The 132453-nt window shown below is 40.3% G+C and overlaps 15 protein-coding genes and 2 pseudogenes across 22 annotated transcripts in view; 10 read left to right on the forward strand and 7 right to left on the reverse strand.

The window, feature by feature from the left end:
• The first annotated feature begins 9194 nt into the window (after positions 1-9194).
• Positions 9195-11334, forward strand: LOC115746345 (patatin-like protein 2). The gene is made up of 7 exons (XM_030682067.2): positions 9195-9479; positions 9579-9760; positions 9883-10069; positions 10186-10347; positions 10443-10745; positions 10866-11038; positions 11161-11334. The coding sequence occupies exons 1-7, from the start codon at positions 9345-9347 to the stop codon at positions 11246-11248; spliced, it is 1230 nt and encodes a 409-aa protein (XP_030537927.2). The 5' UTR covers positions 9195-9344; the 3' UTR covers positions 11249-11334.
• Positions 11335-16002: 4668 nt separating this feature from the next.
• On the forward strand, positions 16003-18798 carry LOC115746346 (annotated as a pseudogene).
• A 13077-nt stretch (positions 18799-31875) lies between these two features.
• LOC115746315 (patatin-like protein 2) lies at positions 31876-34201 on the forward strand. Its single transcript, XM_048275323.1, has 7 exons — positions 31876-32206; positions 32377-32558; positions 32660-32846; positions 32966-33127; positions 33211-33513; positions 33601-33773; positions 33885-34201. Exons 1-7 carry the CDS (start codon positions 32060-32062, stop codon positions 33970-33972), a joined length of 1242 nt encoding a protein of 413 aa, XP_048131280.1. The 5' UTR covers positions 31876-32059; the 3' UTR covers positions 33973-34201.
• A 4947-nt stretch (positions 34202-39148) lies between these two features.
• Positions 39149-44236, forward strand: LOC115746328 (26S proteasome non-ATPase regulatory subunit 14 homolog). The gene is made up of 6 exons (XM_048275328.1): positions 39149-39416; positions 39743-39920; positions 41334-41415; positions 42262-42438; positions 42517-42684; positions 43806-44236. The coding sequence occupies exons 1-6, from the start codon at positions 39275-39277 to the stop codon at positions 43995-43997; spliced, it is 939 nt and encodes a 312-aa protein (XP_048131285.1). The 5' UTR covers positions 39149-39274; the 3' UTR covers positions 43998-44236.
• Positions 44237-44706: 470 nt separating this feature from the next.
• Positions 44707-46179, reverse strand: LOC115733055 (probable carboxylesterase 2). Its single transcript, XM_030663724.2, has 2 exons — positions 45569-46179; positions 44707-45350 (listed from the first exon to the last, which is right to left on the reverse strand). Exons 1-2 carry the CDS (start codon positions 46087-46089, stop codon positions 44888-44890), a joined length of 984 nt encoding a protein of 327 aa, XP_030519584.2. The 5' UTR covers positions 46090-46179; the 3' UTR covers positions 44707-44887.
• A 4677-nt stretch (positions 46180-50856) lies between these two features.
• Positions 50857-58418, reverse strand: LOC115746320 (probable carboxylesterase 2). 3 transcript variants are annotated; one of them, XM_030682043.2, is made up of 3 exons: positions 57830-58417; positions 57341-57449; positions 50857-51218 (listed from the first exon to the last, which is right to left on the reverse strand). In XM_030682043.2, the coding sequence occupies exons 1-3, from the start codon at positions 58348-58350 to the stop codon at positions 50868-50870; spliced, it is 981 nt and encodes a 326-aa protein (XP_030537903.1). In that variant the 5' UTR covers positions 58351-58417; the 3' UTR covers positions 50857-50867. The 3 variants fall into 3 exon arrangements, with proteins under 3 accessions (XP_030537903.1, XP_030537901.1, XP_048131283.1); XM_030682041.2 differs by lacking the exons at positions 57341-57449; positions 57830-58417 and adding an exon at positions 51426-51997 and having other exon boundaries at positions 50857-51327; XM_048275326.1 differs by lacking the exon at positions 50857-51218 and having other exon boundaries at positions 56791-57449; positions 57830-58418.
• A 2012-nt stretch (positions 58419-60430) lies between these two features.
• On the reverse strand, positions 60431-61793 carry LOC115746322 (probable carboxylesterase 2). The gene is given in 3 exon segments (XM_048275327.1): positions 60431-60827; positions 60829-61020; positions 61255-61793. Coding segments are annotated over 3 exon segments (972 nt in total). The 5' UTR covers positions 61776-61793; the 3' UTR covers positions 60431-60568.
• A 3462-nt stretch (positions 61794-65255) lies between these two features.
• LOC115746318 lies at positions 65256-67214 on the reverse strand (annotated as a pseudogene).
• Positions 67215-69837: 2623 nt separating this feature from the next.
• Positions 69838-72680, forward strand: LOC115746324 (succinate dehydrogenase subunit 5, mitochondrial). The gene is made up of 4 exons (XM_030682045.2): positions 69838-70133; positions 71325-71635; positions 71728-71913; positions 72389-72680. Exons 1-4 carry the CDS (start codon positions 69935-69937, stop codon positions 72443-72445), a joined length of 753 nt encoding a protein of 250 aa, XP_030537905.2. The 5' UTR covers positions 69838-69934; the 3' UTR covers positions 72446-72680.
• Positions 72681-73010: 330 nt separating this feature from the next.
• Positions 73011-74857, reverse strand: LOC115746325. Of its 2 annotated transcripts, XM_048273929.1 has the most exons (4): positions 74649-74857; positions 74282-74331; positions 73859-74079; positions 73011-73552 (listed from the first exon to the last, which is right to left on the reverse strand). In XM_048273929.1, the coding sequence occupies exons 3-4, from the start codon at positions 74027-74029 to the stop codon at positions 73109-73111; spliced, it is 615 nt and encodes a 204-aa protein (XP_048129886.1). In that variant the 5' UTR covers positions 74030-74079; positions 74282-74331; positions 74649-74857; the 3' UTR covers positions 73011-73108. The 2 variants fall into 2 exon arrangements, with proteins under 2 accessions (XP_048129886.1, XP_030537906.2); XM_030682046.2 differs by lacking the exons at positions 74282-74331; positions 74649-74857 and having other exon boundaries at positions 73859-74164.
• A 1600-nt stretch (positions 74858-76457) lies between these two features.
• LOC115746326 (DPH4 homolog) lies at positions 76458-80219 on the reverse strand. Of its 2 annotated transcripts, none has more exons than XM_030682049.2 (2): positions 80204-80219; positions 76458-77117 (listed from the first exon to the last, which is right to left on the reverse strand). In XM_030682049.2, exon 2 carries the CDS (start codon positions 77081-77083, stop codon positions 76544-76546), a length of 540 nt encoding a protein of 179 aa, XP_030537909.1. In that variant the 5' UTR covers positions 77084-77117; positions 80204-80219; the 3' UTR covers positions 76458-76543. The 2 variants fall into 2 exon arrangements, with proteins under 2 accessions (XP_030537909.1, XP_030537908.1); XM_030682048.2 differs by lacking the exon at positions 80204-80219 and adding an exon at positions 78593-79048.
• Positions 80220-81417: 1198 nt separating this feature from the next.
• On the reverse strand, positions 81418-86513 carry LOC115746323. Its single transcript, XM_048273928.1, has 8 exons — positions 86253-86513; positions 85993-86210; positions 85770-85858; positions 85490-85625; positions 82728-82823; positions 82489-82611; positions 81970-82232; positions 81418-81839 (listed from the first exon to the last, which is right to left on the reverse strand). Exons 2-8 carry the CDS (start codon positions 86153-86155, stop codon positions 81729-81731), a joined length of 981 nt encoding a protein of 326 aa, XP_048129885.1. The 5' UTR covers positions 86156-86210; positions 86253-86513; the 3' UTR covers positions 81418-81728.
• Positions 86514-89386: 2873 nt separating this feature from the next.
• On the forward strand, positions 89387-92021 carry LOC115732237 (origin of replication complex subunit 2). The gene is made up of 6 exons (XM_030662892.2): positions 89387-89722; positions 89852-89958; positions 90166-90298; positions 90493-90787; positions 91272-91499; positions 91583-92021. Exons 1-6 carry the CDS (start codon positions 89591-89593, stop codon positions 91777-91779), a joined length of 1092 nt encoding a protein of 363 aa, XP_030518752.2. The 5' UTR covers positions 89387-89590; the 3' UTR covers positions 91780-92021.
• A 2342-nt stretch (positions 92022-94363) lies between these two features.
• Positions 94364-98994, forward strand: LOC115746316. Its single transcript, XM_030682035.2, has 7 exons — positions 94364-94758; positions 96158-96215; positions 96537-96617; positions 96755-96790; positions 97073-97312; positions 97394-97535; positions 98218-98994. Exons 1-7 carry the CDS (start codon positions 94577-94579, stop codon positions 98709-98711), a joined length of 1233 nt encoding a protein of 410 aa, XP_030537895.1. The 5' UTR covers positions 94364-94576; the 3' UTR covers positions 98712-98994.
• A 5227-nt stretch (positions 98995-104221) lies between these two features.
• On the forward strand, positions 104222-105618 carry LOC115746319 (BRI1 kinase inhibitor 1-like). The gene has a single exon (XM_030682039.2). It carries the CDS (start codon positions 104318-104320, stop codon positions 105329-105331), a length of 1014 nt encoding a protein of 337 aa, XP_030537899.2. The 5' UTR covers positions 104222-104317; the 3' UTR covers positions 105332-105618.
• A 6760-nt stretch (positions 105619-112378) lies between these two features.
• Positions 112379-121531, forward strand: LOC115746310 (phosphatidate phosphatase PAH2-like). Of its 3 annotated transcripts, XM_030682029.2 has the most exons (13): positions 112379-114075; positions 114178-114677; positions 114872-115781; positions 116122-116690; positions 116812-116885; positions 117470-117554; positions 117870-117956; positions 118066-118138; positions 119068-119111; positions 119918-120046; positions 120146-120244; positions 120542-120672; positions 121067-121531. In XM_030682029.2, exons 1-12 carry the CDS (start codon positions 113400-113402, stop codon positions 120596-120598), a joined length of 3303 nt encoding a protein of 1100 aa, XP_030537889.2. In that variant the 5' UTR covers positions 112379-113399; the 3' UTR covers positions 120599-120672; positions 121067-121531. The 3 variants fall into 3 exon arrangements, with proteins under 3 accessions (XP_030537889.2, XP_030537886.2, XP_030537888.2); XM_030682026.2 differs by having other exon boundaries at positions 112380-114677; XM_030682028.2 differs by having other exon boundaries at positions 112381-114677; positions 114875-115781.
• Positions 121532-130893: 9362 nt separating this feature from the next.
• The window catches only part of LOC115746300 (UDP-glucuronate:xylan alpha-glucuronosyltransferase 2), a 3100-nt gene continuing 1540 nt past the window's right edge, over positions 130894-132453 (forward strand). Inside the window, exons 1-2 of one of the 2 annotated variants that reach the window (XM_030682011.2) lie at positions 130894-131203; positions 131321-131960. In XM_030682011.2, coding sequence (XP_030537871.1) covers positions 131006-131203; positions 131321-131960 — 838 coding nt within the window. In that variant the 5' untranslated portion in view covers positions 130894-131005. Of the gene's footprint in view, positions 131209-131320; positions 131961-132453 lie in introns of both variants that reach the window. The other variant, XM_030682012.2, reaches the window with a different exon arrangement.

Consider the following 132453-nt stretch of genomic DNA (forward strand, 5'->3'; position numbering starts at 1 on the left):
AAATTAGAGCTAATCTTTTAGTTCTAGACAAAAATAATTAAGCCATTTTTCATTCATGCATTGCATCGGCATTTATCCGGATCGGCGGTGCGAGATCGAGCTTAATTTGTCGGGCGATTTGGACTTAAAGCGATGGGCAAATTTTTTAGTAATTCATGGACATATGTGCCGAAAAGTTAAAACTATTTTGGAGCTTATATTTTAGAAAGAAGGCTTTATCTAAAATGCCAATTATTTGGAAAAAGCCTAATTAAGCTCACAATTGATACGAAAAATTTGACTAGCCCATCTATATGGCTAGGCCAAAATTTTCAGCTCATTCAAGGATCAATTTGTGCAATTACACCCTTCGGGACTTAATTCAAGTTATATTTTAAGCCCGGGTTTATTTTACAAAAATTAAGAAACTTTAGGCACTTGATTTGGAACACTTTTATCTATAAATACAAGTGTTACGCCTAGGGTAGTGGAGGGGAATTCATTGTCAAACACGGCAGATTTTGGAGGGCCACAGATTGCAATACACGGCCATAGTACTCACACGACAATTGAGAAAAAAAAGTCTGAGAAGAGGGAGAAATAGAAAACAGAAGAATTCGGTTTTCAAGCTTCATCTTTCTTTGCATGCCCATGGAGAGTTGATCGCCACTCCTGCCATATGCATAACACACCAACAGAATACTTGGCGACAAAAAAGAAGACTGAAGGAGCAAGATTCAAGCGGTGCGGGTCACGGTCGAAAAGGAGTCAGGTAGATTGATTACTACTTTTTTTCTTTTTGGCTACGTTTTTGTCGATTTCTTTTGCAGGTTCACCGACGAAGCTATGCCACCAATCTGTCGAGTCATCAACCTGCGAGTCCACTGACGAGCGATATTGGCCAAGCTTTGTCACGCAATCAACAAAGTCTACCCCGAAACATTGACGGATGTGATCCAAGAAACACCTCCAAATTTGCGTTTGTAGCCTCACCGAGCCAGAAAGAAAAAATACCTGGAACATCACGCATGAAGTCATCAAAAGTGGTGAATTTGTCTGCTTTGGGTTTTGTCCAAACTCATGAATACGATATGCATTGTGGGATGTTGCGTCCTCCCTTGATTTTGTCCAAACACATGAAGAATTTTTACAAATTTTAATTCTCTCATATTAATTGCTGAGTGGAGTGCAGGCTAAAGACAATGCCAGAAGAGTCCAAACGTGATTCCCAAAGGAGAAAGCTGCTTTCAAGTGAAAGCAATCACACATCCCCACCGCTGGCCATTGTTCACATGTTTCGTCGTCGGTCGTCCGTTCGAGATTCCCGTCCAATCCGCAAGATTCAATGCAATCCTATATTGGAAAACAAATCCTCGAAGATTAGGTATATTTCTTAGTTTGGCCTTTCGAATATTGCATTACCTGATTCGTTTGAATTGATGCTTTGATTGCATATCTCGCATGTTCGATTGCCTAATTTGAAGATTGCATATCTTGAGGATTTAGTTGCATGATTTTCGATAATTGAGATATTCAATCGCTGGAATTGGAAGATTGCACGTTAATTTTGGAGATTGTAAATCTGGAATATATCTTGCAATATATCTTGTCTTTAATTTGGAAAGATTATATCATAATGCGAATATTTTGAGATCTTGGTGATAATCTTGTGGAAACCCAAAAATCTTTCTAAATATACTCAAGATACCAAAATATTTCAAAATGTGATCGATTAGGGATTTCCTAATCCGCAACCGCGTATATGGGAATAAGTCTATCTATCGGGCTTTAGATGGAATTATTTCCATAGCGGGAATTTCGAATTTTTAGGGTCGATCTAGTAGGCTTCGGACCGAAACTTAATTCGAAAGATTTGGCGGTAATTATCCTTTTCACTAAAAGATTCACAATCTAAATTTTAAATTCATTCATAAAAACCCAAAATCACAAAAAAAATCAGAAAATTCGGAAAAATGGAACAAATAAAAATCATTCATGCCTCATTTCATGTCAAAAAATCTCAGAAAAATAAAAAAAAAAAAGCATTAAGGAAGACATGGTTTCTTAAAAACCACGTCTTATCACTTTCTTAGAAGATAGGATTTTTTTAGAAATCCTATCTCATGAATTACATTCAATAAACAAAATCTTGGGAATCCATTAGGATAGATATTAAAAGATGCAAACATAGGGTTAAGATATTTTCTTAAAAAAATTTTGGAAATTAATGCAAGTTAAATCCGAAAACTTTGAGATGATCTTGAACCAATTCTCTCTCATTTTCCTTTAATTTTTAATTTCGAAAATACATCAAAAATACAAAAAAAAATAAAAGAAAACCCAAAAATTGCACCTTTGAACTGCAAGTCATAATTCATCAAAATTGTCAAATCAAACTTTTTTCATGAAATTGGTACCGTAAGGGCATTAATTGAAAAAATTAATGTAATCAAGTCCCGAACTTAAGATATCTGGTTTGCAGAAATAAAATAGTTTTCTCCCACTATTTTATTTAGGTTTCTAATCAACCTACCAAGAAATGATTAGTGGCGGCTCCGAAAAATTAAAAAAATCTTTTGAAAGATAATCATTTGAACCATAAGTCACGATTTGGTAGAACTTGGGAGAGTTCGAGCTAAATTAATTAATCTAATTAATTAATTTGGCAATCCATTAACCTAAAATTGGAAAACTCGATTTTTAGGTCGCGACACACCCTTAGAAGAATGAATTTGCCAAGGATCACTCCAAATATCACTACCTATATGCACACGTCCATTGAATTCCGCAAAAAATTTTGCTAAAGATTTTTTTCCTTTTTTATAAAGATGAAAAAGTTTGCGTTTAAGAGTATTTTTTGGAATAGTTGGCGCTTGCGGAACCAACACAGTATTTATCAAATATTTCATATCAAAATTTTCACTAGTATTAAACGGAGCATGATCAAGGGCAAACGGAATATAGGATAAGGATTAGAAGTGGCGTACCCGGAAATTTGTTGTTGCGTATTGTCGATCCCCGCTTGCATTGGATGTTTTTTCGTCAAATGCAGACGGAATGTTCCGTAGCCGTATCCTTTCGTAAATTTATATGTTTGCGAACAATATTTACATTTTATATTATACTTACCTTCGCCTTCATCACATACCTTGTCGAAATGTAGCCACAAGTCGGATGTATTATCTCGGCCCTTCCGTTCCGGCTTATTTGCCGTTGACGTTTCTTCGACATCGGTGGGAGGATGAAGACTTTCTTGTGTCGGGATGTGCTCGACGTTCGGAATCGGGACATAGTTGATATTATCGTCGTTGTCTTCCCAACTTACATACTCACGAGGATCATATTCGGGAATGGGATACCCGGAATCTCCCATAGTTGTTTTGCCATTGTCAGCATTTCTACTTCCACTTGCCATTTTTTAGAGAATTGATAGGAAATCCGATTGAGAGAATTGAGTCGGGATTGAGAGAATTGAGAGAATTTGAGCGATTTGAGAGAATTTGAGAGAATTGTTTAGAGAATTTGTGAGAAAAATGAAATGGAGAGCATATGTATTTATAGGCAATAATTGAAAATAATTCTTTTTTTTTCCCCAATGGCCAAAAGCCATTTGTGGTGGAGGGGGTCAGGGCAAAGAGCCGTTGGGCTCTCTGCCCCACGGCCCTTTTAGTTTTTTTTTTTTTTCACGTTTCCGGGCTAGTTCCCACGGTTATGGAACCGTGGGCCCGGTCAACAGGCTGGTTCCGGGTCCACGGGCCCAAATGGCATTGTCTACACACACTACTATTCATTGTGGTTTTGCCCATTCCGTATTCTCGATGTGAAAATTGTACCCGTTTATGAAATATGTTGGCCAAGTTCGTACCATTCTTTTTGGACCCCGTGATAGATGATATAGCAATCATTGCTCTTCGACTTGATCATGTGTACTGTGAACCTGAAGTCACACACGCAAAGTTAATAATATTTTTTTAATTACTGATTTATAAAATATTAATAACTTGCTTTTCGTCCATATGCAACTTACATGTATTTTGAACCATCCCGCAAATTGTTCATCACATAAACGGTCGTACTCATTTGGTGGTAGTCTATACATTGAAGTTCGAAAAATCCTATTAATAAATACCATATATATATATATATATATATTAGTGAATATTTGACACATAATAAATATATTTGCAAAAGTACACTTACTCGAAGTATGTCTCCACTTCCGGACAGTTCAGTAAAATATATGTATGGGCTGCCCGTCATTCTTCATTTGTTAAGTAACGAGACTTACATGCGCCGCTTGGTCGACCAAGATAATTGAAAATAAAGAATGATTTGCAATTGGGATCAATGGGCCCCTTATCATTTCTTCCTACTCTCCGCCTCTTGCACTGTACGTGCGGCTCAAAATAGTATGATGCAAATGTTGTCACTTCTTCCATAATATATGCATTACAAATTGAGGCTTCAATACATGCATTGTTCTTCGCTTTTCTTTTCAAATGATATAAGAACCTAGTTGCAATAGGGAAAAGTTCATCGGAACATAATAAGTGATAAAGCAATTTCAAATTTATTAAAAAATATATTTTATCTCTCAAATGGATATATCCAGTGAAATTGGATGGGACCTACAACTTTGGCCTTAAAAGGCAAGTGAACTAAGAGATGCTCCATTGAATCAAAGAACGATAGATGGAATATCCTTTCTAAATTGTAAAGAATGATTGGAATATTTCCCTCCAACTTCTCCATGTATGTTACTTTTAATCTTGTTGAGCAAATATCATAAAGAAAATTACTTAACTCTGTGATGGCACCCCATACAAAGTTCGGTAGAAGTTCCTTGAAAGCTATTGGAATTAGTCTTTCCATAAATATATGGCAATCATAGCTCTTCAGACCTGTCAACTTGCATTCATTCAAATCAACACATCTCCCGATGTTCGAAGCGTACCCATCGGGAAATCATACTGATTTCAACCATTGACAAATAACCCTTATCTGCTCCTTATCCAATGTGTAAATTGCTTTTGGTTTTGGTCCCCTACTACTTGCATCCACTTCTAGTGCTGGCCGATCACAAATAACTCTCATATCTTTTCTTGTATTCAAGTTGTCTTTCGACTTTCCAAGTGACATCCATCGAGTATTGATGATGTTATCGAAAACATTCTTTTCTATGTGTATGATGTTAAGATTATGATGAATAAGATGGGTCTTCCAATATGGTAAATCCCAAAATATACTGTGCTTAGTTCACTTATGTGCGCTTCCGTACGCAATAGTCATGCCATAGGGGTTTTCAACAACAATCGGAAAGTCATACACTCGCTCCCAAATTTGATCACCAGTCAACCTCAATGGTGGGGGTGTTCTTTCAATCCTATTCTTGATGAACTCTTTTTTATTTCTTCGGAATGTATGATTTATCGGCAAAAATTGTCTGTGACAATCAAAATAACTAGCCTTCTTACCGTGTTTTAATTTGAATGACTTTGATCTCTCCATACATATCGGACATCCTAAGATCCCAGCTGTACTCCATCCAGATAACATCTCATAAGTTGAAAAGTCATTTATCGTCCAAAGAAGTACAGCCTTCATTACAAATGTTTGATCGGTAGAAACATCATATGTAAGAACACCTTCATCCCACAGCTGTCGTAACTCCGCAATCAATGGTTGCATATAAACATCTATCAATTTTTTCAGATTTTGCTGGTCAAGCACGATCAACGTCAAAAACATATAAGGTGTTTTCATACACATACCATGTGGCAAATTGTACGGAGTTAGGATAAGCGGCCAACATGAATAACTTTTTCCCGATTTCCCAAATGGGGCAAATCCATCAGCACAGAAACCTAACTTGATGTTTCGAGACTCCATCGCAAACTCGGGATGTGTTCTATCAAAATGTTTTCATGCCTCTGCATTTGAAGGATGACACATCAAACCCTATTCGGTTTCATGATTTGCATGCCAATTCATGTATTCGGTAGTGGCTTTAGACGCATAAAGCCTTTGCAATCTGGGGAATAAGGGTAGATAAAACAATTGCTTACATGGTCTACGCTTCTGATAACGACCATGCCTCCTACTAATCTTGTACCTCGATTGGCCACAGAATTTGCAAGATTCGGCATTTTCATCATCCCCCCAATATAACATACAACTCGTACTACATACATCAATCCTTACCACTGGAAGACCTAAGTCATCCATTAGCTTCTTCATGTCGTAAAAATCACCTAGCATGATATTATCACGAGGCATTGCTTCCCGCATTATATCAATAAAAGAGTTGAAGCAATTCTCGGACACATTATGCTCTGCCTTAATGTTTAACGGTCTTGTTGTCACCGATAACCTAGTGTGGTTGTCACAACCTGCCCATAAAGGTTTATCTGCTGCTTTCAACGCTTCACAAAACTGATTAGATGTAAAAGTTTTATTGTGTGCATTCTCATCAAAACCCGTTGCTCTCGCCTCTTCCATTTGTGATGCATAGCTATTGCCCACTTGTTCAAATGTAGAAGCAAACTAGTGCTCCCATGGTTCGATTCCGAAATGAAATTCTAACCAGTTGCATCAATCACCATCATCTGATATGGGTTCAATTGATTATAATAGCTACATTCCTCCCTAACTGAAAATTGGTCACTTGTTCCATATCCTTCATCGGATATAAATTGTTCACCATGGCAAGTCCAATTATAATAGTTCGGAGTGAACCCAAATCTACAAAGATGTTCTCTAACTTTGTCACACGCATGAAATTTATTATTACTGCACCTTTTACATGGACACCTTAACTTATTTCCATCCATCAACTCAAATTTACCACTAGCAAACTCCAAAAACTGTTCCAACCCGATACAAAACTCATCGGTCAATCCTCGACGTCCAGGTAAGTTCTTATTATACATCCAAGCCCTCTCTCTTTGCATTGTGTCTGTATAAAAATTAAAAAATCTCTTAAATTATTAAAATACCATATCTACTATTTAATATTCTTAATTAAAATCGTCAAATTGTAAAAATTAAAATACACTCAGCCATGAAACAATTACTTTCAAATTGAAAAAAATGCAAAAAAAACATTTTGTGACGAAAATCTATTTTCATTGCAAAACAACAAAGCGTAGTTTGTGACGAAATTCAGTTTTCGTGGCAAATTTTGTAACAAACGTGCCCTTTTCGTCTCAAATTCGCGGACTTCATCCGGAACCTACAATAGACGAAATTCACTGCAAGTCCGCAACCCTATATGAACCTTTTTTCGCAAAAAAGTCACAAATATTATCGCTAATCTTGCATTACTACACAGACACGTTAACTTATGAGCTCAACTTTACTTCGCAATTTAATTTAAAAAAAAGTTGCAATGTCAACAAGGCTTACCCAAGTATCTGATCGAATAGTTTGTAGGAGAAAGTGCTCAATTTGATGAAAATCGCAACATTCGCTTGGATTGCAAGATCTTCAAATAGACGCGTATCTAAAAAAAGACAAACAAAAATTACTTAAGATTCATGAAGCTTGTAGCATTTGATAGAAGAAAATGGTGAAATAAAAAATAATTTATTCTATGATTACAATAAGACACAAATGAAAATGGAGAAGCGAGAAGACAGAAGGCAAAATGAAGAGAGGAGAGAGCGGTCGAACAACAAGAGTGTGGATTGGAGAGAGACAAACAAGAGTGTGGTGGGATAGAAGGTCACGGAATTTTAAAAGGGAAACTTTAATCAGCCATGAATTTAGCCACGAAATATTGAAATTTGCCACACAAAAGTGTCGGTGAAGTTTAGAGATGATTTTTAGCGACAAAAACATGATTTCGTCGCAAAACAATCGACTCCAATTGCGACGAAACTTAGTTTTTGTCGCAAATTTTGCGACGAAATTTATTTTTCGTTGCAAATTTTGCGACGAAATTTGGTTTTCCTCACAAATGTAGCGACGAAATTCCATTTTCGTCGCTACATTTGTGACGAACATTAATTCGTGGGAAATTTTGCAACGAAAACTAAATTTTGTCGCAAAATAATCGAGCGCGTGTTACGACGAAATTCAATTTTCGTCGCACATTTTGCGACGACAATATTATTCGTCACAAAATTTGCAACGAAAATAATATTCGTCGCACATTTTGCGACGAAAATAATATTCATCGCACATTTTGCGACAAAATTTAGTTCTGGTCGCTAAATTTGCGAGGAATCGAGTTTTCGTCGCTAAATTTGCGACGAATTTAGTTTTCGTCGCTAAATCTGTGACGAAATTGAGTTTTTGTCGCTAAATTTGTGAAAAAAAAAAATTTGTCACAAATTAGCAATGAAATGTTGTTGTCACTATTTTCGTTGCAAATTTGCGACAAATTTTTTCCGTCGCTAATTTTCGTGGCTAAATCTTTTTTTTTTTTTTTGTTGTAGTGATAGGTTTCTAATTAACCTACTGTATATGATTAGTGGCGGCTCCGATTAAATATTTTCTCATGAATAAATCTAAGTTGCAATTCGTTAGGACTTGAGAGGGTCCGAATTAGGTTAGTTGATTTAATTAACTTGATAATCTGTTAGCCTAATTTTTAGGTTAGTGATAGTGTGTAACATTGCCTACATTGCAAGCTTCGTAGAAAGCAATTCATGACCAGAAACATAATACCAATTCCAAATTCTTAAACCGCCACTAACGTGTGGACCTTTTCAAATTAGGTTCATCATCATGTGCTATCAAGCGAACGATGGTTGAGATTTAATTTATTACAGAAGACATAAATTGGAAAGAAGCCATCATATATGGTAGAATTCGGAAGAAACATATGAAAGTGACATATCTTGATCTAGTCTCACATTTATAGTACTAACTGGACATCACGTATACCGATTGTTGCTACTTAAATATGGCCCCATCAAACCTTTCTTTGACTTTGCAAAGCTACAGTCTCCCGAATGTTGAAAATCTCAACAACTGTTCTGGACTGCGCATGACGACTTGAAAGACGTCTCGGCTATAAGCTATTGCTGTTCAGCATCTGCTTAGAAATTTGAACTCTTCAATGATATTCTTGGAATAGTGAAGAATCAGTGGTCCAACTTATGACGATTCCAAGCAAGAGCGGACCTTCAATTTCGGTCAAGTTTTGAATGAAACATAGCCTATAAATACGTGCCTCTTATCCAGCTTCTCTACAACACAAGCACATTTGCAATTCAATATTTTGCTCAAAGCCCCTCTCTCTATTTCTCACTCTAGGAAATAAGAAAAGAACATACTGTGCCTGAATTTAGGTCTGCTGGTATCCATTTCTTCACGACTTAGGGCAGAAGAAGGTTTCGGTTTTGTTAGCAAGTACATCCATGGAAAGGGCATTGAGCTTGCCGCTTCAGCCTCCGACTTACGGAAACCTCATAACTATTCTCAGTATTGATGGTGGAGGGATAAGAGGACTTATTCCGGGAACCATTCTCGCATTCTTAGAGTCTGAGCTTCAGGTTTTTATTCGAACAAAGCTCATTTTTTTTATGCACGCATGCCCCATGCAACCTATGATTCCTAACTAGAGAACATATACATTTTTGTGGACTGTGCAGAAACTAGATGGCGAAAACGCAAGGATCGCAGATTATTTTGATGTTATTGCTGGAACAAGCACCGGAGGTCTGGTCACCGCCATGTTAACTAGCCCCAACGAGAACAACCGCCCCTTATTCGCCGCGAAAGATATTAAGGATTTCTTCCTCAACAACTGCCCTAAAATCTTCCCTCAAGACAGGTTAGCTTAGTTGGCTGATTCAAAATTATCAGGGCCTTGTTTGGTGTTGTATTTACGAATGATTGTTCTTCAATGATATTGGCTCTTCTTATCTAACATCTATCTTATTCGAAACTACACAGTTGCCCGTTTGCTCCTGCTACGAAGATGATCAAAGCCGTGATGGGACCAAAATATGATGGCAAATACCTTCATAGGCTTGTCAAAGAGAAACTCGGAAGCATAAGATTGCACCAAACATTGACAAATGTTGTGATCCCAACATTCGACATCAATTGTCTTCAGCCAACCATCTTTTCTAGCTACCAGGTTCATCTTTCTTGTCCTCGAAATATAATTCGCTTTCTTCAAGTATTGTTTCTTGCGGGTTACATGCAGAAAAGTACTTAAATAGATGTGCTTTTCTTTTCTGGATGAATGAGCAGGTAAAGAAAACGCCTAGCATAAACGCCTTGCTCTCGGACATATGCATCTCGACCTCAGCAGCACCAACTTATCTCCCAGCTCATTACTTCGAAACCCAGGACACCACGGGAAAAGTGAGAGAATTTAACCTCATAGATGGTGGCGTGGCTGCAAACAACCCTGTATGCATTGCTCACTTTCCCTATTGTGGATTTATGTGGATCGTGACTTGACGACTCACAATATTAAATCACTAACTTGACGTTGTTCAAAATAGACCTTGGTTGCGATGGGGGAAGTGGCGAAGGAGATCATGGGAGGAAGCTCGGATTTCTACCCCATAAAGCCGATGGATTACCAAAGATTTCTGGTCATATCGCTCGGGACCGGCTCGCAAAACGTCAAAGGGAAGTACAACGCAAGTGAAGCCGCCAAATGGGGAATGCTGGGCTGGCTGAGCAGCAATGGAGGTAGCCCATTGGTCGATGCCTTCATGCAAGCGAGCGCCGATATGGTCGATTTCCACCTCTCCGCAGTCTTCCAGGCACTACACCTTGAAGCCAACTACCTCCGAATCCAGGTATAATAGAATTAAGATTCTCGAATTTCACTTGCGTAACATTGACCTCGATGTCATCGCCAGGGAATTTTCAGCTTAAGTCGATCCACTATATGTTGATTCTCGTAATGAAATTCACAGGACGACACATTAACCGGTGCAGTGGCATCCCTCGATGTCGCGACGAAAGAGAACCTGAACGACTTAATCAAAACTAGTGAAGCACTATTGAAGAAACCGGTTTCAAATGCAGACTTCGAAACAGGTCGATGCGAGACGTGTAAATCAGAGACCAATGAAGAGGCTCTTAGAAGGTATTGAACTATTAGAATGATGAAATCAAATCCTTTAGTGTATTTATTTACAAGTTTACGGTTTATTAGTTGTACTGTTGAGGTTACTTAAGTCAAAGTGCAATTATCCAATTTGGTTTCAGGTTCGCCAAGCAGCTTTCAAACGAGAGACAACTTCGTCTTGCGAGGTCGCCAGATGGACATAATTCCACAAATTTGAAATTATGCTAGTCGTGGACTATTTCGGCAGTCTCTGAAGATTCTTATGGGATACGTCATCCATTCTTTCATTGTTTTTGTGTATAGGCATTCTTCGAAACTTTATTTGTTCTTTCCATTCTTCTCCATTAGATTCCGAGTGGAAGTTTGCTGCCTCAACGGATGTAACTTTTTTTAACTCTAATACTTCCAGATGATTTTTTTTTTTTTTGTATGTTGGTCTGAGCTTGCATAGCATAATGAAATGAATAAAAGTTCTCATTGCCTCAAGCTTGTGACCTGGAAAAACAAAGTTATCAAGTCATCTCCGATCGCTTATTTGTAAATTTAAAGACGTTGGAAAGAAATGTAAATAAAAGTTTGTAAAAAGATAAGAGAACTCTAAGAGAAATTGGTAAAATTAGAAAAATGAAAAGCGTTGATAACTAACTCAAATTAGAGTTAAATAGTGCAAAAATAATTAGTAACTTATAGTACAAAATTGTCAGTATGCAAGGCAAGTAAAAGAGGTAACTCAATTAAAAATATGGTATGTTTACAAAAGATAAAGGTTAGTAAGTAAATCAAATAAGTAGTTAGCAATTTAATTGGAAAAAAGTTGGTAAATCACAATAATAAATTTGTAAGTTTTATGTAATAGCTGGTAATTTGACGGCATTGATAAGACTGATGAATAAAAGTGGGTAAAAAATAATAATTTTTCTAGAGATAAGACAAGTTGGTAACTTAGACCAAATAAAAAATAATGTTGATAACTAACTCAAACAAGACGTTGTAACGTAAATTGAAAAATATTTCAATATTAAGACATTTTGTTTGCTAATTTCCATATGGTTTGCTAATTGAGAAAAAAATTCACCGCTCACCTAATAAACTATATGAGGACAATAAAACTCACCGCTTATCTAATAAGCCATACTAAATTACACAAACCATATGGAAAATGACATATCAAGATAATAAAACTTACCGCTTATCTAATAAACTGAAAAATAAGCGTTGAAAATTGAAGTAAATAATATTAATTGCTGAAATTTTTGAATTTGGAAATACAAATGATGAATTGTACTATAATGGACGAAACACGAATCAACCCAACCCGACCCATTGACACCAATTTTTTTTTAATAACATAAAATAAATTTATTTTAAGCTTTCCATTTGACAAAACAATTTTGTTTTTTGTCGTCTCTCTGTATATAAGCCCCCTCCTCCTTTATATCCATGAACTTGCCTCCATATATGTCAAGAATATTTCTCTCCTTGATCCCCGAGATTTGAGATGGCTGGCTCAAATTTTCATTTTCCTTGCGTGTATAGCTAATCAACTTAATCCTCTCTTATTTCCCTTATGTATTTCATTTAGTTGAATGACTCTTGGCAAAGCATTATCCTTTTGTCCCCTGCTTACTTTCTTATTTTAGAAAATACCAAAAATAATGAAGGTAAATTTAATTTTTTTCAACAATTTAATAAATATTCTTTTTTAGATGCCAAAATCAGTAAAGAAGATTAATATAAGATAAGATTGATTGCTGTAGAAAAATCAAATTTAAATAAATGAGCAACATTCACACGTGACAAACTATAACCGAAACATGACCCAACCCAACATCATTATAATACCTGGAATTTAACTCATTATCCGACCCGAACAAGTCTTGAACCGAAAATACTCAAAAACTCGGGTCAGTTCGTATTTTGATTTGGGTATATTGTTCGGTTTTGACACCCCTATCTAGAATGGAAACAAAAGCCTTTGAATCGCCGTAAAGGCAATGCCTGTGGAGTTTTGCCAGAGCCACCACCTACGATCACCATGTGCGAGTATATAAACAGTCAAGCTCCTGATGAACTCCGAAGACCAGCGGATGTAGCGGATATTGTAAAACAACCTACACAATACCTTCCATTGTTATTAAATTCAGGACGAAGTTCTTCATGGATATGATGACCAGGCCAGACAAGTAAAGAAGCAAAGTTTAGAACCGTTATCCAATTCTTCCGTTTTAATTGACTATGCCATTAAGGAAATCATGCAACGCCAGGATGATGACGAGCTTCAATGGTCAAATATGGAAGAGCAAGAAGTTCTGCTTTTCCAAATTAGGGTTCCACGTTTTTCACACACCAACAAAAAAACAAGTGGTATTAGGACATGCAGATCATGAGATTAGATCTATAAGATCGAATAGATCATATTACAAAAATGTAGGGAAAATTACTAAAAAAAGTCCTAAACCTATTGCAATTGTTCCAATTCAGTCCTAAACCTTTTTTTTTATTCAGTCATAAACTTTTTGCAATTGTGTCAATTCAGTCTATCCGGCCAATTTTGGCCGGCTGGCGCTAACGTGGACGCCGGCCAGCGACCTTATATTTTAATAATTTTTTGGATTTCTTTGATTTTTCTCCTTTTTTATTTTCTTTTCATTTTCTTATTTTTTTCCGCTCCCCTCCCCTTCCCTTCACGTCCCTATTCCTCGGCTTCAACTTCGGGAGTGCATGACAACCATTCTACTTCTCTGTTTTTATTCCAAAACTATTTATGGAATAGGTTTGGAACGTAAACTCGTTTGGTAATGTAATTCTATTTTTTTTCTGAAACAAAAATTTGTTCAAAAAATAGATTTGAAAGGGAAATCATAAACAAAAAATTTGAGCTTCTTAGAGAAACAGAAATCAAAATAATAACCCCACACTTTTTCTCAAATACCCGTCACGGCCGCCTACCGTCACCCCCCGCCTCACCGCCAATCGCCATCACCCGCCACCAACCACGGCCACCCACCGCTGGCCGCTGCTAGCCCCGCCGCCGCCAACCACCGCCTGCCAACAACCACCTCACGATGCCACCCTCCATCGATCGCCTCAACCATGGCCGGCCACCATCGACCACTACATGCCGCCAACATCGCCCACAACCAACCTTTGCCGCTACCAACCACTGCCCTTTGTCACCCACCACCACCCGCCGTCGCCCTCTGCCTCACTGTCGATTGCCACCAGCCGCCGACCTCTGCGGGCCCCCGCCTCCCACAGCCATGACCAACACCGCTGCCGCCGCCAACCACTGTCCTTCATCGCCCACCGTGGGCCACCACCCGCCGCCATGTGCCGTCGCCTCACCGTCGGCCGCCGCCACCCACCACCACCCTCCGCCAATAGCCATACCGCCGACTACCGCCAACTACCGCCGACCTTCGCTAGAGTAAAAAATAAATAATAATTTTTATTTTTTAAATGGAAATAATAATTTCTAGAATTATAAATTTTCAACTGTTGTCAAACGAACTTCTGTTCTAGGATCGGAAATTTTATGTCATTATCAAATGTATTTTTTTTTTTTGTTCAAAAATTCATCCGGAAACAAAAATAGAAAAATCCATTTCTAGCCGTAAATCTATTTACGGAACAAAATGGTTGTCATGCACCCCCTTCTTCTTTGCCTAATCCTATGTTTCATTCTTTGCATGTTCTTGGGTTTCAACTTCACCGAAGAAGAAGAACCTCGAACCCGGTGAACTAGACCCCACGTTCAACAAGACGAACCCAAACCCCATCGTCTCCGCCTTCACCCCGCCCCCACACCACCTCGTCGCAGCATCCGCCGCACCCCTACTGTGGGTCTACATGTCGAAGATCACTGCGCCGATCCACATCACATATGATTGCGTGTTTGCTGGACCTCAGCAAGGCTCTCGCCGGCCTCGTTATAACCGGGCGAGGGGACATCAAGCCTCGCCGGAGCAGATCCGGTGAAGCTCGACCTCTCTAGATTTGGGCTGGTGAGGTCGGACTTTGCCTTACCATGGTGAAGCTCGGCCTCGCCCGGTCCGGCTCGACCTCTCCGGATCCGGGCTGGCGAGGTCAGCCTTTGCCCCGCCATGGCGAGGCTCGACCTTGCCCGATCCAACCATGGCGGGGTCGGCGAGAGGGCTCGCTGGTCATCTTCTGGCCGGTCGCCGGCTGTTGGAAGTAGAATGGGAAAGGGGAGGGGGGAGGTAGAATGGGGAAGGCAAAGATGGAGGGAAGGGGAAGAAAAAAAAATTGAAAATAAAAGGGACAAAAATTCATTAAAAACTCATTAGAAATTAAAAAAATTATTAAAATATTAGGCCGCGGCAGGCCAGGCGTCCACATTAGCGACGGCAGGCCAAAATTTGCTGAATGGGCTGAATTGGCATAATTACAAAAGGTTTACGACTGAATCAGCAAAAAAAAAGATTTAGGACTGAATTGGCACAATTGCAATATGTTTAGGACTTGTTTGGTAATTTTACCCAAAAATGTGTTGCACCCGCTAAAATATTATCAGAACGATAATACCAATTCCAAATTCTTGAACCGCGACCGACGCGTTGATCTTTTCAAATTAGGTTCATTGGCATGTGCTATCAAGCGAAAGATGGTTGATTTAATTTATTGCAGAAGACATGAATTGGAAAGAAGCCATCACATATAGCAGAATTCGGAAGAAACATGTGAAAGTGACGTATCTTGATCTAGTCTCACATTTATGCTACTATCTGTGCATCACGTACACTGATTGTTGCTACTTAAATATGGCCCCGTCAAGCCTTTCTTTGACTTTTCAAACCTACGAGTCTCCCGAATGTTGAAAATCTCAACTATTCTTGACTCCGCAAGGTGATTTGAAAGACCTCTCGGCTATAAGCTGTTGCTGTTCAGCAACTTATGACGATTTCAAGCCTATAAATACGTGCCTCTTATCCAGCTTCTCTACAACACAAGCCCATTTGCAATTCAATATTTTGCTCAAAGCCTCTCTCTCTATTTCTCACTCTAGGAAATAAGAAAACCACATACTTTGCCTGAATTTAGGTCCGCTCGTATTCATTTCTTCACCACTTATCGCAGAATAAGGTTTCCGATTAGTTAGCAAGTACACCCATGGAAAGGACATTGAGCTTGCCACTTCAACCTCCGACTTACGGAAATCTCATAACTATTCTCAGTATTGATGGTGGAGGGATAAGAGGACTTATTCCGAGAACCATTATCGCTTTCTTAGAGTCTAAGCTTCACGTTTCTACTTGAACAAAGCTCACTTTTTTAATGTACGCATGCCCATGTAACCTGTGATTCTTAACTAGAGAACACACACACACACACACACATATATATGTACATGTGTGTATGTGTGGAATGCGCAGAAAGTAGATGGCAAAAATGCAAGGATCGCAGATTATTTTGATGTTATTGCTGGAACAAGCACTGGAGGTTTGGTCACTGCCATGTTAACTAACCCTGACGAGAACAACCGCCCCTTATTCACTGCAAAAGATATTAAGGATTTCTACCTCGACAACTGCCCTAAAATCTTTCCTCAAGACAGGTTAGCTTAGCTAGCTGATTCAATTTATTGAGGCAATTTTAGGTGTTGTATTTACAAATGATTGTTTGACTATGACATTGGCTCTTCTTACCTAACATCTATCTTATTCGAAACTACACAGTTGCCCATTTGCTCCTGCTACGAAGATGATCAAAGCCGTGATGGGACCAAAATATGATGGCAAATACCTTCATAGGCTTGTCAAAGAGAAACTCGGAAGGAGAAGATTGCACCAAACATTGACAAATGTTGTGATCCCTACATTCGACATCAATCGTCTTCAGCCAACCATCTTTTCTAGCTACGAGGTTCATCTTTCTTGTACTCGAAATATAATTCGCTTTCTTCAAATATCGTTTCTTGCGGGTTACATGTAGAAAAGTAATTAAATAGATGTGCTTTTCTTTTCTGGATAAATGAGCAGGTAAAGAAAACGCCGAGCATAAGCGCCTTGCTCTCGGGCAGATGCATCTCGACCTCAGCAGCACCAACTTATCTCCCAGCTCATTACTTCGAAACCCAGGACTCAACGGGAAAAGCGAGAGAATTCAACCTCATAGATGGCGGCGTGGCTGCAAACAACCCTATTGAAATATAACACGGGAAAACTAATCCAGATCTTGCAAATAAATCAATGCGAAAAAAATCCAGAGAAATAATTATGAACAACCGAATATCGGTACCTACATCCATGGGAGATCCAGCAAGATCAATCCACTATAATTAGATAATCAGATTTACAATCGCTCAATACACTCGTGTTTCTCGCACCTAAATTATATCCAAACTCAAAGTGTTCACAAATAAATAATTTAATTGGATATAATAAACTCACGCATAAATCGCCGACGAATAGAGCCTCCAGCTAAAAACAAACTCTACTACGATGAACGAGTATTTCTCTGCATTGGTTCCCCTTTTTTTTTCCCTTCGTACGACTGCTCTTCGGCTTTTCTTTTTGTGCGGTTCCTTGTGTTTCCTCACGTACGGCTTCTGCAGAGATAAAGAAAAGAAAACCTAGTCCTTTTTTATTTCCTTTCATCCCCCACCCCTGGGCCCACAAACTTTCCTTTTGTACGCATAAAGAAAGAAAGTGAAGTATCTTTCTTTATGCTAGTCAAAGATATCCAAGACCATTTGACTTGGTCAAATCTTCTTGATAAACACCAAATATAGATAAGCCCATTCAACAGAAAATACAAAAACTTGAGGTGCAACCAATTATGGATATTTATCCAAATTACGGAAAGACTCGGGACATAATTAACAAACCCAGTATGCATGGCTCACTTTCCCTATTGTGGATTTATGTGGATCGTGACTTGACGACTCACAATATTAAATCACTAACTTGACGTTGTTCAAAATAGACCTTGGTTGCGATGGGGGAAGTGGCGAAGGAGATCGTGGGAGGAAGCTCGGATTTCTACCCCATAAAGCCGATGGATTTACCAAAGGTTTCTGGTCATATCGCTCGGGACCGGCTCGCCAAACGTCGAAGGGAAGTACAATGCAAGTGAAGCCGCCAAAGGGGGAATGCTGGGCTGGCTGAGCAGCAATGGTGGTAGCCCATTGGTCGATGCATTCATGCAAGCGAGCGCCGATATGGTCGATTTCCACCTCTTCGCAGTCTTCCAGGCACTACACTTTGAAGCCAACTACCTCCGAATAAGATTCTCAAATTTCACTTGCGTAACATTGACCTCGATGTCATCATCAAGGATTTCTCAGCTTAAGTCGACCCACTATATGTTGATTCTCGTAAATGAAATTCGCAGGGTGACACATTTTAACATGTGTCGTGCCATCCGTCAATGTCGTGACAAAAAAAAAACCTGAATGATTTAGTCAAAATTAGTGAAGCGCTATTGAAGAAACCGGTTTCGAAGGTAGACTTCGAGACGGGTCAATGCGAGACATGTAAACCAGAGACTAATGAAGAGACTCTTAGAAAGTATTGAACTATTAGAACGGTGAAATCAAACCCTTTAGTTGTGCGGTTGAGGTTACTTAAGTGCAATTATCGAATTTTTTTTCAGGTTCGCTAAGCTGCTTTCAAGCGAGAGACTACTTCGTCTTGCGAGGTCGCCACACGGACATAATTCCACAAATTTGAAATGATGCTAGTCGTGGACTATTTCTGCAGTCTCTGAAGATTCTTATGGGATACGTCATCCATTCTTTCATTGTTTTTGTGTATAGGCATTCTCCTAAACTTCTTTTGCTCTTTCCATTCTTCTCCATTAGATTCCGAGTGGAAGTTTGCTGGCCCATTGGATGTAACTTTTTTTTAGCTATAATACTTCCGGATGATTTTTTTTGTATGTTGGTCTAAGCTTGCATAGCATAATGAAATGAATAAAAGTTCTCATTGCCTCAAGCTTGTGACCTGGAACGACAAAGTTATCAAGTCATCTCCAATCGCTTCTTTGTAAATTTAAAGACCTTGGAAAGAAATGTAAATAACAGTTTGTAAAAAGATACTCTATGAGATATTGGTAAAATTAGAAAAATGAAAAGAGTTGGTAACTAACTTAAATAATGCAAAACTAATTAGTAACTTAATAGTAGAAAACTGTCGACATGCAAGGTGAGTAAAAGCGGTAACTCAATTAAAACAGAATAAACTGGTGTGTTTACAAAAAATAAAGGTTAGTAAGTAAACAAATAAGTAGTTAGTAATTTAATCGGAAAAAGTTGGTAAATCACATTAATATATTTGCAAGCTTTATGTAATAGCTGGTAATTTGAAGGCATTGATAAGACTGATGGATTAAAGTGGGTAAAAAATAATAATTTTCCTAGAGAAAAGACAAGTTTGTAACTTAGGAAAAATAAGAAATAATGTTGGTAACTAACTCAAATAAGACATAGTAATGCAAACTATTGGGTAACTTGATCGGAGAAAACTTGGTAATCACTTGAATTGTGATAAGAAAGTTGGTTAGCAAGAAAACTAAGTAATAAAGTTGGTAAGCTTAAGACAAAATAAATAAAGTTTGTAAACAACTCAATTGGGAGTTAGTAACCTAAAATTAGATAGCAACTCAATGAGCAAAAGCTGGTTAGTCGTGCAAATAAAGGTTGATAATTCAATATAACAATCTGGAAATTTAAATAGTTGGTAAGAAAGGTAAAAAAAATTAATAAACGGCCAGAGGATTTTTATTATTATTATCAAAGAGAAGAGGAGATGGGAATTTAAAAAAAAATCCATAATTAACTCAAATAAAAGTTGGAATATAAAAGTAGTTAGTAACTCAGTCTAAAAGTAATTGAGATCAGTAATTTCTAAAAGAGTTGATAAATTTAAAAACTTGGTAAATAAGGTTAAAAAAAAGTGATAACTCAAAAGAAAAGTTGGTAATTAAGAAAAACAAATAAACTTTGGTAAGCAACTTCAATAAGAGTTGGTAAACCAAAACTTGATAGTACATTAATGGAATAAAAGTTGAGAAGTCACTTAAATAATGCTCGTAATTTTATATAATATATGATAAATTAAGGTGTTAATAAAAAATTTAAATAAAGGTTTGCAAAAAAAAAAAAAGAAGTTCTTTTGTCAAATAAAAAAGAAGTAAGTAGTTTGAGAAATAGACAAGTAATGGTCATCAACTAACTAAAATAAGTGTTTGTAATGCTAACTAGTCATTTATTTGATTGAAATAAAGTCGATTATCACTCAAATTAAGTTGCTAATTTCTAAAATTGTGATAGTATATTTAACGGGTTCATAAGTAAAGTAAAGGAAAGTTCGTTAACAAGAATGTTGATAAATTTAAAAACAATATTGGTAAACAGCTCAAATGAGAGTTGGTAAACTAAAACTGGTTACTAACATAATGGGAGACAAGCCAGTAAGTCACACGAATAAAGGTTGGTAAAAAAAAATTCAAGATCTATGTAAAACAGACAAATGAAAGGTTGTAAAGGTTAATAAAGTTTGATCAATTAAAGAAAAACACATAAACTTGGTAAATTGCTGAAATAAGTGTGGGATACCCAAAACTAGTCAGTGTCATATACTTAAAAGAAAAAGAAAATGATAAGTCACTCAAATAAAGATCGATAAATTTAAGGCTGTAATAAGAAAGGCAAAGAAAAGTCGGTTAAAAAAGAATATCCTTTACAAACTTTCAAAAAAGTGTCGGTAAGTTCATAAATGTGTCAGTAAGTTACCATTACTTTACTGAAAAATCAAGAAAATTTTTCTCCTCCTTTATATCCATGAAATGTGCCTCCACATATATCAAGGATATTTTTTCTCCTTGATCTCCGAGAGGGTGGCTCAAATTTTCACCACCTTTGCGTGTGTAGTTAATCAACTTAAACCACTCTTGTTTTCCTTATGTATTTCAGTTGGTTGAACGATTCTTCACAAAGGATTATTCATTTGTCCCTTACTTCCTTTCTTATTTTAGAAAATATCACAAATAATGAATGTTGACACCTAAATTTTGGCTTTTCCTTTTAATCGTTTATTTTGCATAAAAATCAGGAATTAAACTTTAGTTCCTACCAAAAATAATTAACTTAGTTTTCATATTTATTTTAGCATATATCGCATTCACATTTTCGTTGGTCTAATGATGGATAGACTTAATTCAAGGTTTTGAACTTAACTGAATTATCTGAATTGAGCTTGTGGCGAAATTTTTAAAGAATATGGGTTGATTTGAACTTGATTAGGTCTAATTAAGTCCTTCGGGGTTTAATTAAAAAAGGTCTTGTGATTCGGGGTCTATTTCATAAAGTGTCATAAGTTAGAGCCCCTAACATGACCTAATTTTTTCTATATAAGCATCCTTATGCTTCACAAACGGGGAGGAGGCCAATCTCAATTATCACACACGGCAGAAAATAGAGAAATGTACGTGAGAGAGAGAGAGAGAGAGAGAGAGAGAGAGAGAGAAAAGGGTGTTTCTCTCGACAGTTTTCTCTTGATCAAGCCATCCAAGAGTTCAGACTAGCACCGCCAAGCAACTATTATTTCGGCTCCGTGCGTCCATGCCATGAAGATCGGTGTTATCGAAATTGTTGCTCTCTGAAGGACTTCCACGACAACAATCCAGCGAGTTTTGACAAGTCCACGGTTCCATGTCGACATGGTGACAAGTACTCGATCAATTCCAAGTGGCGTTCTTGCTTCCTTAAAGTCCACGGTCAAAGAAGATTTTTTGCTAGACAAAAGCCATTGTCACATAAAATTCCAAGGAGCTGCTGTCCATGAAGTAATTTTGCTGCTCTTAGGGGCTGTTCTACTGCTGTTTGGAGTTAAAAACAGCACCGTTTAGAGGCGATTTTCAGGCAAATTCGCAGCTTTTAAAGTGCAGATTTTTGGGCTCAATTCAAGGTAATCTCTATATACTTTTAGGATCAATTCGATGCTTTTTGAAGTGTTTGCTATGCTGTTTTGCCACTGTTCACGTGTTGTTTTCATCTGAAACAAGCTGTTTTTGTGGAATTCATGCTATTAACTCGTGGAATTTTGCGGGAGCTAAAATGGTAAGTCTTTGACTTGTCTTAATCGCTGTTTTACATGTGTTAGATGTTGTTTTGATGCTATCATTGAGGCAAAAATGCAGGTTTTCGGAAATTTGAGAAGCAATTACTTTTGCATGATATTGTTAGATGTCCGCCCTAGGAACTAATCAACATTGATGCTCTAACATTAGTTGTGGATTAGGTTGTGTCAAAAAACGACATTTACTATACTTAGGTAGTCATAATGTGTTGCTAGAAACCGCTTATGACTTGTGGGCCAAAAGGGTTTTGGGCACACTGCTAATGTCTAGTGAACCTACGGGGTCGCACACAATAGCGAACCGAGTTTATATTTTCTCTGTGCCTTGATTTACTTAAGAAGTAGATTTTAATTTATTCTCTTATTCTAAATATCTACGCGATCGTTCGTGTTATGAGATAACGATGAAACGCACGATTGGAGATAGACGGTTTGGCGGGCCCGAGCCGCCCGGCCCCACTTCTTTTATTACGCGTAAATATTGACGCATATATAAAGACGTGGAAAAACCCTAGAGAGAAGCATGAGAATAAAAACGCAAAGAGCCATTCTCTGTTGAGAGATCTTTGAGAGAGTCTCGATGATCAAAAAGGCAATCAAGAAGGAGAAGTTCCAAGATCCGTAAGCTAGCACTTGGATCGTTGGAGACGTCAATTCGCGTGTGTGGATACCGGTAGAGGCGCAACACTTGGGGCGCTAATCCATACACAACTGTTCGTCAATTTAACTTCGATCTGCAAAAGGTACGCCTTGAACTTCGATTGATTTCAATATACGCATGGATCTAGTCTAGGGTTTCGGTTTAGACTTATATTCCGCTGTGTTGTTACAATGCCGAAACCCTATCGGATATAAATATCAAAACCTTAATTTTATCACAAATTTCGAAAATTGGTTTTAATTGGACTCATTGGACATGATTTTTCAGAATGAAAAAATTCTAAATCTAAATTAGGAAATTTTATTTCCCAATAGGCAACATGTATGTTAAGTTGGATAAACTTATCCGTCGCCATTCGGATACGAACCTCTAACTTAGTAAAGATGGGAATTTAGTTAATCCGATCTATTGCCATTTAGATCCGATTCACTATCTTCAAAAAGCTAAATTTAGATTTATGAATATCATTATTTTCGAAAAAATACAAGATGTGGATATTCATGTCGATTTTGATCCTATCTTTCTTTACTTGAAATATGCTTTCTTGGTTGATATGTCTCGATTTAATTCCATATATTTAAGATACCTAAAAATTTAGTAAGATACGGTTTCTCAGAAACCTTATCTAATTAAAATTTTAGGAAGATATGGTTTCTTAGAAACCTTATCTTATAGGACTTTTTGGAATAAAATCAAGATAATCAAATCATTCATGCATATCTTTAGATTGCTGAAAAATTCACAAATAAAAAATTTTGTTCATATCTTGGATTGTCTCATGCATATCTCAAATGTCATATTCTGCATATCCTTGTTTGCATGTCTTTGCATCATATCATATCTTTTGAGTATCACTTATCTCACCTTCCATTTTTAACAAAACACATATTCTTCGCAAATCTCATGTCACATCGGCATCCATGATTTTCGAATATCACTCATATTCTTGCCATAAAATTTAAAAAAAATCACATCTTGCATATCCCATGTCATATTTTTTGCATAACTTGCTATATCTCATGTCATCTCTGCATGTTCCATAGCGTATTTTTTGCACATCATATTTTCTAGAATCATGGCATCTTGCATATCCATGCTTTTTCGAACATCATCTATCCTTCGTCCATGATTTTCAAGTATCATATGTCATATTTCATCTCATATTTTTCATATCATTTTTTTTAAATATCACTTATTCCCCCCATATTTTCGAAAATTGCACATTCATGCATCATTATTTTTTGAAAATCACATGTTGTAGAATATTACTTGCCACGCCTTATTTGCTTATCTTTATGCCATGCCATGATATGTTATGTAATGTGAAAAATCATTTTTTAGTTCATGTATCTTAGGATAGTTAATTAAACTTGCATGTTTAATCTATTTGCTTACATAATTGTTTTGCATGCTAGCTATGTCAATTGCATGATTTTCACATGTGGTAGAATAAATTGTCTTGCATTGTGCCCATCTTGCATGTTTTAATTTGCTAGTTAATTCTTGCATATAAGGAAATATGATCCGATTTTGCATGATTTCACATAGCATTCATATAATTCACTCCTTCATTCAAATCATGCATTCATTTGAAAACACAAAAACACCTCATTTGAACTTAAAGTGAATTCAATCAAGCTTGGGTTGCCGACCTAGGATATCTCATGGAATTAAGGTACCGAAAGGGCATTAGCTTTAATTAGTTAATGTAATCAAGTCCCCAAATCCACAATCTTTGGTTCGTAGAAATAACAATAGTTCTCCTGCTATTTTTATTTAGGTTTCTAATCAACCTACCCAAAATGGTTAGTTGCGACTCTAAATTCTAAATCATTCTAATTAACCAAAGTTGCGAATTGGTAAGGCTTGAGAGAGTCCGTATTAAGTTGGTCATTAAATTAGCCTGATAATCCATTTACCTAAGGTCTTAACCGATTTTTAGGTCGCGACAATGAAGGAAAATTTACTTTTTTTTTCAACAACTTAAGGAATTTCTTTTTTTTAATAAAACCATATATGCCAAAATCAATGAAGAAGATTCTGTCCTTTGCCTTGTAGATGCCCTTGAGGAATTTGCAGTTTTGATTGCACTGCAGTTCAACCTCGACAAATGCCAAATATTTCTCTCCGGTTAAATGAGAATGAGAAGCTCCTTATATTGAACCATAAGTCTTTTTCCATAGGTGCCCTCCCTATCAAATATTTGGGTGTTCCTTTTGTTACTAAAAGACTCACTCACACAAACTATAAGAGTTTTACTGACAAGATATTTAAGAAAATTAAAAGCTGGGGCATGAAGCATATGAGTTATGCAGGGCATTTGCAATTAACCCAATCAATCCTCATCTCCATCTGCACCTATTGGATACAAATGTTTTTACCTCCAAAGCAAACCATATACGAGGTTGAGAAGACAATTCATCAATTTACGTGGACGGGCAATACAGTAAATCACGAATCACACAAGGTGGCATGACAAGTAGTTTGCCCATCTAAAAAGGAAGGAGGATTAAGATTTCTCGATTTGAACATATGGCATGAAGTATTGTTAGGTCGAATGTTGTGGAACCTCATCAATCGCTCATCCTCTTCTCTTTGGAGTATTTAGGTTCACACAAATGCAAAGGCACTCCAATTATGCAGATCAACATTAGGGGCAGTATGGCTTGGAGTAGGTGATGTCTCCTTAAATTGTGACCTATTTTAATCTCAGTTATCCACAGATTAGGGTACTGTTGCCGAGAAATTTATGATAAACTCAGACATGTGGGTCGGGTTGTAGAGTGGTATAACCTAATTTGGACCAGCAGTATTAGCAAATACTATTTTATTGGCTAGCTTATTTGTAGAAACAGATCGCCAACAGCAGCGATCATCGATCAATGGATGGCTTCGGTTGATATGTAGTGTAACTTCTGCAAAGCTGGTATAGAAGATTGAACACATTTATTCTTCTAGTGTGAGTGGACAGGAAGCATATGGAGCAATATCCTTGCACAACTTGTGATTAGACGTCCTTTTTAGGAGGATGGAATGAGGAACTTCAATGGATGATTAGGGCAGCAAAAGGAAAAGACTTGGCGGCAAGACTCCTCAAGGTATCATTTCTAGTAACCATATATGGCATTTGAATGAATTGCAATCGTAGGCGGTTTCAAAACAAGTCAACCGACATCTACATTATTTTGGCTAACGTGCGTAAAAATGTTAGAGGTAAAGCTTCACTCTACCAAAAAAATTAGTCCTACTCAGATAAATGTTATTTTGGCTACTATGTGGAGACTACCAACCTTCATCTTTTCGAATTTCTAGCTCCCTTTGTAATGCTAGAGGATGCCCCTAAGCTGATGTACTTCATTTGCTTTATAATACTTACATTGTACACCAAAAAGAAAACCAGTGAAGAAGATTAATATAACATATGTTTGCTTGCTAGAGAAAAATCAAATTTAGATAAGTGAGCAACATTCACGATAAACCCAAACCGAAACACGACCCTACCCGACATCATTATAATACCTATAACTTGACTCATTACCCGACCCGAACAAAATCCGAACCAAAAATACTCGAACATTCGGATCGGTTTGTATTTTGATTGAGTATATTGTTCGGTTTTGACATCCTATCTAGAATGGAAACAAAAGTTTCTGAATCGCACTAGAGGCAATACCCGTGGACTTTTAGCAGAGCCACCACCTACAATCACCACGTGCGAGTATATAAACAGTCAAGCTCCTGATGAACTCCGAAGACTAGCGGATATTGTAAAATAACCTGCACTATACCTCCCATTTTATTAAACTGAGGACGAAGTTCTTCACGGATATGATGACCAGACCAGACCAGAACAGAAGCAAAGTTTAGAACCGTGATCCAATTCTCACGTTTTAATTGACTATGCCATTAAGGAAAGCATGCAACTCTGGGACGATGACGAGCTTAAATGGTAAAATAATGGAAGAGCAAGAAGTTATGCTTTTCCAAATTAGGGTTCCATGTTTTTTTTTTGCACCAACGAAAAACAAGTGGTATTAGGACGTCCGGATCACGAGAATAGATCTATAAGATTGAATAGATCATATTACAAAATATGTTGGACCCATAAAAAATTATACTTTTCATGTATCGCGATTGATTATGTCCATCATATCATCTTTAAGTTCATATTTATAATATATCTTGTCAGGAAGATGTTTTTCACCCTTTTTATGGGAATTCAACACGCCATCTTTTGCGTGTGACAAATACTTTTTGACTATGGTTGGCATTGACAAACCCGCCAACTGATTGCAAAACCATTAGTTCCTTCGCTTTCTAGTTGACCTCTAATAAGAGTGTTTTTGGGTGGTTCTTGAAAAAAAATCAATTGATAGTTTCTAGGACCAAAACAAAACTAGGATTTCATGCATGTCTTGGCGTACGAATTATTTGAAACAATTTGAAAAGAAGCACTGTCCTTTTACCATTTCTTTATGCTCAAATAGGCAGAGTTCCGATCTCAAAAGAGATAAGAACAAAGAGACATGTTCATCTTCATTATAAAAGCTAATCCTTGGCTCTAATCCGGTTATGGAAAGGACAGGAAGATCTTAACAAACCCTTATCAATCGATTGAGTTTGAAAGCAACACAACGAAGAAGATAGGAGACATTAAGCAAAATTACACAGAAGCGAAATTGAACTTATCAACCAGCCTTGGTTCTAAACCTCCGAACGCCATTTTCAATATTTGAGTCACTTCTTGCTTCGTCCTCTCGTTATCTGTCGGACAAGAGTTTTACTATAGCGTCTCGCGGCTTTCGACACTGTTGACACCTAAATTTTGATTTTTAGAAAATCATTCATAAAAATGAGAGTTATTCATAATTCTCACAAAAAAATAAATTTTCATGCATCGCATATTTAATTTTCGTTATGTCGGGTAGGTCCAGAGAGGAGTCAATTGAGCATGATTCCAACGGACGACCGAGTTAAAATCGACCCGAAAGTCATTAGGGAGGGTGCGGAATTTTTTACTATGATTTTGGACTCAAAACAGCCCGTTTGAGATCTTAAAATTGCAAAAAGGCCTTAATTAATTACCCATTTTATTAGTTAAGGTCTAGGTGAGTCCAGAATCACAAAACGAGCCCATAAAACATTGAAAAATAGCCCATTTCTCCCTCCTCATTCATTTGGCCGAAAATTGTAAGAGTCTAAGTCCAATAGGACTCCTCAAGCTCGGAATTTTCGATCTAACGATCGACATCTAATTTGAGCTTTTAATCTAACGGTTTAAATAAACCCTACAACTCAAAGCCCTACTCTTCTATATAAATACATCTTGATGCCTAGGGTTAGAGGGAGGATTTTTTTGCATTCAGAAAGTTGAGATTCACGTGAGATTGAGGGAGACCAAGGAAAAGGCACACACGGCCGGGAAAGGGCAGGCGCGAGAAGAGAGAACAAGGCGCGTTCGAAGCTGCTGTCTATAGGTATTCTCGCATCGAATTGGCTCGAGTTTGCCCTCGCGAAATAAGGTAACTCTCGTATACTTTTAGCTTTGATTCAAGCTTGTCCACTGAATTCGTCGTTGCTGTTTGTTTCGCACCGAGACTCGTTGTTGTTTCATGCTATTTAATGCTAAAATTCGCCACGGTTTGATATCCGATATTTGCTGCTATCAATGGTCGGAATTGCTGCTGTTATCACCTCTGTTTCACGGTGCTATTCGTTTTATTCTCACGCCGAATCGCTGTTATCTTCCTTTTGAAATCGCTATTGTTTTCATGTCGAAATTCTTGCTGTTTAAGATGTTTTTGCATGCTGTTAAGTGCCGAAATTTGTTGTTGTTCATGTTGATTTCTATTGATTTTCCTGCTGATCTTTAGTGCTGAATCAGAAGCCGAAATTAGTTGTTGTTCGGATGTATTTTTTTCTCTCTCTGGGCGCTTGATGAAAGTTTTTGCTCGGCATCTATAAATCAATCCGAATTTAAATTTACTGCCTTCCGAACCTCGTGCATGTGCGGATTTTTGGTGCTTGGTCTTGATTTCTTTTTTCTCATTCTGGCAACTTTTTCTAAATCCGTGGACTGCTGAAAATCACTTGCTCGTTTCTTTATTATTCGATGGACGAGATGACTCGTGGAAATTCGGTTGCTTGTTTCGATTTGGTGTCCGGAACTACGAGATAATTCTGTTCATCAAAAAAAAATTAGATAGGGATTTGTCAGATAAGGCAAGATAATGTTTTAAAGGAAATATCCGATGTTGTCTCATAATCTTCGAATGGTTGGATCAGAATTTTTTTCGAAAATCTGAACATTTTGGATAAGATCACATCCCGATTGAAAATTTCAAACATATCTTTAAAATCTGGGAAATTATCTAAAAAATGCCTCTCAAATCTCAAGAGATAATCTTTCCTATTTTAAAAGATATGAAATCCTTTGTGGATAGGAGCTTATCTCCTTGAAAATTTCAAAATCCCTTAAGGATTTTAAAAATTCAATAAATATTTGCACATCTTTAAACAAAACCGCCTATAATGTATGCTCCCTGGTGCTTAGTCCCGTCGGAAAATTAAATCACACGTCTTAGCCACGATCTCGTGGAATGGGATGGTGATTTAAATATAGAAACTCGTATTCTGCCCTTTGGCGAGAAGGGATGTTGTATTTCTATATATTATCCGCATACTGGCTCGAATCTTCGAGGATGTAGCGGATAAAATCTCGCTCCGGCCCGAATCTTCGGGAATGAGAAGATTTATCGGAAAATCGGATTTAAAGGTACATTATGGGCATTTTTGTTTAATTTTGTTCAAATTCATCTGTTTCAATTCAAAAATCCGAAAATATAAAAAAGAAATTAGAATCACAAATCATCAATCAAAAAAAGGCATTTTCATGAAATTTGGTACCGAAAGGGTGTTAATTAAAAATTAACATAATCAAATCCCCGAACCCTAAACCTCCGGTTAGCAGAAAATAAAGTATTCTCCCGTACTTTATTTAGGTATCTAATCTACCTACCAAAAAAGATTAGTGGCGGCTCCTAAATCAAAAATCAAACATAAGTTGCGAATTGGTAGGGCTTGGGAGAGTCCGTATTAGGTTAGTTAATTCATCTAATTAACCTAATAATCCATTAACCTAAATTAATTTTTAGGTCGCGACAAGCGTCTCGCAGCTTTCAACACTCGACATTGTCTGTATTCCGATTCTCGTGGAAAGCAACCTCTAAGAGTGCGTCTTGAGCTACCACCAGCACACCGATCTTTTCGTTCTCGGCTCAAATCATTTTCATGGCGCCAATTCACTCCCCTTGTTGTACAAATGCATTAGAAGTCGGGGTTAGTTGCTTCCAAAATGGAAAAAATTACTAAAAATGTCTTAAACTTATTGCAATTGTGTTAATTCAATCCTAAACATTTTTTTTAGCCGATTGAGTCCTAAACCTTTTGCAATTGTGCCAATTCAATCTATTCGGCGAATTTTGGCCTGCCGGCATCGACGCAGACGCCGGCCGGCTGGCGACATGATATTTTAATATTTTTTTGATTTTTTTTTCTAATTTTCTGATTTTTTTTATTTTTATTTTTTTAGTTCCCCTTCCCAGCCCAGATCTGCACTCTCTCCTCCTCCTCTTCTTCGTGATCTGCATTTCTACGTTGCTACAGTTCACCCCCAGCCACCGGACAATCGAATTGGGAAAATGTTGGAAAAGTTGAAACCCTTCATCCATGTCGTTGGTGATATAAAAAAAAAATCCATGTCGTCGTTTGGCCAAATCGAGACAGAGAGAGAGAGAGAGTTCTGGGGGAAGAGAGTTCAGGTGCGAGGGCGAGACCAAACCGTCGTGTGTCGCTTGCCGTCGTCGCAACCCGAGGGGGATGGCCTCGTGTGTGGGGGGTAGACCTTTTGTAAAAGGGGGAAGCTTTCCTTTTGGACTCTCACGGTCTCTTCACTGGTTCTCGCTTGGGGTGAAGAGAAAAGGAGAAGGAAAAAACAAAACCAAAGAAAGGAGAGGGAGAGAATCTGAGGCGCAAGGGAGCTCTGCAGAGGAGGAAGAAGCATTAGAGTTGGAAAAAAAAAAAAAAAGAGCTCGTTCACAAGGGAGAGGGAGAGCTCTGTGATTTTTGAAGGGCGAAAGAGAACTTTCTTTCCCGCGGAGGTCTCGAAGGAAGAGTCTCTGAAGCAAAACACAGAGCAGTTCAGAGAGCAAAAAAAAAAATCGTGAGCAAGAGTGAGAGATCGAGCCGAGTTTTCGAGTCCAAACAATAGATCCAGACCTAGTTAACGTGTACACGCTTCTTTTCGACTGTGTAGTGCCTTTGTATGCTTCGTTTTGATGAAATCGCACCGACTGGTCCTTGCTCAAACCTCGTCGGGGCCGTGATCCGCGGCCTTCAAACGGACGACATCACGTGCGGTCGAATCCGTTTGGGTAAGTCGTTCGGCCTTTATTTCTCCTGTTGCGGTGTTGTGGCTCGGTCCTGGCGGTTGGAGTCGGTGGCTGGCGCCGTTGATTGGGGGGTGTGCGGTTCCTGTGTAGGTCCAAGAGGGAGGACCTGTGAAGAAGACCCTGTGAAGAAGACCCCGTGAAAAGCATCGTGGAGAAGACGACCTCCTGCGCTGGGAAAGGGGAAATAAAAAAATAAAAATAAAAAAAAAATTCCGAAAATTAGAAAAAAATAAAGAAATAAATAATATATTAAAATATTATGTCATCGGCCGGCCGGTGTTCACGTCAGTGCCGACAGGCCAAAATTCGCCAGATTGACTGAATTGGCACAATTACAAAAGGTTTAGAACTCAATCGATAAAAAAAATTAAAATTAAATTGGCATAATTACAATAAATTTTTTACTTTTTCGGTAATTTTTCCTCGAAAATGTTCCCCCATGCGTTTCGTTTACTTTGTCAAACCTACAAGTCTCTCTCATGGAGTGTTGAAAGTCTCAACGACAGTTCTCAGTTGCATGGTAACTGCTCAAACTCAACATCGGCTGCGTACTTCCGAAGAAGCAATTTATGATTCAGCCCTTTGGACTGTTCAATGGTTTTCTAGGATTGAAGAATCAGTGTCCCAACTTAAAACAGTTTCGAACAAGATCGCACTCGCGAATTTGGTCAAATTTGGAATTGGGGCATAGCCTATAACTACTTGCTTCTTGTCAAGATCAAGGCCATAGAGCTCGCACTTCCTTCTTTTTCTGCAAACCTCATATCTGCAATTCAACACAGTTGCAATTCAACTCTCTCTCTCTCTCTCTCTCTCTCCATCCAGTTACATGATGATATCCATGGAAAGAACAAGCAGCTTGCCACTTCAGCCTCCGACTTACGGAAACCTCATTACAATTCTAAGTATTGATGGTGGAGGGATAAGAGGGCTTATCCCAGGAACCATCCTCGCTTTCTTAGAGTCTGAACTTCAGGTATAATTACATATATATATATATCAATCACTTGCTAATGCTTTTGTAATTTTTTTGTAAGAACCACTTTGCTGCGTGATCCAATCACTTGAAGTTCGCCTTTTCATGCATGCATTGCCCATTCAAATTTCGGTTCCTAACTAGAGAACACATCTCTGTGGACTGTGCAGAAACTAGATGGTGAAGATGCAAGAATCGCAGATTATTTCGATGTTATTGCTGGAACGAGCACTGGTGGTCTTGTCACGGCCATGTTAACCACCCCCGACGAGAACGATCGTCCCTTGTTCGCTGCAAAGGACATTAAGGATTTTTACCTTAACAATTGCCCTAAAATCTTCCCTCAAGACAGGTGAGCCGAAATTTTCAAGCGGGTATAGGAGTTATAGGTACAAAGTACTGTTTTCTTGAATGACTTTCTAACATAATGTCTTTGTAAATTGAAAACTACAGTTGTCCTTTCGCGCCTGCTACGAAGATGATCAAAGCTGTGACTGGCCCAAAATATGATGGAAAATACCTGCATATGCTCGTGAAAGAGAAACTCGGGAACACAAGATTGAACCAGACATTGACTAATGTTGTTATCCCAACGTTCGACATCAAGCGACTTCAGCCAACCATCTTTTCTAGCTACGAGGTTCATCTTCTTGTCCTTAACATGCATATAACTTCTGTCCTTACGTTCTTTTTTTTTTTTTCCTAGGTTATCATATTTAGATAATCAACTAAGTATTTTGTTTTCGGGGAAATGGGTAGGTGAAGAAAACGCCGACCATAAACGCCTTGCTCTCGGACATATGCATCTCAACCTCAGCAGCACCAACTTATCTCCCAGCTCATTATTTCGAAACCCAAGACTCCACAGGAAAACCGAGGGAATTCAACCTCATAGATGGCGGCGTAGCTGCAAACAATCCGGTATGAAAGAACTATGTTTTGGCAGACCTGATTTAACAAAAGGTGCATCTATAGTTTCTAACTTTACGTCGTTCATCATGCAGACGTTACTCGCAATGGGCGAAGTGACGAAGGAGATCATGGGAGGAAGCTCGGATTTCTTCCCTATAAAGCCAATGGATTACGGAAGATTTCTGGTGATATCACTCGGGACTGGCTCGCAAAAAGTCGAAGGGAAGTACGGCGCAAGTGAAGCTGCCAAATGGGGAGTGCTGGACTGGTTGAGCAGCAGTGGTGGGAGCCCCTTGGTCGATGTGTTCATGCACGTGAGCGCCGATATGGTCGACTTCCACCTCTCTGCGGTCTTCCAGGCCCTGCACCTTGAAGCCAACTACCTCCGGATTCAGGTATTCTTATTGCACCTTGAATCATTCAAGAAAATTATCTCCTCAGAGAACAGGAGTTGACCCGCTAGTCGAATTTGGAATGGATAGGACGACAACTTAAGCGGGGCCGTGGCATCCGTGGATATCGCAACAAAGAAGAACTTGAACGACTTAGCCAGAACCGGCGAAGCACTGTTGAAGAAGCCTGTTTCAAAGGTAGACCTAGACACAGGTGGATGCAAGGCGTGTAACACGGAGACTAATGAAGAGGCTCTCGGAAGGTATTGAACTATCTGTTCTGAACGATGTCTCGAGTTCTTGAGTGATTAAAAGTTTCAGGACAGTGTATGATCATTGAGGTTACTAATTGCAATTCTAAATTGTGGTTTCAGGTTTGCAAAAAAGCTCTCATGTGAGAGACGACTTCGTCTTGCTAGGTCACCTCATGGACATAACTCCGCAAGTTTGAAGCAATTCTAAACTGTACAATCGAGGGACGACAAATGTGAAGATTGATTCTTAGGGGATAACTCATTTATTCTTTGATTGTTTCATTCTTTCCATTCTCGAATGAAATTCCAAGCAGACAATTTTCGTGTGGGGTTTAAATTAATCTAATTCTCCTTGATGATTAGTTTTGTATGTAGTAGCTGGTGTGATAGCTTGTAAACACCGTCCATATGAATAAAGACCTCATTATTATGGATTGTGGCTGGAAATTGTTGAGATCGTCCCTATTTAATGTCGAAAAGCTAAGCATAATCGACTTGCGTGAAAGCACACAGATATGTGTACTGAAAATTAGATGATAACAATGTTAATCATATTCACAATAATTACGATGCTGATTGTAGGGATTAAGATAATTACATGATAATTTATCAACAATAATAATAACACGTGCCTTCGACGGAATATGGAAAGCAGTATATAGTCGTCTGTTATTTTTCTTCACCAAAGCTTATGCTTATTTCACAAAAAATGAATTATTTGGAAAATAATTCTATCGTCCACGAAAATATTTAGATGTGAGAGATTATTCTTAAAGAAAATGTTTTCGGATCACTCATTTTCTATGAAACAAACGGAGCCTAAGAACCATTTGCATAGAAAAGATATTTTGGCAAAACCCAAAAGAAATTTAAATTTTTACCATTGCATAATTGATCCTTTTCCTCCATAAATTTTCTAGTGAGAGCAAGCATTGAGGCAAAATATTTTATTTCTATCAACTGAGCATATTTATAATTTTTACCAATGTCGTTTGAATTTTTTTTCCTATTTTGTGATCTTAATGTTGCGGTGTGGTTTATACTCCCATGCAACAGGAAAGCATGTGGGTGATGTTAAGGATAATGGCGCAGATCAAGGAATCAAGATCAAATCAAATCACGCAATTACAAGCAAGTGCTAAGATCAAGGGATTGTAAATTCAATTTAATTCATTCTAATGGCTTGTAATCTCTTGTATAAATACATGTACTCGTACATGGAAATGTATCGATTGTAAAAAATATTTTCCTCGGAATTCTCTCGATTCTCATAAACCTTATATGGTATCAGAGCTTTTTCGCTCAACCGAGCCCTCAATCCCACCATGTCAAGTCCAACCGGTGACACATCAACTCTTCTGCAACCGATCTCATTATCATCGGCAACACTATCTAGCTTCCCATGAAGCTCACAGCCGGCAACTTTCTCTCTTGGCAAGCACAACTTCATGCCATTTTAATTGGGCATGATCTGCTCTAATCCGTTGATGGCACACACCCGTGTCCGTCACTCGATTCATTCCGATCGCCTAGTCCAGCACGCACATTGTGGATCCGCCAGGATCAATTGTTGTTATCCACCATTTTCAGCTTAGTTCCTAAACCTATTTTGCCGCTGATTGCATTCAGCGAAACCTCTCAAGAGGCATTAAAAAAGCTCATCAAACTTTATGCCAACAAATCTCATTCTTGGGTAATATCTCTCAAGGACCGGTTATCCGTAATCCGGCGCTAATCAAGATCGGTTTCTGAATATCATCAAGAATTAAACGATAGTGCCGATGAACTCTCCATTATTAATGCACCCCTTCAAGATGATAATATTGTTATACATGTTTATGTGGAATTCGTCCTAAATTTAAAGAATTAGCGGCTGCAATTCGCACTAGAGAAAATCCTATTTCATTTGAGGAATTACACGACAAACTTGTCGCTTATGAAACTTACCTTAAGCATGAAGAAAAAGCCACAAAATTCATTCCTATCACAGCTCAATATATTCCCAAATCACGTTCTAGTGCGTCCGTTGCTCACCGGAACGGTGCCCAAAACGGACGCGGAACTTCTCATGGTGCTCGCAACAACTCCTTTCCTCCAAACCCATTATCACCGACAAATCCCACATGGATCCAACTTCCAATCACTACCCAACAAACGAGTTCAACCTCACCTCCTGTCTCAACGCCAATCCAATCGCAAGCTCCTACAGCTGCTACCAACCCACCGCCTACCCCCTATGCAACAGTTGTTTCTCCAATTCACAGCACCGACGCCATCAACAGCCATCCGCCGATCGAATCATAACCTCGGCCACCACTCAACCCACCCACAACCGACCCCTTACCTAAAATTCCAGACCAACTCAAATCAAAATAACACACCACTGTCTATCATAAATCCCAACCCATCGGATCCACCCCCCTCATCCTCTAATCCACCACCACGACAGGTCTTACCACCACCTCCACCAACCGCAACCCGCAACCATCCAATGATTACACGATCCAGGAATAACATCTTCAAACCCAAACAAATTCATCACACCACTAAATATCCTCTATCCGATACCATCGAACCAACATGCGTTACTCAAGCCTTGTGGGATGCCAAATGAGACACACCATGTCCGAGGAATTTAATGCGCTGCTGTGCAATAAAACATGGGAACTCACCCCTAACATAAATTCCAGTAATGTTGTTAGTTGCAGGTGGATCTTCCGGATTAAACGCCGATCCGACGGTAGTATTGAGCGCTACAAAGTGCGTCTCGTTGCCGCCTTGGGATTGACTACAATGACATCTTTAGTCCCCGTCATCAAACTAACCATCATTCATGTTGTGTTTTCTATTGCATTGAACTGATGATGGCCACTTCAACAACTTGATGTCAACAAAGCATTCCTATAAGGGGATCTCACGGATAAACTATACATGACTCAACCTGCGGGGTTTATTGATCCGACTCGACAGAACCATGTATGCAAAATGAAAAAAGCTATTTACGGAATTAAACAAGCACCAAGGGCATGGTACACTGCATTGAGTAAATTCCTACACACTCACAACTTTCGCAACTCCCGCTCCGATCCATCCTTGTTCATTTACACCATGGGTCCAATTACAACATTCTTATTTGTCTATGTTGACGATCTCGTCATCACAGGTAATGACACCTCTTTCATTGCCAACTTCATTGAAGCATTATCTATGCATTTCTCTATGAAAGATTTGGGAACACTTCATTACTTCCTTAGCAATGAAGTGATCCCAACCAAGACATGTATACTTCTCTCTCAACATAAGTATATCCATTAGATTCTACAAAAACACAAAATGGATGAGGCCAAGGAGGTAGGCACTTCATTGGCGGTGGAAATCAACTTATCTGCCAATGATCTAGCTAAGGCAACCAATGCAAGTAAGTATCCAAGTCTTATTGGGGCTCTTCAATATCTCACTATCACAAGACCTAATATTGCATTCTTCGTCAACAAATGATCTCAGTTCATGCAACGTCCCACTATCACACATTGGACTGCTGCTAAACAACTTCTCCGGTACTTAAAAGGAAGTATATTTCATGGGTTACATCTAACAAGCTCCACGGCATCTATTCTTTACGGGTTCTCCGATGCTGATTGGGCAAGTCATGCAAATGACCAATCATCCACCTCTGCATTTATCATCTATCTCGGCCCTAATCAAATATCTTGGAGTGCGTGAAAACAACACACAATTGGCCCGTCTTCGACCGAAGTCGAGTATCGCGCCTTTGCCACCACTACGGTAGAACTACAATGAGTTCGAAATCTGCTGTCCAAACTTGGCATCCAACCGATCACCACTCCAACTCTGTCTTGTGACAACATCGGCGCCACATGTGTATGTGCAAATTTGGTATTTCACTCCCGAATGAAGCACATTGCCATAAATTACCATTTCATTCGTAATCTAGTTGCAAGTGGAGCTCTCCGCATCTCATACATCTCAACCACAGATCAACTTGCAGATGCCCTCACAAAACCATTATCCAAACCTCGATTAAGTTATTTGTGACCTAAGATCGGCGTCTTTGATGGAAGAGCCATCTTGTGGGGGTGCGTTAAGGATAATGGCACGGATCAATGAATCAAGATCAAATCAAATCAAATCACGCAAGTAAAAGCAAGTGCTAAGATCAAGGGATTGTAAATTCAATTTGATTAATTCTAAAGGCTTGTAATCTCTTGTATAAATACATGTACTCGCACATGGAAAATGTATTGGTTGCAAAAAAATATTTTCCTCGTAATTCTCTCGATTCTCATAAACCTTATAGGTGATGTAACGAGAGTGATGTAATTGAGTAACGTAACAAGAGATACGATGTGCTAATTATAGTGGAATATTCTACTAGACGTGGCACTAGTTTAAGAGTGAACCAGGACAAAATCTCATGTCTCAATTTTCTCTTTCTTGCTCGTTTTACTTTGCTATGATTGTGCGCCGATCCTCACAATTAAAAGAGTACTTCTTGATACCAGTGACGCCATTCACTAAGGAGAATATATCATGCAACCAATGAAACATTGACATATATCGAATTTAATAACAACCTATTGTTTTGAATAAAGTTCAATGCCTACTCATATCGTAAGCTTATAGGCATCGGGCATATAAACTAATCGGAATAAACCAATATTAGCATACATCGAGCATAGTACCAATGTAAAGTTTGCATATAATGTAATGTGTATGTGAGTGAATACCTTATATTATATTTAGTTACACAAAATTAAGTTGATCAATTTTCAGTTAACACGATAAGATGAATTAGTCATATCCAATATTGTATCGAGATGTAACCACTTTATACATTAGAATTCTCGTTATAGAAAAGATCAGGTGCCTAAGTCTCAAAGACACTCTCTTTTACAAACAACACTCGGCGCCATTTAACATCTACTCTAAGATCTTGCTTCCATCCGAAAGCGATCCACTATTATATTTATGTGCTTGAATGTATAACTTCACCATACATCATTATTGTCAAACCGGTTAGCTTAAGCGCTTACTGGGGTCGAACCGGTCGAACCGCATGCTGGTCACCACTTCGGTTTGGCCTCCGGTACGGTTTTGAAGACATTGCCTTGGACACTATCTCATTCTCGCCTCGAGAAATTATGCGCAAGTTGAGTACGTCAATGGCTAATGGGCAGCCTTTGATGGACTGGACCAGGCCCGTCAAAGGAATGGGCCCGATGGTCGGGCCTCTTGTCGGTTATGCTGGACTAGGCCCGTTCAGTTAGAAAACCTTCAATTCGGGCCCAGTTCCGTACCGAAATGAATCGTTCAAGCCCGCCCAAACAACAGCACAAGCTCTCGCTGGCTTGCAGCTAAAGTCATCCCAAGTTCTCCTCCTCCTCCTCTCCATCGGTTCACTGCAACCGAGAACTCGAGAGGACGAAGAAGACCGAGAGAGAGAGAGAGAGAGACGCAGAGACGAGGACGCGGTGTGATTCAGAACTTGAATGTCCGGTATGGAGAGGCTTCAGCGAATGTTCGCCGGCGCGGGAGGTGCTCTGGGCCACCCACCGCCTGATTCTCCGACCCTCGATTCCTCCGAGCAGGTCTACATCTCCTCCCTCGCGCTCCTCAAGATGCTCAAGCACGGTAAAGCTTGCCCTCTCTCTCTCTCTCTCTCTCTCTTTCGCTACGGTCGCTTTAATCCAGCAGTTCGACATAAAAAAAACCCTAATGATAATGCCAGTTGCTATTCTTTAGCGTTTCCAGAGGGTCAGTTAGGGTTTCTTGCTGCGTGCTTTCTTTGGCCTTCGTTTTTAATGTGGAGGGATCGGAGAAAGTTGGTTCTTTGGCATTAAGTTTGTGCTTTTGGATCGATTCTGTCATTTTTCGCGTTATTAGATATTAGTTGTGGTGTAATCGTCCTTGGATTGTATCTTGCTTTTTCTAAATGGAGACTTCAATTGACCGACCAGGGAGGGCTGGGGTTCCCATGGAAGTGATGGGCTTGATGCTTGGGGAGTTTGTGGATGAGTACACCGTCCGAGTCGTCGATGTGTTTGCTATGCCACAGAGTGGTACTGGTGTCAGTGTCGAGGCGGTCGATCATGTGTTCCAGACCAATATGCTTGACATGCTCAAACAGACTGGAAGGTAATTCTCCTCACACTTTGTGCGATTTGCTTTTTCTTACTAACTGGATAGACAGTTCTCGATCTATTTTGCTTAATTGTATCTAGGCCCTCTCATCAAGCTATAATGCAGAGCAGTTGTTCAGAGGATATTTCTTAACTTTTGACGAGAAAGTGAATTGTAAGAAAATAATATGCAACTGAAGTCAGAAACTACTGCTTAGTGACAATGATAAATCTTAGCTTCTGGATGGATTTTGAATTAGATAAAGTGTGAATGATGGAGCTGCTTAACTTATCCTTTCTTGCCACGTCTGGTATTGTTTGTGAGTCGAGACTGGGTTACTCATAACAACATGATGGAAAGAGAATGCTGGAATTTGATTCTTGTCATTTTGCTTTGCTGTTGATGAATTAGCAAAGTGAACTGCATTCGTTTTTCAGAAGTTAGCCGAAATTTCTCAAGAGCAGATAATTTTACAGAGCTTTCATCAGGCAGTTACATTTCTCCTAAAGAAGTTAGTTATCGACTTTTCCTATCTTGTTGAGAAATTCTCACCTACAAAGTGTCGTCTGTGAACTGCATATCTCCTAAAGAAGTATGGTTCTATCTTAAGTAGGTGGTTTGGGGACTGGCAAAACTGGGTATTGCACCTGATAAACACTTGGTTATTTGTATTCTGGTCTCTCTAAAGGAATTGATGATCTTTAAAGGCCTTCAGGTTATGATAAGCTGATAATGTTTTATGCAGACGCTAGTTTCGAGAAAATTTTAATTGTTGGTAGAACCAAAGCATTATCTTTTTTTGTGTAGAATGACTTGCATGTTGAATTTAATAGTAGTCTGCAGGTATGATTTTCCCTCTCTAGAATGACGAGCATGTCGAAATTCATGGTTCCTCTGTTTATGACACACGGTAATGTTCGTGTAACACATACTTGAATGATTACCTAATTATGCGCTGAACAATAATTGAACAGTAAAAAATTAAGAAGTGCTATGGTAGCATAGAATTCTCTGAGCTCATTGATGTCATGGCCGTTATGGGCTTGGTATATTATATGATCAATCTTCCATCTACCAAATTGCATGCTTCAAGTAACTCAAGAACTGAATGTGATGATTTTCCTGTAAGATATTTTCTGTGCCTCTTTGGATAGGTAGAACTTTAATTTTCTACTTGTATGTATTTATCTTGGACTGAATTTTAGTGGATGGTTCTTGAGCCGGACACTGGCTGTTTCATCATCAAACACTATCATGCAATAGGTCAGATAGGCACCAGTATAAAATTCCAATTGTAACCTGTGATTGGGGTTTATATTTTATTTCAACTGCCTTATTTGTCAATATCGGTCATCCTTAGTCTGGGTTATTCTCTATATGTGACTTAGGTTTGTGTTTTATATGCTTATTGTGTGTTCTGCATAGCAGACCAGAGATGGTGGTAGGTTGGTACCACTCTCATCCTGGCTTTGGATGTTGGCTTTCTGGGGTGGACATCAACACTCAACAGGTCATCTCTTTTACTCTAAATTTCATTCTTATAGGGGGAGCATGTGAATTGTAATTATGAATGGTATGACCTTTTGGCCTTACAACAACTATTGGTTGGTGATGCAGTTTAGAGTTATGATAGCATGGCATGCAAATCTAGAAGTATAAATATGAAGTTTCTTTTATTCATCAACCTATTTTCCCTAATATCATTTAGTCCCCAGCCTCCTTATGAAAACAATGTCGTTTTGGAAGACAACCAAATGAACTCATTTACGTTGAGTAGAAGTGTCAATAGCTTTGATTGTGGGTAACAAATAGACGTGAGAGTTAACGACTTTGTGCTTGTCCTTTCATGTATACTGAGGTTCTGGTCTTGATGGAGGTGGATGTTTGGCAACCATCGGGCTATTTGAATTAGAGTAACATTAAATTTGTTAAGACCGATCTAATAAATTGATTTACTAATTCATGTGATATACTGTAGCTGAGCTTGCGTAAAAGGAGGCCATATTCAACATCAAGTAGAACTCTGCTGTATCAGTCAGTTAACCAATTTAGTGGACTAGTCTTTAGATACCTGACATTAGTCTCTATATTATCTCAAGAGCCCCCTCTACTGGGAGTGAAGGTGTGTGGATGGTTTTGGTTGAAGGTTGTGGCTTTGGGGATTCACTCAGAGAGTTGTAACTCAAGATATTTAAAATATTTTCACCCTCGTTTGATAACCATAGCCTATTGCATTTGTGTATGATTAGTTTCTTTTGCCCTTTTTTTGCTAGACTATAATTGCTTATAGGTTTCCAGTTAGATCCAATTGTTAACAAGGCTGCTTATTACTTGCAATGTCTTCTTATAAAATCAGAGTTTTGAGGCTTTAAATCAGCGTGCGGTTGCAGTAGTGGTGGATCCCATTCAGAGTGTCAAAGGGAAGGTGGTGATTGATGCCTTCCGTTTGATCAACCCACAAACCATGATGCTTGGCCAAGAACCCAGGCAGACAACCTCCAACCTTGGTCATCTCAACAAACCGTCCATCCAAGTGAGTGCTGACCAGATAATGTTCTTTTTGAATATTGAGTTTTGATCTTACCTCATGGGTTTGACTCCATATTTGTAGGCATTGATCCATGGGCTGAACAGACACTATTACTCAATTGCCATCAATTACAGAAAGAATGAACTTGAGGAAAAAATGCTACTTAATCTTCACAAGAAGAAATGGACAGATGGCTTGACACTTCGCCGTTTTGACACACATTCTAAAACCAATGAACAGACTGTTCAGGTAAGTCAAGGTCTTGTCTGTCGCATCTGGATTAGAGAATTGGTTGCACCAGTCACTTAGAGGTGGATTCTAGAGAATGCCTGACAAGACCCTCTGCTCAAGCATGTTTTCATCTGGTGTCCATGTTGTCCTAATTAATCAAGATTAATTAGCTTGCAATGCATATAGACTTGATTGAACTTGGCGAAAAGCTGTCATTTCTGACAAAAAGAATGATTAGTTTCAAATTCAGATCCTTGTTTTTTGGTGGATTTTTTGTATGGATATCCAAGGCTCAGAGGAGAAAAATTTATGTTTCATCATCCAAAAGCTAAGGACATGTGCTTTATGCTTTACATCTAGGCTGAGGGAAAAAGTATAATTGTTCCTTTTGTAATAGAATGATTACGTAGGTTTTGTTAATAGAATGATTACAGAGGAGAAAAATTTATGTTTTATCATCCAAAAGCTAAGGACATGTGCTTTATGCTTTACATCTAGGCTGAGGGAAAAAGTATAATTATTCCTTTTGTAATAGAATGATTACGTAGGTTTTGTTAATTCTTTGGTATATTCTCTTCCAAAAATATTCATGGAAGTACACTGCAAAAATCTTCTCTCTTTTTATTTTTTTTTTTTTTTTTGGGTAAAGGATTGGCAAAGACCTATCCAATGAAAAGCGACAGGGCAGCATTTTATAGGTGGCAATCTAAAGTCAAAGCTTTACATGATTCTTGGTGCATACTCTGGACAGGTGTTACAAGTAAATTAGAACACATCCGCTGCACGATCGCGTATGACATTGCGTATGGCCGTATGGCGGTATAATAAATGCCTCGAGTCAGAAGACTTTTGCCATGATTAGGGAAGTGGGAGAGGGGTGGGCGGTTGGGAAGTAATTCGCTGAATCGATAAAGGGAAGCATAGTGCTGTCTTGGGGTGACTCGTGTGATCGTTTGTATCTTATTAGAGTCAAATAACGAGTAGTGGCTGGCCACACTTTCCATATGGCAGGGCCACAGAAAACCCATCTTTTTTGCAGCATCATAAATCATTTGGTTGGTGGGTGGTCGTTGTTTAATTAACTACTTGTGGCACAATCAAAACGAGTTGATTTTTGTTTTTTTCTCCCAATCTTGCAGGAGATGCTGAATTTGGCAATCAAGTATAACAAGGCGGTGCAGGAGGAGGACGAATTGCCACCAGAGAAGCTAGCGATTGCAAATGTGGGGAGGCAAGACGCCAAGAAGCACCTCGAAGAGCATGTCTCCAACCTCATGTCTTCCAACATAGTTCAGACCTTAGGGACCATGCTCGACACCGTAGTCTTCTAAGGCCCCTCCGAATCGGCATCTTATCTTCCTGCATTCAGCACAACTCTGTATCATCTTTCGTGAAAGTGTTTCCGGATTTAAGTCGGTTTGGTCGGTAGACACTGCGGGTGGCTTTCTAGAAAATGCAGCCCTTTTTCTTCTGCTTGCTTGTATTACCATTCAAACAAATTCAGTTACCAATTTGTTCTTGTCCAAGAAAAGGAGAGGAAAGGAGACATTTTATCGGCCAGCCTCTGAAATTGCTCGCTTGTACTAATTCATGGGCGCGGGTCTCCGGTCTCTGACCAATGAGGACGATAGATTGAGTTGCCAAAGATGTTGCGACAGCATCTCTTGTGGGGAGCATAGGAGACAAGATCTTGTGCATCGTTTTCGGCTTTTGCTTAGAAGCGGCACGAGCTAGTGTATGCTGGACTGGTCCAATATCAAATGTACGTACCAATGATAATTCTCTACTGTAAATTGGAGAAAATTTATAGGATGAAAACTAAGGATTTTAGCATTTGGTTGAAGATTAAGATGATGCATAAATAAAGTTTATAGTCTGAAAAGAGGTGAAAAAACATGATAAAAATGAATATTTGGAAAACGGCTACCATGCGCCGAGTTCACATTATAAAGAAAGTCTACAACTTGGCTAGGAAAGTCAGAACACATGTCGCTCACCCGGTTGGTCGAGCCACATGTTACAATTGTGAAAAAACCAATAACAGAAAATAACAGTTAAATAACCAGGAATTCGTGAAAAAGCTACCCACAATTGCCGTGCCCAAGAATGTAAAAGCGACAATTTGATTTTGACGACGACTGGAACTGTAGTCACCACAGGCAAAAAAGTAAACGAAAGACTGTAATCGCCCCCCGACATTTCTCATTGTTTCCAGCACCTTTCACTCCACAGTCTCCTCCTTGTGATCACCACCATCGCCGTTAACGAACGAGGCCACCCGTTTGTACAGCCTCTTCGCCTTCTCGCAGCTTGGGTCCATGATTTGGAACACGTGATCCACGCCCTCGATCTCCATGAACTCCGCCGCCACCGCCGCCCCGCCGCTCTCCACCAGCTTCTCGTAGTACATCCTCCCTCTGTCCCTCAGAATGTCCTTCTCGCTCACGATAACCAGCACCTTCTTGCACGCCAGCCCGTCCACACCGGTGGCCCCGTCCGCGAACGGGTTGATCAGCGGGTCGTCGCACCCCTTGTCCGACACGCACACGAACCGCCACCAGCTGTCCACCCACGCCTTCCGACCAGGGTCCGACACCTCTACCCCGATCGGGGTCTCGCCCCAGAAGTAGGGTTGTAACATCGCGATCCCCGAGAGCTTGACCCGCTTGCCGAGTACGTCATCCCTTAATCAGCAAGGGAGGCAGAAACTTAGGTAATAATGAAATAAGGAGATTTTACGTAAAATCCCACTACTGCCGTAAACACTATTAATCAGAGCCTCCGCAGCATAAAAGTGTTCATGTTTTAAGATTCTAATCAGACGTAGCACAGCGATGAAACCTCAACGTAACTTATAATAGAAAACTCACTCAGCATCTTTAGTTTTGTTATTGTACCGTACCTGAGTCGCATGGCCAGGTGGTGCGACATGTTGGCGCCGCCGCTGTCACCGACGAGGAAGAGCCGGTCGAAGTCCGCATGGTCCCTGAGCCACGGCTCGCACCGGGCTTCCTCCGATGCGATCCACTGCAGAGCAGCCCAGGAGTCATCGTAGGCGGCAGGGAGGGAGTGCTCGGGGACTCGGCGATAGTCAACGGAGACGAGGACGATGTTGCACTCGGCGACAAGGGCGTTGAGGCTGGAGTGATACTTGGGGTCGGCGATGGAGGAGATGATGAAGGCCCCGCCGTGGAAGTAGACGACGAGGGGGAGCTTCGTGGCAGCGGACGCGGAGGAGGGGCGGTAGATACGGGCGGAGACGCCAACGTCGGGGAGGATGAGGACGTCCTTGGACTCAACTCGGGTCTCGGGGTCGAGGCCGGGCGGGGCGATCTCGAAGCCGGCAAGGCGGTCGAAGGTGCCGTCTTTGTAGACTCTGATGTAGGGGAAGATCTCGAGCGAAACCTCCTTGGCTGAATCCATGAAAGAGAGAGAGAGGTCAACGATCTTAATCAGAGACAGGCGAAGATGATGAGTGGGAGAGGCAAGAAACAGCGATGGCTCAAGCAGGGAAAGCAAAGCGGGCCTACTTATTAAGGAGCTCAGGTCAGACATGTAGTAGGCCCCTAGGAAAGTCGTCGCAATATCAAAATATATGATTTGAAAAGTATTTTTTTAAAATTAAATGCTTATATTATTTACAGAAATAAACGTTACCAAAAATATTGTTATCATCCATGAAATTACTTAGGCATTAGTTATTGCCGATAACAAAAATAATTTTTTTTTATTGTTTATTTTACGGGATGCAGGCGATTGATTTTTGAAAAATATCTTTTAAGAATGACGGGGTAGTTGAGTTTGTCATCATCGAGGGCGTTGCTGGTGCAAGTGGTACATTAGTGCAAATAAAACAAAGGAGGCTTAAACAAAGATATGAAGGAATAACTTAGGTGGCTAAACTATGGATATACAAGTAGTTGTAAGAGAAAGGTCGGCCCAAACAGTTGATTAAGAATATATGGTACAGGGAGCCATGTGGAAGGATGAGATCTTATTATGAGGAGCTCAACAGAGTCAGCATGCGCCATTAATTTGAGATGAAAGTTAACCTAACATCCAAATTATTTTAAGAGATTTTATGTGAGGTTTGATGAGTTTTTGTTTTTGGTCAAAAGGTTTGATGAGTTGAAAAGGAAGTTTTCGCGGGATGTATAGGCATGTTCATAGGCTTGGATGAATGCTTTCTCATGACTTGATTGAAGAAGGGTGCGTTGTTGCGGCTTGTTGGATGGGATGGGATTAGTCAAATGTTTATAATTGCTTGGGCAGTAGTGGAAGATTAGTATGTGGCAAGGATTGTTCTTTCATCAGTAACCAGTAAAAGGTATAATATCTTGCATTTTGTCCTTGAATATTATTAAGTTACAATTGTCCAATCATCGTTCCGATTTGCTAAATTTTTTATCAATTGATTTTGGTTGCAGTGACAAATGAAACCAGTTTCATGTGCGAAGCACACGTGTTTGGGAAAATTACCAAAAAAAATCCTAAAATTGTTGTACTTGTGCTAATTCAATCCTAAAACTTTTAATTTGGCCAATTTGATCTTAATTATACTGCAATTGTGCCAATTTATTCCTAAAATTTTTTAATGTACCAATTAAATCCTAAACTTTTTTGACGATTTGCAAATTTAGTCATTCCGTCTAATTTCAGCCAAAAATTGCTGGTGTAACGTTCCAATTAGCGCTAGTCGTTTTAGAAGGCACTGACGGGGACGATTTTTGCAATTCTTTTATATTTCCTACTCCTTTTTTTTTCCTTTTTTCTTTCCGTTCCCTTTTATATTTTCAGATTATGTCCCTATGCTGGTCCCTAGCCACTAGCGAGGGTCCCCTTATCAAATCTAGCGAGTATCTAAACCCTCGCACTTGCCGACGGCTAGCCAAATGGCCATCGCTAAGGCTAGTAACTGGTGGAGGAAAATAAGGAAAAAAGATAAAACATGAAAGGAAAGAAAAAAAAAAAGAAAAAAATCAGAATTTATTTTTAGAAAATTACAAAAATCGTCCATGTTAGCACTAGTCATGCATTGGATTGCACGTCAAGAATACTTAGCCAAAAATTAGTGAAACAACTAAATTGAAAAATCATCAAAAGAATTAGACTAAATGGGGAAATCGTCAAAATGTTTAGGACTCAATTGGAACAATTGAAAAGTTTAAAACTAAATTAGCATAAGTGCAATAGGTTTAGGAGTAAATTGGCCAAATTGAAAAATTCAGAATTGAATTGCCACAAGCGCAATAAATTTAGATCTTTTTTGGTAATTTCCCCCACATATGTGCTCGTTGGGGAATAGTGCATAGAGGGGATGCTCTTAGGAAACTCCTTTAGAGGGGCTATGAGGAGTCCACCTGAAGTTGATTTTGACCAAGCAATGGCCAATTTGAAGACGAAGTGCCCTGAAGGTTACGAAGGCTTCTTGAGGCAGGCTTTGAGCAATTCTGTAGGGCTTTCACCAAGATAGATACCAACTCTTGAAAAGCTGTACTTTCGATGCTTGAAGGGATAATCACTATGTTAATGGAGAGGAAAGCAGAGAAGTCGGGACAATTACCAAAAAACAGGATACTAATTCAATTCTAAATATTTTTAATTTGACCAAATTAATACTAAATATTTTGACATTTTGCCAATCTAGTCATTCCAATCAATTTTGGTGGAAATCATCGATGTAAGCGCTAACCGTCCTACATGGCACGGCTAGTGCGCTAACGTGGATAATTTATGCAATTTGTTTTTAAATTTTTTTTTCCAAATTTGTTACTAGTTTGGTTTTTTCTTTTCTTTTTCCAACTATATGCTAGTGAGGGCCAACAACCTCCCTAGTCCGAACAAGGGCGTCGTGACCCTCGCCTAGATCTTGGCGAGGGCTAACACACTTGTTTGTGGCCTGTAAGGGTGCGGAGGCCCTCATTCGTGGTTGGCGAGGGTCAGGTGGCGAGCTTGCCATCCCAAATTTGGAAAAAAGAGAGAAAAAATGAAAACAAGAAAGGAAACAAGAAATTTTTTTAAAAAATCAGAAAAATTTAAAAAAGGAATGTTGTACAAAGTATTCATGTCATTGCCGGTCTTGTCACGTAGGACGGTCAACATTCACATCAACAATTTTAATCCAAAATTGGCTGGAAAGACTAGATTGGTAAATCGTTAAAAGATTTAGGAATAAATTGGCTAAATTAAAAGGTTTATGATAGAATTATCTGACGTACAGTAAATTCAAGACATTTTTTGATAATTTTCCTAAGAGAAGTCAATTAATGATTGATTGACAAATTCAATTTGCCCGAGGATTAGCATTAAGTTGGAGAACTGTAAACTAGAGTCCAAGTACTGTATTTCTAGGCCAGCTACAGGGAATAAAATTGAGGTTCGAGTGGATGATAATATACTTGTGGCTGACTGGGTTGAGAAGACGTGCTTGTAAGGAATGAGATACCTCGAAAAAACTATGTAGACAAGCCAAATGTTGCATTACATTGATGACATTAGACACCAACAATAATGAAGATGACTGCTTTAAGAAGTACGCTTAAGAAAGATGTCACCGGTTTCCCTTTCCAGGCAAAAATTTGGCCCAAAGTCAGTGGTGAGCCAATCAATCTACCACCTTACAGAAGGGAAAGGGGGAGAGAGAAGAAAAACCGAATCAAATGTGACATGGAGAATTGCCTTCAGTATGGGCACAACAAGAAGACGTGTAAAAATCTTACGGCACCTAGGCCTTCTAAAGTAAGTCCTACTCGCCAATATTGTGTAACTTTACATAAGCTTTATTCAGGTTCCTGTAACAGACAACGTTGGTGTTTCTTGTGCTTTTCACATGAAGGCTAAAATAAGAAGCCCAAAAAAGACTGATGGGGTTTAATCCTACCAAGAAATCTGGCAAGAAGGCTCTATTGCACAGTCCAGTAGACCATCTAAGATGAACTCTACTATCATTAGGATGGAGAAAGCACATATTAGTGCTTTTTTAGACATTTTTTGTTTCCATGTGTTGATTGTGATTATGCTCATTTTGTATCTTCAGGCACGACACGAATATGGACTTTTCATGTCTGAAGGCAGTTTTGATGGATATTTAAGGCTGATCTCTTGGTGGAATGCTTCATTTGTATATCGAAAAGAAAAGGAAGTGGATGCTTCAATGGTTTGCAAACATCCCGCAAATCCATGGAATCTTGTCGGCTCCGTCGTTGCTCATACAAATCTGAATGTGTGGAGTCCTGCCTCCAAATCTGGCCTCGTCGATGGCAGTGAGTCTTGCTCAACCATGACTCGCAAGAAGGCTTATCCAACAGATTTGGCCACACACAGCTCGTCTGGGATGGCTAGCCGTGGTTGAAAAGAGGAAGAGGAAGCCCAGACGAAGACGAAGCGGTTGGATGGAGGAGAACCTAAGAGAGCCAAAAAAAAAAAAAAAGTCGAATTTTAAGATTTCTTATTTGGTTCCACATGAGCTAATGATGTGGCATTTATTAGGATTCGGAGCACAACCACAACGAAATAAAGCATAAACCGAGAAAGAGAAATTGACCCAAGGTTTTTCCCGATTCACCCTTAAACCAAGGCCACGTCCAGCAGAGGAATCAACTATAATTGACATCTCACACCTCTTGTTACATCACTCAATTATTATCAGAAAAAATATATATAACAGCAGCTATTCATTGGTCTAAACCCAAACTATCAAATGAAAAATATGAGCTCAAAGTATAAATGTAACTCAGGAGCACTGTCCTTGCGACCCCCGCCCGCTCATCATAGAGCGAGACGTGCCTTTCTATCAATAAGAAGTATGAGCACATCCCAACAGCATTATGAACATGTGTCAATTTGTGAGTGGATGAGAGTAAAAAATATACGCCACATCAACAACCGATGTTGTCAAAGAGCAGTTATTATTAGGGAATAAGCTTTCATGATAGTCTGATATAATATCACCGCATGTTTTGTATAAAATACTCATTGATTGAAAAATTATGAAGTTAGAAATAATGACAGTATCGTAAATTATCAGACTAGCAGTTTCCTATTATTAGATAATATCTCGTGCATATTGCGTTGTGACATACTGTTGTGGTCCTGAATGTATAAGGATCACTTTTGTTCACAACCACAAGAGAAACTTTAGTAGCGACAGGCAAAGTCAAAGAGAAACTTTGGAAGACGCCCTCCATGGTTTCATGCGCCTTTCACTCTACAGTCTCCTTCTTGTGACCTTCACCATCACTGTTAATGAACGAGGCCAAGCGTTTGAACAGCCTCTTGGCCTTCTCGCAGCTCGGATCGTAGATGTGGAACATATGATCCACGCCGTCGATCTCCATGATCTCTGCCTCTGCCGGCCCGCCGCTCTCCACCAGCTTCTCGTAGTACAGCCTCCCTCTGTCCCTCAGTATGTCCTTCTCGCTCACGATCACCAGCACCTTCTCGCACGCCAGCCCGTCCACGCCGGCGGCCCCGTCAGCAAATGGGTTGATCAGCGGGTCATCGCACCCCTTGTCCGATACGCACACAAACCGCCACGTGTTGTCCACCCAAGCCTTCCGGTCAGGGTCTGCCACCTCCGTGCCAATCGGCATCTCGCCCCAAAAGTACGGTTGTATCATCCCGATCCCCAACAGCTTGAGCCGCTCGCCCAGCACGTCATCCCTTATCAATGCCGTATCGTAGAAATGAAATCACTGAGTTGCAAATAATAATTCAACACAAAACGCACCAAGCATCATTAGGCTGTTACTGTATCGTACCTGAATCGCATGGCCAAGTGGTGCGACATGTTGGCGCCGCAGCTGTCACCAACAAGGAATAGCCGGTCGAAGTCGGCATGCTCCCTGAGCCATGGCTCACTCTGAGCTTCCTCGGATGCGATCCATTGCAGAGGAGCCCAGGAGTCATCATAGGCCGCAGGGAGGGGGTGCTCAGGGACTCGGCGGTAGTCGACGGAGACGAGGATGGCATTGCACTCGGCGACAAGGGTGTTGAGGCAGGAGTGATACTTGGGGTCGGCCTTGGAAAAGATGATGAAGGCCCCGCCGTGGAAGTAGATGACGAGGGGGAGTTTCGTGTTGGCGGAAATGGAAGAGGGGCGGTAGATTCGGGCGGAGACGCCGTTCTCCGGGAGGATGAGGATGTCCTTGGACTCGACTCGGGTCTCGGGGTCGAGGCCGGGTGGGGCGATCTCGAAGCCGGCAAGGCGGTCGAAGGTGCCGTCTTTATAGACTCTGATGAAGGGGAAGATCTCGAGTGAGACATCTTTGGATGAATCCATGAGAGAGAGAGAGAGAGAGAGAGAGAGAGAGAGGGAGATAGGTGAGGATGATGAAGTGCCCGACAGGGAAAGCAAAGCAAGTCCATTTTTTTTGGGTCCAAAAAGCAAGTCCATTTATTGAGGAGGACTTTTGGCAATTAGTCAGACTCGTTGGTAAATGTCAATGTCCAACCACATGTTCAAATGTGGTCATAATACTTTTTGAGTCTCCTCGAAGATAAACCCTTTTTCCAACCGATTACGTTTGGATCAAAGTCCGACGATCTCATCTCATCGATTCCGATTAGTTATATTTTTCATATGTCGGACATCCAACGTTGTGAAAAAAAAAGGAGTAATAGCAATGTGTAAATTCTTTTACACGAGAGCAATCAAGCGAGACTTTTTTTCTTTTTTTACTGCCTTAAAAATCCATCCATCGACCAAATAACCTTAATTATTTACCGAAGATAACAAAATGCATGTTCAGTTTTTTTTTTTTTTTTCAACTCTATTATGCATGGATGAAAAAGTCCTAACAGCTAATTCCGTTGACAAATGACTAAAAAGACATACATGAGGCCCGGGACAAATACGTCGTGAGAGCAATAATTGCAGAACATCGTATCGATGTACTCATAACTCTTAATTTTGATTATTGTCTTGTCATCATTCTATCGTTATTCAAACTAATTATACCTACGTATTCCTTTCTTTGACGAAAACCATTTTCTCCTTTTTTTGTCTTTTTGAGAATTCTAGGAGAGCAAGCTCTCCCCCACGAGAATGAGGTAGATTGACGAGGAGGTTGTTGCCCGGGCGAGTGTTATGTTGCTCATGTTCACATATCTCACATGGCTCGACAATATATTTTATATGCTTTTTATGTGCGTATGATCTTACTACAAATAATAATTTAAATTTTTTGCTTAGACTTTCTAATATGGTGTCATGACTAGTGCTATCCATTTCGATTATATGTGTTTGTTACGGACCAAAAGTTCCGTGACCCAACAAATGAGACCCTTCCTTACTCGTGAACCCTTGTGAGTGAAGTTTGATTATGTCATCATGGTGAGTGAGTGATGTAGAGGGAAAGATGTAGCTGGTTCGTGGGAGTGGCGTCATGGTGGTTTGCATTAGAAATTCTAAGTTAGAATGAATATACCCTTAGGAGGCTTGAAGGCGGGTTGGCTTCCCGTGTACAAACTAATTAAGAGCTAATGCCGCTATCCTAACGAGGCCACGACAGGTGGAAACCAGTTATGGTGCTTAAAATGTTTTTCTCATCTCGCTCGTTGGACTGGATGCTTGAGCTTAACTAGGTGTTATACGATCCGATACGGGAAAGCTATTCGCATTCTTGTTCTATGGGACAACATGAGAATGAAAGCTAGCTTGACGTTCTTGGCTCACCAAGCATCGCACGAGCTAATTATGCGGCCAAATCTACCGGCTCATGACAATTGGTATCGGAGCGGGATCTCTTTAGTCGATGGGTGATTCGGGAAAAACCGGAATCACCCGGAATTAGCCAAGTGCCACACGGGCTAATTCCTTGCTAATGTGAACTTTTCATCTCTGAAGCCACCGGGAATGCATATTTAGGGTAATCTTTTTGTCTAGTGCTTATATCTATATCACAAAGAAAAGTGAGGTATCTACTAGTCTTATATTTTTTTAGCAAAAATTTCAAATAATGACCTAAAATGCTCTGATTTTCTCAAATAATGGTATGAAATGAACTTTGTGTTAAAAAAGGATCTGAAGTGTCTTCTTTATTTCATAGAAAGACATTTTCATCTTTTACTATTTTAAACTTTTTTCCTTTTTTGTCGTCTTCTGTTTTCTATTTTCATTTTCTTTTCTTTTCTTTTTCCCTTTTTCTTTTCCCTTTTTTCTCTTTTTCTTTCCCCTCCCCTGCCATGGCCTCCCTCGGGCATAGGGCCGCTCACACTGCCGTCGGGCCGGGGTCGCCCTCGCCTGTTGCCTCGCCAGATCAGGAAAAGGTTGACTGCAAAGCTGTCACCTTGTTTCCATAGCAGAACCATGTTTAACAGTCCATGAATAATACAGCATTTTGAGTTTCACATCTGCACTTCAGAACTGATGTCTCATTGTGTATAAGATCTCCTTTAAATTGCTGGAGATGATATGAGGAAAATGAACTACAAGACAACGCCACCAAACCTAAGGGCCCCCGTGCACACATGGTGAATTATTATGGAGGAGAGTTATAGCAAACGTACCTGCTGAGACCCATGGAGTTGGCGCCGACGGCGACCTCGGCGACGCCGATGGTGAGGACAATGGAGGAGGGAGCGTCGACACTGAAGAGGCCGGTGGCGAGGGCGAAGGGGACGGTCAGGCAGTCTGAGACGCCGATGATGATGTCGCGGACGATATCGCTGGGGGTGAAATGGGACTCCGCGTGCTGGTTTAGGGGCCTCTGCTTCTCCGGCTCCAGCTTGTTCCTGCTCTCATTTGCGCTCACCATTGAATACTAGAGTGTTTGAGTCTGAGACGAGAGAGACGAAGCGACAGGAAGGAGAGAGTAACCCTCGTCCTCTCCGCACGAGCCAATCTATTTGATGGTTCGTCCTCGCCGAATTTGGCGAGGCAACCCTCGCCCTAGCCTAGGCTGGCCGGCGTTGGCCGAAGGCAACCCCCATCGGAAGGCGACGTGGGCGCCTGGGTGGCCCTCTGCCTGAGGCCGGCCATGGTTAGAGAGGGGAAAGAAAAAGGAAAAAAAAAAGAAAAGAAAAGAAAACAGAAAACGAAAAAAAAATTTTAAAATGGTAAAAGACGAAAACGTCCTTCAGCCAGGCCCTTTTTTGAAACAAAGACGACGTTTCAATTTTTTTTTTTTAAACAAAGTCCACTTCAGATCCTAATTTGAAAAAATCATAACAATTCGGACTCTTATTTGAAATTTTCTCTATTTTTTACTACTAATACCTGGTAGTGATAGAGTTATCGACTTGGAGGTTTATCCATCTCCAAGAGACAAACAAGAGCAAGACATGTCCTAGTTTGACCAAACCATACTTCAATTGATATCTCAGAACCTTCACACACTCAAGAATATGAAAGTGGTGGACTATGAAGTCGTGGACTAGAAGAAGCTTAATGGATGTCTGTATTGCTATTAAATGAGGATGTTGAGTTGTATACCGAAAAGTAGTGGCCTTTATGTTGTTTCTAAGTGGATTTGGCTATGTATTATTTATTTGGTAATATGACCGTGTAATTTTGTAATTGGGGAGTTTTTTGGCTATGTATCATGTGTTGAGTTGTTTGTGCCTCCTATATTGGGAAGGTTTCTTGTGTCGGGATGTTTGTCTTCTCCACCAAAGAATGTGGACCAGCTTAAATTTATCCAATACCATTTAGTTTGCTTTTGATTGACTTAATCGTAATGCATCAGTTCTAATGAACTCATGCGGGATCAATAGTGGAAATGACAGATTCTTAGAAGCGAACTATTGCAGCATCATCGGTTCACTCGAAGCGCATCAGATTCAAGATTTGGGTATGTGCACTGCATCCGGAAGGTGTTATTTGTCCATTTTGGCTAATACACAGTGTTGATCGGTTCAAGTTATCAAATTAGAGAAGATAATTTGCCTATAACGTCTGATTTTTGGCTACATTATTTGACGATTTGCATATACATATATATAGAAGTTGATGGGTCGGCCAAGTCTAACTGATTTTGCAGCATCGTTTCATTAGACCTGTGGAGCATCTGTCCAACTCATCGATTGATTACACACTTGATGCAACTTAAGTCCAGGTCAGTGCAGTAAAGTTCCACCCACTCATCGACATGGCAGACAAAAAGCACATCTCCTCGTTAGCCATACAAAAAAGTTCAACTCATTCTCGGAAAGATATATGATCAAGGAAATTACATTTACTCATTTTTACCATTTCAAATAAGTTGGCCATTCCTACTAAAAAAAAATAAGGAAAAAAGAAAAAAATCAAATAGATAGAAATGGCAAAAATGCCCTCGAGACCATATCCTTTTTTGAGACTCCATGATCACTTTAGACACTTATTTGAACTAAGATTCACTTCAAATCCTTATTTGAGAAAATAAGTACACTTCAAACCTTTATTTGAAATAAAATTTACTACAGGCTCTTATTTGAGAAAATGAAAGCACTTTAGAATTTTCTCAATAATAAATTTGTGAGACAACTTAAAATCACAACAATTGTCAAAATTTCCCCTTACCCACATAATAGTAAAATTGTCCAAAAGATCTTACTCATAATGTACATCGTCAATTCAATCCTAAACTTTTTAATTTGGCCACTTTAGTCATAAACATTTTGAACAAAAAGAAGTTCTTTCGGCTAATTTTAGCATAAACTCATCAACATAGACGCCGGTCATCATACGTGATATAGCCAGTATTGATGTGAATAATTTTTATATTTTTTTTTATAGAAATTTAGGCCCCTCTATTCAATGAGGAGGACAAACTTGAGTTGAGAAAGATGTTGCCAATCCATCTCTCTGTGGGGAGATACGGGAAAAGATCTTGTGCATGTTCCATTGTGGCCTTGTCACCAATAAAAAAAGACTATGTCGACGCCAAATCTTAATGCTTTGCTCAGAGGTGACGCATGCTAATCACTAGTCGTGGAGAGTGCGTGGCCCAAAATAAATAAATAAATCAGATGATAACTAATGATCTGCTCCAAAGGCCGGAGATGGACAACTGACATGGGGACTGGTTTAAGGTCAAGATGACCCATAAGTAAAGTTTCGAAAAACGAGAACAAAAACACTGTAAATAAATCAATACCTCGGAAAGGACACTCAAGCACCAAGTTCACTTAATAGAAACCAAAGTTAAACCCAATAACTAGAGAGTGATTAACAAATAATCAGGAAATTGCAAAAGCTACCCTCAATTCTTGTGGCCCAGAATGTATCGACGGTAACTTTTTTCGCCACTAGAACCGACAAGGTGACGTCGACGATCGATCTTCAGGCAAGAGTAATAAAGAAACTTTGAAACCGCTCTCTACTTTTCAACATCTCTTCTTTTTATCATGCACCTTTGCGAGCGTCGCCGTCACTGTTAACGAACGAGGCCACGCGTTTGAACAGCCTCTTGGCCTTCTCGCAGCTCGGGTCGAAGATGTGGAACACATGATCCTCGCCTTCGATCTCCATGATCTCCGCCGCCGTGGCCGCCGCCCCGCTGCTCTCCACCAGCTTCTCGTAGTACAGCCTCCCTCTGTCCCTCAGTATGTCCTTGTCGCTCACGATCACCAGCACCTTCTCGCATGCCATCCCGTCCACGCCCGGTGCCCCGTCCGCAAAGGGGTTGATCAGCGGGTCGTCGCACCCTTTGCCCGACACGCAAACATACCGCCACCAGCTGTCCACCAACGCCTTCCGACCAGGGTCCGCCTTCTCTGCTCCAATCGGTGTCTCGCCCCAGAAATACGGTTGTATCATCCCAATCCCGGAGAGCTTGACCCGCTCGCCCAGTACGTCATCCCTTATCAAAGACCGATGCAGAAACTTAGATACGTAATGTAAAACAAGGAGATTTTACGTAAAATTCCTCTACTGTAATAAATAATAGTAATCAGTGTCTACTCAATATAAAATGGTTTGAATTTTACCAGAGGACGGAACTGTCACTCTCCAAAAAGTGAACGTATTCTCTGGATCGCACATCTTGAAATGTAGGAGTTTGGGAACGAGATTATCAAATTGACAAAATCTACCGACCACACACTTGGGTATGTGTGGTCCGGGAGGATAATACCGTCCTCCAAGCATTTTTGATAGAGCAATGAAATCACAATGTTACTTATGCTAAATAAACGCTAAAAGACTGACTAAGCATATTTAGGTTTTGTTATTGTACCATACCTGAGCCGCATGGCCAAGTGGTGAGACATGTTGGCGCCGCCGCTGTCCCCGACAAGGAAGAGCCGGTCGAAGTCGGCATGGTCCCTGAGCCACGGCTCGCACTGGGCTTCCTCGGATGCGATCCATTGCAGAGCAGCCCAGGAGTCCTCGTAGGCCGTGGGGAGGGGGTGCTCAGGGACTCGGCGGTAGTCGACGGAGACAACGACGACGTTGGACTCAGCGACAAGGGCGTTGAGGCTGGCGTGATACTTGGGGTCCGCGATGGAGGCGATGATGAAGGCCCCGCCATGGAAGTAGATGACGAGGGGGAGTTTCGTGGCGGCCGAGGCGGAGGAGGGGCGGTAGATTCGGGCGGAGATGCCCGTTTCAGGGAGGATGAGGATGTCCTTGGACTCGACTCGGGTCTCGGGGTCGAGGCCGGGCGGGGCGATCTCGAAGCCGGCGAGGCGGTCGAAGGTGCCGTCTTTGTAAACTCTGATGTAGGGGAAGATCTCGAGTGAGACCTCTTTGGATGAATCCATGAGAGCGGCGGAGATGTCAACGATATTAACCAGAGAGAGGTGAGATTGATGATGAATCGACAGGGGAGAAACAGAGATGGCTCATAAAGAGAAAGCAAGGGGGGTTTATATATTGAGGAGGACTTCTGGTAATCACGAGTAATAACAACTTATGAAAAGGTCAGTCAGACTCCCTGTTAAGTGTAAATGTCTAACTACGTCTTCTGATGTTGTCATAATACCCTCTAGTCTCGTCGAAGATGACATTGTCTCTTTTAACCTTGTCATTACATCGAAATTCGGATTAACCATTGGTTTTAATAGGTCAGACATATGTTAGGCCTGAAGGAAAGTCGTCGCAACAATAATGATTACAGAATATCGCAATAATTTATTTCTCGTGTCTCTTACTTTTTATTTATAAAGTTACTAAACAAATGGTATGATAATATTATCAGTTATTTTCGACCATGCAATATCTCAATCAATAAATCTTTTATGTTAAACGCACGGTAATAATGTGCGAGTGTACGATTGAAATTGTACAGTTCCTAACAGCCATTAAGAAAAGCATTTCACTTTTGTTTATTATCTCATCATCATTCTATTACTATTCAAAATAATTATACCATTTTCCTTCTTCTTTTAATGTTTCCTTTTCGTCTTTTTTGGGAACTTTTTGTTGCTTGTGCAAGTGGTACGTTAAATATAGCAACTGGTTTAAACAAAGATATAACGGAATAGGTTGGAGACTAGAGTATGGCTATGCATAACAGTCACATGGAGAGCTCTTAATTATATAAAGGGCCCCATGGAGGAGAAATATGATATGCTAAGGATTGAGATCTTATTTGGAGGAGCTCAAGAGAATTAGCATGTGCGGAACATTTAAATTGGAAGTCAACTCAGCAACCAAAGTGTTTAATCGGTTTCGTGTGGGGTTCGACGAGTTTTTTTTTTTTTTTGGTCATAAGGTTCGATGAGTTGAAAATGGAGTTTTTAGCGGGATGTAAGCATGTCATGGGCTTGGACATGTGCTTCTTTAAGATTGGAATGAAGAGTAAGTTGTGTCTGGTTGGATGAGATGAAAATCATCAAATGTTTTAATCGCTTAGATAGCTTTTAAATATGAATATGTGGCATCTTAGAGTTGGTTGCTCACCTCGTTATATACTGACCTAAGCGTGGGCACATACGGGGATTGTTCCTACATAAGTTATCAGAAAGGTATTATCTCACATTTTTTTTCTTTAAATGTTATTACGCTACGAGAACATTCTAATCATTGACGTGATCTGTCTATTTTCATTTGCTGATTTTGGTTGCAGGGACTAAAAACAGTAGTTACAAGGCCATCTCTAGTTGCAAAGCATTGAAATTGTAAATATTCTCTGGGGAATATTGCATAGAGGGGTGCTTTTAGAAAACTCCTTTGGCTGTGAGGACTACATTTGAAGTTGATTTTGACCAAGCAATGGCTAATTTGAAGTTGGAGTACCACAAAAGTAATAAAGACTTCGTGAGGGAAGGCCCCGAGGAATTTTGTAGGGCTTTTCATCAAGGTGGATACCAACTATTTATGCGGTTGATAATAACTTGAATGAGATCTTCAATGTATACATTTGCCTACCAAGAGAAAATCCCGTACTCTAGGTGCTTGAAGGCATAATCACTACGTTGATGAAAAGAACAACAAAGAGAAGACAATTAATGGTTGATTAAACAAATCCAATTTGCCCAAGGATTTAATTAAAATTGAAAGTTGAAATACACATGTGAGTTGTGTTGAGAAATCACATATCGAAAAATTAATGTGATATGGAGCAGCTAATATATCATAATTGATTCATAACTCATTAACTTGAGTTTTCGAGTGAAAATTGATCTAATTAGGTATATTAATAGGCACCGGCTTAAGCACCCTCTTGACAATCTCCCCCTTTGAAGATATCGGACTTTCCTTGTGCTCTCAACATTAAAAAAGACTAAACTAGAATCCATGTATTTTATTTCTAGGCCAGCTAATAAAAATAAATTTGAAGTTCAAGTGGCTGATGATATATTGTGGTTGACTTTGGCAGGGATGATGGGAAGTCAGAAAAGCTACCCACACTCTCGGGGGCAAGAATGTATTGACGATCACCCACAACATGGCGACGACCAGAAACTTTAGCAGCGACAGGAAAAGTAATGCGGAAACTTCGGAAAAAGCCCTCATTTTTTCAACATCTCCCTTGTTTCATGCACCCATCTTGGGATCAACACGATCGCCGTTGACGAACGCGGCTACGCGTTTGAACAGTCTCTTTGCCTTTTCGCAGCACGGGTCAAAGATGTAGAATACGTGATCCTCGCCGTCAATCTCCATGATCTCCGCTGCTGCCGGCCCGCCGCTCTCCACCAGCTTATCGTAGTACAGCCTCCCTCTGTCCCTCAGTATGTCCTTCTCGCTCACGATAACCAGCACCTTCTCGCACGCCAGCCCGTCCACGCCGGGGCCCGTCTGCGAACGGGTTGATCAGTGGGTCGTCGCACCCCTTGTCCGACACGCACACAAACCGCCACCAGCTGTCCACCCATGCCTTCCGGCCAGGATCTGCCACCTCCGCACCGATTGGTTTCTCGCCCCAGAAGTAGGGTTGTATCATCCCAATCCCCGAGAGCTTGACCCGCTTGCCCAGTGCGTCATCCCTTATCAATGACAGATGCACAAATTTAGATAAATAATGCAATAAGGAGATTTTACATAAAATTCATCTACCATAATAGATAATATTAATCAGTGTTCACTCTATATTAAATTGTGTAACAATTTCAATATAGTAGTAACTATGCGTAAGATAGCAATGAAATCACAGAGTTACTTATAATAATTAAAACCTAGAAGACTCACTAAGCTTCTTAGGTTTTGTTGTTGTACTGTACCTGAGTCGCATGGCTAAGTGGTGAGACATGTTGGCACCGCCGCTGTCACCGACGAGGAAGAGCCTGTCGAAGTCGGCATGGTCCCTGAGCCACGGCTCGCTCCGGGCTTCCTCGGATGCAATCCACTGCAGAGCAGCATAGGAGTCGTCATAGGCTACGGGTAGGGGGTGCTCGGGGACTCGGCGATAGTCAACAGAGATGACCACGACATTGGACTCGGCGACAAGGGCATTGAGGCTGGCGTGATACTTGGGGTCGGCGATGGAGGCGATGATGAAGGCCCCGCCATGGAAGTAGACGATGAGGGGGAGTTTCATGGCAGCTGAGGCGGAGGAGGGGCGGTAGATTCGAGCAGAGATGCCAGTGTCGGGGAGGATGAGGATGTCCTTGGACTCGACTCTGGTGTCAGGGTCGAGGCCTGGCGGGGCGATCTCGAAGCCGGCGAGGCGGTCGAAGGTGCCATCTTTGTAGATTCTGATGTAGGGGAAGATCTCGAGTGAGACCTCTTTAGATGAATCCATGGGGGAGACAGAGAGAGAGAGATGTCAACGATATTAATCAGAGATAGGCGAACGATGATGGATCGATCGAGAGACGAGAAACGGCGATGGCTCAGGGAAAGCAAAGCAGGACGGACCATATATTGAGGAATATTTTTGGCGTCTGATTTAGAAAAAGCTTAGTCGAAACTCCGTGTTGAATGTCAATGTCTAACTAATTCAAGTGTGTTCATATTACTTTTCGGATATCACTCTAGCGACCAAGCTACCGCAATTTCTTCTGCTAGTGCTTAAAAAAAGGTTCACCCGTCGACGAAATCAGCATAATTAATTACTGAAGATGACAAAATACGAGTCCTCTTTTACTTTTAGTGGAATGCAAGTCTAAAAGGGCCTCCTTTGCGTTAGGTCGAGTCGAACGACCATTTTCTTTGGCACCATGCGACCGTTGTTCATATGGGAACTTTTGCAAAATTATAACTACCTAGTTGAGGTCTCCAAATGGGTCAAAGGTTGGTCAAAATTCAAAAGAGACAAAATGGATTATAATGGGTTTAGAGTTATAAAACCAAATCAAATATGGATTGTAATACCTATGCCTAGCGGTGGCAAATGAGTAGGTTGAGGCGGGTTTGGGTGGGTTATGAATGGATTTGACCCAAATCCGCCCATTTTAACTCACTTAGACCCATTTATTTACTGAGCAATTTAAATGACTCGTGAACAACGCAACCCGAATCTAACTCACCTTGAGAAATTTAAATCATTTGCATCACTGGAATCGATTGCTCGGTCAGTATTGTTCCTTTTAGAGCTCTCGAGGTTATGGAAACGGAATCGGATTCGTTGCCAGTGATTCTTGGTTCTGTGATTTGTTTATGTTTGTGCTTTTGGGTCGAAGACAGAAATTGTCTCCGCTGTGTGCTTTCCTTGCGGCGTGGTTGTGGATGAATGACTTGTGGCTGTGGCTTTATGAGAAAGACTTTGGGAGGTATTGCTCGCTGGCCTTTTTGGTTCCACCTTCATGTCATTATTTGCAAAGTGGACTGAAATTTAACTTGTTTATCGATTAAGATGTGTAATCATAAGAAGATAGAAGCATAATTTTTTTCTTTGTTACGAGGGAAATGAAAGTTGGGCTTTTTTTGGGCCAAAGTTGGGCTTTCAGTAAGCCCTACATATTAAGATCCCTCGTATATATTTTCCCCGAATCAAGCCCGAACATGTTTCATGATTTATTGATAACCCAGACAGGACTTCACCCCCACCGTCGCACGCCCATTCATAACCCTACCCCTGAGCTCCCTCACTTACTCGATAATCCGGTTCATAGAGCTGCCCATTCTTTAAATGCAACAATTTAAGTAGAAAATTGCTCAAAATGAATCTCGAGTCATGTATGAGTCACTAAATTTTGTATTGCATATAAATGGATCACAATAGGTTAAACACATTAAATTGCATCGAACCATTTTCAACCTAATCCGATCCAATCCGATCCACTCGTTTCACCGATGAGCCTATCGTCCAGTATGTGTGTCACTGCTAGTTAGATTCGGACTATTTGAAGACTCCATCATCCGAACACAAAAATAAATTCCTTAGGGCGCGTTTGGTAAAGTTTCTGTTTCTCTGTTTTTATGTTCTTCCGTTTTCCGGAACGGACAAAAGAACATAAAAACGTTTGAAAATGTAAATTGATTTTTTGCTCGCGGGAACAAATTTCCATTCCTAGGAACATAAAAAAAAAAGTTAAAAAAGTAAATTATTTGTTTTGTTCCTGAAACTAAAAAGAGAAATGATATCATTTTAGAAAAACAAAGACACTTAAAACGAAGGATTTTGAGGCCAAAAATGACCACAAAAGTATTACAGCCGCTTTATCGCCCGCTGCAAAAATCTTGTCCCAAACCCCCTTGTTGAAAAGAAAACGCATAGGTTGCTACCTAAGATTAGATTTCATTCACATGGTACATGGGATTTTTACAGTGAACAATTGTAATCACCTGCACTTGTATAGTTGGAGATATCATAGCTCGAAATTTTCTGGTTTTTCACAAACCAAAGCTCGAAATTTCGGATGGCGCCTTTGTTTAAGTTCTAGAGTTTCTTGAGTGGACTTTAAGCCTTCCGTTTGGAAGAGGAGATGAAGTAGGGAAGAAAGGGTGGGAAATATATTTGAATCTAATTGCTTGGGAAGCAAACCCTAAATTGATACATTCGTGATAAATTTATTTCAAATTATTTTTTTTTATCACGAAAAACTTCAAACCGATATAGCCGTGACAAATTTACCCCAAACTATTTTTTTGACCATCAAAAATCATAAGCCGGTATACCTGTGACAGATTTACCCTAAACTAATCTTTTGATCATGAAAAACCTCTAACCGATATGCGTACGATAAATTTACCTCCTGTTAAATTTGGTTAATACTACGAAAAATTCTAAACCGATACACATGTGACAAACAAAGAATAAAAATCTCAAGCCGATACACCCGTCAATTGCCACGTGTTAGATAACTTAGTGCTTTAACGATTAGATTTAACGAAAATTAACGGAGGTAAATTTATTATAGATGTACCGGTTTAAAGTAAAATTACTATAAGGGTATCAATTTAGGATTTTTTTGTGATTAAAAAATAATTTTAAATAAAATTATTACAGATATATTAATTTAATATTTTTTGTGGTATTAATCCGAAGATAAACCAAGTGACAAGCACATTCCATTGCATGTAATAATTTGTCCCATCCAAGAGAGAGAGAGAGAGAGAGAGAGAGAGAGGTTGCTCTCTCTGTGATGAGATTGCCGTTCCACGTCTGACTTTATCTCTGATGACTCGAGGTTTCTACTTTCGATTCATTCATTTCTTCCATTTTCGTTGAGAGAAGAGAGCGACCAGCGGAACAGAGCAAAGCAGAGCAGAGATAAAGTCAGACAGACGTGGGCCTCAAGGTCCCAATATCTTGTCGGTAGAGCTGATCCATCCTGATTTGATCTCCCAACGACACCGGACAAGCAAGTCGTCCGGTTCCCTGAAAAAAATACATGGTGCAGGCTGCACCGTAAGTCAGCCTATCCCTATCATCTGTACGCTTTGCGGGTGAACGCATTTGAAACCGTCCAGATGTTGTATTTTCCTAAGTCATCGCTTAAACAATTTTATTAGACTATTTCGTCGCTTAAGCAAATTAGTCTACCGAAAATGTTGGTATTATCAACAACAATCTATGCCTACGATGAAAACATATTTTGTGAAGTCATCTTTGTGGTCGATACGAACAATCAATTTTGAAATATTTACATTTTTCGAATGTCGATTTTGCACGAAATAGACGCACGTGCATTATCTTATCATATTAAAGATGATGCACGAATCTTTATTGGCCAAAAGTTCAACCGTAAAATGCCGAATCAAGTACTACTAAAAGTGTACATTTACAGGTTCCTCGTATCTAATATAATTTGTGTCTGATTCGAGACTCTACAAGAAAAAAGATAAGTATAAGCTTTATTAAATTCAAAAGAGTCCAGCACAACCTTCCATCTTATAGTCACATAATCAAATAATTATGGTGCACGGAACTCATAAGAATAGTGCACTTAACAATTTGTTCCACCTAAGAGGCAAACGGTCCAGGATGTCCATCCATACTTCCTCCTAATTTGAAGTGACTCGCATATTTCATTGCATTGAATGAGACATAAATTAGAGACTTTTCCTGGTTAAGGCATCAAAGGCGGCATGTCTCTATTGAAGAAATCCGCCAGCAGCCGGATCAAATCCTTAGCTTTCTCAGTTCCCCGGTCAAACAAATGAAACCCGTGGCCCTCCCCTTCCGTCTCCATGATCTCCGCCATGCCCATCCACCCGCTCCGACCCAAGACCTCATGGTACAACCGCCCTCTGTCTCTCAATACATCATTGCTCGGCCACGCACACCAACACCCTCCCACACCCGAGCCCCGCCAGGCTTGGAGCTCCATCAGCCATCGGGTTGACCCATGGTTCATCGCTGTCCGGCTTAGACGGGCAAACGAAAGGCCATAGCCAGTCCACATCGGCCCTCCTAGCTCGGAGGCAGCTCCTCCAACCCGATCGGTTTGGAACCCCAGAAGAAAGGATGGACTAGTGCAACTCCAAGAAGTCGTATGTTTAGCCCGAGCTCTGGATTCCCGGCCGCCATAGCCATGTTGTGAGCAATATTGGCACCTGCTCAATCAAAATGTTTACTTGTGATTCAACTTTCTTCTCGTATATACTATAAAAAGCCAATATCAAGATAGAGTTTCAAACTAAAAAGATTGTTTCAGTCAATCACTTTTGTCCATTTGCTTTACAAATCAGTCTTAACCTACCTAGCATCCCCCAAACTTTGCATTAAAGAATTGGTTATGCAACAGTTTCGATGACAGTCAGAACTGACTGTCTATTCTGGATAAAAAATAATTAATTAATTAATTATTATTATAGGATCTATTTTTTAAAAAATTTATAACTCATAACAGACTGATATTCTTTTAATAAAAAAACATATTGATATTTTCACGATCCCTTAAAAACTATTAAGGTGGAGCCCTAACCGCATCGTTGACGCCACAAATTTGTTTCTAAACAAATCTGCTTCCAAAAATGTTTTCTTGGAAAAATTTGTGGCTGATAGAGCACCGTTACTCTCACCGTCATCGTTTCCCAAATTATTGTGCTAGCAAACCCCTTTTCATTATCAGTTCCTTCGCGAGATGAAACTCTATCATGTGATCTTATCATCTAGCCTAGCCCACCTACTTCTCCAACAAAAGTCGAAACACATCAAAGGAAGAAGAAAAAAGAAAGAAAGATCTCCGGAAAACAGCCCACAAGCACTGAAGGACTGAAGTAACTCGAGAATGAAATGATAAGTCTTTTCACCTGAGCTTTCTCCAGCCAAGAACACCTTCCCAAAGTCCGCGTGATCGTTCAGCCAAGCCTCCGGACCATCGCCGTCGCAGTGCGAAGCCGCCCACTGGATCGCAGCCCAGGAGTCCTCGTAAGCCGCTGGTATCGGGTGCTCCGGGGCCTTCCCGTAGTTCACCGAGACAGCGATGACCTTGGCCTTGGCGACGACAGCGTTGAGGTAGCCGTGGTTAACGGCCGTGAACGGGGAGGAGGCGAAGAACCCTCCACCGTGGAAGTAGATGAGGAGGGGCAGTTTTTGGGGCTCGGTGAGTTTTGGGAGGAAGAGACGAGCGGAGACGGCACGGGTGGGGGGTCCGGAAGTGGCCGTCGTCGGGGCAGCGGTGGCGACGGGGATGGTGACGTCCCTGGATGAAACGCCGGTTTGGGGGTCGGTGGACGGCGGGACGACGTCGGTGCCAAAGAACCTCTCAACCCGGCCGTCTTTGTAGACTCTTATCATCGGAAGCCTTTCGAAGGCCACTTCTGATTTGCTTGAATCGCCGTCCGGCTCCATGAGAGAGAGAGAGAGAGAGAGGGGTTGCTCTCTGATGAGTTTGTGGTTCCTTTTTATTAACATGAAGATAGAGATCATAGAGTGATTATATTTATATGCATCGATTGCGAACTCATTTTAAACCGTCCAAAAGTTGTATTTCACTATTTCATCAGCAGTGATATATGTTATATAATCTACGCCTACGATAAAAATATATATATTTTTTGTCAATTTTTCTTTTGATACAAGCGATTTTTTTAATAGAACAATTATTTCCAAATCGATGATTTTGCACCAAATAAAGACACGTACATTATTTTCTCGTATTAAAGATGATGTACCAATCTATATTGGCCAAAGATCAACCGTAAAATAATTAGCCTCTAACAATAAGTAAATGAAAATTTGACTAAGTGTGTGCTGGACTATTATCCTTCTAGATTGATTCCCATTGTTCATGGCGTTTTTTTTTAACTTCCCAAGTCATAGTTTGGGATAGCATAGTACAACACGTGATTTGCCGCATCGAAGACTTCTATGACCAATTCCAACAATTTAAAGCTGTACCAATCTTTAGTAGCCATAAGTCCGATGTTGAAATAATCCCGGTTATCATGGAATAAATTGTGGTTGAAAATTGGCCTGATATTATTTTTGTAGTTTTTTTTTTGTTCAAATTATTCTTATAGTCTGATCGTCGCAAATTTATTGACCATGGTAACGTCCGAGTTTTTCGACATCGCACTTTTCACAAGAAAATTGTTAAAAAAAAGTCCTAAATCTATTGCGCTTTTGTTAATTCAGTCCTAAATATTTTAGTTTTTGATTTAAATTTTTATAATTTGTTTCGATTTAAATTTTTATAATCTAACTAACTTAGTCGGTCGATCGGCGCGTGGACAATTTTTAATAATATTTTAATAGTTTCTCTATTTATTTTTATTTTTCTTTTCTTTTCCTTCCTTTAGTGGCCAACGAGGTTGACTTGCTGAAGGAAGAAGAAACAAAAGATAAAGAAAATAAAAATAAAAGATAATTCAAAAAATCATTAAAAATTACCCACGTCCACGTCGATCGGTCAAAGTTGACCGGATGGATTCAATTGACACAAATGCAAAAATTTATTATCAAATTGGCACAAAATCAAAAAATTTAGGACTTAATTGAAAAAATTAAAATGTTTAGGTTTGAATTGGCAAAAGCGTAATAGGTTTAGAAATTTTTTTTACAATTTTTTTTTTTTTGAGTGGTATCCTTGGACACATCAGCTAAATTTGCCGAAATCAGGTACCCAAGACTTGGTTGGGAAAATACTAGAAGTTTGAGGAACAAATTGCTAAAATTAGAAATATAGGATCACAACAGGAAAAAAATAATAATGCAAGTTCACATAACAATTATGCACTTTCTGCACACACAAAATAAAACAATAGCTTTTGGCCGTGCGCCGACGCACACGTGTTTTTGAAGCAAGGATTAACGATGCTAAATGAGTAAGGTTTGACTTGCAAAGCTAGTTTGCTTAGTAATACAATCAACATACTTAAGTACCTACTTCCATTTTTTTTTTAGTTTTGGGATATACGCATCAAAAGTCATAGAACTAGTTGTGAAAGTACAATTGAGCCTAAAACTATCAAAAGTATAATCAAGTCCTACAATTTATTAAATTGATGCAATCAAATATATCCGTTAATTTGGTTCAATTTAACTAATTCATTATCGTCGCGATCATTAATGACCATGTTGTCCAATGCATCATCCTTTGGAGTGTGGCAAGCTATTTGTTGGTGTCCTTAGCACTTTTTTTTGTTTTTTTTTGGGTGGTCAAAACATGTCATTCATCTATAAAAATATTCGAAAGGTATATATAAGTATTTTGAGTCCCAAATAACTGTGAAACAAAGCAAACACCTAAAAGTATATAATAAAACTCTGCAGTTAGCAACATACTCTCATCCCTTAAGAACAGATTTATCATAGTAATCGTTCGACGGCCGTCACCAGATTTAGTGTTTGAGCACATACATTGAATTCTCTCATTTTATTTGCAACGGCTTGTGGTGTGCATCTAGGATCGACGCCCTCATCATCATTACATTACAAAGACACTAATATCAATATATTGAGAAAACATAGATCAAATACCGTAAAGAACTCTCAAATCTAAATTTGAATCTAGTTCGAGAGAGTAAAACTGTCAAACTTGACCCAAATCTAATTGAGATAAGAGAGCAAGAGAGCTAATCTTGAAGAATTTGTGAAGCAACGTCACAAGCATCCTCCTCGTTGATTATCAATAAGATGAATGGCTGAACTGGTTTTCACGTTCACTCAAAATCAGCTGCAAAAATTTGTTCACGGACACAAACTTTCAATATAGATTGGAAGAGAAAAGAGAGACAGACAAAAGAAAATCAAACACAAAATATGCCACGAAAGAGGAAGAGAGGAGAGAAAAATTCTAATTTCTGCACTTAAAATGTCAGTTCGGCCCAAGCAGATTTTTAAAACCCGATCCATTTACGAGAATCAATCAGCAAATGATTGAGAACCCGTTAATGGACCCGGAAAAAAAACCCGACCCATGGATCGACCCGGATCAGAAGAACTGTCAATGTCAAAGGAGACGCTAGAATCATCAACGCTGGTTTCTTCCCACTCTGCTCCTCTGTTGTACGAGGTAAATCTCTGCGATCGAAGCATTCTCAAGCAGTGAAGTGAGTTGAAGATCGAGAATGGAGAAGAAGATGGCGGCTCTGAGATCCATCCACCGCTCAGCTTCGGCTTGTTTCAGGCCTCTCTCTTCATCTTCTGCCGCCGCCCTCGGCCGCCGCGACCTCTTTCTCGCCCGCCACTTCGGCGTCCTCTCCCGGAGCTTGCTTGGGCTTTCCCATCAGTTCGTTTCAGCTCCTCCCCCCAGAAACCTTCCTTTCGGTAAATACCCATTTCCCTTCTTCGCTCGAATTGTTTCGATGCTCGGTGTTGATTTTTCGTTTCATGATTTTATTTCCCTTTTTTGAGCTTTGATTGGTTCGATTGTTCTATCGGTAGTCTCTGTGGGATATCTTTGAGTGAAAGAATGGATTTTTAGACGTAATTAATCTCCGGGCGGAACGCTATTGCCCTTAGTAATGTCAAATAGGCTTCGGGGAACTTTTGATCTGTGAGGTTGAATGTGAGGATTTGGGATGCATTTCTGTCTGATTCCATGTTTAACTGTTTATATTGCGTTTAGTTCCTGACTTGTTCTTTCTCTGCTCAAATTCAACTGATTTATCTCCCTCTATGTGGGAGGTTACATTAGGCGCGCTTTTAGTAGTACGGGATTTTAGTACTCCTGGTTGAACTTGAACCGGGTGTTTGGTTATTTAGGCTATTTCTAGCAAATAATTGGGAGCTGTCGCTTTGTGAGGTGCATAGGGATCTAAAGACGTAGAGGACGTCGGTATCTAGAGCGAAGAAACATCTTCACCGATCAGTTTGTTTCTGTGCATATCTCGGATATGTGGGTGCTTCTATGAAGTTTCTTTGTGATGTTGTTATGATATAACGATGTGTCTTTTACTATTCAATGGTACCTCAAATGGTGAATTAGTATTGCTCTTCGAATTAGGCATCGCTATAGCCTATAAGTTTGGGCAGTTGGAGATACTTATATGATCTTACGCAATGCCAGTCGTCAGTGGCTTAATTCTTGTGTGGTGATGAATTCAAATTGACGAGCTTGGTAGTATGATAATGATACTGGAACTGATTTCCTCTTACTTTTTACTCGGCTTGTAAAATGGGTCAGTGAGAGCTGAGATTCTCAGACTTAGTTTTATGAGATTTATGCTATCAAATGGCCCTTTATTGTTTGCTTGGTTGGTGCTAATGCTTTGCTTTTCTACAATATTTGCCACCTTTGGTTCTAGATGACCAACTTTTTAGTTCTATGGGGAAAGTTTCTCACATTGGTGTCAGACTGTTATCTCCAATGAATTCCATTGAGCTGCAAGTTTGGTGGGTCAAATTGGTCTCTGCATATCAGTTTAATGGCATTGTCCTTCCCATTTAGCTTTAGTTTCTAAGTTGTTACAGTGCATTCCATCATCTCAGCTTTACTCTTTGTTGCAAACCTTATAGATTGCAGGCCCCCTTTCGGAATGAGTATGGGGAGCATACGTTGTTTCAGTGCAGATGTTACTCACATGCCCGACTTTGAAGATCCCGATGTTTTGAATGCATTCAAGGATCTGATGGCTGCTAGCTGGGATGAGCTTCCTAATAGCATTGTGCATGATGTGGAAAAAGCATTGTCCAAGAACATCGATGATGAGGCTGGTCAAGAGGTCTTGGCCAATGTTTATCGTGCAGCTGAAGCAGTTGAGGAATTCACTGGTGTGCTTACGTCATTGAAAATGGAACTTGATGACAGTATTGGATTGAGTGGCGAGGTTATGTTCTCCTCATGATTGAGAAGGCCAAACACTTCCTGTACCTTCTACTTTTTCTTTCCTCATGTGTATGACTTATAATTTTCTTGCAGGATGTAAAGCCCTTGTCAGATGAGCATGCCAGTGCCCTTCAAAAAATTTATGAACGGTATACTGCCTATCTGGACGCATTTGGACCTGATGAGGCTTATTTAAGAAAGAAAGTAGAGACAGAGTTGGGAACTAAGATGATTCACTTAAAGATGAGATGTGGAGGCCTCAGCTCTGAATGGGGAAAGGTGAAGATATTTATTTCTCATGGCCAGGCCATGCCGATATTTTTTTTCGTGGTTCCGTTTTTATGTAGTTGTTTAAATCAGATGTTGTGGTCTGATATGCCACAAGAAAGCTCCAACATCTAGAGAGTGACTGCTTAAAGCGATGTGTTCAACTTGATTTTGCCCTTTCCAGGGGACTGGTGATTAACAGTTGTTTCATATCCCTTAATCCCATGGATAAAGCAAGGCCGCTGATGCTGATATTGAGACACTTTGTGTAAATACAACCCCCTCCAAGCCAAAAGGGATAAAGAAAAAAAATTCCCCCGGCGTGCTCTCTCTGTCACACAATTTTGGTCGGAACATTCACAATGTTGGCAAGTCTCATTTGCCTGTATCTAACTGTGAGATAATATATGATGATATAGCTGATGTGTAACCGGTCACATAAGCATTCTTCTCTGGAAATCTAATTGGGTTGGCCTTCCTTTTGCAGGTTACAGTTCTTGGAACTTCTGGACTTGCTGGATCGTATATCGAGCAAAGAGCTTAAACCGTGGCGTTCATTTTCATTTTCTGTCATTGAAACTCTGCAGCTTGCATTTGTGATCCTGTTTTTCAGCATTTGGAAAGAGATTTTGGTAGTTGAAAAGGGTCCAAGGAAAAAGCTTGAGTTGTTGACCTGTTCTTCAATAAAGGATTCTAATTGTTGACACGATGGTGGGGTTAGGATGTATCTGGTAATGTTTCCCTGTTTATATTGGTCATGAAGAAATGTTCTTACGTTATTTGTTGTGCAAATTTTTTTTAATGTGCTCCACTTTGATAGTTGATTATTGTGGCTTTCAGTGCTAAAACATGACCTGAAGAAAAGGGGAAAAAAGAATGGATGTTCCTTTGGTGATTTCTGTATTGGTGAGTATCACTGGTTAAGTAATTGATAGGTCACTTGACTTTCAAACCCATTAGGATGGGACTCACGATACAGTGAGATTTCCATATTCAGTGCAAATTGAATGCCTTCTAGTAGGCTACAAACTCATCCACAATCGTCAATCTCAGCTTGTAATAAACCTGTCGGTTTCTGTTTTCCCTACTTTTACTGGTTTGCTGTAAGCTGACAGATAACAATTCTCCAGCAACGCGACCAACTTCGTCCAAAACTGCCCATTTATTACATGAACAATCACCAAAGAGTCCCCAGATCAAACAAGCACTAAATATAGGGCATCCTTCTCAGCCTAGTGCCTCTCCTCCATGACCATGACTCTGCTGGAGACTTGGGCAGAGGCGGAAGCAACAGGAGCTTCCGGCACAGGCCGAACGGCCACCCCTCACAGTTGCAGAACTCCTGAATGATCGAGCGCCGCCGCATTTCTTGGAGCATCATCTCGTTCAAGCTCGAGCACCGTGAGAAGTCTGTCCTCACAGTCATGAACTCATCCCTGCTAGCAGTTGCAGCGCTTGAACAGCAGGTGAAACAGCTCCTCACGGTCAGGAATTCCTCCTTGTCATGTTCATCGTGATCGGCATCCTGTCGATGGGTGAAAGATAGCTCGTCCATGGCTGGAGAGAAGACAAAGGAAAAGCTCTCGGTAGTGAAGTTCACCTTGCGCCTTCGCTTCTCCATGGCTCGACTGCGAATCTCCGAAACAACCTCCTGAGAAGCACCGATAATTCATTACAAAGGTTATATTTGATCCTAGATTCCGGCTCTGAGTGCAATGGTGTGGGGTTTCCTGTATCTAGAAGAACTCTCGTGACTAATTTGAGAAATGCATTTGTCTGTCCATGGATAAAGCTCATGTCAAGCTTCTTGCCAAACAGGTAAGATACAATCAAAGCCGATGAGTTAATACTCCTTCCTGAACTGCTTTAGTATGACACAACAAACACATGAACGTCGAAAAGGTTCGTAAGAGGAAAACGTGACAATTTTTCGTTAACATAAAGGAGAAATCATTACTTCCTGTTCATCATCGGAATCGCTCATCGGATGCTCCTCTTTGGGGGTTGACCGCGAGAGCTGTCTATCGAAAGTATGGCACTGAGAGAATGCTTCCTTGAGTGCTGCAGAGAGGCACTTGCATCTCTTAGAGGGGTTTGGTGGCTCTTCTTCATGGTAGAACACGCCCATGTTTGGTAAGCTCAGAGGCAAAGGCGTTGGTGGTGGTTGCGGGAAGACTCCTGGTTGATTTTTAAGACAGGAAAGCATTGTGAACAAGAAAATGTCAACAACACAATCCAATCAATTCTTTGAATTGCTCTGTGATAGTGGCCTCACAGCTTCCTGAGAATTGCAGGCTTTTAATCTTTAGGGTAAAGACTAAGATAAAATAAAAATATGACATGACCCGCAATTCCATTTCAAGCTTTCTTCCTTCACCACCTGATGCTGATTGTGATGGCTGTGACTTGTAAGTCCCTCTTGATCAGACCCTGTTGATTGTTGAACTTTCATGTCAAAAGCTTGTTATTCGCAGGAATCCTAGACTTTTCCCACAGGGGGATGCATGAAGTAAACTAAACATTACATAGATTTCACTTGAAGATGAAGTCATATTCAGCTATGACATCACACCAACCGTTACTCTCCCTAACGTGACAAAATTTGGTAAGAGATGAACAATCCCTTCAAGGGAATGTTTTAACTGATCTCAGCAGAATAAGGTAAAGGGTGAATATCATCCCAAAGGCTCGAGCTTTACGCACAGAGTTCTGCAAGAATTAAGATCAGAAACAAACAAAGAACTAACCTCTGAAGCTGAAACTCTCTCATTGCGCTTTCTGCATATTCCGATTGACTCTTGAGAAAAATGGGCAGTGCTGTCTTCACTTCAAATAAAAAAAAAAATTGTATTTCAGATTGGTGACATGTTGACGGTTGTTAGTGAGCTCCAAGTCGCACCAAGTGCTGGGATTTTGTCAAACAGATGGTGGCTGAGAGATCTGTGGTGTCCCCTTGACACTTTTTAACCCCAGCTTCATTCTTGATATTTAACTTGTCATACGAATATCCATTAATACAGATAGGAGTTATGCTGGCATTCAATTTTCCAGCCTATAGAAAAGGGACTCAGCTCTAACTCTTTTTGTTGCTCATTATATTGCTCACGGGGAGAAGAAAGAAAAACCGAAATGCAAGACCTATTAAATGACTCCATTTAGAACGGTGAGTATGTATGTGTCCATGTCCTGTGTTTATGAGCTTGAAAATTAGTGAAAACATAACGGATGTATGACTTGGCTAACTTGGCTAACTTATCTAACTTGACTAGTCATGTTTCTTTAGTCAAGAGCAGGATATGTCAATCTTAATTTACCCACTTTGATTTGTATGAAGTCAAATTATCGACCTTTTGATTTGTTAAAATCAGTCCCATAGCGAGAACACTGCACCAGCAAGAACCTATCAGCTTTAGAATCCACACATCAGGGAACAGCAAGTGGTCCCTCACTAGGTTGAATGTTCGTGCAATGTGCTTGTGAGTGTGTTATAATTGTTCTGTTGGATAACATCTTGTAATGTTGGATAACATCTTGTTATTCGGTCCAACACAATGTTGCATAGATGCATGCATTTTGGAATTAAATCAATGAGAGTCGGACTGCAACGGTGTACAATGGGAAGTTCTCTTTCATAGAGTTACTACAGTATTGCAGAGGGTGGTGGCATAGAATCCGTATCAGACGCCAAGGGAAGGCTCATGCTCAAGGATCTGCTCAACAGATTTGCATATTTGCAGTCTGCATTGCAACTCAGGTTAGGGAAAAGAAGAGAAGAATCTAAAAGGTTTCACTTTCTTACTGAGGTATGACCAACATGAAATAGTCAATAGTGAGCATTGCTGACATAGAGGAGTTACATAATTCACATACAAACCGTTCATCACATTAGCCAATCAATCAGAAGGCTAATCAGAAGTTGTAAACCAGGATTCAGATTCTTGTGTGTGAGCTTCCACCATGTCGAAGCCATACCTCAATTTTCGAGCTCACAATTCATCGTTCATAATATTCCTCAGTTGCATGAATACTGATGAACAAGTAATCTGGCGGAAGCAACCGTGAATCTTTCTGAACATAGGGAATTCATCTCCCTGAGAATGAAGTATTCAGGAACATGCAATCACGTGAATCTGCGATCTGATGACTATTTGAGTGAGGACGATGATGGCGACCTTGAGAGCTTTTTAGTGATATAAACTTTATCAGACTCGGGGATTCAAAACAACAAATGCATGAAAGGAAAGGTAAACATCTGAACGTCGAATGTGCATAGTTGCCAATTGGAGGTCCATTGAGGAAAATGGATTTCGATTGTTTTCAAATAAGGAAAATTTGAAGTTGGCTGTAAATAATCATTTTACATCGACATTCACGAAATTTAATAATAGAATTATCATGTGAAGATTACGTTTATATTTGCATTATAAAGCAAAGATACAGTCATAGCAAAGGAGTTCTTGATGAAATGTTTTTACTTACCTACTGAGACAAAACAAGCACACATGCACATGGATGTAAACAATAGCGATGAAGTGGAGTAAAGGAGAGCAATGGTAACCAAGCAAGAGCAAAACGAAACATGAACATTCAATCTAAACAGATGAATTAGGCAGACCAAAATCTCTTAAGATGTTAGACCTGATCATCCTACAGAAACCATAGCATCTGGCTCAATTAAAAGCCGAATCCTCAGAGAACAAGAGCCACAGGGAAGAACTATTGATGCTGGAGAGTTATCCGATGTCCGCACAATCATTTTGCTCCCATCCCTTGAAATTAGACAACCCATTTCTTCCAACTCCTGAGAATCGACACAGAAATAATCCCCACACCGGCATTGATAAGAGAGCTGCAACACGTCTCCAGAATCTTCGACCATCATATCCTCTAAGCCGACATCTTCTGCAGTTCCTGTATCCTGTCTTGAAGCCAGCAGTTCAGTATCATAAAATCTTCGCAACTTGGCATCACCGAGGACTTCCCAAGCTTTTTGAATCATCAGAAATTTATTTTCCATGCTATGATCAGCATGATCCCTCTCAGAAGCCATCTGTAATTTATCAGGATGATAATTGAGTACAGAAGATCGATAACTTGCACGAATTTCTTCGTAGCTCGCATTTTCTTTGACACACAAAATATCATAGTATGTTTCCGTCACAGAATGCTGGCCAAGCACCATGGTTCAAAGGAGATCTGGCTTCAAGCTGGCTATACTGCAAAATGCATCCACACAGGAAAACTTAGTACCAGCCACATGATTAAAATAACAGGAGAGAATTTTCTAAACAGAGTATGCTTCCAGGTTAAACTCAAAAAATTTAATCTCATCCCATATTCAAACAAAACCACAATCAATGTTGATACTATTTCTCAATCTTATCGTGTTTCGGGAACTTAAGCCATCAGATGCTAATTCACAAGTGCATGGTCATATATCTTAATATGTGTATGTTGGCACATTGCATGCCGCAGCCTAATATTGGTCATCGACCAACTAGGTGCGCATTAAAATGCAAATTGCTTATTTGTTCCGATATCTTAATTGAAGCCAATACAGTATGCTATGTTTACTGTCCAGGTAGTAGCGACACCAGTAGAAACCAATAGCCAAATACAAGAGAAGAATCAAGTGAAGTAATTCTATAATCCTTTTGTCACAGCACATGATAGTCATCTCTTAAGCTCCAATGCACAGTATATCTAGTTATCAATTTTCACTCGCTTTGAAGATCAAGGTGGTCTCGTACTCTATTCAGAACTAAGCCATGCAGTCCAAATTAGCAAGGAAAGAAGTCGGAAGTGTCAAGGCAACCTACTTCATTTTCTGTAGGTCGGGAAATATCTCAAATCCTTTCTTAGACTAACACAGCTATGGCATACATATTTGGCTCAATATCATGACACCAGAGAAGAATTGACTCCGACTGACTTTTCCTTCAACTAGTCACATTGAAAACAACAAAATGAGCAAGGGAAACATATCTCCTATAAACATCAAGAACAAGATAACATACAACTTGAGACATAAAAACCCTCGGATCTCTGCAAAACTTAATGTAGACTGTCAACAGCATCAAACCACAAGTGAACAGAAAACCGAGATCTAAAAACCAACACCATGCCTGATAATGTGAGGCAAAGCCAAAAACGGCAGTCTCTGCTTTTAAAATCCCTAAGAAGTATAAAAAAATATATATTCATACACATTGGCTGCGTTTGGTTTAGCTTTCGGGGAAAGCCTTTCGGGAAATGTAAAGGACTTTAGGTTAAAGGGTTTTCATGAAAAACAAAGCCTGTTTGGTAAATTGTAATAAAAAAGTGAATTGGGAAGCAGTTTTGAGAGAAAGGCAGTTGGTGGAAGGACTTTAGTTTAAAAGGTTTTCATGAAAAGCAAAGCTTGTTTAGTAACTTGTAATTGAAAAGTGCATTGGAAAGCAGTTTTGAGAGAAAGGCAGTTGGTGGAAAAGCATTTGAAAATCCTTTGGTTTAAAAAATCACATCAAAGTGGACTCTTTCACAAATAAAAAGAGAGTAAATCCATTATAATAAACATGATCACATATGCACTAAGGAAAGAAATATGTTATCATTAAAAGTTAAGCATCCTTAAAAATTTGATAAACTTGTCGCAATTCAATCGGGTAAATGTGCTATGTCAGAAGATAAATTATCATTTGAAGCAGTAACCCCTCATTTGCATCATCGGGGTCAACTATATATAAAATGGGATCCAAACTACTCTTGCAAAATCTATATCATTCACGGTGTTTCTACATCTTTGAGGCTCCAATATGCCTTTTACTATGATGAACCTGCCATCTTCTAGTAAAATGAACAAGAACAAATTTGAGAGGCACAAAAATGAGACGAACTATGACCCAATTCCATAAACATGAACAAAATAGAAACAGAAAATGTAGCAAGAGAGAACAACAAGCTGTTAAGTAAGTGTACATTAAGAGACTAGAACACGGTAACAATAGGAAAAAAAAAGGGCAATTTGGCTCATGGGAAGAAGAAGCTACTCCATTGTGATTCTAATGGTTGATTCACATCAATACAGCATAAAAGCACTAGAAAACCAGAGATGCCCCTACAGGTTAATATCACTAAGATATTCTGTCATCCAAGTGAAATCTCCTTGAAGCGACAATCTGTTATTGAAATATCCAAATGCTAATTCCAGGAAATTGATTACCAGCTCTTTCTACTTGCCCTATGATCCACTGATTTCAACCTTGAGATGTCTACAGACAAGACAGAAGTGTGAAGCTTAACATCTTCAAACAACCTCTCAAACACCTGCAACTTGCCCATTAAAAATAAGAACCAGACAATGCCATACACCTCTACAAGAATATGAACCAGACAAGGCCATAAACCACACATTCCCTCAGCCAAGAATTGTCATTCAATCAGCAGACACAAGTACTTGTAATTTATCAAGGAAAAGAAATGTATGATTATCACATGAAAATGAAGAGCTTCAAAAGAAGATGAACACTGCAAAGCACACATTGAATCCCAGTTCTTTCCTCTTGAACAATCATAACACTATCTATGTGCCTGAAACCAGGGTTTACTAACCCAACAAACGCATTGAACCTTCAGATAAAAACTATACAAATCAAAATTCAAAATTCAAGCAGAATACGGCACTCCCCAAAATTCAGTAGAGACAATTCGGGGATGAGCAAATAGATCTGAATCCAAAACGCTTCCTAAGAGACCCATGGCCATCTACAGAAGCGAGAAAGTCTAGCGCATACACGAAAACTAAAAAAAAGAAAAAAAAAAAGCTCCTCCAACCCTTTTCGAACAAATGATACTTATACCGAAAATGTTACTTCTTAATGCTCCTCCAACCCTTTTCAACCCAAAAGAACAAAAAAAAGGCTTCTCCAACCGGGCTATAGTCTTCGCATGAGCGCAAGCAGTGACTAATCCTAATAAAAGTTGCCAAGTCAGTTGTATAAAAATGTATTACCTACTTCCTACCATTGCAATTCAATCATGGACGAATAAGATCTCATGAACCTCATTATCTTGGGCGATACAAGCGAAGGGATTGTGAACTACGCTTGAGAAGTTTGTACCGAATTGCATCAATCAAAATTGACAAAAAGTCAACTATTCTAAGAGAAGACGGCGTCCAACACAACGATCCACAGCACGGATTTATTAAAAAAACAAAATTCTGTGCATTGATGCCAAGAAAATCTTCAAATTTTCAAGAATACAAAAAGAGCAGGTGCACAAGACTCGGATTCAAAAGTAAATATTGAGAAAAGAAACACACGTGTGAAGCGGCGGGGACAGAGGGGCGTTGAGCGCTCGGTCGCCGGCGTTGGTCCGACGGGGAGAGAGAGAGGACTGGCCGGTTTCGTACTTGGGGGCTATTTATGGTGGCCGGAGGAGGAGGAGGAGAACCGCAAAAGTGGGGAAGAGGCAGAGCAACTCCAAGTCCGAACTCGTGAGGGTGCTTTGTTGGGTGTCTTATAGTTTTTAGTTTTATTTTTTTCTCAAGTGATTTTCAAAAACTAATCTCGTTTTATTAACTTCCATATAATATTGCTATCATACTATTATAATTTTTTCGACCAAAAAAAAATACTATTATGATTTTATTAAGTATTATTATTACGTCAAAAAATCGTCTCTTATGAATTAATTTCGACTTTACACGTAACTCAACCCATTCTCATTTCTTTGGTCATTCTAAAATCTTACCAAAAGCGGCATATTATCCTAATCCTCTAGTCCTAACCATCAGTTTCTACTTTCGTCACAACGGTTCGATCGATCCTCTCACTTTAACATTATACACAAATTTGGATGCTTCGATGATCTCAGTATCGATCAAAGCGTGATGGTCGTCTTGCACTCTCACGGCCGACCCATCAATCCTCCCCTTTACCCCTCTCCCCTCTCTCCTCTCTCTCTCTCTCTCTCTCTCATTTGTTTACGAACGGCAACCACTCGAGGCAGTTGTTGAGAGCTAACTGTCGTCCTTCCGGCAATGACTACCGCCAAGCCATGACCAGAACCTGGAAAAAGATGATCTATTCTGATCGCATTAACCATTAGAATTAGATCTTAGAGGCTCGCATGTGTAGAACGAAGATCCTAAGGGTTCCTGCAAACGATTGAACCGCAATTTGCTCCGCCAATCCAATAGTCGTGGCACCCTAAATGGACTTGGGATTCTATTGCATCCCACGTGCAACAACATTATCACGGACAGGGATGATGAGGTAATCAGCTAGTTGAGTTGAAACATGCACACATCATCCTTCGAGAAGCACGGTAATTAAAAATCCTTTCTTACCAACATGTAAAGCCGACTTAAAAAAAAGCCTACTTCAAAAAATTCGATGCATGAGTATAGGTAGGCACTAGATTGGTCCTGCTGCTACCACTTTCAAGGAGAACGCTTACTTTGTTTTATTAAAAGACCAGATAGCTACACACAGACATGCCTCTGGAGAGAGAGAGAGAAGGAAGACACAAGTGCCAAAACTTCTTCACTGTATGACAAATCAAATGCCCCACATCATGACATTCTTCACGTCAGATACACGAGAGCCGAGCAACCTTAGCGACATCCAACTTTTAATTCGATCGGCACCAAGACCACAAAATCTCGTATTACGATTACAAAAATGGTGTAACGAATAAATATTGAAAGACGCGTCTTCAGTCTGACAAACAATGCCCGGCAGTGAACGGCACAAAATAACTCGGGCAAGGCCAGCTTCTTTCGAATCAACAACAATTTGCAGCTCCTATACAGTTTCTAACAGCCTCACGAATGTATCCCCCTGTTATACACTAACAACACCAGAAACCCAAGGAACAACCAATGGCGCATTTGGATGCGCATCCCTATATGCCTCGGAATACTTGTCCTTAAAATTGAACTTCGGTGGCTCTGCCTGCATTTTGACAGTAAGAGGCACGTAAACAGTGAAAATCTTAAAAAGAAACAATGCCAACATGCAGTAATCTTTATTTGATTAGAAGAGACCATTAAGTTTCCAGATGAAAAGAAAATCCAAAACTTACGTATTTAAGCCAGCACTCCTGGTTCTTGTGTTCATAGATATCTGGAGAGTAACACCCTGTTTCGGATGGGCAATATACCCAAACGTTACATTTCTTTTCCCCCGGTTTGGCATACTTAGCCTGATCCAAACAAGCCTGACAACAATCAGCCGCACTTTCTTTATGATGAGTAAGGCCCCATCTAACAGCGCCACCACCATAGTCTGTATGGAGTTCGGCATTGCACTCTGGAGGCAGTGGTCTGCCGGGTAAGACTTCCTCCTCTGGAAAATAAAATTACCTCATTATAAAGGCAAGTGTTCCCAATCACTGACAAATCCCATCATATTATTCTACCACGCAAGTCAAGAAAACAACGGACTACAGGGGAAGGCAATTAAGGAAGAAAGAATGGAGACAAGGGAACCGAAGGTGGGGAGATCAAAGGAAAACAGGAAAAATAGACACTAGATAAATAACTTCATAATAATGCATTAAACAGCTGTTAATGGACCAGAAAGAAAGGAAGAGAAGCATTACCAATCTCATCTTCACCCTCGGGCTTATCATCATGTTCCTTGTGGGTGACTTCAGTCGGTATCCAAAGTCCAATCTGTTCTGATAGAACATCCCAATTAGAGTCCAAGGCTTTCAGCAACAAACCTGCATTAAAATTTAATCAAGGATGTTTAGTAATAAATAGCTTACTAGAAAAAAATAAACAGGAGTACTGGTGCATCAACACAAGTAACAAGTTGTGGAGCATCTCCTAGATATACCTGCCTCCTCCCCTAAAAGAGTTGAATTAAGGCTGTTTCCAAGGGTCACTTGTTTGGCCTCTTGTAGTTTTTCCTTGCGCCAGCTTTCAACTGCATCTGTTTATCACAAGCATTTATTCAGGACATTTATAAACTACATGATAATAACAAGAACAATAGCAACAACCGCTACCGCAACAACAGCAATTAAGCGGAATGGGATATGATTCCACATTGCACTGCACAATAAATTAAGAATAGAGGAAAGTCTTCCTATTTCCATGAGGATAGCGAATGCATCCTTCATTAGGTTCAGGATATACAACTTGCCAACAGATAAAGTACATGACTTGCTAGTAACAAATTACTCCAGTCAGGGGACCTATTACAGGGACTCTGCAATTCTACAACATAACTTTCTCCATCATCATTGCTTGTGGTCAACCAATATTAGCTTCAAAGTAAATGCCCGTCGACTCTCATACACAGAAAAAGCTTTTGTTTTAGTCTGGTGAATTGATCACTCACTAAATCTGGCTGTTACAAACCTTGGGATCTAGGAGAAGCGACTTCCTCAGTAAGGGAACATGCCTCTTGTGAGGGAATAATTACTTCATATAGTCATTACCTATAACTCTGCTGCCATAATGATCCATGTCAGCACATCCTACTTACGGTTGGTCATCCTTTGATCATCACTTACAAGATGTAATACCCAAGATTGCAATCATACATTCCACAATCGAAAAGAGTACACCCTTTAGATGCCTATACATGAACAGCCAGTTTTCTACGATCGTGACTCAGTGCATAAGAGGAGCTCCCCAGTCCAAAGGTATTCCAGTGGCCCTTTCGGAAGTACAACACCCGGAAATTCAGATTTAGGATTCAGTTGCTAAACACCTAAATTTTGAGGTCATGACTAATCAATAGCAAAGTCACGCGGCAACCTGTGCCACTTCAACAGGAAGGTTTTGCAAAATCACACACAATGCCAGTTAAACCTGAAAAATAAAACAAATGACTGCCTCCAAGATATTGTCAGTTTCTAGGTAAATAGTACAGATGGCAAATCGGGAAAGCTGATCTATCCAATAATCTTGCGAGGATGTCCAACCAGCCCCATCTACAGATTAATCAGTCAGTTCCTCCTAGAGCAATAGAAAACCTACATGAATAGGTAGATTTTCCACAGAGCTCATCAATAAAATTTTGGTATCCAAAAAGGAAACTACCCCAGGAAAATGGCACACTGATCTTGGGCCAAAGTCTAGTGTTAGCTCAAGTAGCACTACTGCACAGGACATAATACAACCGAAAGAAGACTTGTTCTGGCACAAACAATCTCCATGGTTGGTGCTCCTTTCTTGATCTTTATTACCCTACGAAGCTCCCGGTATGCATGACTTAGCCCATTGGCAAACCCAGTACTTGGAACCATGATCACTAAGGAACCATATCCAAACTTGAGCATCCTCCAACCTTCTCACCCTCCAACAAGGAAAATCTTTTTCAACAAAGCAGACATCATCCATAAGAAATAGGAGGTACACCACCAAGTACAGAGAAAATATGTTAAAGATAATGCAAAATAAAGAAAAGCCTGATGAAACCCAGAAGGCAGGAAGCTAAGTAGAAATTAAATGATGCACCAGTCTAGTGGAGATTTGTAATGATATCTATAGGCTATTGCCAGTGGGCATTGCCGGACCCCTGGATCTTCGCTTCCTTTCCACTAAAAGAACATGGTGACACTAGCTGATACCACCACTATCTAGAGTATGAATTGTCTTCATTTGTCAGTGGTCTCAGAGATCTGGTGATCTCACCTGATGAAGGCTGGCCTAGCACTAATGGACCATGCCAGGGACTACAGCTTAATTATGAAATTGGCAGAAAGGCTTTATGGTTCACATACAACACCAATCAACAATATTAAGGCCGTGACTCCTTGTAACTTATCCTCAAGAATTTTCCCGGAAGATGCTGTCCAGGTGAAAAAAAGGCTCAGACTGTAGACACAATACAGTAAAATGGCTACTCTTGATGAAGCTTTTACCATTCCATCTGCACTTAAAGACATTAAGAAGGAAGCAAACTCCCTCAAGGAAAAAACTACCTCAAGCCGACACCAAGTATCAACCTCCTAGAAATTTTCACAGGACGAGAAGTCAAAAAGGATGAGCTAGAAACAACACGAACAAATTTATTCTCGAGGGTACCAATTAATGGCATCTTTCTTATGTGAAGTGCCAGCTGGTCATGGAAAAATAATGACACTTAAGTCCTCGAATACATGATGATCTCCCTATGAAGGAGAAACAGTGACACTTACACTCTGAAATGCAAGATGAAAAATGTGGAAAATCCTAAATAGCAAAAACCAGAAAAGTGAGTGAAATATTCTGAAACAAAGATATACCAACGAAATTGGTAAAAAACTAAGAAACTTGCATCAAAAGCATTTGATAGAGTTTCTTTCCTAAATGGACACCACACCAAGGTGACAAATATTATACAGTGCTACTCAAAATTCAACTGCCTATACTTGAATTTATGTGCCATCTCGAGTAAGAAAACCTTAATAGGGGGTCTTCCCAAAACTTGGCCTAAAAAGTTTGCAGGAATTCCAACTAAACGAGCTGAAACAAAAGTTGCAGGTGCAAGCATACGTCGGAAAAGGTAGATGCCACAAAGAAAACTACATCTAGGCTATAGAACAATGTAGCAGCGAGTAAAATTATCATCAACTACAAGTTTAGAAGGAGCCAACTCAGGCTGACCTCGTTGCTCGTTTGCCTTTCCATTGCCATTAAGGCCTTTTAACCTCTGCAAAATCTCATCAGTGATTTTCTGCTTCAATGGGTGCGGTAATTGAACTGCTCCTTTCCCAGACATTTGCTTCTCAAGCTTTTTAACCTTTTTCCACAGATTAAAAAAAGGCAATGCTTCTCGTCAATTCCAATAATGAAGTCGCAAATTTAGCATTTGCTTAATCGATCAACACTGTTGCAGCAACATGCTGAACATAGCAAGTAAGCATCTTTCGAATGCCTATTTTACCATTTTTACGAGCTGGAGCGGTTTGGCTGCTCTTCGTATCCGAATAGATTCCTCCATCTTCTTAATCTGATCAGGCGTGTACTTAGCAACTGCAACCGACAGAGCAGATTTTAGGCACTCGATCGGAGGTCCCGAAGGACCGAGAAAACCCAAGAGTTTTGCTCCCAGGTTCACGGAACATGCTAAGTCCCGATGAGGAGCTAGATAGAGCGGAAACGCGTACCATTGGGGGAGTCGCCAGAGGAGTAGACGTAGAGGGAAGCGTAGAGGTAGCGAAGGACGAAGAGAGCGGCGACGATGTTGATGGAGCAGACGATGAGAGTGGTCCTCTTGTACGAGCACCCGAGCTTCCCTCCTCTCCCTTGATTTCCCCAATCCCTCGCCATTCTCTACCTCCCTCCTCATCCCACCACCACCACCTCCACCAACATACTCTCTCTCTCCCTCCCTCCCTCCCTCTCTCTCTCTCTCTCTCTCTCTCTGTCTCTCTGTCTCTCTCTCTCTCCGAGTGAAAGCAAACAAGCGAGGAATGCCGTGTAATGCTCGATAAGGCGTGGAGATCGCACCGCTCGGATCGATCTGCAGATCACGGCGATCGAAGATCTTCTGCTGCCGTCACCAGTGGCGCTCGCAGCTCTCCCGCTTGGTGGTGGGTTGCTGTTCCGCCCCTCTTTTCTCCACCTTCCTGCCTAATTCGAAGACGCTGGGGAGAGACAGGAGAGAGAGATATATATGCAGTAGAGGGAGAGAATAAATGCTCCTCCTTTGTTAGTCGGCAACCTTTCGAATCGTTTAATTTTTTTTATTTTTTTTTTCTTTTAAGCTTGGCTCTTCTAATCATTCGTATCATGTTTATGCAGGTGCAATATCGTCTTTGAATCTTAAATTTATCAACCCCTAAATTTTTAATACATAATTAATTTAATTCTTAAACTATATAAAAATATTTAATATTGTCATTCCATTAATTCAAGTTCATGAACAATATCGAATATTTTCAAATAATCCATGGATTGTACTTTTAGTGCCGCATTAAACAAATTAAAAGTTTAAGAATGACATTACACGTTATAATAAAATTTAGAGGCCATACTAAACAAATTAAAAGTTCGAAAATGACCTTGAATACTGAACCAAAATTTAGAGATTATTTTCGTTGAATTCATGATCGATGTAGGTGGTAATTATAAATATCCGACATACATTTCACTCTTTCGATAGTGAACATGCATGCAGGTTTTTTTTTTTTTTTTTTATACTTACGATGATAACAGTAAGTCTTTAATTTGTATGAAGGAAGATAAAAATGGGAGCTGAGTAAGAACCTGAGTATCAACGGGCCAAAAAGTTCCCATCAAAAGTTGCAATGGAGATCGGGACGGTTCCAAATTAAATTGTTCTAGAAGAGTGGACCCTCTAGAAAAATGTCTCGTATCCATTTTTTCCTTTCATAGAAAAGGGCTCAATAAAGGTAACATCGGCAAACAACTATGTTACTATGCCCATTTTTTTTTTTTATAATCGAAGCATTCGGGCCAGTTTGCACGCACCTCGACTATTCCGCGGAAGAGATTAGCACGGTGATCCACCGCCATGGCCCCATACTTAAATCACGGGTGGTTAGTTGGAGAATCGAACCTAGAACCAGTGCGCCTAACCACACAATCCTAAGTGCGTCCTAACCAACTGAGCCATCCATGAGTGGATACTATGCCCATTTTATTACCTATTAAAACATAAACTAACTCTCTAGTAAGCGGAGAAAAAAAATGTATAGGCAATATTTATTTCACGAAAAATAAATGATATGAAAAATATATTTTCATAAAAATGATCGATTATATCGCTTGAAATGATTAGCCAATGAGAGATATTCCCATTGCCATTAATAAATTATGTCCAACATTTTTCATGGATGATGAAAATATTATTCGATTATTTATTTTCGAAAGAAGCACAGACAATCATTTTTCACGTCTTGTTCTCGAAAAATGGGCAATTTGAAAAATACTTTGTGAAAAATCATCGCCTTTATCGATTGCAGAAATAGTGGACGGAAAATATTTTCATCGGTCACAAACAAAATTTAGATATGAATTGCTGTCTATGATGATATATTAAAATATTTTAAGTTATATAAATGATTATTTTAAAAAAAAATTGGATTCGAGGATTTGATTCACACGAACAATAACGAAATAAAGATGAGAGTAGGTAAGTGGTAACGTTGGAGGGGGAGCATGTGGGGCGCCTACGGCTGAAAAGGCGGGGAGGGAATCGTGGTCGGCCGGGTCAGGGTGAGGCAATTTGGGTTAACTTGCAGTTGAAGCGTAATTAATGACGGGGCCGCTTTTTGGGACGCCTCAAACGACGACGTTGGGTCCCGATCCTCAACTTCTCATTCCATCATTGAATCCCCCTCTCGTTGGGGACCTTCTAATTCATATGATTAAAACTTGGTCGCATGCCAATTGCAGGGAACTCATGATTTAAACATGAGCACGACCCCCTCGAATGAGCATCTTGGTCCGTTCCTTCCGATTAAAAAGATTTCCAAGCGGACGTGGGTGGACCAAATTTAGGGTTGAATGTAACGTGTCGACGGAATGCGGATCACGTGATTGTGAGGTACTTATTAAGATAGCCATCGCAAAATTGGTACAAATGTTGGAAAGTGACGTCGAAAGTGTCGAGGGGGTGGGCAAAGATCGAGGACATCGGGTGCGCAGCAAGCTCACCGCATATCGACGTTGGGATGCCCTTGCTAAAATGGATTCGTCGCGTGTTGATCTGCGATGATTGAAGCAAAACTTTAATTGTAAGCTTATGCGTGATGGATATCGTCCCTTGAGTTCTAATGGACTTAGTTAACCACTCGAGGTTGGGAGGATGAACTCCTACTCATGCCAAGTAGGGTTTTTTTATTCAATTTGAATGATTCAAATATTCAAGAGCGCATGATGACATAAGTCTTAGCTGTGAGAGTCACGATAACTTTTCATGATTTCGTAAATAACAAAGAATGATTTAAATCTTAACACAAAATCCATAATTCTACTTTGTTTCTGCTACCATTTTATATGTTAATATTACGACTTTGCCTTTTTCCCAATTATAAAATTTACCTCTACATTTCATGTATTGGATCTAATTCACTTTAGAACGAGCAATGCCACAAAAAAGTAAAATAAAACAATCAATACGGTGAAATTAGAGGTTAATTTGCAAGTGATTATAGTTTGAAATTTCTTTTGTATTGATTTAAAAGTCGCAACAATTTCATTTACTGAAATTATTCGTGTGGTGTCATAAAAGGCGTATTGTACATGACTTTATTCTCTCAATTAAAATGTTTAAAACCGAATCGATATCAATGCAATAAGTTTACTGTTTAAGACCTTTTTAGTACTTTTTTCGCCTTTACTTTGATACGAAGCTGCCGACGGCGGAGCTGAATGACCTGCAATGGGCTGTGTTATGCGAGGGTTTTCTCTTTGCATTTTGTGTTTTGTCTAGTGTCGTGGCCCGCTATCGCCGGTGGCGGCACTAGCGGCAGCGGGGGAGGTGGTGAAGATCCGCAACCCGATAAGCCTGTTTTGGGCCGTGAGGAAACTTGGGCTTTGGAGCGGGCCACAGGCCCCACCCGTTAAGGGACGACACGCCGTACATGATTGCCAAAATGGCGGGAAAAGGCACCGCGTGTGCGAGGCGCGTGAGCTCTTCTGTGCTCTTCATCTTTCTCGCCCTCTCCCTCAACCTCTCGATCCTCCGCGGCTGAGCTGAGACACTTCGCTCGCAACCCGCCGAAACACGGCTCGATAATGGAGGCCAACGACATCGACGAAGAAGAAGAGTTCGGGTTCTCGAGAAATTACTTCCTCGCCAAGGAATCGAGCGGCTCGAGCAAGAAATCCACCTGCAAGGTCTCCGACATCGATGTCGTCGACGAACAGGTTCTCTTTGGAAATCATCTCCGATAATGCTTTGCGCCTGTCGTTCTTGTGAAGGTTCCTGCATTGAGGTTTCGTTATCATTTTGGGTTGACTTTCTCCTCTGTTTTTGTGTGGGTTGACCAACGCCAGGAACTCGTGGCAGCGATGTCTGATATCAAACCTAAGCACGAAAAAGAGATTGCAGCTCTGAGAGATGGTTACAGAAGCTTGTACTCTCAGTGGGTTTTTGAGCTCAGGTGTGCACTCTCGCTCGCGAATTTGGCGTACCTGTTGGATTTTCTCCTGCTTATCTAGCGTAATCGGTGCATTGGTGCTAATTCGGCGTCTTATCATTATAAGGGTATCCGGGAAGGGCTTAGGTGAATCTAATTTAGAGCTTGGGTCTTCTCACTTCTTGGAGTGGGTCTTGCTCGATTGCTTACAGTTAATTTTTCGCGTACAAGGTGTGGACTTGGGATGTTGTTTTATGGTTTCGGATCTAAGAAAGCGTTGCTTGAAGAATTTGCTTCCACAGCATTGACCGATTATTCTGTAGTTGTCATCAATGGCTACCTTCCATCGATCAACATAAAGCAGGTATCATCCTTCTTGTACACCGATTGTCAAATTTCGACAGTTTGGTGTGTACTGAGCTACTTCAATGTAGATATGAAATTAACTGGTGAGAGGGTCTTCCCCAGTTGAGGTGGGTGTTGGCAGCAGGACTGGGTGTTTGTGAACTTTTGGTTGGCTGTCAGTATTTGTATGAATTCTCAATACTTGATGCGCAGGTCGTGCTTGGCTTGGCTCAAGTGTTGTGGGATCTTTTGAAGACAAAGCGAAAAACTCCTGTGGCAAGTGTGTCTAAAATGAAAGAACCATCCGGCTCTCAATCCTTGGATGAGCTTATTTTGTTCCTGAATGGGCCGTGGGTGGAGGAGAAGGATTTTTTCATGTGCATTGTCGTTCATAACATTGATGGGCCTGGATTAAGGGACTCAGACACTCAACAGTGCCTTGCGCGCATTGCTGCTTGTTCTCATACTCGCATCATTGCTTCCATCGACCATGTCAACGTGCCTCTGTGTAAGTGTTCAGCTTATGCTCATTTAGTCCACATTTGACAGTGGATTAGTTGCAGCAGGCATCAAAGGATGGATAGAAGTATCTGACCTGGTTTATTTTATTCATGCTTGAAGTTCTGCAAGAAAGTTATGTTGAAAAAAACCTCCCAACAGATTTTGATAAGTGACAAAACAATCCTCATCATCTGAAATTGATAAATGCATCTAAGTTCAGTTAGTCCTATTCCTTGCATTGCGTAGCAAGTCGGATTTACCTGACCGTGAAACAAAAATAAAAGCTGCTATTACAATCGTTCTAATTTTTCTGTTACTCGACTTCAGCTTATGCTTATATTAGTGTTATTGTTTTGTAAACTTGTAAGTAGCTTAGTATCTGGTTCACTTAAAACAAAAAATGCACATGAAAATAGTAATCTCAGTGCTTGCCATTTATGGTGTTATTTTGTGATCAATGCCTCCTAATGTTTACTGGGGTTTGTTGGCAGTGTGGGACAAGAAGATGGTTGACACGCAATTCAACTGGTATTGGCATCACACTCCTACCTTCGAACCATACAAGTACGAAGGAATGTTCTTCCCATTGATTCTTGCTCATGGTAATACTACTCAAAGTGCCAAAACAGCTACGATCGTCTTGCAGAGTTTGACACCAAATGCCCAGAGTGTCTTCAGAGTACTGGCAGAACATCAAATGGCTCATCTTAATGAAGAAGGTAAGTTAGGAACAATTTATAAGAGCATCGTTGTCTGTAATTGCTACATTAGTATGGATGTCATATTTTTGTTTGGATTTCAGGGATGCCAATTAGCAGCTTATACTCAACATGTCGAGAGCGTTTTCTGGTGAGCAGTCAGGTGACACTGAACTCACACTTGACTGAATTCAAGGACCACGAGTTGGTCAAGATGAGAAAAAATCCGGAGGGAGAGGACTGCTTGCACATCCCTCTGCCAACTGAGGCACTTGAAAAATTGCTGAAGGACATTGCATAGGGAAAGCTTTCATCTAGTGGTGAGAAAATGTCCGACTTACACTGTGCATCTGTTTTACTGTTAGTGTGCATCTCTAGTGACTGACGGTCCACTAGTGGACTGATTCTTAATTACACTTTGATTATTGTAATAGATTTGTGTTTATCAAATGTAAAATCTTCGCGAGGTAGTTGGCCACTTCAGTCTCAAGAAAACGCAACCCAACAATGCCACTTCTGCTTAAAATTTGGGCAAGGACATTAATAAGTTGCAGATGACCGTGAAAGCTGTAGCTATCCCAACTTGTGAGATATTTTGTCTAATGGGGTAAATGTGGATTCTTTAGTGCCTTGAAAAGGATTGAGGACCCAATCAAATGCTATGAGGGGCAAGCGCTTTCTTTGAATCACAAGGGGTGATTCAAGTCTGTTCTGCTGAATGCTGATTGGCCTCTTTTCCGATACCTACTACTGTTGATCCTGAACCTTGCCAGCCAGATTATTGGTTTAAGCTTTTAGCGTTCCCAAGCCTTTAGTTCTTTCCAACATTTTCTGGGAAGCTCCATTGGGAATACAAGAAGTCTTTAGCCATTGTCATCCGGATCCGGAGTCCGGCATTCTTATCCATCCAAAGTAATCATTGCAAGACGAGTTCCATCAATTTTGAAAGGAGAAGAAAATAAGGGAAAAAACCCACAATTGTTACATGTGGGACGATCGGGTTGGGTAAACCGTAGTTGGGTCGTTCTGATACTATTCTCTCCTTAACGTTGGACGCACGTTGCCTGGTAGGGAAAAAGACAGCCAAGCTGAAGTGGTTTTCTCTCTTGAGTTTGGGCCTTTGGTAGTTGGCACAGTGCTGTTTGACGTTGGGAACTCTCGCAAGTCACAAGGTTGAATCTTTAATGGTTGAAGCTGACGCGACGGACGATCGCGAAATCTCGTTGGATTGAAGCAATTTCTTTTCTTACATGTTTTGTGGCGACGTTGATTGATGCAACACCGATTCCTTTCTCTCCGCTTGGAAAAATAATGGAGGACTCCGTTCTAGCATGAGGACCGTGGGATCAGCCATGCGACAACAGCGACAATGCCACATCCGGTAACATAAACCGAAATAGAAGACATTCACCTTCTCGAGCTAAAGAATGATTGGATTCTATTCAGAATCAGAAATAGGTCAAGCGTTCCGGCTTTACCCCGGTCCATTTGAATGCTTCCGCGAAAAGAGCCACCAATCTCTTTTTGAGTCTGAACTTGGCCCAAAGCAAAAAGTTCCCACCGTGAAACTTATTTCGTTTTTTCACGTAAACAGCTTAAAATTTTACTATGTCAGTCAAAAAAAAAAATTTGTGGTGAATATGTGCCGCTAGTAAAAGTTTGGAGTACAGTATGATTGTTTGTATGCAAGTTTCTCCTTTTTTTCACAAAAAAATAAATCAAGGTAATATTCCACTAGGAGTCCCCAATCATTTTTGTAAGTTTCCCTTTTTTTGAATAAATTAGTCTATGATTTACAACATTAGTTATCCACGACATGAGGGCAATTAATTACATTTAAAATTATAAATGCCTCGAAAGTGTCCTTGACAATGATGTTGCGTCGAATCTTGAATTACTATACTACGAAATTACTGATCTATATACTGATTGCGAAAAAAAAAACCTTCTTTTCATGAGATACTTAAGTTTCGACCAAAAAATAAAAAAATTAGGTACTTAAGAAGGCAAGCAAAATCCTCTTTCATACAAACGCGTGAATCTCGTTGACAAAGTGCTCTACCTACAACGAAATTCCATTAAGAAAACAGGGGAAAGTGGCACGCACTTCACCGAAGCCGTACGACAGCTCCAAAATGTTGCAGAGCCATTGATCCCGACTAAAAACATTAGAAAAAAAAAAAATCAGACCCATGCCGTACGACCTAAAATTTAAAAAGGGAGTATTCCATTTTTTTTCCCCTCGGTTTTTTGGGATTAGGACAACTTGTCCCCTACATTTCATTTCCTTACAATTTACCCCCTGAATTTTACATTGGTGACATCGTTGCTCCTAACGTTGACTTCGGCCAGATTTTTATCACATAGTCCACATGACTGTACGTGATAAGAAATGAAAGAAAAATTGGTCACATTAAGCGTCGAAAGAAAATTCATCTGTATATGTGAAAAGAATACATAAGAATTATTTGGAAATTTATTCAAAATTTATATAGCAATGAGCATTAACCATTGAATACAATCACAATCTCGTCAAAACTTTAGTCACATGATTTTACATGAGTATATCTAGATATCCTTTTGCTTTTTGATATGAACGTACTCATACGATGAATTGGTGGTCACTAATCAGCCACGTGATGTCACGTTGTGTTATGGAAGCTCTAAGGAAAATTTGGTTGGAGTCGATGTCAAGTGACTTGTAGCAACTGTTTTCCACATTTGAGGGGTAAATTGTAAAAAAAATGAAACGTGGGGGGTGATTTGCAGTAATGCTGAAAACTTGGGGAGCAAGATGTAATTTTGCCCTCTTGAATATCCTCTCCCCTTCTATCCAACTAATAAATTCACTTTCACGCATATTCCATTATATTCGAGCGAACAAATAAAAAAGAAGAAATTGAGATGGTCGTTGCTCATATCTATCCGCCCCTTTCTCCCTGCATCCCCGTTTTTCCTCCTTCCGGCGTCTCCGATTCTCTGCATGTCCCCGCGGACTTCCTCCTCACTGACCCACCAAGCTTGATTCTTCAAAGAGCTCAGTATCGAGCGAAAGCTGGGATCTTTCCCGGGAAAATTTCGTTGCCAGGAGCGAGAAGATGTGGGGGTTTGGGGGTAGGCTTTATTGGGGGAGGAAGGGAAGTGGTAGAGAGAGAATCGAAGGCATAGTGGTGGTGTTTGCATGGATGTCGAGCCAAGAGAGGCACTTGAAGAACTACGTCGAGCTTTACGAGTCCTTGGGGTGGAATTCGCTCGTCTGCCACTCGCAATTCCTCAACATGTGCGCCTCAGTTTGAAGTTCTCTCTTTTAATGTCGTCTTCAGTTTGATTTTGAAGCCTTTGGCATAAGTTCCACAGTTTCCTTTTGCTTTCTTTTCTTTTGATTTCAAAGGTCTGAGCATGGTTGACCGAGTGATGGATATGGGTCTCGTTGTGTTTTTTATTGGGATGTAGTGTTTTTATGGTTCTTTCCCTCTCACGCTCTCTATGCTCCCTTTTTTATTTTTTTGCCCGGGCCCCCCGAGGGGGGTTGTTTCAGTGAAGAGAATGAGAGGATTAACGTACCATGTTTTGATGATGTGAATTGGGGTGAATTGGGGTTGATTGGGTCTCTTTACTGTTATCTATGAAATGTTAAGAACTTTCTTTGAGGATTGAATGCCGAAGTCAAGTAGTGAGTGTTCCTCTCTCATTGGGATTGTAGTTGCCTAGTTCTCAATAAATAATAACTATACACTCGGCATTCGGCTTCACTTATTTCGAGTTTCTCTTCTCAGTAGAGTAGTATGTGAGGTACAGTCGTTGATTCTCTTGTTGCTGTTTCTATGGGATGAGTTTCTGCTTGGTGGTCTACAATCCTTTCGTAATTCATGTGTGGATTGTTGTTCGTCCATGCATAATTGGTCAATTAAATTTGCATAACATTGTTTAAATGCCTCCAAAAGTTTAATTTGAGTAATTAGCGAAGATCTTTTCTCTGGAAGAAAGGCTTAGCTCCTTGCTGTATGAGGTTCTTCAATTTCTGAGTTTAGGGTTCGCCTTGAATTCTGGGGCTAAATCATGGTGGTGTTCAGGTACTGTTTTAGGAGAGGGATATTTGAGCTGTAGAGCATAGGACAAGATGGGGGTTTTTTCATGGTACTTTCCCCAAAGGATAAAAGCAAATGCTTAACTCTCTTGTCAGTATCTGAGTCAGTACCTAACTACATTGAACAGAAAGCAGTAGATTTAAGAATTCTTCTGAGAAACCAGATAATAGTTGTGCCATATGATGAATATGAGATTCCAAATGATCTAACATCAGTATTATCTTTTTATGGTGTCTCGAGTGGATAAATCTTAGAGTGACCTAAACTTGCTAAACCCTTTGATATTGTGAACTAGACAACTGATGTAACTATTAATCTTTTAGGAGTACTAGGCGAGCACTGTTAACAAAATGATGTGTATTTGGGCTAAAGAAGACTACTTAGAAATTAATTTGAGATTGGCATCATTGACAAAGGCTCCTATTGTGTTTACTGTGTGGCCCATATAAGATGATCTCACAATTGTGCTCTCAACTGGCTATTCCTTCTAACATTGCACTTGCACACATAGTGCAATCAAGGAGTGGGCATTAGGTCTTTGCACTATAGTAGATAATGGTCCATTTGATTAAGAATGTGTTATATTTGCAGGTTCTTTCCTGAAAAGGCAACTCCTCTGGCGGTTGAAGTCCTCAATGAACTTGTTAGGGTATGCTTTTCCTCTAATGAAAACCAACCCAAATGTTCAGATTGTGAATATACCTGCTAATGTACCTACTAAAATATACTTGCTAATGCTTTCTTCCTTGCTTTTCATACTAAAATCTGAAGTCTAAACTAGCTTCAGCAAGAAAGCACAGACAAATCATAGGGAACGATTATGTTGGTCCATCTCCATTTTATAGTGGATTTCTTGTCAACTTTTCTTAATCATAATATGGATACCTTTCTTAATTCATCAAATTTGATAGTTGTCCAGCTCAAACTTTTGCACTTTTCCAATTGATTAATTTTGTCTTGTAATTTGCAGGAGCTAAAGATCAGGACATGCCCTATAGTCCTTGCATCTTTTTCTGGAGGGCCAAAAGCTTGCATGTACAGAGTTCTTCAGGTATATCTTGTCCTATACTTTGTTCTCATTGTTAGCATTTTTTTTCTCTAGTGGTGCTGAATAACATCCAAGGAATGAGCCTGTGTCTTCTTTATACCCTTATCAATAATTCACATGCCATGACTTGTTTCTTGCAGATATTAGAGGGGAAATGTGAAGTGCAGCTGAATCATGTACGCCTTCTTTCAAAATTTTAATCCACCCAGGAAAATGTGAACGTTCCACAAGAATAGTATTTCTTTCTGCTAATTGAAACCAAAGTTTTTTTTATAGAGAAATGATGGCATTGCTTGCTATTAGTTTTGCTTCCTTTTTTTAACAAGTCCAGAGGTTCTAAATGTCTTGTTCCGGGATACTTATATAAGCAGGTCCATTAATTGGCCAAGATTTTTTTCATCTTGGATTTGACTCCAAACTCCATGCTTAAGTATGCTGTTCCTTTTGTATGTGTGAAGGATGACATCCGTTTGGTTAAAGACTCTATTTCCGGCTTCATATATGATTCTTGTCCTATTGATTTTACGAGCGACCTGGGGACTCGGTTTGTGGTTCATCCAACTGTCATCAAAATGTCCCATCCACCGAGATTTGTATCATGGGTAGCTAATGGCATTGCCTCTGGTTTGGATGCTCTCTTCCTGAGCAGGTTTGAATCACAACGAGCTGAATATTGGCAGACTCTGTACTCCTCTATTGTGAGTGAATATTGTATCAACTGCTGTTCGAAGCCTTCTGTCTCTTTATGTTTCTGTTTTCTGATTCTTTTTCTTGTGCAGAACTTGAGAGCTCCATACCTAGTATTGTGTTCAGAAAACGATGATCTTTGTCCTTACCATACTATAAGCAATTTCGCAGAAAGACTACGAGATCTTGGTGGTGATGTTAAACTTGTTACGTGGAATGGCTCTCCTCATGTAGGTCAGTAATTTTGATTTGTATATCTTTGCAATTTCTTGGCTGAAAAACTTCCCTGATTGTGCATGAGACATTAGGACCTTGGCCCGCCTACTTGGGTGGTGGGTCTTCTTGAAGGAAGTAATTTAGTTTTTGTGCTGTTGGTGAAAAGTTCTGGTACTCTCACTGAGGATGGTAGTAGGGTCTGCAGCTCAAGTACTTGTCTTGGCTGGTCATCCTGTGTCCCCTCCCTGGCATGACTTCTGACTTCCATTTTTGCACCAAATAGAATATAACCTTCCGCTCCTCAACTTGTCCTTCCTCGTTGTCTGTGCTGGGCTTTTCTGTGTTTCTCTCTCTTCCTTTCCACAATTATGACTTTCCACTTTCATCAATTCTTCCTTGAACTGTAATAAATACTGGAGATGGAGATCTATGAGCCCATTTGTCGCCCTATAGCGAGGTCACATCAATCCTTTCCATTTCCACTCCCATGCCTAGTTTACCAATGCTGGTCCACCCCTTTGATTAATGTGGCGCTCTGTTAGGGCAGGTTGTTTCCCCAAGATGGTGGAGCTTAAGAAGGAAACGCTTACCTTACCAAAGAATTTCCAGGGCATACTCCTTGGATTTGCCTTATTCAGATTCTGACCTTTCAGCTTTGATGTACTCCTGTGCTAATCCTCTGCATGACATGCTTTTGCAGGTCATTACCGTTGCTATCCAGTTGATTACAAGGCTGCCGTGAACGAGCTCCTTGGTAAGGCGGCCGCAATTTACTCCCAGAGAGGTCGATGGCCTCAGGGCGGAAGAATGGGTATTGAGGGCAAACATGATGAAATCTCTGGGCCAATCTTCACCCTTGGGAGAGCAACAGCTAGTTCGAGCCAGAGTTCTCAAGGGTTTGCTCTCACCCTGAGCAATCACATGTTCTTGCCGAGCTCAGTTGAGTGTTATGACGGAAGAAATGGTGGATCTGTACAAGATGAGGGCAACGAAGGCATGGTCCATCTGCCGAGCCTACCTAGCATCAATGCTCACGGAGTACTTGGCCAAATCCTATTCGACGTGTGTGTTCCCAAGAATGTCGAAGACTGGGACATAAGGCAGTCGGATTCCTATTACAAGCACCCTCTGACTAATACAAGGAGGCATGCTCCGTTCAATCCAATCAAATGCATGCGCCGGTCAAGATTGTAAACTTATTCGATTTGTGAAGTTGAGGAAGTTATTTAATTCGAGTGGTGGCGTGGAACGTACGTGAAAAAGCAAGAACTGGCCCAAGACATGCTTTGCCTGAAAGAGAATTATAGAAATGACTGTTTTCAGTGGAATCGGTGTTTTTTGGAAACAAGGATAATGGGCACAGGATCGGTGGTGGATTTGATTTGTGACTTGAATTGTACAGCCACCGTAATGAGAAAGCTTTCGACTCTGTAGATCCTTGTCATGAGAAATAAAGAGGCTTATGACTTTTAATGCATATACTTAGACATGCGTCTTTGCTTATGGACAATAGATCTTTCACTGCATCACATTCTAGTTGTTACTGGGAACTTAGGAGGCACTTGAGCTTGTCTGAAGAAAACTAAAGTCAGAGCGCCGGTGAAAGTTTATTATGTGACATCATATGAATGGTCCATGCACTTAGGGCTGAGCGATGATGTGTGCCCAACCAAAGGAGAAAGAACTGGTACGAGCATGAGCATTCTTGCTCCAGGAAAATGGAGCATGTAGTAAATCTCAGCAGAAGCTTGCACTTTGAAGGATGCTTCATTAGGGATCCAGTGGAATTGACGGGAGGTATGGCTCTCTTTTGGAATGATTTACCTTCTTTATCTGTTGAACTTGCCATGGATGACTTGAATGGTGTTGTTTGCACAAGTGAAGACCGTCGGAAAAATGGAAGCGTTGTAACTTCTGTTTGTGCCTCAAGTACATTTCAAGAAAGGCTAGAGGTTCGGGATGAGCTGCGAGGTGTACGTGCGATGAATAATACCCTTCTTTAAATGTTTTTTTCGAGAATTTTTGAAGTCTTGTCCAATGAAGAATTTAGAGAGTGAGGGTTGTGAAAATATTCAGGTTAACGAAATATAAAAAAAACGTATATAAATTTATGCGTCAAAATTTGCATATTGGGGAAAAGGCCAGGCACTACAGGCTTGAGAAAAAGTCCATTGTAAGATTTAGATCAAGTAAAAAGCAAAAAACATGCTTGCTCTAAATTGTTGAAGATTGATACAAATCATGGTTGACGCTTTCTAAATTTGGATCTAAGTCGTCTTCCTATCGTATGTTCATTTTCTTTTTCAGGGTACTCAACTTCTTATTTTATTTTTAATTTTTTTGAAACCGGCCTTTTAGATTTCAATTTCAATGGGCAGGTCAGTTGAATATGATTTTGCTTTCGGGTTATGCCATTCTGGTGATTCGTCGGCTAAAGTTTTGTCTGAATAGTGAAGGCATACGATGGATAAGAAATCAATGCTGGGAAGAAACATTCCTAGATGACCTTGACATTCTTGAAACATTTCTGTCCTCCCACATGTTGCTTAACATTTCACGTTTGATGCAACCACTCTGTTTTTAGATTAAACTCCTGCCGTTACAGGAAACCTCTTTCAGACTTCCCTTGCTATTGTCTTCACAGAGGAATCCACTACCGCACCTTTCTCGGCGTATACAAGTGACAATAGTTGATGATCTTCCTCTCTCCTAATGTGTTTACAACTCTCAGTCAAGCTAACGTAGAGCTACCAGGCCTGACGACTTGGTACGATGGAAGTGTGAGCACGTTTTTCCATCTGGGTCCTACAACACTACAAGCCATCGTCCTGTTAAGGGTTATGATCAGGTAGGGGTGGCCGGTTCAAGGTTGAGCCGGTTCCACCCTATAATGGAGAAATAAGCTGGTAGGGCCAGAAACTGGCCTGGACCAGACCAGTCGGTAGTTCCCAGGTTGGTCCATTTTCCGGGTTGGGCTGGGCCGGTCCGGTTTAGGAATTTGTCAATTTCCTTATCTTTACTCTTTAAAGGAAAAGGAAAACCAGACCAATCTGGGTGGTTCGGTTCCGCACCTGGAATCAGGAACCCGAGAGATTATTTCTGGTTCCAAAAATCGTTTTGGGACCTGGAACTACTCATAACCTGATGGTTCGATGCGGTTCCCCTGCACAACTCTAAGATCAGGTGGTTTCCAACAACTGACAACATGCTAATAGAATATACTGACTATTTGTTAGGAAATCTTGATTAGGTCTGCTGTATATGAAGGCAGACGATTTTTTCAAAACGAGGATGGGTTGGCATCGATACCAATGCAGGTTCAGCCGATAAATACAAAAGCCTAAAAGGAGAATTTTGAATGGGAAAAAGATGAAAAGGAAAACCGAAAGTGAAGAAGACTTTGAAATGGCCTTGTGGCAGTACATTCTACTTGGGGTATATGCTGATTCATTCAACGCAAGAGCTAAATATATATAAAGTGTCTTTAGAGACAGCAGGTCAATGATCATCTGCATGCTCCTTGGACTTTTACGACCTACAATGCTGACAGAACAATCATCCATGTTCAGGGTCATTTGTTTCTGAGGTGACTACATCACCCAAAAGGGGTGAATAAGTGATTTTGAAAACTCTTGACTGAATAATGCGGAATTAAAATCATCAAAATTAATATCTCATGAAGTCGGAGTTTGAAGAGAGGTTGTACTATAATCAGATTTACTGGATGCGGTAAAAAAGAGCTGAGGCATAGAAGCATTTGTACACAAAGTTTATAGTAGTTCGGTTTATTGTAAGTTTATGTCCATTTTCCCGCGCCGACGGTCTATTGGCTGAATTTCACTATAAATTTTCTTGAAGTTACAGCATAGTACGTGTGGCTTCTACCTAAAGCCGGTGCTGCTTATACCCAAAGTTGATAGATCGCACTATTACTCACCCAAGCACTACTATTACACTGCCTACACTTTTCAAAAGATTACAAAATGAAGCTCATAAAAGACAATTATGAAAGAATGAAACTTTCTAGAACTTTGGAATTTTTTATTTTGATCTCTCTTTTCTCTTCAGTACCTTAATCTCTTTTTATACTCATCCACTTTCGATCTAATCGTTGGACGGTCTTCGGAGGACTATTCTCAAATCAATCTGCTGGATACAAATGCTCCAATGAGATTGAAAAGCCGTTGACAAATGAAAGCGGAATCCCCATTTATTCGGTTGCCCATACAACTAAAACCGAGTTTCCATTGTATTACAAAACAATATTTAAGATTGAAGATCAATACTTCCTAAATGTGAAACTTGAGCCAAATGTATATTGTATTATGATCCTAATATATTTCTCGATCAATGATGCTATCTGAGTTTGAATACTCCCTAAGTTTGAATAGAATTCGCATATAGTCTGAAGATACCAAACGCCTTAACAATATCCAAGTATAAATTCTAGTGATATCCAAGTATTAAGTTGCTAGTATCCAAGATTCTATCTTCCGGTCCTTTCAAGTATATTAGCAATTATGGCTCTACTTTGCTATTCACCTATCCAAGGTCCCTCTAAGTTTTATTGAGCTCCCCGTTTTTAGGCTTGTTCACTTTCTACTCGGATACCTTTCGCTTGTAGACACCTATTTGCTCAATGCTTTGTTTGCCATTGAAAGAGAACTGATAATCTTTACACCTCCTACGTACTCAACCAATTAAACACATTAGTAGTCTTTGATTATTTTGTTATTTTCAAAATATCATAAGTGATTCTTCCGACGGTTTCCATATTCAGTATCGGTATCGAAGGATGATTATTATTATTATTATGATGATGAGGGTCCAGGGTTTTTTTTTTTGGGTCAAATATGAGGGTCCAAGGTTAATGGAGAGAGATGTGAGACTTTTCTCTATTATTTAACTTCAGCAGAATTGCCCTCATAGACAAGATAGCTTTAGTCTCTATTCGGTTGTGTGATGCAGAATGAAGCTTAGAAACCGGAACGTAAGACACGATTTGCAGATCGAAGGAAATCGAACGGTGCAGAAGATATGGGGATAAGAAGACGAAAGCACTTTGGAGTTGGAAATCCGCATTGGGCCATCGAGTTGTCTCACTCGTTTGCCGATACTCGCGATTCGCTTTGTTCTCCACCACTGGCGGTTTCCACCGCCCGGTTCATTCCGGTAGCCAAGATTTTTCAGATGCGCACAAAGGCCATTGCCCTTTTCCAATGCCAGCCAAGTGAAGAGGAAAAAACACGCACGCACACAAGAGTACGTACGCATCTCACAGCGAAAAAGGTGCTTGTGTTGATACTACGTTTGGCACTCGGCCCTTTTGTCTTCCTGCGACCGTGGTTGCTTCGTTAGGCGAAGAACCAGATTTTTGAGTGGCCAATAGCAAAAGCTAGAAAAAGGGGGAAAAACAAAAGTAAGGATACCCACTGGATGACTGTGAAGTATTTTTTTGTTTTGTGCACTGTTTGCTTGCGCTCTTCTCTGTCTCTGTCTCTGTCTCTGTCTCTCTCTCTCTCTACACTATTATCTTGTTCAGAAATTCATAGGAGGAAAAAAAAAAAAAAAAGATGAGTCTGTCCACCAAAATAATGCCTCCATGATTGAGATGTTGACCTTAACTGAGCGAACAAAAGTTCCTCTCCCTCTCTCCTTACAGCTTCCACCAAATGGACCACCTTGTACACGTGTGTGTGGGCCCACGTCATCTTACCTAAGAGCTAATCGGCTGTCCTTTTGTTCATGCAAAGGAAGGAAGGGGTGAGATCAATGTGTCATTCATGTTAGAAAATTCTCACGTCGAAAAATTAACGTAGTGTTGAGCAGTTAATATATGTCCATAACTCAATAATTTAAGCTTTTGAGTGAATATGTTAGCGAACTTGAACAAGATGATTGATTTCCGGTGCCTTTTCTCTCAATTCTTCCTCCTGTTACTGTGGCACTGGTTTTCAGAATTGACTGATGTGCGTGCGAGTGGTGGCATTCGAATTTCAAAGGGGGTTAAAAGGTCCAAGTCGCTAGTGCGCGTCGCATTCACCAGTAAAATTCCGAATTAAAGTTAAATGTGCTGGAGTTCGTTAGATCACTAGGAGACTCTGACCTCGCTGCATGCCTTGGCTTGAAAAATCTTCTATCAGTGCTCGAGTGCCTCTTCTTCTCACGAGTGACATCACGCTTCCATGCTTGCCCACTTCATCCTCTTCACATTGCCAGCTTTTCTCGATCTTTTTTTAGCAGGAAGATGGGAAGGCCTCTGAAGTACTTCTTCAATGTGATTTCTGCTGCAAACAGTAAATATTCATGGCGGGCCTTTGTGCCTTTTGGCTTACATACGATCCGAAGATTCCCCTAGAAACCAGAGCGGGGTTATGGGCACATGTGAAGATGACTGCTCTCTGCCTTCTCGTTTGCAAGAACAACTCAGGTTTATAGAGACATGTAACCCGAAATGAGTCTGCTTTGACAATCCCATCTAGCTTTTTGGATGGAAACTTTGGATCTTCTGATCTCCATTTCCAAAACCAGTACTTAAATAGCTGTTGGATTTGACAAGGACCCACACCAACCTCCTTTCACACTTAGCGTCTGAAAAGTTACTAAGTTTTATCGTCTCCTTGCTCGGAGACTCATTCATGGCCATATTACTCTTTTCGCGGCATGGATGGTGATGCAATTTACTACTGCTACCCCCCCTATATATGTCAAGCTTTTTGTCCAGAACGATTTCTATGCCTCTCTCTCTCTCCTCTGTATAGCAGCTTAAAGAAATCTACGTACTGTCCTACAGCTCGTTAATGTCCAATATATTCTCGAGTGAATTATTGATTCCCACTCGAATTATGGACTCCTATCAGCACCAGCAGGGTGGAGGGAGAGAACCACACAGAGGAAGAGAACAAAAGCAGCCACCACCACCACCACCACCACCACTTACAACTTCCATATCGCCGCCATCAGCCACCTCCTCCCCGTCTCATGAATTCTCCTTCACAATCTCCCTGCACTCCTCCACCGCCCCCAACACCACCAGCACACCAAGCAAAAGCAAGAACCCAACTTCACTAGCGATCGACCTGTCTCCTGCTGATGACATCTTCTTCCATGGCCACTTGCTCCCTCTCCACCTCCTCTCCCATCTCCCCGTCTCTCCGCGCTCCTCTGCCAATTCCTTGGACAGCTTCACCATCCCCATCAGGGACTTCCCAGATGATCAAGGCTCCATCAAGAGTTGTGGCAATTATGACCGCGGCGACAGCGATGAGGACAACGGTGGTAGCAGCTGCAACAAAAGCGAGCACAAGCAGAGCATGAATGGTGAGGAAGAAAGTGAAGCTCCTCGGGGAAGAAGCAAGCTCCGATCCTTTTCCCTATTTGGGATACCCAGACGGAAAAAAGCAAGAGCCAGTGAAGTTAGAGATGGGGAAGATAACAAAGAGAAGCAGAAGAGGAAGAAAGTGATCAGCTTTGACATGACCCAGATGTTGAAAAGGTATGCCAGAATGGTGAAGCCACTTTTGCTGTTTAAAGGCAGGAAAGGAGAAGAAGGCGGCCAATTCAGAAGACAGTCACATTCATTTTCAGGGAATGTCAATGGGAGGAGAAAGAATCAAGAACTGAGAGTTCCCCAATTCTCAGCACCAGCATCAATGAGGACATCCCCAACCAACAGTGGCCTCCTAGTTCCAACCACAACCCTCCCATTTTCTACCTCAGACCAGAGCACCATGGAAGAGTTGCAGGCTGCAATTCAAGCTGCAATCGCCCATTGCAAGAACTCCATTGCAGCTGAAGAAAAGCTCAAGGCCTGAGATGTGTGTTTTTACTAGTTATTGCCTTAGGTTCTGTATTTTTTTCACCTTTTTTTTTAAATAGTCATCGAATCATCATCTCCTTGTGTATAATTAATTGTACATCACATCGATAAATGTAATGAGTTCTTTGAGAATCACAGATTGAGATGACAGGATGTAGTCCCAGATTTGAGATTGGCAGAGGCTTGTTTTTGGTGCTTTTGATTTCATCTCCTTCAAATGATGTCCTAGGATAATGCATTGGGTTCTGCTCCGCCACCATACAGAGGAATTAAACTATTCTCTCACTCGGAACCTGCAACCATTTGAGCAATAAATTAATTTGTTGGTGTCTTGTAACAAGGACCTCTTTAACCCATAATTGCAAAATTTGACTAATATGGTCTTGAGTTTCTAGTCAAAAAGTTTCATGGGCTTCAGTGTCCCATGGGAGATTTTATCTTTAAGTGCTTTTTTCTTTCTTTACTTTTTGCACCATGCAATTTGGACCAGGCGAGGTTGCTCCCTGTCATATAAGTTATTCCTGGAGCCAACGCAGCACACACCTTTTTGGCTATTTTCTCTTCCAATACAAGCAGAAGATTTCTTCTTTTTCTTTGTTGTTATTCTCTTGCCCCTGAAGCTTGATTACTTCACTCTCTTTTCCCTTCATGCACTTTCTTTCGCTTGTAAATCATTCACTTCTGTAGAGGTTATTCTCATTCACAATGTCCCGGAAAATGAAACTCAATCTTGTATCATATGAAGTCTCATATTGAACCCATAATGTTCCCATGAGGTTTATTCATGCAACTGCACAATCAATGCACCTCTTGGCGGAGGAAAAAGCTTTCAATTATGATTTATGACATCTTGGAGATCCTTTTCCTTCATCGTTTGGGTCATGTATCAGGTGGTACCGTGGGTAATGTCTCCAAATGAATTGTCTGTGATGATTTTTCGTTATGCTTTCGTTTTCCGCCATATTTTGTATCAACGGGTGACCCTTTTTTTCATTTTTTTTTAATTTTTTCTTACCTCATAACAACAATTTAGTTGTTAATCTTTTATGAGTAGTTTCTGCTGAACATAAAGTCTCTCTTATCTCAGTTAGGTAACAAGAAATTTTGTTCATTAGTCAATGCAATGCCAAGGTAATGCAGAACGAATCTTATATTCTATTTGTATCCACTTGTTATTAAGATAAATAACAGGTGTACCAACTTACCTACCAGGAGCTTTCTGTGCAGTCCAGAGAATATAGATGTTTCCGATGTACTATCAAATCCGCTGTAAGAGCTTGGCGACTGGCATATATATACTCGAGAAGTCGATCTGTCCGTGATTCTGTAGTCGTACCCTCAAGAAGTCAATCCACTTCAAACTTTCTAGAGAGTTTTAATATGCTCGAAATTAGCCCGAGCATGCATTAGCAGAATGATCAAGCAAGTCACATGGGAGATATCAAGTGCAACAATGGTATCTACTGATCCGAAACGGTCTTGACAGCTATCGTCCCTCAAACGAACCACCAATACGTACGTGACAACAACATCTTTATCGGAAAATCAAAGAGGGGCCTTCTTCTACGAGGAAAGTAAAAGGAATCAAAACAGTAACAATCTGCCCGGAGTGAGAAAGCGAGAATGGTGATCAGCTACTGTCAAAAGGAGAGAGTTTCAATGGTCTCTCGGATTTGGGCGTGTGGGGCTCGTGAGCTTTGATGATTAAGCTCTAGGGAAAGGGGAAAGCCAAGTACAACAATTATTCATGGGATGAGAACAAAGAACGCAGAAGGTACTCGGCCCTTCATTAGCCCTTGGACACCACCAACGACACCTCATGCATTAGTGAGTGCTTTTTTGTGATTACCTTTGTTGTCATATAACAACAAAAGATCACAATGATGAGTCCGACGATGATAGCTTCTAATAATGATTCCCTGGCAACCGAGTCAGCAGCTTTAAACAAGAGAAAAGGCCCGTGTAAAATGCCCATTGCAACTGCTAAAGACACCTTTCATCACAAACCCCACATACCCACATACCCACATGAAGCAAAATCAAAAGTGCTTTGAATCCTTTTCAAAAGACCACACCCAAAAGCAAAGGAGAAATGGGGAAAAAAAGTGCACCCAGCAAGAATTCTTTCCATCCTTCGGGATGCGTGAAGATTAAAGAGACTCACGTTGGACTGTGCATGCGTGGATCTGCACTCAGAGACTGAAAGCATATGAGACATTGCATGGGGTGCAGATTCCTAGTTTTGCAGTTAAAGAGGCCATAAAAATGCATCCTTTTTGCCAACGATCGAGGATGACCCACCAAGAGAAACTGTGCCCGTGGGGCTCTAGAAGGTGGCGTCTCTCAATGATTAAAAAGGAAAGGAGCCTCTCCTCTTAGCAAAGATTGCTCAATGAAATTGAGACCACAAATTGGTTTTGGGGGGTGGATTGGGGCCTGTTAATGAAATCTCGATTCTGATTTTGTTTATTGCATTATGGGGATAGTTCACAGCTTAGCGTGTACTTTCCGCGTCGAAAATCACATTTGGCTCGACTTGTTGATGGTTACTTGGAGGCCCACCTGCCCTGTATACACATGAAGGTATCTCACACTGATTAAATTCATATCCCTGATCTATACATGTGACCCTGCTCCAAAGCAGTTTGTATCAAGTAGTTGGCGAGGTTTAGATGACACCCTTCGATATTTGAAATGGAAATTTCCTTACGCCCGACCCATCTGCACCAATCTTCACTTGATGGGTCTTTACTAACCTTTTCTACAAGTTTGTTTTTAGATTGACTTAGGGACCGATCTTCCCCCTTCTCAAAATAAAATGGCCTTCCTATCCCAACTTTAGTTAACAATTCAATTCTAGGATAGACGAGAGAAAGGCTCTAGAATATGTGCACTGGAAATCCTAAAACTTATCTCGAAAGTACAATTGAATCCTAAAACTTGCAAAAAGTGCAATTGAGTCATAAAATTTACCAAATTGGTGCAATCAAGTCCTTTTGTGTACTCCGCCCAACTTGAGTGACGGAAAATGTTAACGTGATTTTCTCTCTCATATGTGACAATGACATGGCCAAAATACTAAACATATGGCCAAAATGACGTCGTTTTAGTCCAATATAATTTTTAGACAAATTTTATCTAAATTAGCTGAAAAAAAAAGGAGAGAATTGAGATCCATAAGGCGAGGGCTTTCGCCGCCGCCCTACCATAGCCGGGAAGGGGAACCGTCGGAGGGGGTTGCTAGGCCTCGGCCCTCACCCAAATCAAGCAAGGGTCATCGGCCTCTCCCAATTTTGCCAAGAGTCGCCACTAGCGGCCGACCCCTTGCCCTTGCTAGTGCGGTCCCTAGCAAGAACTAGGTGAGGGCCAACGAACCTCGCTCCATCTCGGGGAGGGTCGCGATTCTTGCCTAGGGCAAGGGCCAGCGGGGCCTCACCTACAGCTGTTGAGGATTGACGGCTCCTAGCCAAGGACTAGTGACCCTTAGCAACCATTTCCCCACTATTGCCAGCCCTTCCCAGTGATGGTGGGGTGGCGGCGGTATGAGGGCTTTGCGGCTTGCCGCCTGGTTTCTAACTCTTTTTTTTATTCTTAATTTGACCTTTTTGGTTTAAATTATTGTTCAATGTAATTTAAATAAAATTTGTACAAAAATTAGATTTGGACCAAAACGACGTTATTTTGGCCATGTCATGCTATTTAAGAAAGATGAACTATTTAAGAAGCCACGTCGGCATTTTCCATCAGTCAAGTTAGATGGAGTTAACGGAAGGTCATGATTATACCAATTTGACAAATTGTATGACTTGCTTGCACTTTTTACAAGTCTTATGACGCAATTGCATTTTGTAAAAAGTTTTAGCACTTCCACTGCACATATCCTTAAAAATAAAAGTCCATACTTTTATCCATATGGTTATACCCTTGAGAGTGCAATATAAAAGGAGTATGTTCAACTTGCTATTGTTTGTCCAAGGTGAGTTCGTGCTGCCTCTTCAATCATGAATAGCTTACCCATTAATTATTATTTCCAACAAGTTAACAGGGAAATCAACTATCCAATTCAGTCATAAATATTCAATAATATAAACTATAGTTCTAAATTTTTGTGCAAAATTTTAATGCAGTCTTCCGTTCAATCACCGTTGAAAATCATTGACGTGGCATCTCACAAATTGTTCACATAAGCTTGACTGGATGCAACGTCGGTCACTTTGATAGCAATTAGTCGAAATGATTTCATCGAAATTTTTAGCAAAGTGTGGATCTACATTGATAAGATTGAAAAGTGGACTAAAGTGATACCTGTACATACGATGTAAAGAGATCTATACCAAAAAGAAAACTAAGAAAAGGAAAAGAGAGAGATCATGCGGCAGGGAAGATGCAATCACCATTAAGCAGATCTCGGGTTGATTAACAGTGCTTTGCTTTCCAAGAATCTGCCATGAGGACTAGCCCTGATCATCATAACCACGATATGGACCAGCTAGAGGTATAACAAACATCCGAACCAAATCGAATCGAAAATTTCATGTCTTTTCGACTATTTGAGTAATAAGTAAATGAATTTGGGTAATTTGACGGTTCTGGTTGAGTATTTTTTATTTTTTATTTTTGGTTGCACCCTCTGCTCTTTTTAATTTCAGTTCGTTAATTCATAAAGTTTTTTGCTAAATTTTTAAATATCTCATCAATATCCCTCACTTCTTTGAGATGGAGAACTGGGATCCTAGGGTTTCTGGATTGGCTCTACCTCTGTAGGATTGACAGTGCAAAACGAGGGAGAAGGAACAGGCTAAACCATGTCGTTTTTGGATTCCTGCACCAAAAAAGCCGGGATTTGCTCAACGTGGTCCTATGCAGGATCTTTGCGTGCAGAAGTGACCACGCTTCGCCAGGCGCTGAGGACTGAGAGAAGAGCGCGGCGAGACTAGTAGTGTCGATAAAGTTCACGAGACTAGGATGTCAAGGGGAAAAAAACCGAAACCCGACCCGAACCGAAAAATACTTGACACCTGAATGTTGTAAAGTTCAATATATACACATGTTCGACTCGGTTCGGATATTATGGAAACCCAAACCATTGATACCCTACGAGCGAGTAATAATTCAGAAAGCGAAAATGATCAAAATGATTCCTAAACTTTCGTTGAATAAGGAATATACAGATACATATAATTTATTCTTTCTTTTCTCTCGTTCATACTACTTTTAGGAGATGCTCTTTGACATTTTAACATTGATCCTGTTTGAATTTAGCTCCAGATGACCAAATGAATCTCAACCACCCAAGTCGGCTCGTGACCAAGTTCTCCAAAATTCTCCAAGACCAAAAGTTCAGCCCATCCCAAGACCCAAAACAAAAGCCCAAGTAGCTTCTGCTGACAGAAAGTCTGGCTTCATCATCTTCATCGAGATAAGAGAGAGATGAGGGAAACGCAGCAACGTTTGCAGAATCACATTGGCTCGCTGCGCATTTTCACATGACGCTGACCTGAGTTTGATGGAGCAATTTTGATCCGCACCACATAGGAGGAGAAGTAGAAGAAGAAGAAGAAGAAGAAGATCTCTCGAGCTGGTTCTGTTTGTCTGCTTCTCATCTACCACCAACCACTGGTCTAACCCACAAATGTTGGACCGTTGGACAAGACGAGCCTGTTGATTTGAATCCACCGTCCGACACCGACATTCCCATCAGGGCCAAGAAACTATCCCAACACGGTTCGGGAACAAACTTGAAACTCTGATTGAAAGGAGGAAAAGAAAAAAAGTCAGAGATGGCGCTGTACTGGTTCGCTGCATCTGTAGAAGAAAGTGATGGAAAAATTGATGGGTCACTCTCAAACTTTTCAATTCTTGATTCCAGCTGCCGTCTCGCAGGTGCAAATGGCTGCTCCTCTGTTTGATTGGCGTTTGCTTAGTGCTTGCCCCTGTGGTCGATTTTAATCCTTCAAGAGTGCAACTTTTTTAAGGTGCTTGACGAATAGATATTTTATAGTGCACCTGGCAGCTTTCAATGATTAGAAAAACGACATCAAATGTCCTTTCGTTTTTTTTTTCCGCCCATCGATTGTCCATTTTATGAGGATTGGTTGCTCGAATTTTAATTTAACGGAATATGGTTCATACTCACATCAATAAAAAGACATGGGATCCCGAGCGAGAATCGTATGGGGCAACGCCTTTGGCTGTCAGATGATTGCTATAGTTTTGATCCATATTTTATTGGTAATTTGAAATTGGGTTCATGAATAGCTGCTAAGTGACCTAAAGCTTTCTCATGCCTTGAGGTTTTTTTGCGCGGTCTATATCTAATCTTTTTCTCGAGTTGTAATAGAGAGATGAGTAGTGCTAATTATAATAAAATTCTTTACTGGATGTAGTCTAGTTTAAAGGTGAACCGAGATGAATCTTGTGTCTCGATTTTTCTTTTTTGTGTTTGCTCTCTGTTTCATTATATTTGTGCATCTAATTCTAACATACTCTTGGTTAAGTTTCACTTCAACGTAAATTTGAAGCCGAGTTTACAGGGGCACGCAAGTGAAACATGCGATTTAACACAGAACAAGGTAATGGACCCGAATCTGATGTGCAAACGCGATACAAAGGCGCTCATTCTGACGTCAGACAATGGAAGTTCCTCATCATCCGGTGAATACGAAACTTAGGAAGCGGGATCCAACGTAACGTGAAAGAATGCAGGAAAATGAAGGGTCTTTCTTGTCACAGACATTAGCTCATCAGGGGGTGAAGTAATGGACGGCTAACTTCATTCCAATCAATCCACCATACTTCTTCTCCCCATTGGTAACTCGACCCACATTTCTATTCCATTCCGATCATTGGAAGTAATAAAAATGCGAACTTGTTGAGCTAGTCACCCCAGTTGCCATTCCAAATTAGCCGACAAACTCAATCATTAAACGTTTTCACGTTCAGGACAGAGCACTTCAAAGAAAAAAGAAAGGGAAACAGAGAGCCATGACCCAAATATGCATAAAAAGAAAGAGCAGAGCACGTTCCAGTGTTTGAGAAAACAGCGCACGTTGACTCATCTTCCATGGTCATGATGAAACACTTGGGATTGGGAAAGGGGGCCCAACAATCTTCAATGGTCTCACCAAAATTTAAACCGTTCTGATCCAAATCAAGGACAAAGAACCATCCCCAGTCGACCTAGTCATTTCAGCCATTTTTTCTGTGAATATATTTGCCTTTCATCGTCGACATTTCCAAGGACACACCCACCGAAAAGCCTCTGACCCTCTCTCTCTCTCTCTCTCTCTCTCACATACGGAGATCGGCCTGTTCGATGACCATTCTTTCAATTAACGTGGGTTGGGCCTGTTTACAGGTCAGTTTCTTTCTTGCTCAAGGCACAATTATTGTCTCAGAATTTGATTAATCAGTGGGTGGTTTTATTCAAAACATCACTAGATGGATTGACCAAAAAAGAAATGGGATTACGTGAATGAGGTGTCTCTTGCCTGTTGGGATTCAATGGCGATGACTTGGATCCGAATAAATCCAAAAGAATATTCTTTTGATTGCTTCCACAGAGCAGCGCGCTCTACTTGTTGGCGGTTCGTTTTTCTTAAGCTGTCTCTGGCGTCTCTGCAAGCGAGAGACTTCTTTTGGGTTTGTTCGCTCTTCGATTACTATTTTCTTGTTGTCTTTTCTTATATTCGATTTGCGGGCAAGTTAATTTGTTTGATCATTAATTGCTGTCGGATCGAAAAGCAGAGGGTGAAACTTTATGAGTTGCTATTAAATGGGTCGTCATATGGCGTTGTCAAATTGAGATTCCATCGATCTGGGTTGTGATCAGAGGAGTTTATTTTGGTCTCTCTGGGGTTCTTGATTGAACCCAGTTGGAGTTTTGCTGTTTCAAGAGACTGAAATTCAACAAAAAAACAGCTTGCTGTTTTGAGAGAGGAGAGAGAGAGAGAGAGAGAGAGAGAATGCCTCATGATTATGTGAGGCAAAGGGTGCTTGAATTACGGTTAGGATTTGAATTCGATATCTGGTTGTGTTGAGGGATCATAATATTTTTTGTAAAGATGTATGCAGTAGGTAGGCTAGGTAGTTACATCACACGGGGTGTCTCCACTGTTTCTGGTCCATTTCATCCTTTTGGTGGAGCTGTGGATATAATTGTGGTGGAGCAACCGGACGGCAGCTTCAAATCGTCTCCTTGGTATATCCACTTCGGGAAATTCCAAGGCGTGTTGAAGGCGAAGGAGAAGATTGTCAACATCAGCGTCAATGGAGTTGAGGCCGACTTCCACATGTATTTGGACCAAAGAGGAGAGGCTTACTTCCTCCGAGAAGTTGAGGGAGAAGATGAGGATTCAGTGTCATTCCCGTCTTCTTCATCTTCTGGTGACGACACAGATGGGCAGTCTCGGGCGAATAAGAAGCCAATGAAGTCCAAAAGCGGCAATTACGATGTGAGAGGACCAAATTCTGTCGATTTGAGCTATCAAAAGGTTGTTGCTAGGACCAATTCTCGAAGGTCACGCATTTTCGGGCTGGTTTTTGGGAAAGAGGTCGATGAAGGAGATGTTTATAAGGATGAAGATGGTGATCCCAGTGTGGAGAGGGTGGATTCATTGGAGCGTGCAGAGATTGCCGCAGACCTCTTGGAGATGAAGTGGTCCACGAATCTATCCACTAAGAACTACAGGAAGGATGCTGCTTCTCGGTTTTGTGCTAATGTTGTTCTGGATAATAAGCCTGATGAGGTTTTGCAAATAGAGGACAAAAATGGTGGGGCAGAAAATTCTCTGAAGAGCGGTTTATCGTGTGAAGGAACTGATTCTGGTCACCAGGATCAGTCTGTTGTGAAGGTGGAGCATTGTGTTTCCCATGGTGGCGAAGAATTTCCACGTGTTAGCACTTCAGAACAAGTTTTTGAAATTTCGACTGTCAGGGACAATGGTTTGGAAGAGAAGAGTGACATAACAATGGAAGAAACTAGACAGTATGTACATAATGTAGATACTGCCGACAAGACTGTAAAGGCGGAGGTTGTAATTGCCGAGATTGCTGGCCCTGTTTCAGAAACTTCCAGTTCTCTGGATCATGAAGAACTCAAGAAATATGACGAATGGGATTCCACTGAAAAGAATGGTGATTTTCTGGAAAATGACATCCTTGACGAGAACAGAGACGCTGATAAAGTTGAATCCTGTGCTTACTGGGTGACGTCAGAGACCTTTGATTCAGGATTGCATGAATCAACTGAGCATTCTCATGAAGACCTGTACCTTGGTGGGGAAGAAGCTTGTGAAGTTTCTATCAAGTCAATTGAAGCCAAAACTATGATACTGCCTGAGGTAAACTCTCTTTTGAGGTCATTTATGTGCATGAAATCCTTATGATCCATCATACTTGGATAGAAATACTTATTATTAGGTATTTTGGTATTTAACTGCCGATGATTTTATCTAGCATTCAGCTGGAGCTGCTCTTAAGTGTTCTTCATTTTGTTCTTATATGCTGTCTCGACTGAGTAATCATAGGTTTTTAGCAGGATATAATCACCGAGTTCCAAGCTAAAGATGTTGAACTGGAAAAAAAACAAGAGCATTCTCAACAGACATTTACGTCTTCTTGGTTAATAGATGGATGTATTAAACATCAAGTCGAAGAGCCAATTTTAGCAGCAGCTTCTTTCGACAAGATAGCAGTAGCTGAATCCACCTGTGGTGAACATTGCCGGAGCATGATCAGTGTTACTGAAAACGATCACCTCTCTCACGATGATCAAAGCTATAGAGATAATATTGGTAGTGAGCTGAAACTTAACTTGGAGTCTAATGGCAATGTTGAGAACTGCCATGGTGATTGCCTTGTGTCAAAAACTACAATTTTTTCAACATCTGAAAGTTCAGAGGAGGAACAATTTCCTTTCAGCGACCTTGATGGATTCAATTTCAATGACGTTACATGTGTGGATGCAGTTTCACCAGAGCCTATGAATGAAGAAAGTCATCTCTTGTTGACTATGCAATGCAGTGGGGTGACTGGTTTGAGTGATGGACATGAGAAGTCATGCACATCTTCCGATTATGAAGATCAAGAGAATTCATCAATTGATCCTGATAATGCAATTGAGAAGTCAAATATTGTCTCAAGCCCCATTAACATTTCTGGAACCCACAGCATCGATGGCGATGAAGGTATGTGGCTGGTGGAATCAATGCCGAACATGAGGTCTCATGTTGAAAATCTGGACTCATGTGTACTCCATGTTCCCCTTGGTCACTCACTAGATTCAAATTACGAATCGCTGGAATTTTCTATCCCCAGCAAGGAGGATGCAAGATGTTCAAAGGCTTATGCATGCAAAGAGGACGAATTAGTGCAAGACCAGCCAAATGCTGAAGACATCCAGGGTTTAGGGGGCACGGAGAATTTTCCTTTTGATCCTGCAGTAGGTGAGATATTTTGGATCATTAACTACCTACTCTCTTGATGCTGTCAAAAATAGTTTGGTTGTTTTTATTACTCTTTACTGGAAATTGTAGGTGTTATTTCTCTCAACATGGAGTGCACATTAGATGTCAGTCTAGGGAGAGTTTCCCCATCGACTAAATATTGCATTTGTTTTTGTATCATTACAATGCTTTTCTTCTTTTCTGTATCCAACTAGCCTCTGATTTAGTGGGAGCTTTTGGGGAAAAAAGAAGAAGAAGAAGAAGAAGCTTAACTGCTTCTCTCTTCACAATTGCTGAAGCAGAATGCTGACCGAATGTGCCTATGTGTTGCTTAATGCAGAAGTGTCCCTCTGCAGACACTTGTTATTTGTAGGTATGGGGGCCAATGCTGCGTCCCAAGCATTTGATGCTGAAAAATTGGACATCCATAGATATACTTCTCTAGGTCCTTCTGTTGTCAAGGATGATAGGCTTGTCGTTAGAATTGGTGGTCACTACTTCCCTTGGGATGCGGCTTCTCCCATTCTTCTGGGGATGGCTTCGTTTGGAACTGATCAGATATTCGAATCAAAGGGCATGATAGCCACTGATGAAGATGAGAGAACTCTTGATGGGGATGCATCAAAAGCCACTATTCCAACTGGTGGAAGCTGGAGAATTTGGCCTTTCTCCTTAAAAAATTCCAAATCTCAAAAAGCTATGTATAGTGTTAGAAGGTTTGGTGCTGAAAGTGTTTCAGAGATAGCTAACAGCCTGAATGCAGACAAATTGCTGCCCAAACCAACAGTGGTGAAAAAGATGGCGAGGGCAATGACTCCCACATCTGAGCAGCTTGCCTCCCTAAATTTGAAAGAAGGAAGCAATTTGGTGACCTTCACATTTTCCACTGCAATGCTGGGAAAGCAGCAGGTTTTTCGCTACCCTTAACCTTATGAAGTCGCTTTTTAAAGAACATTGATGTTTCTTTCCTTATTTATCTCAAACCAGAAAAGAAGTTCATACTGAGATGGGGTTTTTCATCATGATTCAGGTTGATGCACGAATATATTTGTGGAAATGGAACACTCGTATCATCATCTCGGATGTAGATGGCACCATAACCAGGCGAGTCTATTTTTTGTGATGCATGTAAAATAGCACACTGCTTTGTGATGTTTGTTTCATTTAGATGCTTTGTAAGTAAAATAATTGTGCAAGCAGCAATTCTGGCAATGAGTGGCTGCAGACACCACTCCTTAAAATGGAACTTGCAAAGAAAAAGGATGGCGGTTGGCATCTGTGAGATGTAATAATAGAGTGAAACAGCACGAAACAATGTGTTTTCATTTGCTTAGCCAAAATTAGGGAACGGTTTCCAATTTAAATGATGAAATCTGCCTTTCATAATGTTTCATCATGTGTTGTCTTTTGGGTAGTCCTGAGCTTGTCACTTCAAGACACTTATTTCTGATACCAGCAAGAAAGTGAAATGACAAGAATTATTCCTTCTAATTCCAGTACATGACCCTGTTCTTTTGTTTACTCTCAGGATTTCTAGCATCCTTGATATGTGTGAGTTGGTTGTGCAGTTCATCAGTCTAAATTTTTTCCGTGTTTTTCTGGCTCATCCTTCATAGATAATATTTCCATAGTTTATCTGGGTTGCTTCCTCATAGATTTGATCCTTGTTAGTGTTTTGTTGTGAACAGATCAGATGTTTTGGGCCAGTTTATGCCTTTGGTTGGAGTTGATTGGTCACAAACTGGGGTTGCACATCTGTTTTCAGCTATTAAGGTTTGTCCATCTTTCCATAATACTCTAGATGACTCCCACTGAATATTGTAGTTCGCTCGCTTAAACTCTCCTTAGGTGGGAAAATTTAATACGCTGGGTTTTTTATCAAGTGTGTTTAACAGAAATGTCATCTCTCTTCGATATGCACCTTTTGCCAATAAATACTACATTCGGAATTAAGGATATATTTTGGTTTTCCTTATCTTAATTTTTGTGGAGGGTTCACTGTGCCCCACAAATGCACCATGCTTGACTGCGACAGTTGAGGACGAGATCTCTGAAACTCACATATTAAGTTCTTGGTCATTATTCCAGGAAAATGGGTATCAATTGCTTTTTCTTAGTGCACGTGCTATTTCTCAGGCGTATCACACTAGGCGATTTCTGTTCAACCTCAAGCAGGTAATACCCAAAGATCCAAGTGTTTTTCTACTGATTGTGGAAATGTGAATAAACATGTAACTTGTCATCATTATATGCATTTCGCCTATCGGGTTCTTTTCATTTTCAGGATGGCAAGACTTTACCAGATGGACCTGTTGTCATTTCTCCTGATGGCCTTTTCCCTTCTTTATTTCGAGAAGGTACAGTATGTATGGTTGAATAAATAGAAATAGATGATGTAGTAGGTTACTATATTTACAAACAATCAAGATTGATGAACTGATTGTCTTGCATTCGAAGCCAGCTTTTTTGTTTTTGATAGATGAAGGACATATTGATATCTCCCTCTATTTTTCCTTTCCTTTGGTTGTGTTTGGAGTTGGGGGTGCCGGGGTGAGGATGCTGACTACCTGAAATTTGGAATGGCAACACTAAAACTTCATTTGACAATATGCCATTAAGGCTATGTTTGGAAAGTAGAAAATGGGGTAATGAAAAATTTTAGGGATAAAATTTTTTTCTCCATTTTTTTTTCTGCACTCTATCTAAACAAAGCCTAATTGCAGCTTACTTAGGACCTGTTTATTTGCACTTCTTAATAAGCAAAAAGTATTTGTTTTGCTTTCCTGCCAAAATTTAAAACAATATTCGAATTTAAGAGGCCTATGAAAATTATTATTATGTGTCCCTACATATCGACATTTATTTATTGTGGAAGTTTAAGGAGTTTCAGTTTTGAAAATGTCAAAATGCATGAGCTGTAAGATGTAGATCAAGCAAAAGGTAAAAAGTAAAAGTCAATCCAGTCAAGTCATTTCGACCAAAAAAAAAAAAAACCCAGTCAAGCCAATCAGTCGTCGTAAAACTCCAGGTCTTAAAGAAAAGTAGGCATGGAATTTTAGAAAGATTTCTACTTTTTTGACATTTAGTTTTTAGATGGTGGAGTTTTGTACTTTTAATCTAATTTCTGACACAGTACAGTAATTCATTCTAGTCCAATTTTAGATAAATTTGGAGAAAATAGACAATGAGGTAGATTCTTGGCACTCTTATCTTCTGCTGACGTTCATATATCTATATGGCTCGTTGAGTTTCTTCTGGACTAATTGGTGTTTTGTTTTTTCGTCAGTTATAAGAAGAGCGCCTCATGAATTCAAGATAGCATGCTTGGAGGTTTGTCCAATGATCACATGCTTCCTTTGATATAAGATTTAAAGGAGTTTGTCTTAATATGTGCATACTGTAAATTTCTCTAAGTTATGATTTTTATTACCATAAACCTGTCTTGGATTTGTCTTTGTTGATATACATATTTGTGCTACTAGCTTACCTGATGTCGGTTTTAAATACAATCATAGCTGATGCAAGTATCCTTGGGGTTGAACTGGGCTGATAGTTATGCTGATTATTTTTATTGTTGATGAAGCTCAAAACAATCAAACTAGAAGTGTAGATTTTGAGCTTTGCATAAGATATGAACTTATTCAGATCTTATTGCGGTTCTCAATATGGATTTTCCAATGACTACTGGATAGCTTGGATGCGGTCATAAAATTGGATTCTTGAGATCCATGTACTTTTGAGTTTGGGAATTCTCAGTAGTATAATCACCAAAAAATAGCTCCTCAAAATATGAATTGGGATATGGGAACAAAAAATTGATTTTGGCTAAAAAATCTGACAGCCTGTTTTCACAATCGTTACCTGCTATATTTGCTCCTTATGACGAGAACTGGATAAAACCCGCCAGAACCTGTGAAGTGACAGTTGACTAAAGAGAAATTAGCAAAATTTCATTTGTCTGATCAGATTTTTGCAATTCTTTGGAAAACACTTCTTGTTCATTTTGATGTTGCTTCACTCACAATTGAAGGATACTTGCAACTCTTGGCAATCTGGCTGGATAGGCTGTTATTTAGATAATTGGAAATGCTCTTTTTCTAAATCTTGCTTCTTCCTTCAATTCTTCTATTCTCCAGGAAATTAGGGCATTGTTTCCCCCTGACTACAACCCATTCTATGCTGGTTTTGGAAACAGAATCACTGATGAAATCAGTTATCTGAAAGTCGGAATTCCTAAAGGAAAAGTTTTCACCATCAATCCTAAGGTATCTGAAATATCATGCTTTTTCAGTGACTACTAAGAGAGTCTCTCAGAAAAGGAATTAACAGAAGCTGTGTCTCATTGTTCATTTTCTTGTTCACAGGGTGAAGTTGCTGTCAACAAACATGTTGACACGAAATCTTATACGTCAATTCGGGCTCTTGTGCAGGGCATGTTTCCCCCGATGGCATCTGTTGAGCAGGTTTGCTCCTTAAATATTGGCAATTTATGTCCTTCGTTGAATTATTGATTCATGAATTTCCAACTCAATTACAGCAGAACCAAGCATGACCACAATTGATTAGTGTGTATTTTGAAATGTGAGTGTCTTTTTGGGAGCACAAGCATTAGGTAGCCTTCACATATTACCTTTGAAAGCAAAAGATCTTTTGTTGCATGCATTAAAGGATTTAGTTCTCTTTTGATTCATTCCAGAGTCACCTTTTATTTGGAGATTCCTGGTTTGGCACTTGATGCGGTATTTGTTTGTCGGTTGTAGGAGGATTTTAATTCTTGGAATTTTTGGAAACTGCCGCCTGCTACTATTGATATATGAAAAGATTCAGGTGGAGAAGGTCACCTTGTACAGATGCAACTTGGGTTAGTCATGAATCTTCTTCAAAAGCTGCTGTAAGCAAGAATGTTTGATCTTGCTGTTAATTGCCATGAAACTTTGAGTCAGTCATTCGGTTCACTGCCGTGCTTTGGTCATGCCAAAGACAAATTCACATGCACTTTAGTCTGCCGATATATTCTGATGGACATTTGTATGGTCAATGTATTGTCCTCCTACTGATTATTATGTAGTGAGGCACTTTGGTTAGAGTTTTCCTGTTTGGAGAAAGAATTTGGCCTGCAAGACTTACGCAGAGCCATTGGGAATTCCAGTACTTTTAAGTCTTGACTTTTTCATCTCAAACTTCTCTCTTGGACTCCTTTCAAGCTTGAGTTTTTGTTTACTTATCAAATTACAATTTAAATACTAGCTTCCTGCCTTCTCATTAAGCCTTCCTGACAATTGCAGGTTGAGTTGAAGCTACGGTGAGTTCGCATACTTTTGGGGCTACAATGATGGGAAAAAATCACGGAGTAGTGGCAAAAACTGTGTTCACTGTATCCTGCCTCTTAGATTCAGCATAAAAGCGTGGAATATCAATTATTTATACATTAGAAAGAGAACCAATATATCGCCTAATCCTGTCAAGACTTCACTCTGGACAAATCTGTTTTTGCTGGAAGTTGTAATGGGGAATAGGCTGCTGGGAAACACCAGCTTGTAAAGTTCACTAGATCAAAGTTGATAATTGTTCAATGATTCTCTCTCTCTCTTGATCTCGCTCTCGACACAAGCATGTGCATATGTTATTGGTGCATGTATCTGCACTGTCTTCATCCCCCATGAGTCGAAGCAGTGATCAGCCACGCGGTCTTTGTGGAGTTATGCTGAACCATACTAGATGGTTGTTCTCTGTAGCGACTATTAAGAGTCCCTGCTTGATGCTTTGCCAAACAGTAGATCGGATTGGACCCAGGACTGTCCTTTGGCCTCCCGCGGTTCATGTCCGGAGAAACCTTGCACAGTTTCTTTCTTTTCATCCATTTTCATAAGTTGTTCTCTATCCTTCTTGAAAGCAAGTGCAAGAATGATCTCTCCTTGCGAACCCTGATTTGAGTTACGGTGTCCCGAAACCGGGATAGGCCGTGTTTAGTTTATAGGTTGGCTTTCCTCTTTGCAGAATAATCTTGTGGCGCGGGAAAACCAGTTTGGTTCATCTGATGATGTTCTATTGATAAGTTCATTATTATCGGCATGTCGATTCGTATCCAAGACTTTGTCAGCTAAAATCAAGGCATCACTATTCAGAACTTATTATACAAGTTTAACATTTTTTTTCTCTTTTCCAAAAGAACCTAGGGAATTCAGAACCACACTGAAGACAATTGAGCTTGAGGGACACCTCACAGCAAGTGAAAAGAAAACCATACAGGTTTTGCAGACAAAAAACAGTTCAACAGGCTACAACGGTCACGCCCAGTTGCTTCTTGGCGAACTCTAGGAGGTTGCTGACCTCGTCATCGTCGATGAAGCCGTCTCCATTGGCATCGACACAACTCACTGCCTGCCTGCTCTTCCACCTGGAAAACCAACCCCCGGTGATGCGGATGATGTCCCGGAGCTCCTCCTTGCTTATCCTGCCATCCCCGTCAGCGTCGTACTTCTTCAACCACCGCTTGAACTCCTCAAGGGTCATGATGCGGGTGCCGTCCGGTGAGATGCTGCGAGACTTAATCGCCATGGACCAAGATAAATATCAGTCACAAACTGCTCTGTGTATGCTCTTCATGGCCATGGAAGGGTGCTTCAATTTATATAGCGGTCTCGGTGGCTCTTTATTGTCCTAGAGAGCATCTCTACCTTTTCCCAGGGCGATCATTTCCTTAAAAAAATTTCCTAAAAGAAGGAATTTTGTCCATTTTTCGGATTTAAATTATTATCTCGAATTTTTCAAAAATCATGAAAAACATGTTAATGTAAGAACAAACAATTAATCGTACTTTTGCTGGGGGGAAACACTTTTATGCTGGTTGCATTTTGGTCAAAACACGTATTGGCCTTCTTCTGGAGTGCCCCAAATTGAAAGATTCTCTAAGCTCTGTTTTGGTGGGCTCTATCCACCCCCACCGCCTGTCTAGATTTTCTCCAATACGATTGGAATCACATTCTCACGTCCAGCGCAGATAATTGAAAGATACCCTGAAAAAAATTAAGTGGGCCCAATTGCTCATATGATATGATACCATTTACTGCTTATTAGCTGTTCTTGACTATACTCAATGATTCTTTTTTTGGGAGGAAAATTTCAAAAAAGGGCTTAAAGCCCTATCATTTTCTCAAATAAAAGCCTTAAGTGAATCTTGTTTTAAATAAGGGTTTGAAGTGCCTTCATTTTTTCAAACAAGATTTGAAGTGAACATTATTTCAAATAGGGCCTGAAGTGGCCATAAAATTTTAAAAAGAATGCTTGATTTCAAGGGCATAGTGGTATTTTTCTATATTTGATTTTTTTTCTATTTCTTTAAATTTAATAAAAAAAATAAAAAAACATACAAAGGCGGGAGGGTCGTGATCCCATCACTTTGGGGGGGGGGGGGGGGGAGGAGGGTCGGCGACCTTGTCGACTAGGGAGAGAGTGGGCCCCACCCTCTCTTGGATCCGGGTAGGGGGTCGTCGGCCCTTGTCCCGACCAGGAGAGGGGCAGCAACCCCTACCTTGGTCAAGGCGAGGGCCATCGACCCCTACCCGGTCCTAGGCGGGGATCGCCATCCCTTGCCCGGATCCGGAAGAGGGCCAGAGGCCCTCGCTTCTAGTCCCGATGGGTCATCGGCTCTCGCGGAGGTGCCAAGAACCTTGCCGACCTTCGCCCCCCCTCCCCGGGCAACTCCGCACTAGCAATGGGCCGGTTGCCATAGGCGGGAAGGGAAGCACTCCAGCCCGTGTGGCTGTTTTTTTTTTTTTTATAATTTTTTTTCATTTTTAAAAACTAGAAAAAAGGAAAAAATAGAGAAAAAAAATCAAAAGGAAAAATGAAAAAAATGCCCTTTAGGCCATACCCTTTTTGGAAACTTTATGGCCCCAAGGGCCCTTATTTGAAACATTTTATGCCACTTCGGGTCTTTATTTAAAACAAAGTTCACTTGGGGCCATTATTTGAGAAAATAAAAGGACTTCGGACCCTTCTTTAGAATTTTTCCATTTTTTTTCACACATGGATTTCAATTCTTATGATTGAAGGGTAAATTAACATCTTCAATTTGCTCTCTTTGGGTAGTCGTGGGGTATGCACGGCTATCGTAGGTAGAGGAGAGAGGGCCAAGGAAAAGTTAGGGTTTTTACTTTTATCAAGTATTGTGTGGCCGAGAAGAAAATTACCAAAAATTCTAGACATATTGTATTTGTGTCAATTCAGTCCTAAGCATTTCGATTGTACCAATTTAGTTTTAACCCTTTTGATGATTTGCCAACGTAGTCAACCCGAACATTTTCATCGAAATACACCGACGTGGAGTCCAGTTAGCTTCAATTGTCTATGTGGCGTAGACCGTGCTAACGTGGATAATTGATTTTAATTTCTTCTACTTTTTTTTTTTTCTTTTTCTTTCCTTTTTGGAGGTGACTAGTCTTAGGCAATGGCCGTCGAGGGCTAAGCAAGGGACAACCACGCCTAGTGAGGGTCACCCTCTCACAACTCGGTAAGGCCGGCCTCACGTACCATTGCAAGAACGTCCCTTGCCGGATCTGGAAGAGGGTCACCTCACTTGTGATCGGTGAGGACTTGCAGGCCATCGACAGAGAGAGTCGACAATCCCTCACCGGCCGCAATAAAAAAAAAAAAATAAATAAAGTTCAAAAAATTGCAAAAAATGACTAATCAATATCGGCGGTGCCACGAAAGACGGCTAGCATCTACATCAATGATTTTTTTGATCAAAATTGACTGGATAAACCACATTAATAAATTGTCAAAAGGTTTATGACTAAATTGGCTAGACTAAAAGGTTTAGGACTGAATTGACACAAATACAATAAGTTTACAACTTTTTTTGGTAATTTTCTTCGTGGGTGAGAATTGAACCCCAAAAGAAAGGTAATTCACTTTGCCGTGAATGTTACCTGCGCAGAATCACGAGATAAATCATTCATTGATGATTGCTAAGGCTAAGTCCATACTAAACCTAAAACCCAACAGGTTTAGATTATTTTTGGGTTTAGTTTTTGATTTGCAAGGTTGTCATTGTCTTTTTCGGCTGTTGCACCTAATTCAATTGTCTTTTGTGGGATTAACTGTTCATATTTGCATTTGAAACAATGTTCTCTTTCTTTCTCTCGAAGGATCTCCTATTTGGGATCATTCCATAAGTCAGTCCACTGCCTATCATTAAGATATAGTTTGAGGGGGAGCGAGCTAGTCCTTTCGGTATATCGAGTTAGCCTTAATTTCACTCGAAAACTTAAATCACGAGCTAGTCAGATGTCCTAATCGATGTACATCACTCCCTTGTTTGTTTAGGACCACTTTGCTAATATTCTCACGCGTGCATCTAGATAAAATGTTTCTTGAAATAAATTTTCCGTGCATAAAGTTGGTTGCCATCGAATCTTTAGAAGAGATGCATGGACCCAAAAGGCCACATGCGGCATAGAGAAGTATCCCCGACCTGACCTAAAGGACCCATGAAAAGACAAGTCACGGTATGAAGACAAACAGCATATCGAAACATCCTATCTTAATTGGAGATAAAATTCATATGCTTTTATGTACATGCGATCTCTCTCCATCTATTACTTTAATTTGAATGATTTTATATCTAGTTTTTGTCCCATTTACATGTACGTCCTGCCCATTTAGTCAAATTTTCAATCCAACTTGGATGCATTTCGAAATATCCTGCATTGTTCAACAACCAGATTTGTATGGTTTTCTATGCGGTCTCTCTTCATCTATCATATTATGAATATGTGTTGTGACATTGTTTTGCAACATTGTGACAATCGGCCTTAATCAATTGTGAAAGAGTCTATGAGAAAAGAGATGATAATAGTACTTGATGCCCATATAATTTAGAAACTCCCACATTGCATCGTCAATCTCTGGGTGACCGTGAGATTAACGGTATGTTTTGGGCCACAAAGAAAATAATGATAGATAATTAAAAGAATTATTATGTAGACCATTCCTTTAAAAATTTATGGCTCATGATATACTGTTATTCTCACGGACTTAGGGTCGGACTGTTATGCTAGCAAAATCCCTTTTTAATTACAAGCAAGACAACACCTACATTTTTGGATGTATTTTATCCCAGCTTTGTCTTCACCAGAAGGGAATTTGATCGGTGGTCGAGACTCGAGAGGGCTTCCGAAATGACTGAAGCTCCTTCGATTTGCAAAAAGTTAGTGAAGCATCTTTCTCTATGTAGCACACAACACACTCTTTCTGCTTCCAATTTGTTATTAATATGAAACAAAGGTGAGCTCCTTCTTCCATCAACTTGGCCGGTTAAGCCGAGTAGGTTTCGAACCCAAGACCTCACTTTGTGTGAGGCTTAACATTCCAGTCGTCCTACTAGTCATTTTCTTTTTTTTCTATTTTGTGAAGCACTCTACTGAGCCGACCCTGACACTAAGAGGTGAAAGCTAGGAGAGCTATAGTGCTCACTGATAATGTCAATTGAGTTAGTTTGTTTCTAAACTGTCCATATCTCTGTGGCATTGAACTAAACGTTAACACTAGGCGAGGCATCATAGCTATAAGCGATTCACAAGCAACAGCCCTTCTAAAAGGGCCGCCATAGAAGTAAATTATCCCAGACTCATATGCGCATACTATACTTCTATCGTCCCATGATAGCTGCAATTCTTCCGTCCTTTTGCACTTGGCAAACCTGTTATTCGAATGCCGATTTAGCCATAAACTTTTCAGTTCTACCAGCGTTATCATAAACCTTTGCGTGAAAATCCAATGCAATCCCCCATTGGCCGAGAATCGTTGATGTGGTGGCGTCTCGTCATTGCTGGCCGTCCTAAGTGGCACTCCGATGTGGACATCTTGAGGATCGCCACATTAGTGATTTTCGGCTGCGGCTGGCCCGAATAACTAAATTGAAATTTCGCACAAGTGTTTAGGATTACATAGGCAAAGTCGAAAAGTTTAGGATCGAATTATCATCCGGACAATAGGTTTAGATCTGGTACGATAATTCTCCTCGACAAAACATCACAAGGTTGCGCAGCACTTCACCTTAGTTGAAGCTTGAGATAGAGGATGGTGGGGGTGCAGCATGTAGCGGAGGCTGTGACGGAGCATCGGCAATTTTGTTTTTTTCCTAAATTCTTTGGACATAAAAGCATCGATTGAAACGTTTGATACTTGATTAATCTTTTTAGTAAAGGTTAAGGACTTGATCGAGCCGATCAAAAGGTTTAGGTCTCAATCGCATTCCGTACATAAGATTCATGACTTTGGATGCAATTTTCCCGACCTAGGAGGTCCATAGTATCCAATCATTCAGACATCGTTTTCCTAGTAATCCCGTCTTTCCATCCGAATACGTGGGTGAAGTTGTGCCCGCTCTTGCTCACGCCTAACGAGTAACGAGAGGTTGTGTCATGGAAGATGCATGTAAGCAATTTTACCTAATCGAGGGCTGCGTCTCACTTCTCATGATTCTTGGACCGCCACAAGAGCTGTTGCTTCGAGTTGGGGCTGCGTCTCAGTTCGCTTGATTCTTGGAGCCCCACAAAGGCCGTTGCTTCGAGTTGAGATTGCACGCTTCTCTTGAATGATCATCTTCTTTTCTGAAAAGAAATTTGTCCAAAAAGGTCCTGAGCCTACTACAGTTTTGTCAATTCAGTCCTAAACAATTTACTTGTGTCAACTCAATCTTACACATTTTCATGTTTTGTCATTTGAATTTATCCGATCAATTTTGGCCAAAAATCGCTTACGTGGTTATATTATTAAAAATTATCTACATCAATGCCGGTCATGCCACCTGGACCTGTCGGTGTCCACTTGAGCGATTTCTAGCTAAAATTGATCGGATGGACTCAATTGACAAAATTTGAAAATGTTTATGACATAATTAACACAATTAAAAGATTTAGGACCGAATAGTTTATGACTTTTTGAATAATTTTTCCCTTCTTTAGCATGTCGCAAGTTTCGGGAGACGTGTCTTCGATGGAAAAATGGAAACGAAACTTGTCGTTCATTCAGACAGCATGTGTTGCAATACCGCACTCTTTCTTGTCCAAATGGAACTCAACTTGTAGCCACAGACATACTTAAAATATTAGATCTTTTTATGTACTTTTATGATGCGTTTGGAATAGAACGGAAAAAATGGACGGTGGAAATTATAGTGAAAATTGCGAAAACTAATTTATTGCGGCATTTTTCTCTCCAAATTATCTTCCCTAGTGCTCCCAAAAATAGCAAAGGTTTAAAGGAGTTATGGTGTTAGATAAAGTCGGACTTGAATAGTACAAACGAAAAGTATCAGGAGACAAGTTAATGGAGTTACCACATGGCTGAATTTATCTCCCTTGTAGAAATACGAGCCCAACATAGTCGGCTCAAACCCTGTGACGTTCCTAGATTTTCGTTTGGTCGATGTGACGTTCTTGGATCAATTCACGGAGGTATTTTCCGCTTTGGTTTGTCTCATACCAAGCCTCACGGTTTTGTCCTTTGACGTACAGGGGAACACTTTCATAGGAGACCGGATCACCCATCCTAGAAGTGCTCCCACTTAAGCGCGGTTAACTTTGGAGCTTATCATTTCGTCAAAAGGCACATTTGTGAATTGAGTCTAGTTTTTTCACATATATATTCTAGAATTGCTCTTTCCTGTTCAGTTCATTTCTACTTCCTTCGTTATCCTAGAAGCCTGTCGGGAGTTGCTTCTTATCCCGGCCATCTAGCCTCGGCGGTCACTCTCTGCCCTTATCGAATTTGGTCATCACAAACCCTACATAAACCGGCATTTTTTAACCTATCTTTCTCCCTAAGGGTGATTATTATATGGTATAGCTGAAGATTTTACTTGCTTTGGAAATGGCATATGAAAGCACGAATCCTCGACATTAAGTCCCATTCCATGAATAGCACGAAGTGATTCAATTTGTCCATGTCCTCAAAGCGAAGCAAGCCTTGATGGTCCCCTTGATCTCGCCAAAGGGCAAACACTCTTCTAAACCATTCGCAAGTTACCCTGTTTAGTCAATAAGTTCATTTTAATTACAGAGACTAATCATAGTAAAATGCCCAAAGTTGTTTTCCTAATCTAGGTACAAACTTTCTTTCCCACTCAACAATCTTGTTAAACATCCAAGTCAGCTACCAAAAAAGATGAATCCGACATTTTCAGGGAAAAGTATAAGAAAAACTCATAAACATATTGCATTGGTACCAATTCAGTCTTAAATTTTTCGATTTTATCAATTTATTCCACCGACGTGGATATTTTTTGGTAAGTTAATTTAATTGATAGTTTTATGATTGAATTGATATCAATATTATAAATATAAAGAAAAAATTGTCAATTAATTCATCTAATCAATTTTGACCGAAAATCGGTGACTTGGATGTTGGTCATCCTATATGACATGGTCATCGCCGACGTGGATATTTTTTTGTATAATTTCTAATAAAACTATTTTTTTTTACTTTTTCTCTTTCTTTTTTTTTTCCTTTCATTTTGGTTGGCGAGGTTTGCGGTCCTCACTAGATCCGGGCGAGGGCCGCCTCACCTGCGGCCGGCAGAGCCGCAAAGGCTTTGGTACAGGAGTCCCTTGCCTAGATCCGGCGAGGGCCACGACCCACTTAGCCGCCGACTCCCTCGCGGGCCAAAATGAAAAGAAAAAAAAAAAAAAAGAAAGAAAAAATTATAATAAAAAATTATAAAAAAGTTAAAATTTTATTAAGACATTGTCAAAAAATTTGCACGCAACACTAGCCATGCCAATGTTCAGAAATAAATTAATCCAATTGAAAGGTTTAGGACTGAATCGACACAAATACTAGAAATACAAAGGAAAATTTGTCACTTTTCTCACCTTTTCGCAAACCCTAACTTTTTCCATCCGTGCTCTCTTGAAAAAAAAAAAAAAAAAAAATTTCCCCACTTCGCGTGGAACCTCGTTGGGCATCATGATGGCCGACCTTTCCGAGCTCGAACACGGATAGACAGATCAAACGCCGCTCTCAACTCGATCATGACGATCCCACTCATCGTAAGGTTGACATTTGGAGGGTTCGATCCGTGCGTGAAACATGCCGATCGCCTTCCGAATCACAATGTGGTTGTGTGAGTTGTGATGCCCGACCTACATTCCCCGCCCTCGTTTATCTTATTTTTTTGTTGTTGCCAAATTAAGATCTCTACTGATGACGAAAATGAGATTTGGCAAAAAGGAGGAAATGATTAGAAAATAGGCATCGGTTGAAGGCTTCGCAATTTCGTAAGAGGCGAGAGGAAAGAGATACCGTGGTTGCAAATGTGTGAAGTTGACGGGCCAACCAGAGGGTGGTTGTGGCTTTTGCCCTCCCTTCTCAATGAGCTCACCCTTTCTATACTGGTGGCCTAAAGGATTCATTCTAAAAGATTTCATAGTGTAAACGTGTTTCTATATTAATATTTTACCGCCCCCCTCTCTCGTGGCCTTCCGATCGATTCGATGCACCGATTTATTTTTTTCATTTTTTCTTAATTTATCCGCGTCTTTCTTGTTTATTATTATTTTTTTTTAAAAAGACCATTCCATCCAATCTTCCAAAGTCCACCATGTCAAAATATGCTAATTGGACGTATTTTATTGCCCCATCGCTTGACGTGGTGATTAGTGCTGATAAGAAATCATGTTGGCCTGCAGAGAGCCAATAAACCTTGTTGGCATGTCCCACTTCTTTAAAATTGGCAAGTTAAAATTTGAAAGGGTCTTCACGGCAAGCCAAGAAAAACTATCCTGGGTAAAAAACTCATTGACAAACGTCTCACGGGGCAAGATATGAAAATGGTACCTTATGAAATTGAAATCACGAGAATATTTCTACAAGTTAATTGCTTAGGGCCGCACCAACTGCACACGGGAGAGAAGCAAAGCTTCATTCGGGTCCGACCCGTTTTTGTCCTGAAGTGAAGAAAATCCAAACCCGAAGAAGCTGACACATGGAGCTCTGTCATTTGGCCTCTTTTTTTTCACTTGCTACGTGCTTTTACTTTGATCACACTCCCTAATCCCTCCAACTACTACAGCCTATAAATGCTTTAAAATAACCTATTCATATATGATTAACCACCTCCAATCGCATTTAAAGAAAGCGGTTTGCAATTTTGCCTAGTGTAGTGATATATATATACACGCCCTCGGCAAGAACCGCAGCTTCCGGCCAGATTAAAGATGGGTGAAGGCATTGGCTTTCAGAAGATCATGAAGGCCACGCCTTCCAAGTCTCTGGTCATCAGAATCAACCTGGTCTTTCTTGCATTCTTCCTGGTCGTGTACGCTGCGCTTCTCCTCCGTCCCTCGTCCGGGTTCGGCGATAACATCGGGGCGCCGCTCATCCAGTGCTCGGACATGCGAGAGTGCCATCACAAGGTAAGGTGAGCCACAGCCTGTGTACAGTTTCGTTTGAGCCGAGTCAAAATCGACGGAGAAACAATGTGTTTAATTTGTGAAGTTCGTCTTTTTTTTTTTTTTTTTCCCGGTTGTTAGAGCGATGACGGGGTCAAGATGAAGGTGGTATTGGAAGAGAAGGCGGTCGACCGCCACTCCAGACCTAGAGGTCAGAAGATGGAACCACCAAACTTCATGGAGGAGGTAATGGGGCGAAGGGGCAAGAACAAGATCGGGATGATCAACATGGACGAGGACGACGTGAGCGAGTGGTGGCGATATGGAGACACGGTCCCGATCCGGTTCGACCGGGTGTCGCCGCTCTTCGAGTGGAAGGACCTGTTCCCCGAGTGGATCGACGAGGAGGAGGAGAGCGACGTGCCCTCGTGCCCCGAGATACCGATGCCCGACTTCACCCTCTACGAGACCATGGACGTGGTCGTGGCGAAGCTGCCGTGCAGGAGCCCGGAGGAAGGGTGGAACCGGGACCTGGGGTGGCTGCAGGCGCACCTGGTGGCGGCGGGGGCGGTGGCGAGGAGGGGGAGGAGGGAGGTGGGGAGGAAGGTGAGGGTGCTGTTGTGGAGCAAGTGCAGGCCCATGTTGGAGTTGTTCAGGTGCAAGGACTTGGTGAGGAAGGAAGGTGATTGGTGGTTGTATGAGCCGGACTTGAGTCGGTTGGATCAGAAGGTGGCTCTGCCAGTTGGGTCTTGCCGGTTGGCTCTCCCTCTGTGGGGTCAAGGTAATGTTCCTCCAACATTTTTCAGAATTCCTTACTTATTTTCCTTGAATTTCCCGATTAGTCCTCCTAAGCAAATGTGCAAATGCATTGCGTGTGTGTAAGAAATTGACATTTGAACAACTAAGTATAATAATTTTTTTATGAAATCTTTAAATATTGAGTAATGGAAAGAAGTAGCTGGTTAAAAATACACGAGACTATGAACACTATGTACATATTTTTATGGAAAGAGAATTTTTTTTTTTTTATATTTGAAATCTTGTTGGAAATTTTGCGCAGGATAGAAAAAAACTTGATTTTAATGTCAAAATACGATTAAGAAAATATTAAAATTATGGAGTTAATGGGTTAATCTTGGTCACAATATTTGTAGCTCAGTGATTAAGGATTTGGGAAGAACAAAGCACTTGACGTTTTATAAAAATAGGGGACTTCTCCTAATTCATATAAGAGTATAGGTTAAGCGCAACAGATTTTCGAAGGGGTGGTAAAT

This window comes from Rhodamnia argentea, chromosome 2, assembly GCF_020921035.1.
Source record: "Rhodamnia argentea isolate NSW1041297 chromosome 2, ASM2092103v1, whole genome shotgun sequence".
Classification (NCBI taxonomy): domain Eukaryota; kingdom Viridiplantae; phylum Streptophyta; class Magnoliopsida; order Myrtales; family Myrtaceae; genus Rhodamnia; species Rhodamnia argentea.

What these genes read in the sequence shown, in the direction of transcription:
- LOC115746345 (XM_030682067.2), top strand. Translation starts at nt 9,345, where the DNA reads ATGGAAAGGGCATTGAGCTTGCCGCTTCAGCCTCCGACTTACGGAAAC. An exon ending in AAAATCTTCCCTCAAGACAG is followed by an intron (nt 9,761 to 9,882) that starts GTTAGCTTAGTT and finishes GAAACTACACAG; the next exon opens with TTGCCCGTTTGCTCCTGCTA. An exon ending in AATGAAGAGGCTCTTAGAAG is followed by an intron (nt 11,039 to 11,160) that starts GTATTGAACTAT and finishes ATTTGGTTTCAG; the next exon opens with GTTCGCCAAGCAGCTTTCAA.
- LOC115746315 (XM_048275323.1), top strand. Translation starts at nt 32,060, where the DNA reads ATGATGATATCCATGGAAAGAACAAGCAGCTTGCCACTTCAGCCTCCG. An exon ending in TCTTAGAGTCTGAACTTCAG is followed by an intron (nt 32,207 to 32,376) that starts GTATAATTACAT and finishes TGGACTGTGCAG; the next exon opens with AAACTAGATGGTGAAGATGC. An exon ending in AAAATCTTCCCTCAAGACAG is followed by an intron (nt 32,559 to 32,659) that starts GTGAGCCGAAAT and finishes TGAAAACTACAG; the next exon opens with TTGTCCTTTCGCGCCTGCTA.
- LOC115746328 (XM_048275328.1), top strand. Translation starts at nt 39,275, where the DNA reads ATGTCCGGTATGGAGAGGCTTCAGCGAATGTTCGCCGGCGCGGGAGGT. An exon ending in CCTCAAGATGCTCAAGCACG is followed by an intron (nt 39,417 to 39,742) that starts GTAAAGCTTGCC and finishes TTGACCGACCAG; the next exon opens with GGAGGGCTGGGGTTCCCATG. An exon ending in ATGCTCAAACAGACTGGAAG is followed by an intron (nt 39,921 to 41,333) that starts GTAATTCTCCTC and finishes TCTGCATAGCAG; the next exon opens with ACCAGAGATGGTGGTAGGTT.
- LOC115733055 (XM_030663724.2), bottom strand. Translation starts at nt 46,089, where the DNA reads ATGGATTCAGCCAAGGAGGTTTCGCTCGAGATCTTCCCCTACATCAGA. An exon ending in CACCTGGCCATGCGACTCAG is followed by an intron (nt 45,351 to 45,568) that starts GTACGGTACAAT and finishes TTGCTGATTAAG; the next exon opens with GGATGACGTACTCGGCAAGC.
- LOC115746320 (XM_030682043.2), bottom strand. Translation starts at nt 58,350, where the DNA reads ATGGATTCATCCAAAGAGGTCTCACTCGAGATCTTCCCCTACATCAGA. An exon ending in CACTTGGCCATGCGGCTCAG is followed by an intron (nt 57,450 to 57,829) that starts GTATGGTACAAT and finishes GTCTTTGATAAG; the next exon opens with GGATGACGTACTGGGCGAGC. An exon ending in AGGCGGACCCTGGTCGGAAG is followed by an intron (nt 51,219 to 57,340) that starts GCGTTGGTGGAC and finishes CCTGACCGGAAG; the next exon opens with GCTTGGGTGGACAACACGTG.
- LOC115746324 (XM_030682045.2), top strand. Translation starts at nt 69,935, where the DNA reads ATGGAGAAGAAGATGGCGGCTCTGAGATCCATCCACCGCTCAGCTTCG. An exon ending in CCCCAGAAACCTTCCTTTCG is followed by an intron (nt 70,134 to 71,324) that starts GTAAATACCCAT and finishes CAAACCTTATAG; the next exon opens with ATTGCAGGCCCCCTTTCGGA. An exon ending in TCAGCTCTGAATGGGGAAAG is followed by an intron (nt 71,914 to 72,388) that starts GTGAAGATATTT and finishes TTCCTTTTGCAG; the next exon opens with GTTACAGTTCTTGGAACTTC.
- LOC115746325 (XM_030682046.2), bottom strand. Translation starts at nt 74,107, where the DNA reads ATGCTTTCCTGTCTTAAAAATCAACCAGGAGTCTTCCCGCAACCACCA. An exon ending in ATTCCGATGATGAACAGGAA is followed by an intron (nt 73,553 to 73,858) that starts GTAATGATTTCT and finishes GGTGCTTCTCAG; the next exon opens with GAGGTTGTTTCGGAGATTCG.
- LOC115746326 (XM_030682049.2), bottom strand. Translation starts at nt 77,083, where the DNA reads ATGGTGCTTGGCCAGCATTCTGTGACGGAAACATACTATGATATTTTG.
- LOC115746323 (XM_048273928.1), bottom strand. Translation starts at nt 86,155, where the DNA reads ATGGCGAGGGATTGGGGAAATCAAGGGAGAGGAGGGAAGCTCGGGTGC. An exon ending in CTCTGGCGACTCCCCCAATG is followed by an intron (nt 85,859 to 85,992) that starts GTACGCGTTTCC and finishes TGTCGGTTGCAG; the next exon opens with TTGCTAAGTACACGCCTGAT. An exon ending in AGGAGTGCTGGCTTAAATAC is followed by an intron (nt 81,840 to 81,969) that starts GTAAGTTTTGGA and finishes GTCAAAATGCAG; the next exon opens with GCAGAGCCACCGAAGTTCAA.
- LOC115732237 (XM_030662892.2), top strand. Translation starts at nt 89,591, where the DNA reads ATGGAGGCCAACGACATCGACGAAGAAGAAGAGTTCGGGTTCTCGAGA. An exon ending in CCATGTCAACGTGCCTCTGT is followed by an intron (nt 90,788 to 91,271) that starts GTAAGTGTTCAG and finishes GTTTGTTGGCAG; the next exon opens with TGTGGGACAAGAAGATGGTT. An exon ending in GGCTCATCTTAATGAAGAAG is followed by an intron (nt 91,500 to 91,582) that starts GTAAGTTAGGAA and finishes TTTGGATTTCAG; the next exon opens with GGATGCCAATTAGCAGCTTA.
- LOC115746316 (XM_030682035.2), top strand. Translation starts at nt 94,577, where the DNA reads ATGTGGGGGTTTGGGGGTAGGCTTTATTGGGGGAGGAAGGGAAGTGGT. An exon ending in GTGAAGTGCAGCTGAATCAT is followed by an intron (nt 96,791 to 97,072) that starts GTACGCCTTCTT and finishes GTATGTGTGAAG; the next exon opens with GATGACATCCGTTTGGTTAA. An exon ending in AGACTCTGTACTCCTCTATT is followed by an intron (nt 97,313 to 97,393) that starts GTGAGTGAATAT and finishes TTTCTTGTGCAG; the next exon opens with AACTTGAGAGCTCCATACCT.
- LOC115746319 (XM_030682039.2), top strand. Translation starts at nt 104,318, where the DNA reads ATGTCCAATATATTCTCGAGTGAATTATTGATTCCCACTCGAATTATG.
- LOC115746310 (XM_030682026.2), top strand. Translation starts at nt 113,400, where the DNA reads ATGTATGCAGTAGGTAGGCTAGGTAGTTACATCACACGGGGTGTCTCC. An exon ending in AAACTATGATACTGCCTGAG is followed by an intron (nt 114,678 to 114,871) that starts GTAAACTCTCTT and finishes ATAGGTTTTTAG; the next exon opens with CAGGATATAATCACCGAGTT. An exon ending in CAATGCTGGGAAAGCAGCAG is followed by an intron (nt 116,691 to 116,811) that starts GTTTTTCGCTAC and finishes ATCATGATTCAG; the next exon opens with GTTGATGCACGAATATATTT.